Source organism: Artemia franciscana, chromosome 15 (assembly GCF_032884065.1).
Source record: "Artemia franciscana chromosome 15, ASM3288406v1, whole genome shotgun sequence".
Classification (NCBI taxonomy): domain Eukaryota; kingdom Metazoa; phylum Arthropoda; class Branchiopoda; order Anostraca; family Artemiidae; genus Artemia; species Artemia franciscana.
In genome coordinates this window covers 26,714,783-26,841,444 of record NC_088877.1, presented here as the reverse complement: position 1 = coordinate 26,841,444, position 126,662 = coordinate 26,714,783, and the positions used below count along the sequence as shown (strand labels likewise).

Below are 126,662 nucleotides of genomic sequence, written 5' to 3'. Positions count from 1 at the left end.
AGTAGTAGTAGTAGTAAATGTAGCCGCGGTAGTAGCATGCACATATTTGATTTTGGTCAGTTGATCCTTTTTTCAAGCATTTTCTGAAAATTCCAACTTAATGCTCAAATCCACTCTTGAGATGCGCTCTTTTGACAGTGCGCATGCACTTCTTCTTCTTGGAATACCAAGCCTTCTGAAGTCCACTTCGGTTTCCTTTTGGCTTCACGACGATTTTCAATCTGTAGGTGATGATGGGTCAGGAATAAGTCTTCCTACCATCTATGTGATCTACTCGGAGCTACTATTATGTCTTAGGAAATCGAAAATACTTTTTGTATCGAAAAAACAGAGGCTGTAGGTTTGCATCTCTGAAGATTCTCTTGATGTTGATTACTTCCTCCTAGATGTATTGCCATTCAAAGATCAGGTGGCTCAAGGATTCAGGAACAGAGTTGCAAAGCCTGTAATATGGGTCGGCTTGTTAATGCCAAGTAAACTCCTCTTTTCTCAGGATTCAAGAGTTGCTTTTGATTCTATAATGAAGAATGTTATCTGCCCTTGATGGAAATAAGGATGGAATGGGCATTTTTGTTCTTGAAGGAACTCTTCTTCTGAGTAGGTCTCTTAAGGTCTGGGTCTTCAAATTGGGGTTAAGTGGATTATACAAGGAGCTACTAGCTAGTTTGTCTGCTACCTCATTATATTTGATGCCTTGGTGGCTGGGGATATGCTGGAACTTGACTTCAATAGAGCTATTTTGGAGACTGATTATTTGATCTTTGATTGTCCTCAGGTCGGTATTCATTTTACTCCTACGAATATTTCCAATAAGCTCAAAGGCGCCTTTGGAGTCTGAGAGCAATACTATTCTTTTGGACGCCGGTGGATTAATATTAATGACCTTTAAAGCCCTTGTTATTGCTGATAGCTCTGCCTTGAGGATGGCAGTATTGTCAGGAAGTCTGGTTTTTATATTCAGTGAATAACTTGGAATAGCAGATGCAGAGCCGCATCTGCTACCTTAAACTGAGCCTTCAGTGTAAAGTTGGAGAGAATCTGGAAGCAAAGTGGTCATTTTCTCATGAAAAAGTATTTCGTCTGTTGCAAGGGTATCAACTCTAGCGAAACACTTGGAGGTGACATTTGCCATCCTGGGGGCACAAGAAAATGACTGAAACAGGTTGAGCTCAAATTTCCATGATCTTATAGATATCAAACTATGCGAGATACCATTTTTGGCAAAAGTGAGCTTAAAAATATGCTCGTGACTTAAGCTTGTATCTTGCTGTAATATTGGATGGTCAGAGTATTCCGTCTTTCTCAGAGGGTAGACTGGTCAAGTGTTTCACTTTGTTCGAGGGGCACTGAACATGAAGCCCAAGGGCAATTTTGCCAGCCGTATTTAGTATCGCTTCTAATTTGGCAAGATTAGTCTTACTACATCAATGGCAAACTCAGTCTTCGAACGAATAAGTCTCTTATAAAAATCAAAGATTATTTCTTGGGAATGAGCCCACTTTGACCCCACCAGGCGCTTAAGGATGAGTAACCTTCGCATGCTTGAATTTTATACATAAATATTTTAGATGTAGTACTGTGGTTTTTTTAGTAGTAGTGGGGGTAGTTGTAGTAGTAGTGTACAAATATTACCTTTTTGATCAATTGATCATACCCTTTATCATTTCCTGAAAGCTCTAAATTAATATACTCATTCCTTAGTTACGCCTTTTTGACAGCCCTTATACACATAAGGTGTTTTGATTTAGTTCAACACTCCCCTCAACCTTCTCTGTAAGACTTGCCTGAATGTCCTTAGTCATTTTGGAAAGTAAAGGTCAAACATGCATACCTGTCTAAATAACATATACTATGTGTTGATAGTGAACAAACTGCCTAACTTATATCCCTTGTTCTGAGGGCTGTGAGGGGGTTGACGTTTCCCAAAGGCATAACCACAGGATCTTTCAACAATGCAGAAGAAAGTAGACGTCTCAAAATTTTGATTGGATGTGTGTTTGGGAAACTGATGGTAGTAAGGGGGGCTAGTTGCCCTCAATTCACTTTAGTCTCTTAAAAAGGGCACTATAATCTCCGATTTCCAACCAAATGAGCCCTATCCAAAGTTTATACGACCACTCATTCCATAAGAACCATATGTAACCTTTGGGGCATAATTTACAACCCTTTCCCGCAGGTTCTAAGGGGCTATTCAACCCCGAAGGTCTTTTTATATGATACATTTAAAAAAAAATTCCACAAGATAAGTTTCTCAAACAAAAGTAAAGAACTCCATTAAACCAAAAGAGAGCAAAAATAGAACCAAACGATCTACCAAGCGTAAAACACCACATATCAGCATCCATAAGTAAATGAAATCCAAACCGAACAGAAATTACTGAGTTACTGATTACTGAATTAAACTCGAAATGAGCAAAAATTAACATAAATAGGGATCAAAATCCCAATGCCTTCTCAAGGCCAGAATATAATTTGCACTTTACTGAAAAATTTTGCTTTTAATTTTTTCACTTTTATAACTTTGATGAATCAAAAATCACTAAGACTTTAAGGAATAAATATCAGAATATATACATATATATATATATATATATATATATATATATATATATATATATATATATATATATATAAAACTGACAATGCACATTCTTTTGTAGTTTTTTTTATCAGTAAAGAGCAGATTATGTCCCGGCCTTGAAATTCTGATTACCAATCCAATGAGCCCCCTCCGAAGTATATACGACTTCCTTTCGATAGAGACTTAATATGTCCCCAGGGCATAACTTATTACCCTTGCCCTGTTGGCTATGGGGGGCTGTCATCCTCAAAGACATAATTTCCGGACCTTTCAACAACGCTGAACAAATGGTCTCAAATTTTGATTGGATGAGTTTGGGAAAATGATGGGCGTGGGGACGGATTGCCCTCCGATCACTTTTGGCTATTGAAAAGGACACTAGCCCTTTCAATTTTCAATTGACTGAGCCACTTTCGAAGTTTCTAAGACTAAAGAATGGATATCTCAAAATTTCTATTAGATGCAATTCGATAAAATACGACGTGTAAGGGGAGAAGAGTAGATAACCTCCGATCACTTTGAATCATAAAAGGGCACAAGAACTTCTGATTACCAATCTAATGAGCACCCTTCGAGATTTATATGAACACCCTTTCTATAAAAACCTTATACGCCATCAGGGCAGAGCTTACACCTCTTTCGCTGTGGGGGGGGGGGACTTCGTCAAAGATATAACTTTCGTACCTTTCAACTACGTTGAAGAAAATGGCTATCTTAAAATTTTAATTGATTATTTCTGGGGAAATGATCGGCGTCCCTTTCAGATATCAAATCATTCAGCTATTAAAATTGCAACTAGCCCTTGCAATATCCAATCAAATGAGCCTTTTTCAAAGTTTCTACGATAACTCCTTCTATACTAAGTGACCTGATCTGATGAAACAAAAAAGAAAATAATAATAATATATTATGCCCATATCGCCCTTTACTTAGACAGAGCTTTGGCACTGCCTATGATGCTACCTAGGTAAGTGAAGCTCTCCATTTATTCGATCTTCCCGTTACCCAAAATCACCTTTTCAGCTTCACTTACTTCCAATCGTATCAACTTAGTCTTCTTAACATTAATTTTCTAAGTTATTCTTGCACTCGGAACTCTCAAAGCCTCCATTCATTTTGCTAAGAAAAACATCATCTAGGACACTCATATCATCAGCGTTATTCTAGTCTAAGAGAGTTTAACTTCCCCATTTGATTCCATGCTCTCCCATAGCCTTTGCTGTTTGTTAAGACAAGGTTCATCAAAAGGATCCTTATAATAGAGCACAACCTTGCCAAACTTCTGATTCAATACAAAAACAGCTATTAACCTCATTCTTTACCTTAATCACAACAGTGAATATGTCGTACATAGGACTAATCACTTTAATGTATTTGTCTGGTATACAATGCAAGGATAGGACCTTTGCTAAAACTCTTCTATCATCTGGATCAAATGCTTGCTCATAACCTATAAAACTGAGGACTAAAGGGGTCTTCATAATGATTAATCTGAGACTGAAAGTTGGTCCGTAAATCCTCTCTCCTTCCTAAAACCCCACTTTTCTTCTCTTAAAATTTTATCTGCAGCATCATCAAGTCTAAAAAGCACCATCATACGCAGTAATTTGTTTCTTACAGAAATCAAAATAATGTCTCTATATTTACCATACTCACTCCACTTTTGAGGTGGTAGTAGCATTTGTGTCAGACTGAATCCTCATAAATTTCCACTTCAAATGTCTTTCACTTTAAAAGTATCCAATTCATCTCTCTCAGACTTTGGTAAAAACTTCATTCACTTATTTCAGACTCTAGTCTACCGCTTGTGAGCTGAAAATAGTGTCTGTGTATGACTGAATCTTGATAAATTCCCACTTCACTTGTCTGTAACCCTTAAAAAAAAATTCGATTCATCTCTCTCAGACTTTGGTAAAAACCTAAGTCACCTATTTCAGACTCTAGTATGCCACTTGTGAACTGGTAGTAGTGTCCGTGTCTGAATAAATCTTGATAAATTCCCATTTCATATGTCTCTAACTCTAAAAAGAACCCGATTCATCTCTATCAGTTATATTGGTAAAAACCTAATTTACCTATTTCAAACTTTAGTATAGCGCTTGTGAGCTGGTAGTAGTGTCTGTGTCTAACTGAATCTTGATACATTCACACTTTATTTATCTTTAACATAAAAAAGAATTCGATTCATCACTCTCGGACTTTGGCAAAAACCTAATTCACCTATTTCAGACTCTAGTATATCACTTGTGAGCTGGTAGTGGTTTTTGTGTCTGGCTGAATCTTTATGAATTCACTTCATATGTTTCTAACTATAGAAAGGATCCGTTTCATTTCTCTCAGACTTTGGCAAAAACTTAATTCATCTATTTAAGACTCTACTATACCACGAGCTGGTAGTAGTGTCTGTTTCTGACTGAATCTTGATAAATTCCAACTTCATACGTCTCTAACCTTATAAATAATCTGATTAATCGCTCTTAGACTTTCGTAAAAGCCTAATTCACTTTTTTCAGACTCTAGTATACCACCTGTGAGCCGGTACTAGTGTCTATGTCTGACCTTGTGAGCTGATAGTAGTGTCTGTATCTGACTAAATCTTGGTAAATTCCCACTTCATATGTTTCTAACTCAAAAAACCATCCGATTTATCTCACTCAGAATTTGGTAAGAACCTTATTTACCTATTACAGATTCTAATACACCACTTTTGAGCTGGTAGTTGTGTCAGTGTTTGACAGAACCTTGATAAATTCTCACCTCATATTTTTTAAATCTAAAACGAATCCAATTCTTCTCTTTCAGACTTTGGTAAAAAAAACCTAATTCATGAAATTCAGACTCTGGTACACCACTTGTGAGATGCAGTAGTGTCTGTGTTTGACACAATTTCGAAAAATTCCCGCTTCATATATGTCTAACCCTAAAAAGAATCCGATTAATCGCTCTTGGACTTTCCTAAAAATCTAATTCGCCTATTTCAGACTCTAGTATCCCACTTTTGAGAGTGTAGTAGTGTCTATGGCTGTGTGAATCTTGATAAATTCCCACTTCATACGGGTTTAACTCTAAAAAGAACTCGATTAATCCTCACAGACTTTGGTAAAACCCTAATTCACCTATTTCCGACTCTATTATACCACTTTTGAGCTGGTAGCAGTGTTTATGTCTGACTGAATCTTAATGAATTCCCACTCAGTATGCTTCTAACTATAAAAATAATCTGGTTCATTTCTCTCCGACTTTTGGGAAAACCTAATTCATCTATTTCAGACTCTAGTATACCACGAGCTGGTAGTAGCGTCTGAATCTTGATAAATTCCAACTTCATATGCCTCAAACTCTAAAAATAAACGGATTCATTTCTCTCAGACTTTAGTGAAAGCCTAATTCACCCTTTTCTGACCCTAGTATACCATTTATGAGCTTTTAGTAGTGTTTGTCTCACAGAATCCTGATAAATTCCCCCTCATATGTCCCTAACTCTAAAAAGAATCCGATTCATCGCTCTCGGACTTTTGTAAAAACCTAATTCGACTATTTCACTCTAGTATCCCACTTGTGAGCTGCTAGTAGTATCTATGTCTGACTGAATCTTGATAAATTCCCACTTCATATGTCTCTAAATCTAAAAAGAATTCGATTTATCTCTCTCAGTCTTTGGTAAAAACCTAATTCACTTATTTCAGACTCTAGTATACCACTTGCGAGCTGGTAGTTGTGTCTTTGTCTAAGTGAATCTTGAAAAATTCCCAATTCATACGTGTTTAACTCCAAAAAGAATCCGATTCATCTAACTTCCCACTTCATACGGGTTTAATTCTAAAAAGAATTCGATTCATCCTCACAGACCTTGGTAAAACCCTAATTCATTGATTTCAGACTTTATTATACCACTTGTGAGCTGGTAGCAGTGTCTATGTCTGACTGAATCCTTATACATTCCCACTTAGTATGTTTTTAACAATAAAGAAAACCCGGTTCATTTCTCCCAGACTTTGGTGAAAACCTTATTCATCTATTTTAGATTCTAGTATACCACGAGCTGGTAGTTGTGTCTGAATCTTGATCAAATCCAACTTCATATGTCTCTAACTCTAAAAATAAACGGATTCATTTCTTTCAGACTTTGTTAAAAGCCTAATCCACCCTTTTCCGACTCTAGAATACCATTTGTGAGCTGATTGTAGCGTCTGTGTCTGACAGAATCCTGATAAATTCCCACTTCATATGCCAAATTCTAAAAAGAGTTCGATTCATCGCTTTCGGACTTTGGTAAAAACCTAATTCACTTATTTCAGACTCTAGAATCCCATTTTTGCGCTGGTAGTAGTGTCTATATCTGACTGAATCTTGACAAACTCCCACTTCATGTGTCTCCAACTCTAAAAAGAATCTGATTCATCTCTCTCAGTCACTAGTAAAAACCTAATTCACTTAATTCAGACTCTAGTATACCACTTGTGAGCTGGAAGTTGTGTCTTTGTCTAACTGAATCTTGAAAAATTCCCACTTCATACGTCTTTAACTCCAAAAAGAATCCGATTCATCCTCACAGACTTCGGTAAAACCCTAATTCATCTGTTTCAGACTCTATTATACCCCTTGTGAGATGGTAGCAGTGTCTATGTCTGACTTAAACTTTATGAATTCCCACTTAATATGTTTCTAACAACAAAAATAATCCGATTCATTTTTCTTAGACTTTAGTGAAAACCTAATTCATCTATTCCAGACTCTTGTATACCACGAGCTGGTAGTTGTGTCTGAATCTTGATAAATTCCAACTTTACTTGTCTCTAACTCTAAAAACAAACGGATTCATTTCTCTCAGACTCTAGTAAAAGCCCAATTCACCCTTTTACAATTCTAGTATACCACTTATAAGCTGGTACTAGTGTCTCTGTCTGACATAATCCTGATAAATTCCCACTTCATGTGTCTAACTCTAAAAAGAATTCGATCTGATTTCTCTCGGACATTGGTAAAAAAACATAATTCACCTATTTCAAACTCTAGTATACCACTTGTGAGGTAATAGTAGTGTCTGTATCTGACTAATTTTGATAAATTTCTACTTAATATGTCTTGAACTCCAAAGAGAATCCAATTCTTCTCTCTCAGACTTAAGTAAAAAACCTAATTCACTAAATTCAGACTCTGGTATACCACTTGTGAGCTGGTAGTAGTGCCTGTGATTGACAGAATTTTGATAAATTCCCATTTTATATGTCTCTAACTCTGAAAAGAATCCGATTCATGGGTTTCAGACTTTGGTAAACACCTACTTCACTTATTTCAGACTCTAGTAAGCCACTTATCAGCTGGTAGTAGTGTCTTTGTCTGACTGAATCTTGATAAATTCCCATTTCATGTGTTTCTAACTCTAAAAAGAATCCAAATATTTTTCTCAGACTTTGGTAAAAACTTAATTCACCTATTTCAGACTTTAGTCTACCACTTTTGAACTGATTATAGTGTCTGTGTCTGAGGCAATCTTCATAAATCTTCACTTCCTATGTCTCCAACTCTAAAAATAATCGGATTTATCTCTCTCAGACTTTGGTAAAAGCTTAATTCACCTTTTCCAGACTCTAGTATAACAAATGTGAGTCGGTAGTAGTATCTGTGTCTGACCTTGTGAGCTGGTAGTTGTGTCTTTGTCTGACTAAATCTTGATAATTCCCACTTCATATGTCTCTAACTCAAAAAAGAATCTGATTCATCCCTCTCAGACTGTGGTAAGAACCTAATTTACCTATTTCAGACTCTAATAAACTAGTTTTGAGTTGGTAGCAGTGTCTGTGTTTGACTGAACCTTGATCAATTCCTACTTCATATATCTCTAAATCTAAAAGGATCCTTTTAGATTTAAAATTCTCTTTCAGACTTTGGTAAAAAACCTAGTTCACTAAATTCATACTGTGGTATCCCACTTGTTAGCTCGTAGTAGTGTCTGTGTTTGACAGAATTTTGGTAAATTCCAACTTCGTTTCGATTCATCTCTCTTGGACTTTGGTGAAAACCTAATTTACCTATTTCTGACTCATGTATCCCACTTGTGAGCTGGTAGTAGTGTCTGTGTCTGACTGAATCTTGACAAATTTCCACTTCGAATGTCTCTTACTCTGGACACAATTCGATTCATTTCTCTCGGTCTTTGTTAAAAACCTAATTCAACTATTTTAGACTCTAGTATACCACTTACGAGCGGGTATTAGTGTATTTGTCTAACTGGATCTTGATAAATTCCTACTTCATACGAATTTAATTAAAAAAGAACCCTATTCCTCCTCTCAGAATTTGGTAAACAACAATTCAGCTATGTCATACTCTATTATACCACTTGTGAGCTGGTAGCAGTGTTTGTGTCTGACTGAATCTTTCTGAATTCCCACTTCGTATGTTTCTAACAATAAAAAGAATCCAATTTATCTCTCTGAGACTTAGGTAAAAACCTAATTCATATATTTCAGACTCTAGTATACCAGAAGCTGGTAGTAGTGTCTGAATTTTGATAAATTCCAACTTCATTTGTTCTAACTCTAAAAATAAACGGATTAATTTCACTCAGACTTTAGTAAAAGCCTAATTCATTCTTTTCCGACTTTAGTATACCATTTGTGAGCTGGTAGTAGTGTCTCACTGAATCGTGATAAATTCCCACTTTATACGTCCAACTAAAAAAGGAATTCAATCCATCTCTCTCAGACATTGGTAAAAACCTAGTTTGCCTATTTCAGACTCTAGTATACCACTTGAGGGCTCGTAGTCACGTCTATATCTGACTAAATCTTGATAAATTTCAACTTCATATATTTGTAACTGTAAAAAGAATCCGATTCCTCTCTCTCAGACTTTGGTAAAAAACCTAATTCACAAATTAAGACTCTGGTATACCGCTTGTTAGCTGGTAGTAGTGTTTGTATTTGACAAAATTTTGATAAATTTCCACTTCATATGTCTCTAACTCTATAAAGAATCCGATTCTGCTCTCCCAGGCTTTGGCAAAAACCTAATTCACCTATTTCCCATTTTTCAATAAATTTTTTTCAAATTTCATACTTTTTTTCAATTTCCTTTTTTACCAAAAGTTTTTCCAACTTTATAGGGGGACTTTAAAATTTTTCAGCTTTTTTACGCATCTTACAATGATATTAGATATAATTATATTAAAAGAATTTCACTTGTGATATTTTCGAACTACGAAATGAAGATGATCTATTTATGCTAGTCGTAGTTTTTACTATTAGAAAAATAATACTTGTAGTGACATTTTTCTTTTTTTGACTTGATTTCTTTAACTTAAGAATTTTTTCAACTTTCTTTTTACATGTCTTAAAATGACATTGAATACACTTATAAAAAAAACAAATTTACTTGTGACATTTTTGAAATACGAAATAAAGATGATATATGTATAGTCGTGATTTTTACCATTAGAAAAATAATGTTTGTAATAACATTTTTCTTTTTGAAGTAGTTTTATAACTTGGAAATTTTTTCCGACTTTTTCTTCATGTCTTATAATTACATACAAGTTATCAATGTGCCAAAAAGAGTTAATTGTACGATGGATCCCATTTCAAGTAACTGCCCAGAATGTTATGATATCCCATTCTACTACTTCAACACGTTTCGATCCACCACCTGTGCGTTGTTTGGGTGACAAATCAGTTTATTACAGAGACAAGACATTGCAATCCACCTGTGCTTGCACGGTCATCTATTGCTGTTTCATCATGATGACAAAATGATGAGTTTATTCTATAAGGAACTAGTAATTATGTCTTTGGGGATATCAACCTCCCCACAGTCCTTAGGGCAATTGCAGTAAGTTAGGCAATTCGTTCACTGTTTATATGTAGTATATGTTATTGAGAAAGGTATCCATGTCTGAACTTTACTTTCGAAGAAGATGAAGAGTATTCAGGTAAGCCTCTCAAAGAATGTCAAGGGGATTGTTGAACTAAATCAAGACACGTTATGTGTATACAGATTGTCAAATGGGCATTACTCAGGAATAACTGAATAAATCAATTTTGAAAATTCAGGAAATGATAAGGGAAATGATCAAAAAGATCATCGCTCATAATTACAAAGACTTAATTACATTAAATAGCCGAATTGAACTTAAAACGAGCAAAAATTAACAAAATTAGGGCTGATAACTCCCTTTACCTTCTCAAGACCTGAAAATAAATTGAGCTTTACTGAAAACAATATACGTTTTAAATGTTTTCACTTTTTTACTTTAATAAATAAAAATTAATAGAACTTTAAGGTATAAATATCAGTATATGTAAATTAAGATGACAATCCATGGTCTTTTGTTTTAGTTTCCTTTTTTTCAGTAAAGCAACTACTGAAAAAAGCAGTAAAGCTTTTTTTCAAATTATATTCTGATCCTCAAAAGCCATATAAGTGATTCGGCTCTTTATTGTAATTTCAGCTCGTTTTGAGTTTCATTTGTTTATCGAAATTTATTTGTGGTAGTTTTACGCTTGGAAGATTATTTGACTTTATTTCTGTCCATTTCTGGCTTAACTTTTCATAAACTTGTTTTGTGGAAAGATTTCTTTTTAATTATTTACAAAAACAGCCGAGTCAAATTCAAAAAGAGCAAAAATTAACGTGATTACGGGTGACATCCCCATGCCTTCTCAAGATCAGAACATAATTTTCACTTTACTGAAAACAAAATAGATTTTAAATGTTTTCAGTTTTTTAACTTTAATAAATCAAAAACTATTAAGACTTTAAGGAATAAAAATCAGTATATGTACATTAAACTGTCAATCCGCATTCATTTGTTGTTATATGGCTACTGTATGGCTACTTATATGGCTATATGTAGGAGTATGGCTACTGCCTTCGTCCCTAACTGTAAAAGTCCAAAGCATACTCCGTAATTGGTGCTTTGCTGAAATCGAATGATTTTATCGATATTCTTTTTTGTACTCATTGTAAAATTACATGACATTACAACATTACAACTCACCACAGCCAAATAAAATCTTGAACGGATGAGCTTTCAGCAATTAATATTGTCATATATCAAATATTCTCAGTTTATATTATTAGTTCTTTCTAAGCCTGTTCAAGACACGTAAGTAAATTTCAGCAAAGCGCCAATAATGCTGTAGGTCTTATATTTTTCCAGTTAGAGGAAGGGACAGTATCCAAACTCTTGTTTGTAGTTATTTTTGTTTGTTTTAAGCCTGATTTGCATATTCAAGTCATGTTTTACTCGTTTTAACATTTATTTATTCATTTATATTAGTTCATGTTTTATATTTTATTTATTTAATTTCTCTTCGTTCTGGGTCTCATTTATTCTTCCATATTACTTTCTGGTCCTCTTGAGTGTGAGTAACCAATTCTGAAAAAAAATGAGGTATTTTTAACTTACGAACGGGTGATCGTATCTTAATGAAATTTGATATTTAGAAGGATCTCGAGCTTCAAAGCTATCTTTTAAATCCCGATCGGATCCGTTGACACTGAGGGGAGCTGGAGGGAGAAACCGAAAATCCTGGAAATCGCTTAGCTTGGTGGGAAGAATAAGCACAAGTCCTAGATACGTTATTGACATGAACGGGTCCGCTCTCTTTGGGGAAGTTGGGAGGGGGTTAATTCGGTTAATTTGGAAAAATCAGAAAAAATGAGGTATTTTTAACTTGCAAACAGGTGATCAGACCTTAATGAAATTTGATATGTAGATGGACTTCGTAACTTAGAGCTCTGTTTTTAAATCTTGACCAGGTCCGGTGATATTGTGGGAGTTGGAGAGGGAAACCGGAAACATTGGAAAACGCTTAGAGTGGAGAGATCGGAATGAAACTTGACAGGAAAAATAATCAAAAGTTCTAGGTACGTAACTGACATAACCAGAACAGATCTGCTCTCTTTGGGGAACTATGGGGGGGGGGTAATTCAGAAAAATAAAAAAAGAGATATTTTTAACTTAAGAACAGTTGATTGGATCTTAATGAAATTTGGTATTTAGAAGGACCTCGTAACTTTTACCTCTAATTTTAAATCCCGACCGGATCCGGCGACATTGGTGGGAGTAGGAGAGAGAAACCGGAAATCATGGAAAACGCTTAGAGTGGAGATATCGGGATGAAACTTGGTGGGAAGGATAAACACAAGTTCTAGATACGTGATTGACATAACTGGACCGGATCAGCTCTCTTTGGGGGAGTTGGGGGGGACATAATTTGGTAATTCGGAAAAATTAGAAAAAATAAGGTATTTTTAACTTACGAACAGGTGATTGGATCTTAATGAAATGTAATATTTAGAATGACCTTGTGTCTCAGAGCTCTTATTTTCCTGACCGGATCCGGTGACATTGGGGGAAGTTGGAGGAGGAAACCGGAACAATTGGAAAACGCTTAGAGTGGAAAGATCGGGATGGTACTTGGTGGGATGAATAAGCACAAGTCGTAGGTACGTGATTGACACAAAATGACTGGATTCGATCTCTATAGGGGAGTTGGGGGGGGGGTGCTAATTCGGAAAGCTAGAAAAATTGAGGTATTTTTAACTTACGAATGGGTGACCGGATCTTAAAGAAATTTGATATTTAGAAGAAATCCATGTCTCGGAGCTCTTATTCTAAATCCTGACCAGATCTGGTGACATTGGGGGGAGTTGGAGGGGGAAACCGGAAATTTTGGAAAACGCTTAGAGTGGAGAGATCGGGATGAAACTTGGTGGGAAAATAAGCACATGACGTAGATACGTGATTGACGTAGCCGGACTGGATCTAGTCTCTTTGTGGGAGCTGGGGGGGGGTCCAGTGCTTTTGCGAGTTCAGTGCTTCTGGGTGTGCTAGGACGATGGAAATTGGTAGGCGTGTTAGGGACCTGCATAAATTGACTTGATAATAGTCGTTTTCCCCGATTCGACCATCTGGGGGGCTGAAGGGAGAGACAAAATTATAAAAAATGAGGTATTTTTAACTTACGAATGGGTGATCAGATCTTAATGAATTTTGATGTTTAGAAGGACCTCTTGACTCAGAGCTCTTATTTTAAATCTCGACTGGCATTAAACCTCTGATTTTCCTTTTCAACCAATCCATTTTTTCTAAAAATTTTGCTAGAGCTCATGCCATATGAGCTCTTGGGTCTTCCGGCCTCGTCACAAGTGCAAGAGTATATTTTTTCTCTTGTCTCTTGTTATTTCTTCTGATGTTAAGTTTAATATGGCCTCTACTTTTCTTTTAAAAGCCTCTTTCTCGGAAAGTTTTTTTTTACTAATCAATGACAAGCCAAAAGTTCTATCTATCTAAACCCTGAAACCCCATTGAAAAATAAAAGGGATTTTAAAAGTACCAAAATGAAATTATCCAAAAATGAAATTTCACATGTACGTTTGTAAAACGTTGCTTGTAAACAAGCTAATCGGATCACTTGACTGCGAAGATTTTGGCAGTGCAAAACTATGGATACCAAAGGAAAAACTGAAAGAACGAAACAAGGTATAATTTTGCGATCTTTTTTTTGGCTGAGGGGTGGAGTTCAATGACTGAAAATTCTCCTTAAAGGGGAATAATCTTCGGAAAGAAAGGATTGATGCGCTTCTCTAGAACAAAACACTTAATAAAATAGATAACTTCGAAGACCACATTGCCTTTCCATGACGAAAGTAAAACAGTTCAAAATAGGGATGAAACCTTTTAATTGACAGTGAACAGATACGAAATTATTTAACTGGATATTTCGAACACATATACAGTGTTCATCATCAGCAGTAAAACATTTTACTGCTTGATGATGAACACTGTATATGTGTTCAAAATATCCAGTTAAACAATTTTATATCTGTTCACTGTCAATTAAAAGGTTTCATCCCTATTTTAAACTGTTTTACTTTCTTAATAAAATATAATCAGCACCACAAGATTACTTATTTTATGCTCTTTCCGGTACTTGTTCATTATTCAGAACATACCCAGAAATTTGGATCTGCAAAATCAGACAAAGACCGGTTTATAGCTGTCTGTATCCGTTGTAGGTATATTAGACATGTAATATATAGTTGGTATTTTGTTTAGGTTAGGTTACATTTTGCATGCTGCCCCGCTATATCTAACCCCTAACCCAAGGCCTATCTAACCTATAGGCCAAATTGTATATAACCCATCTATCTCCCAAGCGTCTCAGTTGTTTCAACCCATGTATCTGTAAATTGAATCAACTTGGGTGTGTTCTGAATTTTCCAATTCTATTTGCGTTTTCGACAATGCACTCTTACCTCCTCCCATCCCCCAGATATAGTCCTAGAATATATGTAAAAGTAAAAGAATACTATAACGATGGATGTTTCCAAACAACATGTTGTTTGGAAACAACATAGAATAAGGAATCTGGTTTCTAGACGTTTACCCCCAGGAAAATACCCTCTCCCACAGAAAATGCCACTCCCCCATGGAAAATACCCCTTTCGGCTAGTTGGTCTCCAATCACTTCCAGCTCATAAAGAAAGACTAGAACTCCCTGGGGATTATAAATCAATTTCTACCTCCACTCTCCCTTAGAACTAATTATGTATATATCTGAAGGTTCAATGGGAGCTACGGCATTAAAAGCCCTCCTTTGAGGTATCTGCCTCCCTCCTTTACTATAATCTGCAATCCCTCGCTCTTTACGCTAAAGTTTTTAATTGTTTTAAAAATTAGAATTGTGGCAAAGAGTAAACTTTAGCGTAAAGAGCGAGGGATTGAGGAGGGGAAAACCCATTTCATATATTTTATATACGGAGTAATTTCTGTTCGTTTTAAGTTTCAATGTCGCTCCTTACTTTCAGTTAAAAAAACTAGTTTTTTTTATTTAATCTCTGAATGTTTTTGAATTAATGCATGTTTGATTTTTGCTCTCCGCACAAAAATTGTTAAAATGAAATTTGCATACTAATTCTTTTTTTGGCTAAATGGCTTTCTCTTAATTTTGATCAGACTATTTTGAGAAATAAGGGGTGGGGAAGGAGACGTAGTTGCCCTCCAATTTTTCGGTTACTTAAAAAGGTAACTAGAACTTTTAATTTTTAACGAACGTTTTTATTAGTAAAAAAATATACGTAACTTAAGAATTAACTTACGTAACAAACTTTTATATTCTTATATTTTTATTATGTATATGAGGGGGTTTGTCCCCTCGTTAATACCTCGCTCTTTATACTAAATCTTAAGTTTTGTCCCAGTTCTTTGAGAATGACATCTGTATCAGAAAGGCCGTAGAATAAGTAGTTGAAATTACTAAAAATACTTCGGCATAAAGAGCGATGTATTTATCTCCTCCTAATTACCTCGCTCTTTATGCTAAAGTATTTTTAGAACCCCTCATATGCTTAATAATCTCTGTTTGTTTTAAGTTTCAATGATACTCCTTACTTTCAATTGAAAAAACTTTCATGTTTATTTTTTCATTGTTTTTTTTATAGTAATGCTAGAAAATCCTGCGCCCTTTTCATTGAGTTTTCTTCCCTCGTGACATATTCCTCCAAGGAAAGATCCTCCCACATAGCCACCTCCCCTTAACCTAACTCCCCCAAACCAAAAGAATCCCCTTGAAAACGTCTGTACACTTCCCAATAACCATTACTGCATATAAACACTGGTCAAAGTTTCTAACTTGCAGCCCCTCCCCCAGGGACTGTGGGGGAGTAAGTCATCCCCAAAGACACAGTTATTATGGTTTTAGACAATGTGGAACAAAATGGCTATCTAAAAATTTTGATCCGTTGACTTTGGGAAAAAATGAGTGTGGAAGGGGGCCTAGGTGCCCTCCAATTTTTTTGGTCACTTAAAAAGAGCACTAGAAGTTTTCATTTCCATTAGAATGAGCCCTCTTGCTACATTCTAGGACCACTTGGTCGATACGATGACCCCCGGGAAAAAGAAGAAAAAAAAGCAAACAAACCGACACGCACCCGTGATCAGTCTTCTGGCAAAAAATACGAAATTCCACATTTTTGTAGATAGGAGCTTGAAATTTTTGTTATAGGGTTTTCTGATACGCTGAATGTGATGGTGTGATTTTTGTTAAGATTCTATGACTTCTATGGGGTGTTTCCTCCTATTTTCCAAAATAAGGTAAATTTTCTCAGGCTCGTAACTTTTGATGACAAAGACTAAATTTGATGAAACTTGTATATTTAAAATCAGCATGAAAATCCGATTCTTTTGATGTATCTTTTAGCATCAAAATTCCGATTTTTAGAGTTTCGTTTACTATTGAGCCAGGTCGCTTACAGTTCGTTACCACGAACTGTTTGATTGATTTTTAGCTGTTTAGCTAAGTCTTGGCATTGGATAAACATCGTTCTTGAGTGGAACTTAAAAGAAACCCCACATGAGCCGTTTTTATGGCACTTGGTATTAACCAAGTGACACATAGCGATCGCGAATTCTGTTGTTCGGTCGGTCTGTCGGTCTGTCCCGGTTTTGCTAGTTTAGGCACTTCCAAATAAGCTAGGGCGATTAAATTTGGCAGGCGTATCAGGGAACGGACCAGATTAAATTAAAAATAGTCGTTTCCCCGATTGGACCATCTGGGGGGGGGGACGGTTAATTCGGAAAAATTAGAAAAAAATAATGCATTTTAAATTATGAACGGGTGACCGGATCTTAATGAAACTTAATATTTAGATTGATATTGTGCCTCAGATTTTAAATCAGATTTTAAAGCTCTTATTTTAAATCCCGACAGGATCAGTGACATTGGGGGGGGGGGGAGATGGGGGGACCTAAAATCTTGGAAAACGCTTAGGGTGGATGGATCGAGGTGAAACTTGGTGAGAAAAATAATTAAAAGTCCTAGATACGTGATTGCCATAATCGGACTACGTGATTGCCATAATCGGAACGGATCTGCTCTCTTTGGGAAGTTGGGGGGAGGGTTAATTCTGAAAAATTAGAAAAAATGAGGTATTTTTAACTTACGAAGGAGTGATCGGATCTTAATGGAATTTCATATTTAGAAGTTCCTCGTAACTCAGATCTCTTGTTTTAAATCCCGAACGGATTCAGTGTCATTGGAGGGAGTTGGGGGGGGGGCGGACATCTTGGAAAACGCTTAAAGCGGAATGATCAGGATGAAACTTGATGGGAAGAATAAGCACAAGTCCAAGATACGTGACTGACATAACCGGACCACATCTGCTCTCTTTGGGGAGTTGAGGGGGGGGAGTAACTTGGAAAAATTGGAAAAAATGTTGTATTTTAAACATATGAACTGGAGATCAGATCTTAATTAAATTTGATATTTAGAAGAATCTTGTGCTTTTGAGTTTTCATTTTAAATCCCAACCAGATCCAGTGACATTGGGGGGAGTTGAAGGGGGAAACCAGAAATCTTGGAAAACGTGAAAGTTATCTTTATCTTACGAATGGGTGATCAGATCTTAATGAAAGTTAATATACAGAAAGATCTTACGTCTCAGATGCTCTATTTTCTATTTGAATCGGATCCGGGGATATAGGGGGCTGGAGGGGGGAAACAGAAATCTTGGAAACCGGAAATCTTGGAAAACGCTTAGAGTGGAGAGATCGGGATGAAACTTGATGGGAAGAATAAGCACAAGTTCTAGATAGGCTACGTGATTGACATAATTGGAACGGATCCGCACTCTTTGGGGGAGTTGGGGGGTGATTTCCAGTTCTTTGCCGAGTTTGGTGTTTCTGGACGTCCTAGGACGATGAAAATTGGTAGGCGTGTCAGGGACCTGCACAAATTGACTTGATAACAGTTGTTTCCCCGATTTAACCATCTGGGGAGGAATTTTTTTTAAAAATTAGAGGCATTTTTAACTTACGAATGGACGATCGGATCTTAATGAAATTTGATATTTAGAAGGACCTCATGTCTCAGAGCTCTTATATTGAATCCTGACCGTATCCGGGGATATTGTGGGAGTTGGAGGGGGAAACGGGAAATCTTGGAAAACGCACAGAGTAGAGAGATCGGGATGAAACATGGTGGGAAGAATAAGCACAGGTCCTAGATACGTGATTGACATAATCGGACTGAATAAGCTCTCTTTGGGGGAATTAGGGGGGTGTTGATTCGGAAAAATGAGGAAAATTGAGTTATTTTTAACTTAAGAAGGGGTGACCAGATGTTAATGAAATTTGATATTAGAAGGAACTCATGTCTCAGAGGTCTTATTTTGAATCCCGACCAGATCTGGTGACATTGGGGGGGGGGAGCCGGAGGGGAAAACTGGAAATCTTGGAAAACGCTTATAGTGGAGAGATCAGGATGAAAGTTGGTGGGTAGAATAAGCAAATGACGTAGATACATGATTGACGTAACCGGACTGGATCCGCTCTCTTTGGGAGAGTTAGGGGGGTCCAGTGCTTTGGTGAGTTCGGTGCATCTGGACGTGCTAGGACGACATCAATTGGTAGGCGTGTCAAGGAACTGCACAAATTGACTGATAAAGTTGTTTTCCCTGATTTGACCATCTGGAGGGCTGAAGGGAGAGAAAAATTAGAAAAAACGAGGTATTTTTAACTTACGAGTGGGTGATTGGGTCTTAATGAATTTTGATATTTAAAAGGACCTCGTGTCTCAGAGCTCTTATTTTAAATCCCAGCCGGCATTAATCCTCTGATTTTCCTTTTAAATCAATCTGTTGATTCTTAAAATTTTGCTACAGCTCAAGCCATATGAGCTCTTGGCTCTTCCGACCTCGTCACAAGTTCCATATGAGCTCTTAGTTCTTGTTATCTTCTAAACCTGAAAAAAGCAGCTTTATTAAAAAAAAAAAATAGTAATTTTAGTTTAATATTGTGTTTGAATAGAGTAAAAACTGTACATTTGTAATTTATAGCTTTCTACAGTTGAGTGTAAAGCAGTTATTTGACTCGGCTTGAAGATTGAGCAGATAGTGCTTTCTTGCTTCGATAAAAATATCAGCAGGGACATATGATACACAGGGTTGCCATCTTTGTGATTTATCACTATTTCTGGTGATTTTTTATATCACCTATTTATTTTCTCCTAGCGAGTGATTTATATTGATTTTTGTTCTAAAACTAGTGATTTTTTCATTAATCTTGTGATTTTACAACATTTGCTCAGATCGAATTCTTGCCTCCATATCTATGTTTTTTTTTGTTTTGTTTTTTCTGTAATCTCTCGGTTCTAAACAAGGTTGCCACCTTCAGCGATTTATCGCTATTTCTAGTGACTTTATGCTGCCCAGTGATTTTCTTCTAGCTAGTGATTTATAGTGGTTCTTGTTCTAAAACTGGTGATTTTTTCCTAAATCTAGTGATTTTTCACGATATAGCGTGTAGATGCATGATTCAGTCGAATAAATCATACAAGAAGCTAATTAATAAAAAAAAAGTAAATTGGTGATTCACTACGGCCCCTAATATGTGCCAGATTAGCATTTATGGAAATATACCGCCATTAAAGTTTCCGATTTCCCACCATGTGTCGATATCAGATATAGACCCCAGAGTGTTATCATCAAGATAACAAGTGAACCTAGTTAATTGCAAAATTGCAAAAATATTCAATGCCTCCTGCTTCACAAGAATTGCTCAGGTCGAATTTTTGTCTCTATATTTATGAATGTTTTTCTCTGTAATCTATCATTTCTAAATTATATTTTCTTCATTTAAAACCCCTGAAAGTGGAGTCAATGGTGGATATGAATACACCCTCCACATCTGCAAGTAGAACAGAAATGGAATGATTGAAAAATAAGAAGGTAGCTATACATTAGTTATAATTTTCTAAATGAAAAAAAGAAATAATTGAAAAAGAAAATAGGACTTGGTGTTTTTTATAATATAATTTGTAGTATAACTAGATAGATTAAATCGATTGCTTTTTAATGATCGAAGTCGGCTGGGAGTAGGAGGGTATCTACTCTGGGAATCATTTACTGATTTTAATCTTCACTTCTAATGTCTAATCGGAACTCCAATAATTCTTCTAATTTTCTTATTTGTAATTGAAACACCTAATAAATGCAGATAGCGTATTATGTTGATTCCAAATATATGATCCATCAGCTTAGTTTTACCCATAAAAGGCTAAGAAACTAGTAAAAATTCGCTTGATCTTTTAAAGAGGAAGGAAACACCCACTAAAAGTCAAAGAATTTCAACTAAAATCAAACCATTATATTCGGCGTATCAGAGAACCCAACTGTAAAGGTTTCAAGCCCTGATGTACAAAAGTGTTGAATTTTGAATTATTTGCTAGAAAAAAAAATCATGGATGTTTGTTAATTTGTTGTTGTTTTTTCTCATGGTTGATCGTATCTAACCAACGGCCCTAAAACAGCGGGAGATGGTTGATTTGAACAGAGATCAAAATTTCTGGTGTCACTTTTATTTAACCAAAAAGAGCGGACGGCTTCTAGCGCCACTATTACGTCTCTTTTATCCCTAAAAATTGTTCGATCAGAAGTTTGATATATTGACTTGAAAATAGCCATTTTGATTTGATCAGAAGCTTGATTTGAGAATAGCCATTTTGTTTAGCATAGTTAAAAGGTTACAAAACTATACATTTAGATTTATTATGACCCACGCAGCCTCTGAAGCCTCTGAAGAAAGTTACGAGGATGAAAGTGTACTAGGAATAATTTGTTATGGATAATAAGAACAATGTATGATCTATGAAAACCAGTTTCATAGCCACAAAGACAAATAACGAGTGGCAGAATGTATTGGACTTGTATAAATTGGGCTATATATTTGCACACTAGGAGGGTGAGGGTAAGGGTAGGCTAGGTTACTTTACCCCCACATTCCCCTAAAGTGCAAATATATAGCCATTGTGGAATCTTAGGTCTGTTCCGTAAAGCAATAAGACCGGTGTTTGTCAAAATCTGCGAAGGTTGGGATACATTTTTTCCATGAAAATATAAAAATACCATTATAAAAATTGTAGCTGGTGTGACAGTAATTACGCTAGCTGAACTAGAGCAAAAAGAAAATAGTTTCTTTACTTTTTGGGAAAAAACCGGAGTTTCAGATCGAAAAGGAAAAAAATTAAAAAGAAAAAGCAAACATTTCGATTAGATCACCAATAACCAATTTTCAGTGATCGGGGTATAAGCCAAGGGTACCAATTTGGGGAAATACAGGGGAGAAGCAAGGATTTTGTTCCATCCTCTGCATAAAGATGCAAAAAGGCATTTTTCAAACGTCAACGGTAATTTTAGCTTGAGAAAAAAACAAAACATAATCTAAACGTATTTTTCAACATCTACGGGGGTAAATTTACCCCCTTCGTGTAGTTGTCCCTGCATAGACCATATTTAAGAAACAAAACAATTATTGATTACAATGATAAAGAGTATTAGAATTTTAGTGATTTCTAGTGATTTAAATTCAATAATCCAGTGATTCATTTGCTAATTTAATGATTTTTTCAAGAATCTAGTGATATTTTTTTCACCGGGTGGCAACCCTAATGATACATTGAATATGTGGTTTTACTTTTGATTTTTCAAGTGACTAATCCAGGAAAGACTTTTTCAGAATGGGTGGATATTGAAGGAGACTCATTTAGGGTACAAGAAGACGTTTCTCTTTATAATCCTGAAGATATAGTAGTCAAAGTGAAAGGAAACGAGCTTTGTATAAAAGCGTATCATCCAGAAAAAGAAGAAGAGGTGGGATTTATCGCCAGAGAGTAAGTTTTTTTTCCATCTGGGAGATCCTAGTTGATACATTAAGCTAACCATGCGGGGAGGGGGAGAGATCCCAAAGAGAGCGATAAATAAGACTCGTAGAAAAATAGAGGTAAGCTGTATACATTATACGGTGTTAAGAGTGTTTGCACTCCTGTGCATCGTCTTTGATAGTAAAGTTAAAAAGCTGAGGCTATCAAATTTAATCAAGGTTTAAGAAGTAATTGGTCGATTTTTTCGCAGAACTGGGCAACTACCAAGCTAAAATGAAACTCAATCAAGAGGGGGGATACATCCAAGAAACATCGACACATTTAAAGTTTTCCCTTTAATTACGTATTTTCTTCTTTTACTTTGTCAACCTCTGTTTGTTTTGTTTTTTGTTGTTGTTTTTTACTATAATGCATTTCGGGCAGTTTTCAGAGTAACGTGGGCGGTTTAGGTATGTCCTCAAGGTGGACTAAGACCATATTCTAGTAAAAAGTCATCTAATGAGCCTGCAGTGAGGGATGGGCTGGTCAGCACTTACATGCACAACTGAGGAGCTATTTGAATTGGTAAACCTAGCAATTGAATATGTCGTTCTAACTTGTAATTATAACTTAAAATGTCATTTTAACTATTAACTTATAATTATAACTTATAAAATCATTCTTACTTGTAATTGAACTTCAATTTTGATTTAGTTCAACACCCCCCTTCCAACGTTCCTTGAACGTTTCAAATTAACGCCCTTAGCCACTTTTTAGGAATTGAAGATATAGCCTTTTTAACACCCTGAATGCACATAAGGTCTTTTGATTTAGGACAACACCCTCTCAAAGTTCCCCGAAAGTTTCCGATCAATAACCTTAGCCGTTCCAGAGAAATTGAAGGACACCCTTTTTACAACCTAAATGTACATAGACTTTTGATTTAAGGCCGTGATTAAATGAACTTGAAAACATCGAGATTCAAAATTGAAGTTAGGGTAGCCTTCTGTCTCTGAGACCGTCGATTGTCAAAAACCCATCAAATACCACTTATTCATTGGCGGAAATGGCAGGTTAATTCTACCAGCTTGTCAATCTGGTTTCTTGGGCGATCTGAAATGATTCTTTCTGGAAAAAAACTTGTGAAAATTTCAGGTAGCTGAAGAAATTCTGTGGGACAGTTAGAAAACAAGAAAACACATCGAAAAATGGTTGCAATCATCTTACAGGTTATTGTCTTCTGCTCATGATAGTACCAATTTTGTTCTAAAAGCAATATCCTTCATAGAGTACACTTATGAAAAAGATCTAGACATTTTCTAAGATTTCTAAGCAATTAGAGGAAATAGAGCAAAATCCTAGCAAACATTTTGTAGCATCTTCAAGAAGCTACGACCTGATATTAACAACGGTATCTTCCGCCAATGAATACTTGAGTACTTTTTAAATATAAATTTTCAACTTTAACATGGGATTTTCGTGTTCAGTCAGGTGATCATGACTTTGACTGAGAGATACCTCATTTCCTGGTGCGCGTCCGCTATTAGGTCATCAATTTCAAGTGGATTGGATATTGAATCTCACTGATAATTTTTATTTGGATACTCATTTACCTGTTCAACTAAGAATACTAATGGAATATTACTAAGACACAGTTATCGGTTTACCTACTTAAGGATACTAATGGCATATTACTAGAGCCAATTTATTACTATATCGTTTATTACTAATAATCTCTGAACTGCTATTGTGAATTGAATTTTGCATAATTTATGAATTATTAACAATGGGACGGAAAACATTATCAAGGTATGATGAGGATGAAGTTGGGAATTCAAAAAATTCATCGACGTATCAGGTAACTAGTTAAGCTTCAATCTCAAATGTATCGCTGGCAACTTAAGCTGATAGCATTAAAACCGTGATTGTGCTTGTGACAGCGGGAAAAAAATAGACTCACTTGAAGAAACAAGAGCTAAGAGCTCATATGGCACTTGTGACGAGGCGAGAAGAGCCAAGAGATCATATGGTATGAGCTCTAACAAAATTCTATGAATCAATAGATTGATTTAAAAAGGAAAATAAGAGGCTTAATGCAGGTCAAGGTTTAAAATAAGAGCTCTGAGTCACAAAGTCCTTCTAAATATCAAAATTCATTAAGATCCGATCACCCACTCGTAAGTTATAAATCCCTAATTTTTTCTAATTTTTCCTCTCCCTTTTGCCCTTCAGATGGTCGAATCTGGGAAAACGACTTTATCAAGTCAAATTGTGCAGCTCCCAGACACGCCTACCAATTTTCATCGCCCTAGCACGTCCAGAAGCACCGAACTCGCCAAATCACTGAACCCCTCCCCCCAACCCCCCCCCAAAGAGAGCGAATCCAGTACGATTATGTCAATCACGTATCAAGGACATTTGTTTATTCTATCCACCAAGCTTCATCCCGATTCCTCCACTCCAAGTGTTTTTCCAAGACTTCCCCCTCCAACTCCCCCCAATGTCAAAAGATCTGGTCGGGATTTGAAATAAGAGCTCTATGACATGAATTCCTTCTAAAAATCAAATTTCATTACGATCCAATCATCTATTCGTAAGATTAAAATACCCCAATTTTCATGTTTCCAAGAATTCCGGTTTCCCCCTCCAACTCCCCCTAATGTCACAGTATCTGGTCGGAATTTGAAATTACAATTTTAAAGCACAAGATCCTCCTAAATATCAAATTTCATTAAGTTCTGGTCACCCTTTCGTAAGTTACAAATACCTCAATTTTCAAAATTACCCCCCTCCCTCCCAATAAAATCAAAGAGAGCAGATCCGGCCCAGTTATGTCAGTCACGTATCTTAGACAGGTTTCTATTCTTCCCATCCAGTTTCATCCTAATCTCACCGCTTTAAGTATTTTCTAAGATTTCCGGTCCCCCCCAACTGCCCCCCCCCCAATTACGCTTGATCCGGTTGAGATTTAAAATAAGATATCTGAGTTACGAGGTCCTTCTAAATATGAAGTTTCATGAAGATCCGATCACTCCTTCGCAAATTAAAAATACGTCATTTTTTCTTATTTTTCAGAATTACCCCCCCCCCCCCCAATTGAGCGGATCCGTTCCGATTATGTAAATCATGTATGCAAGACTTCTGCTTATTTTTCCAACCAAGTTTCATCCCAATCCCTCCAATCTAAGCGTTTTCCATCATTTTAGGTTTCCCCACCCCAAACTTCCCCCAATGTCACCAGATCCGGTCAGGATTTAAAATAAGAGCTTTGAGGCACGATATCCTTCTAAATATCTCATGGAGATCCAATCACCCGTTCGTAAGTTAAAAATACCTCAATTTTCAAAATTACCCCCCTCCCTCCCAATAAAATCAAAGAGAGCAGATCCGGCCCAGTTATGTCAGTCACGTATCTTAGACAGGTTTCTATTCTTCCCATCCAGTTTCATACTAATCTCACCGCTTTAAGTATTTTCTAAGATTTCCGGTCCCCCCAACTGCCCCCCCCCCCCCAATTACGCTTGATCCGGTTGAGATTTAAAATAAGATATCTGGGTTACGAGGTCCTTCTAAATATGAAGTTTCATGAAGATCCGATCACTCCTTCGCAAATTAAAAATACGTCATTTTTTCTTATTTTCAGAATTACCCCCCCCCCAATTGAGCGGATCCGTTCCGATTATGTAAATCATGTATGCAAGACTTCTGCTTATTTTTCCAACCAAGTTTCATCCCAATCCCTCCAATCTAAGCGTTTTCCATCATTTTAGGTTTCCCCACCCCAAACTTCCCCCAATGTCACCAGATCCGGTCAGGATTTAAAATAAGAGCTTTGAGGCACGATATCCTTCTAAATATCTCATGGAGATCCAATCACCCGTTCGTAAGTTAAAAATACCTCATTTTTTCAAATTTTTTAGAATTATCCCCCCCCCAACTACCCCAAAGAGAGCGGATCCGTTCTGGTTATGTCAATCATGTTTTGAGGACCCGTGTTTTTTTCCCACCAAGTTTCATCCCGATCCCTCCACTCTAAGTGTTTTCCAAGTTTTAGGTTTCCCCCTCCCAACTCCCCCCCCCCAATGTCACCAGATCCGGTCGGGTTTAAAATAAGAGCTCTGAGCCACGATATCCTTCTAAATATCAAATTTCATTGAGATCCGATCACCCGTTCGTAAGTTAAAAAATACCTCATTTATTAAATTTTTCAGAAATACCTACCCCCAACTACCCAAAAGAGAGCGGATCCGTTCCGTTTATGTCAATCATCTATCTAGGACTTGTGTTTATTTTTCCCACCATGTTTCATCCCAATCCCTCCACTCTAAGTGTTTTCCAAGTTTTAGGTTTTCCCCTCCCAACTCCCCGCCCCTGTCACCAGATCCGGTCGGGATATAAAATAAGAGCTCTAAGACACGATATCCTTCTAAACATCAAATTTCATTGAGATCCGATCACCCGTTCGTAAGTTGAAAATACCTCATTTGTTCTAATTTTTAAGAATTACCCCCCCCCCCCCCAACTACCCCAAAGAGAGCGAATCAGTTCCGATTATGTCAATCATGGATCTGGGACTTGTGCTTATTTTTCCCATCAAGTTTCATCCCGATTCCTCCACTCCAAGTGTTTTCCAAGATTTCCCCCTCCAACTCCCCCCAATGTCATCAGATCCGGTCGGGATTTAAAATAAGAGCTCTGAGACACAATATCATTCCAAACATCAAATTTCATTAAGATCCAATCACCCGCTCATAAGTTAAAAATACTTCATTTTTTCTATTTCATCCGAATTAAACCCCCCCCCCCCCAGATGGTCAAATCGGGAAAACGACTATTTCTAATTTAATCTGGTCCGGTCCCTGATACGCTTGCCAAGTTTCATCGTCCTAGCTTACCTGGAAGTGCCTAAAGTAGCAAAACCGGGACTTTAGGTTTCCCCCCTCCAACTCCCCCCAATGTCATCAGATCCGGTAGTAGCAAAACCGGGACCGACAGACCGACAGACAGACAGACCGACAGAATTGGCGATTGCTATATGTCACTTGGTTAATACCAAGTGCCATAAAAACTGAAGTCTCTGGATGATCGAGTGTCCAAGTTAGAGAATATCCAAAATGATTTTCAGGAGTCGTTGTCAAATAATGATACCTGCCGGGGTTTTCTTGATAAAGAAAAAAATTAAATTAAAGAGCCAAATTAAAGTTCTCAGTGATGACGTTATGAATCAAGAGACTAAAATCAATGTGACTGGCAACAGATCAGCTAAGCTTAAATTCGAAAAATTTGACAAAATCTCATATTGTGGAATGCCCCGTGTGAAACGATGCGAGTGTTGTATCTTCGGGCCTTGAATTTGCCACGGTTACCGATTTCAAAATTATTGAACGAAATATTCAGAAAAGGTTCACCAAAGTTCAGGTACAAAATAAGTAGACGAAAGCAAATTTATTAAAAAACGCTAAGAAACTAAAAGGCAAAACGCTGCCGTTATTTTTCCACGTCTACATTGGTGATTACACTCCCCCGAAGTTCGGAAAATGCGGAAGAATCTTCTTGCAAAAAACTCAAAATTACGTGAACTTGGTTTTGAAGCTTGGGTCTCTAAAATTTTCCCCGGTACTTATGTGTTATATAATACACACTCGAGAACTTGTATCGCGAACTTGAGACAGTACCCGGTTTTTACTGTGTTTATACCAGACAACTAGCTTCGGCTCAGTGGGAAACTGCAGTATAGCTATATTTTAATAAAATATTTAGTCGGTATTGTGGATAGGTTATGTTAGGTCAGTTTAGGTTAAGTGTTTAATATAATGCTCTCTGGGCCCCCTTCCATAATTCGTTGTAGTTTTCATAATTTTATTACTAAAATATTTGATTTTCATCATATTTTATTTTATTTCATTATCAGTTGCCAAACTCCACTTCTGGACTGTGTACTATATAACACATAAGTACCATTTCCCTCCAATTCTCCATTTCAACTGTCCAAATGGCACGCATCCAAATACCTATGGACTGACTCTATCCCTGAACTCACCCCACCGCAAAACAATTTTTGATCTAGTGCTGCTAATAAAGTTGTGCACCATTTTGAACATTAGTTGGCTGGTGTTAGTGGAGGTCGATTTGACACTCAGAATGAATTATTGGAGTGGAGAATCCATAGAATATTTTGGGACTTCCCTACTCCCTCTGTTTGATGATCATTAATGGAGTGAAGTACATAGTTTTCCTAATCCATAGCCAAGATTTTTATTTTGTCATTTTTGTCTTATATCACGTCACTGTTTTGATCGTTTTCAGTATTTTCATTGTATCCAATAGAGTCATCATTTATTGCAATGTTCAGTTTCGTAATATCTTTATTTCGTAATAGACTTATATCTCGCTTGCTTCAAATTTCTACAGGCTTCACACAAATCTGTCTTGTTAAGATGTTCACATGTCATTTGCCAAGATAAAAGTTAAGTATCATTTTTGATAGAGACATGGTTAATCACCTTTTATTTTATGTTTTATACATATTTGTTAACTTGAATTTTTTTGTAACATATTGTGGAATGTGGACGTCAATTGCCAATTTAACGCCCACTTTGATTTCAAGTGAATAATGATTAAATTTCCGGCAACACTATTTTTCATGTTTTCCTTATATGCAAATTTTTCGATTATGTTTTGCGGTATTAAAGTGAAATTCGATTAATTATAATTTTAATTAGTATCTTTTTCCCCTCATATATTATATCCCCTCTTGTCTCGTACATTATTAAAGAAACAAAAAATTTTCATTTCTCAACGATATATTTGTGTTTGGAGAATTTCTTAATTTATTGGTAATATTTGCGCACCTTTAGGGAGTAAAATGGATACGGAAGGTGTTGCATGGTTAGAATGGTCATGTGCGCAAAGCGGCTAAGTCATAAACAAAGTATTGTTCTGTTAATAATTAAATAAAAAAAAACATGTTTTTTAAACTGAAAGTAAGGAGAAATCGAATAAAAAGAGAAATCTATCAATTCTACTTTTTAAGAGCGGTAACTACTTTTTAGCGTAAAGAGCGGGGCGTTGAGGAGAGAACAGCCCCTTTCATATACGGAGTAATAGCCTATCTGTCCGTTTTAAGTTTTAATATTGCTCCTTAATTTCAGTTTGAAAAACTTGTTTTTTATTTAATTTCTGAACGTTTTAGAATTAATGCATGTTTTGATTTTGGCTCTCCGCACATGAATAATTAAAACAAAATTTGTATATCAATTAATTTTTTGGCTAAATGGCTTCCTCATAGTTTTGATAGGACGATTTTGAAAAAAAGGAGCGTGGGAGGAGTCCTAGTTACCCTCCAATTTTTTGGCTATTTAAAAAGGCAACTATAACTTTTAATTTTTTACGAGCGTTTTTATTGGTAAAAGTGTATGTAATTTGCAAATTAACTAGCGTAACGAACTTCTATATTCGTTTGTTTTTACTACGTATATGAGGGGCTTCGCCCCCTCGTCAATACCTCGCGCTTTACAGTAAAGCTTAAATTTTGTCCCAATTCCTTAAGAATGACTCCTTAATCACAAAGGCCGTAGAATAAATAGTTGAAATTACTAAAAATACTTTAGCGTAAAGAGCGAGGTATTAGGAAGAGGTGAACCCCTCATATGCGTAATCATTTCTGTTTGTTTTAACTTTTGATGCTGCTCCTTACTTTCCGTTGAAAAAACTTTTTCATTTTTTTTTAAATGCTAGAAAATGGCCTAGGTGCCGGCCAGTTTTTCGGTCACTTAAAAAGGCCACTAGAACTTAATTTTCATCAGAAAGAGCCCTCTTGCTACATTCTAGGACCACTGGGTCGATACATAACCCCTGGTGAAAAAAAACGAAAAAAAAAAAAACAAAGAAACAAATAAACACGCATCCGGGATCTGTCTTGTGGCAAAAAATGCAAAATTCCACATTTTTGTAGATAGGAGCTTGAAACTTCTACTGTAGGGCTCTCTGATACTCTGAATCTGATGGTGTGATTTTCGTTGATTCTACCAGTTTTAAGGGGTGTTTTCCCCTATTTTCTAAAATAAGGCAAATTTTCTCAGGCTCGTAACTTGTGATGGGTGAAACTAAACTTGATGAAACTTATATTTTTAAAATCAGCATTAAAATGCGATCCTTTTGATGTAACTATTGGTATCAAAATTCCATTTTTATGCTAACTTTAAATATATAAGTTTCATCTAATTTAGTCTTACCCTTGAGAAGTTACGAACCTGAGAATATTTTCCATATTTTTGGAAAAGAGAAAAAACTCCCTAAAGATCGTAGAATTTTAATGAAAATCATACCAATCGATTCAGCTTACCAGAGAACCCTACTATAGAGGTTTCAAGCTCCAATCTGCAAAAATGCGGATTTTGTATCTTTCGCCGCAAGAAAGATCATGGATACGTGTTTATTTGTTTTTTTGTTTGTTGTTTTTTGTTTTTTCCCAGAGGTGATCGTATCAATCCAGTGATCCTGGAATGTCACGAGAGAGCTCATTATAGGGAAATAAGCCCCCTCCTACGCTAATTTTTTCCCCAAAGTAACTGGGTCAAAACCAACGCCCAACTCTTTACGCTAAAGTCTGACTCTTTCTCTCAACTCTACTATTTAAAACAATAAAAAACTTTAGCGTAAAGAGCGGGGTGTTGAGAAGGGGACAGTCCCTTTCAGTTACGGAATAATTTCTGTTCGTTTTAATTTTTAATATCGCTCCTTACTTTCAGTTTAAAAAAAAACTTTTTTTTGAATCAAACAGTTCGTGGTAACGAACTGTAGTAAGGAGTGACCCGGCTCAATAGTAACCAAAACTCTAAAAAATGGAATTTTGATACCAATAGCTACATCAAAAGAATCGCATTTTAATGCTGGTTTTAAATATATAAGTTTCATCAAGTTTAGTCTTACCCATCAAAAGTTACGAGCCTGAGAAAATTTGTGTTATTTTAGAAAATAGGGGGAAACGCCCCCTAAAAGTCATAGAATCTTAACGAAAATCACGCCATCAGATTCAGCGTATCAGAGAACCCTACTGTAGAAGTTTCGAGCTCCTATCTACAAAAATGTGGAATTTTGCATTTTTTGCCAGAAGGCAGATCACGGATGCGTGTTTATTTGTTTTTTTGTTTTTTTGTTGTTTTTTTTTCCCCAGGGGTGATCGTATCGACCCAGTTGTCCTAGAATGTTGCAAGAGGGCTCATTCTAACGGAAATGAAAAGTTCTAGTGCCCTTTTTAAGTGACCAAAAAAATTGGAGGGCCCCTAGGCCCCCTCCCACGCTAATTATTTTCCCAAAGTCAACGGATCAAAATTCTGAGATAGCCATTTTATTCAGCGTAGTCGAAAAACCTTATAACTATGTCTTTGGGGACGACTTACTCCCCCACAGTCCCCGTGGGAGGGGCAACAAGTTACAAACTTTGACCTGTGCTTACATATAGTAATGGTTATTGGGAAGTATACAGGCGTTTTCAAGAGGATTTTTTTGGTTTGGGGGAGGGGTTGAGAAGAGGGGGATATGCTGGGGGAACTTTCCTTCGAGAATTTGTAATGGGAGAAGAAAATTTCCATGAAGGGAGAGCAGGATTTACTAGCATTATTAAAAAAAAAACAATTAAAAAATAAAAGTGAAAAAGCTTTTTCAGCTGGAAGTAAGGAACAGCAATAAAACTTAAAACAAACAGAAATTATTACCCATATGAGGGGCTCACCTCCTTCTAATACCTCGCTCTTTACGCTAAAGTATTTTCGGTAATTTCAACTACTTATTCTACGGCTTTTGTGATTCAGGGGGTCATTCTTAATGAATTGGGATAAAATTTAAGCTTTAGTGTAAAGAGCGAGTTACTGACGATGGGGCGAATCCTCTCATATATGTAATAAAAACATGAGAATACAAAAGTTCTTTACGTAAGCTAATTTATAAGTTACGTAAATCTTTTACCAATAAAAAGATTCGTAAAAAATTAAAAGTTCTAGTTGCCTTTTTAATTAACCAAAAAATCGGGGGGCAACTAGGCTTCGTCCCCCGCTCTTTTTTTCTCAAAATCATTCGATCAAAATTATGAGAAGGCCATTGAGCCAAAAAAAAAATATGCAAATTTCGTTTTGATTATTCCTCTGCGGAGAGCCAAAATCAAAACATGCATTGATTCAAAAACGTTCAGAAATTAAATAAAAAAAAAACAAGTTTTTTCAACTGATAGTAAGGAGTGACATCAAAACTTAAAACGCACAGAAATTACTTCGTATATGAAAGAGGCTGCTTCCTCATCAACGCCCTGCTCTTTACGCTAAAGTTTTTTACTGTTTTAGAAAGAAGAATTGAGAGAAAGAGTCAAACTTTAGCGTAAAGAGCGGGGCGTTGATGAGGAAGCAGCCTCTTTCATATACGAAGTAATTTCTGTGCGTTCTAAGTTTTGATGTCACTCCTTACTATCAGTTGAAAAAACTTGTTTTTTTTATTTAATACATAAGAGAACTGACCCTCTGAGTGTAGACCTGAATTCTTCACTAGAACGATTTTCCTTTATTGGCCTATCCTCAAGTATAAAACATTGGAGTCTTAGAATCTTAATCTACTTTAACACCGAACTAGAAACGGCAAAATATAAGGCGAATAAAAAAATAACTGCCAGTTTATCTGGATAAGAAAAATTTCCTGCAAGTCTGCTCTTTCACATATCTGATAATTTTTTTCATAGCTCTTTATAATTAGTATTCACGTGATAGCCAAGCAAATTCCTTCAAAATAAAAAATGCGAAGAAAGGGGGTCGCGCAAATTGTTCTACACAAAAAGAAGTGATAAGTTTGTGAGAAAGTAGGTTTGTCACGTAAGCCCACTTTAAAGAAAAGCATTTATTATCCAGACAAATTTATACATTGTTAATTTTTATTTGGTTTATTATTCCTCGTTTCTAACAGATTATTAAATAGAAAAAAAACAAGTTTTTTAAATGAAAGTAAGGAGCAACATTGAAATTTAAAACGAACAGAGATTACTCCGTATATGAAAGGGGCTTTTCCTCCTCAACGCCCCGCTCTTTACGCTAAAGTTTGACTCTTTCTCTTAACTCTACTGTTTAAAACAGTAAGAAACTTTAGCGTAAAGAGCGGGGTGTTGAGGAGGAAAAGTTCCTTTCATACACGGAGTAATTTCTGTTCGTTTTAAGTTTTAATGTTGCTCCTGACTTCCACTTAAAAAAACTTGTTTTTTTCTATTTAATTTCTGGACGTTTTTGAATTAATGCATGTTTTGATATTGGCTCTCCGCGCATATAAAATTAAAACAAAATTTGCATATTAATTAATTGCATTTATCGGAAGACTTCGAGAAAAAAGGAGTGAAGGAGGAGGCCAAGTTCCCCTCCAATTTTTTGATTACTTAAAAAGGCAAGTAGAACTTTTAATTTTTTAAAGTTTTCCCGCGCCCCATTCATTGAAATTCTCTTCCCCATTAAAAGTTCCTCCATGGAAATATCCTCCCACGTAACCCTCCCCCCCTCAACTCTCCCCCTAAACCAAAAAGATCCCCCTGAAAACGTCTGTACACTTCCCAGTAACCATTACTAAATGTAAACACAGGTCAAAGTTTGTAACTTGCAGCCCCTCCCACGGGGACTGCGGGGGAGTAAGTCGTCCCTAAAGGCATAGTTATTAGGTTTTTCGACTATGGTGAATATAATGGCTATCTCAAAATTTTGATCCGGTGAGTTTTGGGAAAAAATGAGCGTGGGACGGGGCCTAGGTGCCCTCCAATTGTTTTGGTCACTTAAAAGGGAAGTAGGACTTTTCATTTCCGTTAGAATGTGCCCTCTCGCGATATTCTAGGACCACTCAGTCGATACAATCACCCCTGGGAAAACCCACATTTTTGTAGATAAGAGCTTGAAACTTCTACAATGAGGTTCTCTGATACGTTGAATCTGATGGTGTGATTTTTGCTAAGATTGTATGACTTAGGGGGTGTTTCTCCCTATTTTCTAAAATGAGGCAAATTTTCACAGGCTCGTAACTTTCGATGGGTATAACTGATCTTTATGAAACTTATATATTTAAAATCAGCATTAAAATGTGATTCTTTTGATGTAACTATTGGTATCAAAATTCCTTTTTAGAGTTTCGGTTACTATTGAGCCGGGTCGCTCCTTACTACAGTTCGTTACCACGAAGTGTTTGATGATATCCAAAGCATGTCGTTATTACGAAATTCCCTTCCAAAATTTTTATACAGGCTTGGTAACCAAAAAAAAAATGCCTGTCATTGAAAATACTATTATTGCTTTGAAAACCTCATTTTATGTTTTTTGTTGAAAAATTACTTTTTTGGAAGTTTCATCGGAAAATTGAAAAAATGACAACTATACCTCTGTCCCCCTAGATTCATAAAAATTCATATAAGGATTTTTTTTGTATATAAAGGGGCCAAGTTGTCATATTTTCAATAGCAATGCCCAAAAAAATCAATGGAAATACCCCCCCCCCAACAAAAGATATTTTTCAAAATTTAAGGGAGGGGTAGAAAAGATAGGGGCAATAGTCAACTCCTCCTCCAGCCCCCCCAAGTAATGATATTGGCTTGGCTATTACTCTTGTCTGAGCTCGTCTTAAATACATATGAAGACAACTTAAACTTGTTTACTTTTCTGATTTAGGTTCGTACGAAAAATTACTTTACCAAAATTTGTCAAGCCCGAAAATATCCATTGCTACTTGACTGGTGAAGGAATTTTAACTTGTGAGGCCCATAAAGAAGGCAACCAGCATGTCCGTATAGTGCCAGTTATCCATCTTCATGAACAACAACCAATTCACAGCAGTTACAATGGAGGATTATATAAAGGTGACAATAGGACTCCTGGCATACCATGATATGGTTGGCACAAAGTGAACTTCATGTGTATATTTTTGTGAACTAACGACTTATTATACTTTTCTAGTTTTAAGCTCATGGTAGAGATTTAACCTAGTTTTGAGCAATATTGGCTGATAAATAGAGAAACAATGTTCTAATCAAGAAAAGTTGAGGCGCAAAAATGTATTTCATATATGACAACTACTATCCTGTATTAGTTAAAAAAATTGTTTAATAACTAAAACAAGTTTTTCCCATAATGGATGCCATTCCGGTTTCTATTTGAGGAGAGGGCGGGAACAACGAAAAATGTTCTTGTTTTTAGGGAATATATTAGAAACCCATAGTAAAAAGAAGAGCTCCTCCAATTTTATTATTATTTTTCTTTCTTTCTCTACACCTCACATTGAAAGAATGGTCCCAAAACTCTGAAGGGAGCTCACTCGATCGGCCGTTGGAAGCTCTTATGCAACTTTGAAGGTCAAAAATGATCCAAGGGCAACCAGTCCAGCTCCAGTGCCATTTTGCCATCCCCCGTAACCCTGAGATATCGCGTCAAAATTTTGGCTTGGCGAAAGCACCAAAAAAGGCTTATGAGGATGACATCAAACACTAGACCATAGGATGAGGGTTGTAAATTATATAAATTGCTAACTGTCGTCTACATATTTTATTACATTTTTTTTCTACATTATATTTTTCTACATTTTTTATCTTGAAACAGGCTCAACGCTATTAGGGGTTATTCCCTGGGCTAAGAAAAACACCTGTTTTTTTAGTAGAGGTGGCCGCTTTGTGCCCCGGTAATGGTTCAAAGCTTTTTTCCCTGATCTTTTGGAATCCAACAGCTGTAGGTCCAAGAGATTCATTACTATATCAGTCAGTTTGGGGTGTGAGGATCCTGTATAGGGCATTGGCGAGAGGGTCCTATTTTGCCCTTCTCAGTAGAAAATGCAGAAAATTGAATCACAAACTGAAAAGAACTATAAACAAAAATGGCTTGTAAAGGTAGATGGAAAACTTTTGGACCCACGAGAAAATTCTCCTTTTTTAAGTTTCTGAATTTTTTACCTCAAAAGAGCCAATGGGAATCAATCATCAATGTATAGGATCTCAAATAACCTTTGAAGGCTTGATTTTTTATTTTATTTTTATTCGAAAAAGGAACTATCATGGTCACTTTTATCATCTTTTGGTAAAGTGGAACCGTCCCTGACAAAGTACGTTTCTGTGGCCCAAATCCTATTCTGTAGAATAACAGAGAATAATAGTTGCACGATTACTACCTAAAGAATAAAAGTATGATCTGCTGGCTGGACGAGGTATCAATGTTTTTTGGTCATTTTCAATAAATTCCTTATTTCATTTGGATCCATCGGGTCGATCAAGCCGTAATCCGCATCTTGAAAGGAAAAACAATCTGGCTTTGAAGTAGACCAGAATATTATTCTAGCTATCTACTCGCCCCTTCCTCTGTTCTAAGCACTTTGGTCAGAAGTTAATGAAAAGCAAAGTTACTTATGTCTACTCGAATCCATCAATATTGAAAAATAGAAATATGAAAAATCATTTGATCCTATTCAAGGTATATATACAAGATTTATTTTGGGGTGAAGAGGGATGACTTGTCAAAACCTGTCTCTGTCACATATGGATTCTTCTCTTCTGCTGTATTCTTTTAGACTAATAAAGTACGATAAATTGAGAGGGAGTAGACAATCCGGACTTGTCCCAGCTAAAGATAGAAACAGGGCCACAATTAGTGATAAGAAAAGCGTTAAAGAGAGATGGGTGGAACATTTTGAGAATGTTCTAAACCGAGATGAAGCGGCAGGAAAAGACAGAGGAAAATGAAAAAGTTTGTGATACCTTGAATGTGAAGGAAGACTTATTTTGTGAGGAAGAATTAGCGACAGTACTGAAAGGATTAAAAAATAACAAGGCTCCAGGTACTGATTGTGTAGTAAATGAGTTTTTTAAATATGGTGGCTCTGAGGTTAAAAATAAATTACAAAAGATTATGAATATGATTTTGGAAGAAGGGGAAATAACTAACGATTTTAGGAAAACCTTAATTAAACCACTGTATAAGAAAGGTGATAAGAGTGAGTGTTGTTATTATCGGGGCCAGTAGTCTGGTCATTATAGTTAGCAAATTAAATAGTAATATGATACTTTTTAGACTGAGAGATGCTGTAAACAAAGTTTTAAGAGAAGAACAGTGCGATTTTAGAAAAGGTAGAGCATGTGTCGACCAAATTTTCACTCTTAGGCTAGTAATTGAGAAGTGCCTTAGTTGTCAAACACCTTTGGTCCTCAGTTTTATAGATTATGACCAAGCGTTACATTTTGTTGATAGAAGAGCTTTAGTAAAGGTATTTACCTTAGGTGGTATACCAGACAAATACATTGAAGAGATTAGTGCTATGTACGAGAATAATACTGCTGCGGTTAAGGTAGTAAACGAGGTCAGCAGCTTGTTTTTTATTAAATCAGGAGTTAGCTATGGTTGTATTCTATCCTCCTTTATACGGATTGTTTTGATGGACTTTGTCTTATGGAGCGCAGGAAAGGCAGTGGGAGACCAGGGAATCAAATGGGGAGGAAAAACTTCCCTGGACTTAGATTATGCTGATGATTTAAGTATCCTAGATGAAAATGTGAGCAAAATGAATAAACTTTTAGTGGTTTTCACTTTGGGTAGCGAAAAAGTTAATCAGGTACGCAGCTTCACTTACCTTGGTAGTATTACTAGTAAAGACGGCGGGAACAGCAAAGATGTTAAAAACAGAATAGCCGAGGTTCAGGTTTTTTTGACAGATGACAAAGTTTGGAAGAATCTGAAAAGTCTGCAAACCAAGATTAGAATATTGGAAGATACAGTGATGACATTGGTCAAATACCGCTCTGAAGTATGGGCGCTCCGAAAAGCGAATGCTGATTTACTAGATGTTTTCCAGAGAAATTGCCTACGTATTGTTTTGGGTACTCGGCTGGATGACCGTATTTCAAAAAGTAGGCTGTACGAAAACTGGTTCAATCCCGATTTTGAGGGATATGATGAAAGAAAGGTTGAGATGGCTAAGACAAGTTCTGCAGATGAAGGATGACAGATTGCCGAAGATTCCTTTTCGACCAACCGTCAAGGGCTAAACGGAAAGCTTGTCATCCTCGCCTGGGGCGAGGGGATGTCATAAAGAAAGTTTTAAAGGAAATAGGAACAACCTGGAAAGGTGTAAAGAATAGATTGGGATGAAGGAGGAGCGTGTGTAGCTGTGTTGACCTCAGGCGGCTTGGTGTTGCGGTGAGTTGTTAGTTTAGTAAAAGAAGTAGAGGTGTATACTTTTCGTATTCATTTTTTTTTTCTTTTTTTTTTAGTAAAAAGAACTGCCAATAATTTCGTAATGCACTCTGTCAACGTTTTATGTACCTCATTGTAATATTGGTTGTCTTTTTTCACCACCTCCCTATACACTTCTCAAGTGAAATTCCTCTGTAGGATGGTAAGTAAGATCTGATTCTATGTTTAAATCCCAAAGAATCTCCAAGATACCTATCTAATGCTCTAATCCTTTTATCTTTCTTTAGCAGAGATAACCTCTAAACAGTATCCCACGGATACTCATGAAATATTTAACAACCTCCTTATAGCTTTGGAATTTATTTGCAATGTCCTCCTTTCCAATCGTAAATATGACCTCGTCCACCTCAATAGCCAAATTATGTCGACTAAGTGTTTTTCTCAAAACTTCTTTATTGTCATCTTTCAGAAAGATAGCCCGATTCTAGATAGAAATTTGCGGCTATTCGATATCTTGTAACGAGGACCTGTATCCGAACTTCAACTCCATAAGTAAGCCGGTCTCTTTGGATCCATTAATCTCTGCCCAATTAGTATTATCTCCATTCAAAAACATAATCAAAATCTCGTCTCAATAGGAAAATTAGCCCGACATTTGTTTATAATGTTGCTGGATTAATTAATCAATCGTGACAAACTCAATTATTGTCACGCAGCAATAACGACAATATACAAATACTATTGCGAATTACTAGTGATGTGCAATGTGATATCTAAATAGCATCTTGAATAGATGGGAATATCACCACCTAATTAGTGAATATCAATTTGATTAGGTTCAAACAAATCTCCAAAGCGTGAAATGTATCTCTGGAATGCGAAACGCAAGGGCTATGGCGAGACGAGAAAAATAATTGAACAGGCAATTGAGTATCACAATGATGGCTTAGCTGGACAAAAAATAAGGTGGGTAACCCACCCTCCGACAAAAACCTAATATCTACATCTGATACTGGTTGCTCCAGTTGTAAATTATACAAATTTGCGAAAAAGGCTTTCTCCACACGGCAGATTATACAAAATTGGGGGTTGGTGGTTCCCGGAGAAAAAATGATTACAGCACCCCCATCCGAGATCAAATATAAACAAAAAAGCCAAATCAAAGTGAAAAATTGGATCATAGTGGACAACTCCCCTGCCTCACCTTCATAGGCACGGTGCCGTGCCCAATTGGTTTGTAAGTTGAACCTAGAGTTTTATGAGTTAAGTACATCCTAATACAAAATACCATTGAGAGCAATTTTGTTTGTATTGATTCATGACGTTCAACGATGCACCAAAATGTTCATCTCGTGTATCCGATCAAAATACATTATGATTTCTGTAGTTCTGATATTATTTATAGCCTATTTTACCCTTTCAGTCACATCGAACTTCAATTTCTTGTCTGTTTCTCATAATACCTGGATTACTTCGCTTAGAAAGGCTAGATAATTTCACTTGTTTAGTGCTTTTAACAACTGAAAAAAAAATTGTTGACTTCTAAGTGAGCTTATCTTTATTTTATTTCTTGTCTTGTAGTTGTTAATAAGTGTTATATTTTATAAACTGCCTGGGGTAGATTTTGTTCATGTTGGCTATGTTTGTTAGCAGTGTTCATTGCGCATAAAGCTTCACACAGCCTTGTTTAAGGTGGCTAATATTTTGTGGAACATAGTTTACTATTTCTTTTATTTAGTGTGTGTTGTTCATTTCGTTTTCTTTCGCTCACTTGCTCTTCCTCTTCCTTTCCTTAGAAGGCCATGGAACCTTATTGGAAAATATGACAGCGGATTTTTTTCATTTTTCGTTCAACTTGTTGTTGTCGCTGCTGCTGACTAAATAAACTCTGAACCTTGAAATTTAAAACATTCTTAAAACGTAGTTCATAGTATTTGTACCCGTGTCTTGTTCTTCATATATGTGTTTCTGAATAGGAAAATCAAAAATTAAAGCTATCACGGCTTATGCGATTGGAAGAACTGTTTTCAGAATCTCTTTTTGATTTTTTTTTCTTTCAAGCTGTGCCCAACCAAATATCAACTTATGTCTCTTAAGCACGAAAAAAATTTCAGTAGATCATTATGAAAGCCTTCAGAAATTTCAGACATGGATCAAGAACAAAAAAAATTAGATTCTTATAAATACTGTCTGGAACATCTATTAGAGGGCTATTCGAGTCGATTGTAACATTCTCATTAAGTTCAATGTCGACAAATTATATTCCTCTCTTGTTTGTTTAATCAAATACAAAAATATTTTGAATTTTAAGCTCATAAACTTGTAAATAAAAGAATTCAAATGTCAGATTACAGAAAGACTTCAATTAAAAAAGATAAGTGGTTATTTGATTCCTTTTTATTGGCCTTATTCAAAGATTTGCTACTAAGCCAGTGTAATTCTAGTTATATTAATTTATTCTGCATGGCTTAATTTACAGCAGCACTTTAAACTGGAATTTCTGTAATGTGTGCTACTTAGAGGACTTTTATAACCAGGTCCATAATTGTTAAGCTTAAAATAATCCATTAACCAAAAACGAGTCTACGCTATTAGCCAGCAGGTTAATAGAGCTGATATTTTTTCCATATTCATTTGTTATTTAAGCCGCAATAGATGCTAAAGTCAGTTATGTTCATTTTCAAATTTACGATATTTAATTTCTTTTCTTGGTTATCAAATCTTTTGTTTTAGCCTACCATCCTAGTTATTTTCGGTTTGACACAGGCAATGTTGTAAGTATGTCTAATATGCTTTTTACTGAAGAAATAAACGTATAACTGTTAGCCTTTTTTGAAATTCGAATCACATTTAAGCTGCCAAGTTTCGTTTATATTTCTTTAGAGGGCAAACGATAACTATATTGAATGGTAGGTACTAGTTATGTCCTGATTCCATGAATCTCTCATTTGTTCACAAAAGTTCCTGCGTTGAGGGCAGAATTCCAGATGAAAGGCTTTTTGTTATTATGAAAAGTAGCTTAGTTGAGTTAGGAGTAAGAGATGTTCTGGAATAGCCTTTTTAGGCCTAAACCCAGAGCCTAGGTCTAATTATAAAATTTGAATGTTATTAATCATGCACAAATTTTGGTGAATTTATTGGTATATTGGTAAAGCATATGGGAGGTGCAGTCAAAATGTGTTAACTACAGTTGTTCTGCATACTATGAAGTAAGAATTGTTTTCTTAAAATTTTTCCTTCTCAATAGACCCTAATCTAGACCTTTACCTAACTTTCTCTCCTTTTTTGTCACACTTTAAAAAATCAAATCCAGAAAAGAGTGACTTAGGCCTACATTGACTGCATAGGCTATATATGACCCAAGGTATGTATTTGCACATTAGGGGCAAGGGTAAAGTTAATTTCTAACATGAATCAATGTTATATTTAGATCCAGGATGAAATTATGTTTCCAAAAGCATGCCTAGGCCCATTTCTTAGCCATCACATTAATGACTTAATCAGAAAACTTATCCAAATATTTCTGCAAAGGAAGCACTAGTCCAATAATAACTAAGGAGCTGGGCATCATCAAAGAAGAGGGGCTCTTATAAAACAAGCATGTTATTAAAATAAAAGTAGCCTAGTAACATTAGATTTTTTATTATATGCTATTTTCAGTAAAACTAGTTAATTGACTTCTTGTTATCTCAGAAAAAATGAATCTTTCAGGGATGAAACCACAGACTAAAGTATGACCTGGGAAGGTATTTTGAAGCAACTACCTCCACTCCTTCTCCCTCTAGAGGGCCCTGACCTTTGATGACTATGTGTGTTATAAAATTGAAACCTTTCAAAATAGATCATCTGCTTAATTAAAGTACAACAAAATTGTTTTCAGCTTCATAACTTTGCTCAATTCCATTTTATAAGGCTTTAAAGATATGCAAATACATTTCCTAAATTAAAAAAAAAAACATTGATATGGCTCAAAATTCTACTCAAATAACAGGAATTGATTTTCAGAACTAAAGGCAGAGAAAAAACAACTAATAACTGAAAATTAAGGTAAAATTTTGTTTTGTCAAAATTTCAATAGGTATAGGCCTGTCATGTAGGCAAATTTCAGGGACCTCAAGAGGGAGAAGGAGTAGAGATGGATACTTTAAAATACCTTCCCAGGACATACTAAACTGGTTAAAAAGTATTTTGCAACAGATATTACTGGTGCTTTTGAAAAATTATCTGCCAATCTAGCTATTGAAGCAATTTATAGGCTAGGATGTTTTCATTGCCTTATCCGTCTTTTTTCTGTATGCAATTAAATTTGTTTCTTGTATTACTTTTGCTGTTTTTCTTTTGTATTTTACTCCACTTAACCTCTATTTTTGTAAAGTGGGTGATAAATATATTATTATTATTATTTAGCCTGTAGACCCTTCCTTGAAAGTTTCATTTTCCTAACCTAAACCCTTTCTGAGATAGCAAGAAGTCAATTAACTTGAATTTTAACCTACTTTCAAATATTGCTACTTTAAATTGCATATGCGAGTGACAAGTTATGGGTGATCCTACAGTAGAATGTTGCTGGGTGGATGATATTATGGTGCTACTTTTTTCTGTGTGGACTCAGAGGCATCCAGCTAAATTTCCACTCCAAGTCTCTCCAGTTGCTGTCCACTAAACTCTTGAATGATTTGATGAATTTTGTATAGAGCTATTGAAGACTGGATCTAAATCTTTGGTGCTTCTATGCCCAATTATTTTTGTGCCACATGGCCCAAGCAATTTTTGTTTAAGGGGGGGGGGCGTAGAGATTCACAGGGAAATCCCCATAATTTGGTGGTATCAGAAGCCCTGAACAGAAGGCAACCAACTTTCCCATGAATAGGCATCACAGCATAAAGAGCAAATGGTACTTTGACAAAAAATTATGTTAGTCCAGTTTTGTTTAGAAAAATAATTGCTCAGTGTTCTTTTTGTACCCATTGGTATTGTACAGCCATAGGTAGGACAATTGGGCATGTGATTAAATTCTGGCCTAGGGTTACTTCACTTAGGAAATTTTACAAGGGGACAATTTGAGTAGCAAAGAAGTTGTATACTCCAAGGTGTTTGTGGTTTTTAATCAATTAGTTATTTTATGTAAAATTAGTGATCTTTTCATTCAGCTGGAGTGAAAAGGTGTTTTCCTACATCTGCAACCAAAGTTGCTTCTTCATTAAAATGTTTCCATACTTTCTCCAGTAGGTGAAAATTGAAAGATTCAGCTTATTTAGGCTCTCTTCATGCTGCAGATGTTTGGATTTGTTTGGGAACTTAGTAGCTTTCCTTTGAACTCTCTTCAGTACATGTTTGTCCATTTTGTAGTGGGGGTGGTTAACTATTAGCCCAAATTCAAGTTTTGGATGGATCCTGCAGCTAGCTGCTTGATATGTCTATGGAACAAAATGAACTGTCTATGATACCATAGGTCATGCTGCTTTTTGGCACTGTCAATAATTGCTCTTGTGCTGATGCTGGACACTATGCAGTATATATGTGTATCTATACTGCACAATGTTCATCCTCTGCTGGTCTAATCAGTTTAGTTGTCATTTGCAAATAGAGTTATGATTTTGGAAACTACAATAGCTGAGTCATTAATGTACAGGCTGAGCAAGGTAGATCCAAGCTTTGTGCCTTGCAGCATGCTTCTGGAGACATGGCTGCTTTTCAGACAGAAATCTCCCTCGTCCCCTCCCCTGATGGTCTCTTCTAATAGCTCTAGGACATATCAAACCAAAGAAAAACACTAAAACAATGAAATTTTTACTTTATTTCATTGTTATCCACATGTTTAAAACATTCAAAATGTATTTTTTTTTATGCAACATTCAATCAATCACTCTGGCTAATTGGGGTGTCATTGATTCTACACAGAAGCTAGCCTGGTCATTATACAACGCATCAAAATATGGAAAAATATAGAAATATTTTGTTAAGGCTACAGGATAAATGGTTCCATTAAGGGGATGGGGTAGAGTGCAATGTCATGTTAATGACTTATTTCAAAAGGGAGCATAAAATAAGGAACCTTATGGTAAGTTACTACTTTTATCAAGGGTGTCACAAAGTCCTTAAAAGTCCCTAAAATTGAGTGAAATCCCTACTGGTCCCTTAAATTGATAAAGTTCTCTAAAGTCTCTTTTCTTGCTTTGATTTAAAGCTGTGTATCTTGAAAGCTACCAATACCTGTGAGTATATGGTTTTCAGTATTTTTTTTTCAGTTGAGATTCTTGGAACCTGTTTTTGCTTGTCTAAGAAAGACAAAAAAATTTGTTGCATAGGCTACAGTGTTACTGTCTGGATGGAGCAGACAGACTAGTAAAAAAAGGAATTAGCTCTTTTGCCTCTGGGGTTAATCGACTTGGAGACAGCAGAGTTTGGTTGGCTTTGTTAATTACTTAGAAAATCTTTTATGGGTGTCACAGTTACCCACAGAGAGAAAAAAAGATAATGAATCCTAGCATAAAATACAAAGGAGGTGGTGTTGAAACTAGGTTTATTGTACAATTTTGAGCTAACATAGAATTCTTGAACTATTAGACTACTTTCTAGCATCCTTTTTTTCTCTATTTTTGGTAATAGCCGATATATTTTTCTATTATCTTCTTTTCTTTTTTGAAGGTTTAGGGTTTGAGGTTTCAGTTTGAATACGAATGCGAAGTGAAAATTCAAGGAGACTTGATTGGAAGAGAAAAATGTGACAGGACACTAAATGTAAGCATGGTGTAGAGCCATTCCAGGAGATCTGTTCTCTGTCTATTGTTCTATCTGCAATTCATTGCTTGTCTGGCATAAGGGCTCCTATGCTTTACTTCAGCATGCTAGAATTGCTGAACATAAGAAGAATTATACCATAAAGCTAACGCCAAATCAGCTTTGTCTCTCAGCTGCATCTTCCACAGAGAGCAGCAAACCAGCAACACTGCCCATGCGTTTAGGTGCTTATTTAGTGCAGGATGAAACAACAGTTGCAGAAAGTATGTGAGCTCAGAAGATGATTGATTCTGACTGTTTTTGGGAAATATGCAGGTGGAATAGCAGATGTGTTTGAAAAAATGTTGAGAGATGCAGTGTTCAAAAACTTCTCCTTTGGGCAAACTAAATTTGCTTATTTTTCAACTGAAGCTCTTGGACCCCACATCTGGAAGATGACCCTTGTTGAAGCGTGCAACAGTTATTATGTTTTTGAGTTTGACAAAACCACAAACTCAGAAAGTAAGAAAGAGCTTCAGATGAGGACCCAATTCTGGTCCAAAAAGATGAAACGAGTGGTAGAAAGACATCTGAAGCCTGCATTTATTGAACATGCTACTGCTGAAGTAAAAAATCGCCAAAACAATCAATGGGAGTGGTTTATCTCTCTTTAAAGTACTAGTGTCAATTTTTGATGGTCTGAACATGAACAAAAACCTTTTCTGAGCAATTAACAGTGAAAAAAGTGAGCGGACAGGTAGTGAAGGTCTCCTTGATATTGGTATCTACAAGATCCATTCAGTACCCAATACTTTTTGGAAGGGTTTACAGGAAATCAGCTAGAACTATTATAATCTGATCATCAAAGGGTAGTCCTTTTTTTAGTGGCTGGCTAGACAAAAAGACTACAGGAAGATTCAGGAGAACACTGGCATACCTAAGTCCTGTTTTTTAAAACATGTACCCACCAGATGATTAACAGTAGGATCTGCTTAGAGTCTAAGGCAATAGATGCCAGCTCTGTCTGAGTAATTTGTTGTCTATATTCCAAAGAAAGACCCTAGTCTTATGAAATTAAATGGGTACAAAGAGATCTTCCAGCTGATTGAACAACCAAGCATGTAAGCAGAGTGTCTGTTTGTTGTTGATAGTTTGAACTTCTTCACACGTTTCACCAAAAAGTTTTAATGGGAAAAGCCCCTAGTGCATGAACTTTATATGGAGTTGAATCTGATGGTCGTGACATTGGATGGACGAGTTTTAAAACCCAAAGTGACTGTAAGAGCTTAGGGATGAACTACTGCTTTAGGAATTTAAAGATGAAAATAACTTTGTGCCACTTCTACAGACAGTTATGAGTGATGAGATTGTCAACTGTCTTGAGTCAGAAGACAAGTTTTCAAAACGCTCATTCATGCAGAATCTTCAGAAGCATTATTTTGCTGCTGCAAGATACGTTTTTAAGCAAGTACCTGGTGGAGATTTTTGCAGTTGTTGAAAACGCCGACTTTTGTGCATTCTAATGAATTTTCAAAGCCAGTTTCTGCTCAGGGTTTATTATATTGCAAGGAAGTTACCCATCACGACGCAGAAGTACTTGCTAGTTAGCGAGTTTAAGCTAGTCCAGTTATCCAGACTTCCACCAGAGCCAGGAAAGATTGACTACAAGTGGAACAACATGATTCAGAGAGGAAAATATTCAAACTTGTCTGAAGTCGTAATAATATTTTCACCATTACACAAGGGTCTGTCAGTATTGAGCAGGGTTTTTCCCTTTCAGGGCAAGTTCTCAGCAAAGAAAGAGCTTCAATGAATGAGCAAATTTTGAATGCAAAGCTGTTTGTGGTCAATGGGTTGGGCAGATTTGGAGGATGTACACGAAATGTTGCTATCACCAAATTCTTGATAAAATTAGCCAAGTCTGCTGTAAAGAGCTATGATTTTTACCTACCACAGGAAAAAGCCATGAAAGAAAAAACTTAAAAAGAGCAGCTGGATTTGGAGGCAAGAGAATGGCTGAGAGAGCTTCAATTTGCTGAAACCTCTTTGAAAAGACTGACTATAGAGGCTCTCAAAAATCTCTCAAAGAAGAAAAAACAACTGTTTGGCTCCAAGAAACAGGCTACAGACGAGTTGCTTAAGGAAGGACATGGTCAAGATACAGCTAGCACAGGCCATGATAGATAGGACTCTGTTGATGGCAATAATTACGGCTTGGTCCTTTCTCCCTTTCTTGAAGAGGGCTTGATGTTGGCCTGCTTCCAGTCACTTGGGAGCACTTTGGAAGTGAGTGATATCCCAAACATCGCTGCTATTGGCTCAACAATTTGTTCAGCTGCTTCTTTCAATAGTTTGGGTCATAGGTCATCTTGCCCTGCAGCTTTATTTGCATCTACTTTTTTGAGCCTTTTCAGAACATTTTCTATACTTATAATTGTCATGTACATTGGTTGCTCTGGTAAAGTAGATTGAGGGCTTGCTATGGAATGAGCAGAGAAATTTGTACCAAAGGTAGAGTCAAGCAAATCCACTTTTTCTTTAGCCTCTGCGTTCTTTGTGTCATCCTCTTTTATGAAGTCCAGGATATCACACGTCTAGAGGGATTTGCTGCTGAGATATGGCGCTAGAGCCCTTTTCCTCTTGTTCCTTTTTTTCATCTGTGCATAACGTCTCAACTTGGCAAGTTCAAACTTGGTATGGTCAATTATGGATGGGTTTACTCTCATTGGAACAATCAGATCAAAGGTTCCAGTTGCTTTGACCAGACTTTTTGATCAGACTAGGAGTGAGGTAGGTATTCTATACCTTTGTTAAGAGACATACAAAATCATTCTTTGACAGAATGTTGCCAGGGTGATCCCTCTGCCATTTTACAGATTCTGATCATAAGACACTTTCATTCCCTTGAAAACCACTTTATTGAGAGGTTGAAGCATATGGGATGAATGCGAAGGTAGCTTGAGAATTATCACCTTATTTTTGTCTACAAGTTTGAAAAGAGTGAAAGAAAGATGTGAGCAATGTCCATCTAAGATGAGGACTACCTTTCTCTTTACATGAGGAAGGAATTGGAATTCAAACCAGTTCATAAAGAGGCCAGACGTCATCCACCCTTTCTTGGCAGATGCATAAGATGTACTAGGGTAAGCTCCATCTACAGGTATCCAGGAGGTCCAGGTGTTCTTTGAAGAGAAAACTATTAGAGGTGTGTTTTTCTCCGTTTGCACTAATACAAGCCAAGATAGTTTTACTTTCACGTCCATTACCTCCTGTTCTACAAGTAGCTGGTGAGCCTTTTGCTCCAGCAACTTTCTTGTTGCCAGGATCCCTACAGAAAGAAGTCTTGTCCAAATTGAATCAGCACTAGGGCTTGTAAAGAACATCCATCGTCGTGGCAGTTTCATGCAACAGCTCGTAAAAACCATAAATTATGAAAGGATCAGATTCCTGCAAAAGTCTTTTTTTTTCTAGTCTGTCTGTTTTTTTTTAGTGAAATTTTTTTTCAGCACTTGAACCCCACCCACCAGTCATGACCAGGTTGGTTGTCCTTAAATCTTGTTTGAACTTTGTTCTTGATGAGATACTCTTGGAGTTGGTCTGGAAATTCCTGCTTGCTGAGACCTATGTCCCACTTTTCAAGTATTCGGAGACACTGAGCCATATCATTTTCTATTTCAGTGGGAATTTCTCGGCTCCTCCCTCCACCACAAGCTGACTTTTCGACCTCTGTCCTCTTCATAAGATGGTCATGCAAGGTAGTGCGCGGTATCTAAATAATTTGGAAACCTGTAGCATAGACACTCTCTTTGAAGATATATCTGCTAGCTGAGTTTGTGTTGCTTTGTAGCTGAGTTGCAACATATGTTCCTCTGATCCCGCGTTGTGTTTTCCGAACATAATTTCTAGGCATCTAGAAAAGACAAAGTAATTATTAAGGAATGGATGAATTTATTTGAAAACCCATCACAAGCAGGTATGCAAAAATAACAAAACTGCCAGTAGTAGAAATCCAAAAGCTACCAACACTTTAGCAGCAAAACTTGTGTTTTGACAGCTTTTATTTGAGCAAAAAATATTTCTATATGTAAAATTTGCAGAAAAGTAATAAACATAACTTAGTATAGGTTGCAGTTAGAAATATAAATAGTTTTCTGAATCACAATTGACAATTTAATCTAATTCAGTGGCAAGCCATATACTAGCCATGAATATCATACCCCATAATTTTATATGTACCATTATGTGAATGATCAACACAACACTACATTCCAGTAAGTAAGAAGTCATCTAAGGATGGTTACTGGCTTCAACCCTTATTATCTAAAGCTTAGAATCTGTTCTACCATTTAAAATATCGATCTTTGTCTGGCGCCTCTGCCAAACTTCCCCCATAGGGGGTAACTCAAACATATCGAACTTTCCCCAGATGGGCTTTTTTGGGGGGGTAAGATTGACACCCCTCTTATCTCTTCAGCTAATAATTTCAGCTTTCATTCCAAGAAATGAAAAACTTCGCTGGAAGTTGATGACACTGTTTCCTACTGCTACTAACATGGAAGAAAATATGAAAGCCTCCCACAGATACAACGGACCATAGACGAATTGGAGGCTGGTGTCGGACTTACCTCACTGTCAGACTTTCTCTTATTCGCCCTACTTTTCTTGAATAGGAAGGTAGATTGTTGACAGCCTTTAACAGTTCAATTATTGCTGAAACTTCAGCTGCCAAAACTGAAAACTCGAATGAGAGGAAATCTTGAATTGTCAATGAGGGAGCTGGAATTATTGCAGCTGCAGTGGGTTTACTGTTTACTAGGGATCCATCTGTATATACATGCGTGTGCCTTTTGAAATCTTTAGCTTTCTTTCTTAAGAATGTACTCTGATTAGCTCCAGAGTTATACTCTCCTTATTATCTTTATAAGCTTGAGACTGGCCGTTGGCAGGAAAAATTTCCACGGAGGGACGTTTATCTTACCCATCTACCAGTACTGTTGAATAGTTCTCCCATTGCAAAGAATGAAGAAAGGGTGTCAATCTCTTTGTGCTCAAATCTTTGTATAATAATTTACCATGGCTTTGGCTATTCTCTGATATTTAGATACCTCTCCATCTAGTTTGTTTGTGTGTTCACTAGAAGTACACGTGTAAAAACCGAGAGCCATTTAGAGTGTCATGTTCTGTCATAGCTCTTTTCTTCCTGTTGCTTGATTAGTATTTGCTTCTAAGTATTGTAGGCAGTGCAGCAGTGCTGCCTAAATAAAGAGTAAAGTTTTGTTAGTTTGTTTATTTTTTCACCAGGTCACTATATGGAAGGGGTTGTAGTAGAAACTCAGTGGGGTGAAGACTCATTAAATTGGAAGTTGAAAGTTTTAGTTCTCTTTTAAGTGTAAAAAGTAATTAGAGGGCGACCTCCTTTGTAGATTCCTCCTCAACACTGATCAAAATTTTGAGATAGGCATTTTGTCCAACATGTTGAAAGACTCAGTAACCATACCTATGGGAATGACTTGACCCCCCACAGCCCCTGCAGCAAGGGCTATAAATTATGTAATTTGCCTGTTGTTTATACAGAGGATTAATTGTTGGTACAAGGGAGAATGTATGATCCTGTAAAAGGCTAAGGATATGAAGATGAAACTTTAGGGAAGGTTCAACTAAATCAAAGGATGCTATGACCATCCAAGTTATCAAAAGATACACCTGAATTATCTTAGAAACAGCTAAGGGCATTAAGTTGAAGCTTTCGGGGCTGCTGCTACTGCTACTATTACTATGGCTGCCACCACTTGCAACTGCAACTACTTATGCAATCACCACCGTGATGGCACGTGTAACTGCTACTAATACTAATTCTACTAGTTCTATGAGTTAAATTGCATTCAGGATATCAAAATTGAACATATGTAATATCTGAGAAATAGAAAAGAAACTTTCAGGGAAAGTTGAGGGTGATGTAAAACTAAACCAAAAGACACTATGCGTATCGAGATTGTCAAAGGAGTAACCATGCAATATCTCAGGAACAAATAAAAGGACATTCAGGACATGCTGTTGAGGATATTGAACTATATCAAAAGACACTTGTGCATCTAAGGTTGTCAAACAGGTACATCTGTGATATCTCAGGAATGACCCCAGGTGTTAAGTTGAAATTTTCAGGATATGTTTAACTAAATCAAAAGAAACTATGTGTATCCAGGTTGTCATAAGGGCATATCTGTAATATCTCAGAAATGCATAAAAGTGTCTGGGCACCTATGTCGAGATGTTGAACTAAATCAAAAGACGCTGTGTGTGTCCAGGCGGTCAAAAGGGTATATCTGAAAAATCACAGGAAAGGATAAGGGTATTAAGTTTAAACTTTCAGGGAATGTTGAACAGAACCAGAAGACACCATGGGCATCCAAGAATGTCAAAAAGGTGCATCTGCAACATCTCAGGGACATCTGAAACAATTAAGTTGGAACTTTCAGGGCATGTTAGGGTGATATCAGATTAATATTTGTCTTTACTCAAAGTTTTAACTTGATACGGTCACAATGTCCTAAGCCCTATAGAATCAAAAAGATTATTTAGATTTTATATCTATTTATTTGAAGAATATTGCCTGTACTTTTCCATCAAAAGTTCTATAGTTCAGCTATTATTGAAATTTTGTTGCAGAATTTTAGCAAGCCAAAATCTTGATTCTTAAGGAGAATAATTTTAAAAATCTTACAAATATTCCTTTTATTAAGCAATAAAATGCTATTGAAGCTAAAAGAAACAGAAATTATATAAAAAAGTAGTTGTTTTTTTCCAAAAATGAAGTTTTCCAGAAAAAAGTAAAGAGCTACATTAAACCAAAGACGAGCAGAAGCAAAGTAAGATAATAATTCGAACGTGAGGCAAATATAAATCACTATCAGTAAACAAAGGAAACCGAAAATGAACAGATATTGGCATAAATAATGAAGTCAAACTAAAAAAAAATTACCACGAACAGGAGAAGGGCTAATGCCCTGTATGGCTTCTAAAGTTCAGAACGTCATTTGTGCTTTCCGCTTTACTGAAAACGAAATACATTTTGAGTAGAAATCCAAAAGCTACCAACACTTTAGCAGCAAAACTTGTGTTTTGACAGCTTTTATTTGAGCAAAAAATATTTCTATATGTAAAATTTGCAGAAAAGTAATAAACATAACTTAGTATAGGTTGCAGTTAGAAATATAAATAGTTTTCTGAATCACAATTGACAATTTAATCTAATTCAGTGGCAAGCCATATACTAGCCATGAATATCATACCCAATAATTTTATATGTACCATTATGTGAATGATCAACACAACACTACATTCCAGTAAGTAAGAAGTCATCTAAGGATGGTTACTGGCTTCAACCCTTATTATCTAAAGCTTAGAATCTGTTCTACCATTTAAAATATCGATCTTTGTCTGGCGCCTCTGCCAAACTTCCCCCATAGGGGGTAACTCAAACATATCGAACTTTCCCCAGATGGGCTTTTTTTGGGGGGTAAGATTGACACCCCTCTTATCTCTTCAGCTAATAATTTCAGCTTTCATTCCAAGAAATGAAAAACTTCGCTGGAAGTTGATGACACTGTTTCCTACTGCTACTAACATGGAAGAAAATATGAAAGCCTCCCACAGATACAACGGACCATAGACGAATTGGAGGCTGGTGTCGGACTTACCTCACTGTCAGACTTTCTCTTATTCGCCCTACTTTTCTTGAATAGGAAGGTAGATTGTTGACAGCCTTTAACAGTTCAATTATTGCTGAAACTTCAGCTGCCAAAACTGAAAACTCGAATGAGAGGAAATCTTGAATTGTCAATGAGGGAGCTGGAATTATTGCAGCTGCAGTGGGTTTACTGTTTACTAGGGATTCATCTGTATATACATGCGTGTGCCTTTTGAAATCTTTAGCTTTCTTTCTTAAGAATGTACTCTGATTAGCTCCAGAGTTATACTCTCCTTATTATCTTTATAAGCTTGAGACTGGCCGTTGGCAGGAAAAATTTCCACGGAGGGACGTTTATCTTACCCATCTACCAGTACTGTTGAATAGTTCTCCCATTGCAAAGAATGAAGAAAGGGTGTCAATCTCTTTGTGCTCAAATCTTTGTATAATAATTTACCATGGCTTTGGCTATTCTCTGATATTTAGATACCTCTCCATCTAGTTTGTTTGTGTGTTCACTAGAAGTACACGTGTAAAAACCGAGAGCCATTTAGAGTGTCATGTTCTGTCATAGCTCTTTTCTTCCTGTTGCTTGATTAGTATTTGCTTCTAAGTATTGTAGGCAGTGCAGCAGTGCTGCCTAAATAAAGAGTAAAGTTTTGTTAGTTTGTTTATTTTTTCACCAGGTCACTATATGGAAGGGGTTGTAGTAGAAACTCAGTGGGGTGAAGACTCATTAAATTGGAAGTTGAAAGTTTTAGTTCTCTTTTAAGTGTAAAAAGTAATTAGAGGGCGACCTCCTTTGTAGATTCCTCCTCAACACTGATCAAAATTTTGAGATAGGCATTTTGTCCAACATGTTGAAAGACTCAGTAACCATACCTATGGGAATGACTTGACCCCCCACAGCCCCTGCAGCAAGGGCTATAAATTATGTAATTTGCCTGTTGTTTATACAGAGGATTAATTGTTGGTACAAGGGAGAATGTATGATCCTGTAAAAGGCTAAGGATATGAAGATGAAACTTTAGGGAAGGTTCAACTAAATCAAAGGATGCTATGAGCATCCAAGTTATCAAAAGATACATCTGAATTATCTTAGAAACAGCTAAGGGCATTAAGTTGAAGCTTTCAGGGCTGCTGCTACTGCTACTATTACTATGGCTGCCACCACTTGCAACTGCAACTACTTATGCAATCACCACCGTGATGGCACGTGTAACTGCTACTAATACTAATTCTACTAGTTCTATGAGTTAAATTGCATTCAGGATATCAAAATTGAACATATGTAATATCTGAGAAATAGAAAAGAAACTTTCAGGGAAAGTTAAGGGTGATGTAAAACTAAACCAAAAGACACTATGCGTATCGAGATTGTCAAAGGAGTAACCATGCAATATCTCAGGAACAAATAAAAGGACATTCAGGACATGCTGTTGAGGATATTGAACTATATCAAAAGACACTTGTGCATCTAAGGTTGTCAAACGGGTACATCTGTGATATCTCAGGAATGACCCCAGGTGTTAAGTTGAAATTTTCAGGATATGTTTAACTAAATCAAAAGAAACTATGTGTATCCAGGTTGTCACAAGGGCATATCTGTAATATCTCAGAAATGCATAAAAGTGTCTGGGCACCTATGTCGAGATGTTGAACTAAATCAATAGACGCTATGTGTGTCCAGGCGGTCAAAAGGGTATATCTGAAAAATCACAGGAAAGGATAAGGGTATTAAGTTTAAACTTTCAGGGAATGTTGAACAGAATCAGAAGACACCATGGGCATCCAAGAATGTCAAAAAGGTGCATCTGCAACATCTCAGGGACATCTGAAACAATTAAGTTGGAACTTTCAGGGCATGTTAGGGTGATATCAGATTAATATTTGTCTTTACTCAAAGTTTTAACTTGATACGGTCACAATGTCCTAAGCCCTATAGAATCAAAAAGATTATTTAGATTTTATATCTATTTATTTGAAGAATATTGCCTGTACTTTTCCATCAAAAGTTCTATAGTTCAGCTATTATTGAAATTTTGTTGCAGAATTTTAGCAAGCCAAAATCTTGATTCTTAAGGAGAATAATTTTAAAAATCTTACAAATATTCCTTTTATTAAGCAATAAAATGCTATTGAAGCTAAAAGAAACAGAAATTATATAAAAAAGTAGTTGTTTTTTTCCAAAAATGAAGTTTTCCAGAAAAAAGTAAAGAGCTACATTAAACCAAAGACGAGCAGAAGCAAAGTAAGATAATAATTCGAACGTGAGGCAAATATAAATCACTATCAGTAAACAAAGGAAACCGAAAATGAACAGATATTGGCATAAATAATGAAGTCAAACTAAAAAAAAATTACCACGAACAGGAGAAGGGCTAATGCCCTGTATGGCTTCTAAAGTTCAGAACGTCATTTGTGCTTTCCGCTTTACTGAAAACGAAATACATTTTGAATGCTTTCGCTTTTTTCTAACAGTTAATAACTGTAAGTAATAAACTGTAAGTAAGGACCAACTTGACCCAATAATAACCAAAACTCCCAAAAACCGAATTTTTAAACAACATATGCATCAAAAGAATGGATCCTATCTACAAAAATGTGGAATTTTGTAATTTTTTCCCAGAAGAAAGATGACATATGCATTTCAATTATTTTATTTTTGTTTTTCCCCTGGATTATTGTATGGAACCAATGATCCTAGAATATCAGAAGAGGACTCATTCCAACAGAAATGAAGAGTTTTAGTGCCCTCTTAAGTGACCAAAAAGATTGGACGTTCCTTTCTCTCACGTTCCGTTTAATTCCAAAGACATCCAATAAAAATTTTGAAATACTCACTTGATTCAGCATAGCTGAAAGGTCTAATAGCTCCGTCTGTAGGGATGACTATACCTCCCATAGCTCGTGGGGATAGGGCTCTAAAATATACAGTTTTCCTATTGTTCACAGATAGTATTTACTAAGGGAAATACCTGAAACTTTTTTTGGGGAATGTTAGGCAGGGGGTGATTTCCTGGGGTTAATTTCTCATGGTAAGTTTTATAGGGGGAGGAGGTACCTGGCATTATTTGAAAAACGGTAAGAAATGAAATAAAAACAAACAAGTTTTTTTCAACTGAAAAGGAGGAGCAACATTTAAATTTAGAACAATCAGAAATTATTCCATACATGAGGAGGGGAGAGGGCTTTCCCTTCCTTAATTTTTACTTTTTACTCTCAAAATGTATTATTGTCATAATCCTTTAAGAAAGACTCCTTGAACATAAGGGCCATCGAGTTCGAATTAGAAGTGTTTTTAAAGAAGTTCAAGATTTTAGCATAAAGAGTGAGGGTCAAGAAAGGGGCAACCCTCCTCATATATATATTTTATTGATCAAATTAATACTATAGTTATGAAATAACTTTGACAAATCCAATGGTGAAAAAATAAAACTTCGAAGTATCATAATGGTGATTTGACTGTTGAGATGATGATTAGCTGTCCATCCACTAGGCATCTTACTGAATAGGCCCGTTTGATATATTTGCCATTATTCTTCATTGCTTTATGTCTATTACCTTATCTCTATTAAACAGGCAAAATAGCAATTATTTGTTACCATGTGTGCATTGAATTGATCTCTAATGGATAATTGAAGGTAGTAATTTGCGTTTGTGTATTAATTGGGCAGAAAGTACAAAAATTATGGGCTGTATTTTAGAATGAATTTATAGAGGACCGTCAAACTTAAAGTCAAGACTATAAATTTAATCTAACCTCGCATTGAAGTTAGTTTAAAATGGAGTGTTTAAGATGTGGGATGGCTGCCTGGCGTGATTGTTATAATTTTGCTGTAATCTGCTGGATACCAGTTTTTGATTTTAAAGCTGTTCCAATTTCTAAAATAAATGTTTTTGTCAATGTAGTATCTCCTCTTGTCTCAATCAATAGCTGTATAATGACAGATTTTTAGATTTGAGGTTTTCTGTTGGCTCAAGTGTATTAATTTAACCTGTAGAAAAAAGTATAGAAGTGTTCACCCTGGATCAGAAGGGTTTTAACTCTCAAGTCAAGGAGCTGAAAACATGCATTTAAGCGTTTTTTTGCCATAACGAATTAGATAGTCCCTCAAGTTTCGTCGTTTGTACCTCACACCAGAAGTGTTGTTTGTAATCTTGATCTCTTTCCAAGCGGTTTAATGACTTGAATGATTCACAAGGATAATTTCGGGAAGTCGGCTGTCATCTGTCTTATTCCCTTCATGTCTTTTTGCTGGCTATTAAGGATTTTTAGTCCAACCTGTTAGTTCCTACAGTATCCCTTGCCAAATTACCTTCCGTTCTAAGAAAGGAACACATGTTTAAATTAGACTGGTGTTTTGTCAAGATCGATGCAACCAGACAAATATGACAGCCTGGAAGGAAAGATGTTCATTTTTTTTATTGTGTTCTCTTAAAGCTTTGAGACGAAGTCCATATGAATAAGAACGAGTAAACAGAAGCATAATCTAAATTTTAGACTAGAATTATTGTTCAGGTAACATTAATGGCTGTAGAAACATTGATTGGCTTTTCCTACAAAAGCATTACTTGAGTAATGTTTTGGTATGTTTCTTTGCCATCTTTAAACATTTTTCATTGTTTTTTTTTCTTTGATTTCAACCAGGCCATGTCGTTTGGAAAGACTGGTTGTAGAAACTTTGGAGAGGACTCTTTTGATTGGAAATTGAGCCTTCTAGTGCCCTTTTTGGGAGTCGGAAGTGATTGGAGACCAAGCAGCTCCTCTCCCACGCCCTTTGCTGCCTCCCACCCACCCGTTAACACTGGCAGACTTCCAGTAAAAATTATGAGATAGCTATTTAGTTTAAAATAGTCAAACATCCAAAAAATGTGTCTGGGGATAATGCAACCTACCAAAGCGCCTGGGCGTAAGGGCTGTAAATTATGCAAACTGCCCATTGTTTACAGTTAGATCTTATTATTCAAAAATGGTGCATGTTTGACCTGGGTATCTGAAAAGACAGGAGGTGTTAAGATGAAACTTTCAGGGAATGCTGAGGGGGATACACAACTTAATCAAAAAGCACCATGTGTATACAGGTTGCTCAAAGGATATATCTGTAATATCTGAGGAATCTTAAGAACAGCTAAAGGTATTAAATTGAAACTTACAGGGTATGTTTAACTAAATCAAAAGTCACTATGTCCATCCAGGTTGTTAAAAAGGTATATCTGCGATATCTCAGGAACAGCTAAGGAAACTAAGTTTAAACTTAAAAGGCATTTTGAGGGGGATGTTGAGCTAGCTCAAAAGAAACTAAGTGCTTTCAGATTGTCAAAAGGGCGATCTCAGGAATGGCTAATGGTATTGAGGTTTTCAAAAAGGTGTACCTCCAATATCTCAGGAATAGCTAAGGGTATTCAGTTGAAACTTTCAAGGCATGTTGAACTAAATCAAAAGAAACTATGTGTATCCAGATTGTCTGAAGGGTGTATATATAATATCTTAGAATAGCTAAGGGTAATAAGTTGAATCGTTGAGAGGGATCTTGAACCAAATCGAAAGACAATATAAGGGCGTATCTGAAATATCTCAAGAATGGTTAAGGATATTAAGTTTAAAATATCAGGAAATTTCAAGGGGGATATTGAACTAAATCAAAAGACACTATATGCATCCTGGTTGTCAAAGGGCGGATCTGCAATGTCTTGGGAATGGGTAGGCTAAGTTTATTAGGTTGAAATTTTCAGGGCATTTTAAGGGGATGTTGAACTAAATTAGAAGACAAAATGTGCATCCAGTATGTCAAAAGGGGATATAAATAGGATCTTATAAATGGCTAAGGTTTTAAGTAGAAACTTTTCGGGAATGTTGAGGGGATCTTGAGCTAATCAAACGATAATATTTACATCCAGGATATCTACATAATTTATGTGTGCAATGTTTCGGATGCGGCTACGGGTATGAATTAACAGCTTATGAGACCTAGCTGACATTTTGAGGGAATATTGAACAGGCGATCAAGTAGATTTAAGATTTTGACTTGGGGGGAACAAGGAGAGCTTCCGAAGGACAGTACATTTTTGAAGAAAAGTGCTAAATATTCGTTTGTCATGGTGATCTACTTAAAATTTCAGGTCGTGAAATAACCTCAACTAAAGTTCCAGAGCCAAGGGAACCTCAACTAGAAGTAAATCTGTTTTCATTGATTCTTGATGTCCTATTTTTATTTTTTAAATAATAAAACAGGACTCATTAGTAAATGAGCTACAATGCAGTTATTCAAACAAACAAACAGTTGAAGCAAAATATAATACAACAAGGTTATTACAATAAAATGATCGCCCAATATTCGTCTATATCTAAGGTTGTAACAAGATCGGGGACCAGGACAGCTTCAGTACTGTAGAAAGCCAAAAATCACTCTGGTTTTTAATCCATCTATTTGAACAGTATTTCGCCTTCTTATCCATTCAAAATTCAATAGTAAAACTATTATTTGTTCAAACATTTTGTCAAAACGAATAAAAATTAATAAAAGAAATTTAAAAAAATAAAGCTTTTCAAAATGAACTAAAAAGCTCCTACCAGCAAAAATAAAGTCAAATAATAGGTCAAACCTAAAACTAACAGAAATCACTCTCAATGAATAAATGAGAACCGAAACGGACAAAAATTTGCAATAAATATACAAGCCGAACTAAAAGCGAACAGAAATTACCACAAATTGGATTAGGGCTAACGCCTTTAAACGCTCTGCTGAATACAAAATTTGTTCTAAACATTTTACTTCTATAACCTTAACAAATCCGCTTAAACTTCCATGTATGGGTGTCAACATATATTGTACAGTCAGTTGGTTCTTTTTAATAATTTTGGGTATTATGGCTATTTTCGTTTTTTTATGGCACTTGGTATTAACCAAGTGACATATAGTGATCGCAAATTCTGTCGGTCTGCCTGTCCGTCGGTCTGTCCCGGTTTTGCTACTTTAGGCACTTCCAGGTAAGCTAGGACTATGAAATTTGGCAGGCGTATCAGGGACCAGACCAGATTAAATTAGAAATAGTCGTTCTCCTGATTTGACCATCTTGGGGGGGGAGTGGGGGCCGGTTAATTCGGGAGAAATAGAAAAAAACGAAGTATTTTTAACTTACGAACGGATGATGGAATCTTGATGAAATTTGATGTTTGGAAAAATATCGTGCCTCAGAGCTCTTATTTTAAATCCCGACCAGATTCGGTGACACTAAGGGGAGTTAGAGGGGCGAGGGAACCTAAAATCTTTGAAAACGCTTAGAGTGGAGGGATCGGGATGATACTTGGTGGGAAAAATAAGAAGAAGTCCTAGATACATGATTGACATAACCGGAATAGATCTGCTCTATTTGGGGGGGGGGTAATTCTGTAAATTAGAAAAAAGAGGTATTTTTAACTTACGAAGGAGTGACCGGATCTTAATGAAATTTGAAATTTGGAAGTATATCGTGTCTCACCACTCTTATTTTAAATCTCGACTGGATCCGGTGACATTGGGGGAATTGAGGGGGGGAGGGAACCTAAAATCTTGGAAAACACTTAGAGTGGAGGGATCGGGATGAAACTTGGTGAGAAAAATAATCAGAAGTCCTAGATTCGTGATTGGCATAACCGAAATGGATCTGCTCTGTTTGGGGGAGTTGGGAGGAGGATTAATCCTGAAAAATTAGAAAAAATGAGGTATTTTTAACTTACGAAGGAGTGATTGGATCTTAATGAAATTTGAAGTTTGGAAGGATATTGTGTCTCAGAGCTCTTATTTTCAATCCCGGCAGGATCTGGTGATATTAGTGGGAATTGAGGGGGGACCTAAAATCTTGGAAAATGCTTAGAGTGGAGGGATCAGGATGAAACTTGGTGGGAAAAATAAGCACAAGTCCTAGACAGGTGATTGACATAACCGGACGGATCTGCTCTCTTTGGGGGAGTTGGGGGGGGAGGGTTAATTCTGAAAAATTAAAAAAAAAATGAAGTATTTTTAACTTTCGAAGGAGTGATCGGATCTTAATGAAGTTTGATGTTTGGAAGGATATCGTGTCTTAGAGCTCTTATCTTATATCCCGACTGGATCCAGTGACATTGGGGGGAGCTGGGGGGACCTAAAATCTTGGAAAACGCTTAGGGTGGAGGGATCGGGATGAAACTTAGTGGAAAATATAAGCAAAAGTCCTAGATACGGGATTGACATAACCGGAATGGATCCGCTCCCTTTGGGGGAGTTGGGAGAGAGGGTTAATTCTAAAAAGTAAGAAAAATGAGGTAATTTTAAATTACGAAAGAGTGATCGTAAAATATCGTATTTAGAAGGACGTCGAAACTCAGATCTCTTATTTTAAATCCCGACCGGATCGAGTGTCATTTTTGGGGGGGGGGGGTGAACGGGAAATCTTAAAAACGCTTCAAGGGGAGAGATCAGGATGAAACTTGGTGGAAAGATTAAGCACAAGTCCAAGATAGGTGACTGACATAACCCGACTGGATCCACTCTCTTTGGTGGAGTTGGGGAGGGGGAGTAATTCGGAATAATTAGAAAAATGGGGTATTTGTAACTTACGAACGGGTTGTCAGATCTTAATGAAATTTGATATCTAGAAAGATCTTTTGCTTTAAAACTCTCATTTTAAATCCCGACCAGGTCTGGTAACATTGAAGGGAGTTGGAGGGGGAAACCGGAATTCTTGGAAAACGTGAAAATCAAGGTATCTCACGAATGGGTGATCGGATCTTAATGAAATTTGATATTTAGAAGGAACTCATGTCTCAGAGCTCTTATTGCAAATCCCGACCAGATATGTTGACATTGGGGGGAGTTGGAGGGGGAAACCGGAAATCTTGGAAAACGCTTATAAATATCGTAGATATGTGATTGACGTAACTGGACTGGATCCGCTCTCTTTGGGGGAGTTAGGTGGTGGGGTTCAGTGCTTTGGCGAGTTTGGTGCTTCTGGACGTGCTAGGGCGATGAAAATTGGTAGGCGTGTAAGGGAGCCTTGAGATAAATTTTTATGGAACTTTGTATCTACCAAGTGACATGTAGCGATCGTAAATTCTGTCGGTCTAATTCGGAGAAATTAGAAAAATTAGGTATTTTTAACTTACGAACGGGTGATCGGATCTTAACGAAATTTGATGTTTGGAAGGATATCGTGTCTCAGAGCTTTTATTTCAAATCCCGACTGTATCCGGTGACACTGGGGGGAGTTGAGGGGACCTAAAATCTTGGAAAACGCTTAGAGTGGAGGGATCGGGATGAAACTTGATGGAAAAAAGCATAATCCCTAGATACGTGATTTACACAACCAGAACGGATCTGCTCTCTTTTTTTTGGGGGGGGGGGCTAATTTTGAAAAATTAGAAATGAGATGTTTTCAACTTACGAAGGAGTGATCAGATCTTAATGAAAATTTTCTATTTAGAATGACCTCGTAACTCATATTTCTTAATTTAAATTCCGACCAGATTCATGTCATGGGGGGGGGAGTTTGGGGGAACCGGAAATCTTGGAAAACGCTTAAAACGGAGAGATCAGGATGAAACTTCGTGGGAAGAATAAGCACAAGTCCAAGATACGTGACTGACATAACCGGACCGGATCTGCTCTCTTTGGTGGAGTGGGGGGGGGGAGTAATTCGGAAAAAATTAGAAAAAATGGGGTATTTGTAATTTACGAACGTTGATCATATTTTAGTGAAATTTGATTTTTAGAAGGATCTTGTGCTTTAGAGCTTTCATTTTAAATCCTGACCAGATCCAGTGACATTGGGGGGGGGGGTTGGAGGGGAAATCGGAATTCATGGAAAACGTGAAAATTGAGGTATCTTTATCTTACGAATGGGTGGTCGGATCTTAATGGAACTTAGTATATAGAAGGATCTTATGTCTCAGATGCTCCATTCCAATTCGAATTGGATCCAGATAGATAGGGGGTTGGATGGGGTAAACAGAAATCTTGGGAAACGCTTAGAGTGGAGAGATCAGGATGAAACTTGATGGGACGAATAAGTACAAGTTATAGATACGTGATTGAAATAACTGAAACGGATATGTACTCTTTGGGGGAGCTGGGGGGGGGTGTTAATTTGGAAAAATTAGAAAAATTGAGGTATTTTTAACTTAAGAATGGGTGATCGGATCTTAATAAAGTTTGATATTTAGAAAAAACTCATGTCTCAGAGCTGTTATTTCAAATCCCGACCAGATTTTTTGACATTGGAGGGAGTTGGAGGGGGAAATCGGAAATCTTGGAAAACGCTTAGAGTGGAGAGATCAGATGAAAATTGTTGGGTTGAATAAGCAAATTTCGTAGAAACCTGGTTGACGTAACTGTACTGGATCCGCTCTCTTTGGGGGAGCTAGGGATGGGGTTCAGTGCTTTAGCGAGTTTGGTGCTTCTCGACGTGCTAGGACGGTGAAAATTGGTAGGCGTGTCAGGGAGCTGCACAAATTGACTTGATAAAGTAGTTTTCCCCGATTCGACCATCTGGGGGGCAGAAGGGAGAGGAAAAAATAGAAAAAATAAAGTATTTTTTTACTTACGAGTGGGTGATCGGATCTTAATGAATTTTGATATTTAGAAGGACCTCGTGAATCAGAGCTCTTATTTTAAATCCCGACCGGCATTAAGCCTCTGATTTTCCTTTTAAATCAATCTATTGATTCTTAGAAATTTGCTGGAGCTCATACCATATGAGCTCTTGACTCTTCCGGCCTCGTCACAAGTGCCATATGAGCTCTTGTTTATTTTGTTATTGTTAACGTTACGACAAATAAAAACACAGTTTGAAATAAAAATTGCTCTCTTTCAGATAAAATTTCGTGTGATTTCTGTCTTATGTAATTTAAAAATATGAGTAACTGTCCTAACCGTCTTATATTTATTAAAACAAAAGCAAAAGAAGTAAAAATTGGTTAAATCTGTTTTAATAGACTACACACACACATAGCCTATATATATATATATATATATATATATATATATATATATATATATATATATATGTATATATATATTATGAAAAGAGAAATCACCAATGCAACATCACAAACACACACACAAAAAAAAGAGACAGAAGGAGAAAAGGAAGACTGTTTTTCTAAATTAGTGATTAATATAGACCAGCACTTGAATGAGGCCTTAACCCTACTCATCCATACAATCACATAGGTCAAACAGCATAGCCATACACAATCAACCATAAAGAATAATCCATGGACAGGCAGTCATGTCGTCAATAAGTATAAGTCGTCATTTACCAAACAATAGAAACAATAAAGACAAATAATTCAGAGGCAACAACCCAACACAAGGGCTCATCAGGAGAATACACTTGCCTAAAGGGTTTCGCCACATTAAATTCTCTACCCAGTCAAGTGTGGTGGCTACCACAGAATATCCATGGCATCCCCGTGTCAGGTATCACCCCCAAAATACATGCCTATGAAAAAAAAAACAACCAGTAAATGTAAAACAACCAAGTAACACCAAAACAAGCTTATCCTTTTAATATATCCCTCTTTAGCAACAATAGGTAAACTAAATATGATAAATTTTACCAAATCACAAATATTAACACATTGCAAAAAACCTGAATGAACTAAACAATTATAGAATTCATCTTTACCATGTGGCTATTTTAAAAAAAAGAATCCGCTCTATTAGAAACACAATTCAAAATAAATGGCGCTGCATCATCATTTCTCGAACCTCCGAAATTAGTTGAAAATTTCTTTAAGTATTTCCAGATAATTCTTTTGATATTTATTTAAAAGTTCGTTATAATGAAAACTAAATTTTTTAAATCGCCAAGTTAATTTATTTGCAGAAAAACCTCTTGATATCAATTTTTGGCTTAAGATTTTACATCTATTTTTAAAATCAATATAATTACTACAAATCCTTGCATAACAAAGTAACTGTGAGAAAAACACCGAATATGTGATATTTGAGTGTATATTACTTTCAGGGAATGGAAAACTAATCACTTCAAAATCAAAATCATCCGTTTTATTATACATTTTAAAACTTAATTTATTATTATCACAAATATTAATATTTAAATCTAAGAAATGATCTTCATGACCAGCGCCATGACTAGGTTCAAGAGTAAGCTCTGATGGATATATATTTTTAGAAATATCAACGAAATCCTTACAATTTAAGACCAAAATATCATCTAAATATCTTTTATTATTCGACAAAACATGTTTTAAATTATTTGGATTATTCTTATCCATCATATATTTATATTCTAGTTGACTTAAAAACAAGTCAGCTATAAATGGGCTGGCATTCCCCCCCCATGGGAATTCCCACGATTTGCTTGTACAAAATCACCACCAAATCTTATATAAGTATTTTATAAAACAAATTCTAATAACTCAAAAATCATATCCAAGCTGTAACATCTCAAGTTAACTGTAGTATTAAAGCAATTTGTCCATATAGCTTTTTTATTATAAGTGTCTATTTTTAAGAACCTTTTACTAGATAAGAGGAAAGATTTCTTGATAACAGTTTTTAAATTATCTAACACTACATTAAGTGATAAATTAGTATACATTGTCGCAAAATCGAAAGACTCAATTCTTTTAGCTGAAACCATTGTTAAAGAATCTATCACCTGCAGTGAATTATTAACACTCCAATATGGATTAAAATTCGAAAATTTTTTAATACCAAAAATATAGGTTTTAAGTTTATTTACAATTTCCTTTAAAATTAAAGAGAGGTCAGTAGCAGCAATGCGGGTTGAACATTTAGCTGCTCCAGCAATAAACCGTGGTTTAGGGGGATTCTTATGAAAATTTACAGTCCAATATAGGAAAGGGAACTTTTTATCATTATCATTTATTTTAATATTAAAATTTTTAAAAAGTATTTCTTCAGTCTTTTCAATTAAATTCTCATTCTCTAAATTTACCTTTTCGTAAACATTAGTTGTGCATAACTCCCTTTTTAAGATATCACAATACAGCTTCTGACAAATTATGGCAAAATTATTATTAGCTTTATCCACTGGCAAAATTACAAATTCATTCTGTAGATTAGCAATTGCTTGTTTAATCTTCGCATTATAAAATAATGATTTAGTGTTACTATTTTTTAAGTTAGAATATATTTTATCTCTTATTCTACTAATAATTAAATTCTTCCAACTTTGAAAACTCTCTTTATTTTTATTCTCTTTCTTACACCACTTATCAATAAATAAATCAAAATCATTTTCCAAGCTATCAAGAACGCTCGATGGTTTCAGATGATGAGAAAGACGGAAATTAGCCCCTTTATTCATTATAATTTGAAGATCATCTTGCTTCATTATTGACAAGTCCCCTGTTATAACATGTTTGTAAGTAGGATTTACAAATGGGCCAAGTTGCTTACAATTACAAACCGGTTTCCAATTTGTATCACTATCTAATCTTTTAAGTATTAAATTATAATAAAAAATAATTTGCCCAATAGTTTTTGAAAATTTATAAGTTAAAACTGGACTATCATTAAATTACTAGGAAGGGCCTGTTTCACATGCCGCTGATTTAAAATTTCTGGTAAATTAATATCTTCAATCTGCTTACAAGTAAAATTAATAGGTAAATATAATCTGTTATCCTTGTTACCAATCTTATCAAACTTTTTCTTTTTTGAAATAAATTTTGTTTTAGTTAGAATGCAAATTGTATCACATATTACTTTAAAATTATATTCAAGAGCTGTATTATTCTTAACAATCCAGAAAAGTTTGATTAAATGCCTCTTGGATAAATTATTTAGACATTTTATTACAGAAATCATACCCCTAGATTCAAGTAGCTGGCATAGATCTATAGAAAGCATATGTAAATCTAATTCATTTTTTCTATTATTTTTCCTATGTCCTCTCGATCGTTTTTTACGTTTAGTAGGACAAGTAAAAGAAGGATGGTCCATAAAACCATCAATACATTTAACAACAACCTGAGACATGTCACCATATTTTGCTACACGATCATTTAGCCCAAAAGGATAAGCTGTACCAAGAGTATGGATATATATATATATATATATATATATATATATATATATATATATATATATATATATATATATATATATATATATATATATATATATATGTATATATATATATATGTATATTGTAATATAAATTGTATATTGTAAGGAAACTTAAACTGCCCCAGAGTAAATGATCGCAAGTAGGACGTGACCACATTTTGGAAACGAGGACAGTCACTTGCAATTTGAAGCTTTAGGCTACCGGAGGGTGACATTTCATGAATAATTGAGCTTTTTATCTCCAACTTAACAAAGATGATATAATACGATGATAACAAACGATGATAATATTCACAAAATGTCGATCAGAAATCCCAAGTGACAACAAAAGGACCAGATATCTTTACCAGTTTTACAACTGGGGCCGGTTGGTATCCAATTACTTTTTGACTTATTGAAAAAGACTAGAACTCTCAGTCTCCGATCGAATGAACATGCTCCGAAGTTTCTACGACCACGAGGGTGAAGTTGGAGACGAGGGATTGGCAGCCCCCTCCTATACGAAATAAGTTCTGATTATTTTGGGGCTCAATGTTACTCTTTACTTTCGTAATAATGGCGCAAAGCAGAAATATTCTCAGAAATCGAGAAGAATTGGATATCTATTTCTACCTCCTTCCCCTGTCCCTTCCATAGAACTAAGACTGTATTTACCTAAAGGCTCAATGAGAGTTAGCATGTTTTGCATGAAAATGCACCTTTTGAGGCATCTGCCCCCTCCCTTACAGCAAAACAATCAGAGAACACTACTACAGAGTTGTAAAGCTATCATCTACAAATGTATTTGGTGTATTTTTTACCAAAGAAAGATCATGGATATGTGATCACTTTCCAGATATAAAAAAGCGTCAGACATCACAAACAGTTCTTGAGCAGGGATCTGGTTGATTTTCCAATCACGTTTGATTTTAAAAAAAAAAGGAATAAAACTATTAATTGAACCATTAATTTTTAATCAACTTTTGACCACCCTTCCCATGGAAACCTAAATCTTAATAATGGGCAAATTACATAGCTTACAGCCCTTGCCCCGGGGCCTGGAAGGAGGGATTTACAAACCCGAAGCCAGGTTGTTTGACCTTTGGACCATTTTTAGCAAAATGGATATCTCAAAATTTTGATCGGATATGTTTTGGGAAACAACGGCGTGGATGGTGGCTTGTTGCCGTCCAATAACTTTTGGCTCATAAAAAAGCCACTAGAACTTTTAATTTGCAATCAAATAAGCCCCCTCCGAAGTTAATACGACCACCCAATTCATATGAAGTGCCTCTGGGGAAAGAAATAATAATAAATTGAATCCTTATGGCTCTTTACTTAGAACAACGCTATAGCATTGCAGCTGACTTAAACAGGTGAGTTTAAATCAGTTTAACTTTAAATTTCTATTCTAATGATCTTCCGAAATTATCCTGAGGGAATATGGGGGGGATTTTCCAGGAGGAAAACGTCAAGTCCCTTTACTAAGTCGCACATACATCGACGGAAAGTTTAAGAGAGATGTGAAATAAAACTTGAATTTAAATGTCCCATTTTAAATGAAACTCACGACTTTTTTTGTTTCTATTCCTATGTTAGACTAAGTCTTTTTCAGACATAAACGGACAAAAACAGTTAAAAAAAATAAAGTTTTTCTAATGAAAGCAAATAGCCAAGTTGAAACTTAAAACGAACGAAAATTACTGCTTTGCAGTTAATAAAACTCATCTGCAAAACTAGCATAAATAAACTAACTCATGATATTTCCTATATTTGTAGAATTCTGAAAAGCTAGTTGTTCATTGAAAACTGAGCTTGTCTGAGTTTTTTTTCGGACTATTCAAGTTGTGTACTAATCGTTTTCGATATCATGGTGTGGCATAGAGACTACTAATGTCAATATATATATATATAAATGTGTTTGTGCGTGTGTGTGTATTCTTCTATATTATTTTATTTTCTGGAGGCTAGTGAAGGACTTTTCTGCTTCTAACAGAACATTGTGCCTTTTAGGTAGATTTTGCATTTTCAGTAAAGTGCTGGTTTTTCAGAATTTTACAAACAATGGGAACTGTCATGAGTTGTAATAAACTGCGAAGCAATACTTTTTCTTTGTTTCAAGTTTCGGCTTTGCTCTTTACTTCCATCGGATTTTATTTTTTAAATAGTTTCATATATAGAGCTGCGAAAGTATCCGATCCATCTTAGTCATTAGTCCTTTGAATAATTCCTTACAATGCACTGGTCTTTGGATACTAAGCGATGTGAACCACTTATCGATGTCGAGCTTTAGTAATCCATATAATTAAGATGCAAACTCTTGTGGTGTCTGAAGCCCCTCTAGTTTGGACTAAATTGCCTCTACATTTATATATCACGCATTTTTGGAATCAAAATGTCCCTGAAATTGAAAATCTGTTTTTTTTTTGGTTATTTTAGGGTTAATACTATGGTGGCTCCAACACGTTCACTTCCAAGATATGCTATGCCTTTGCTAAACCAGCATTATCTTTGCTTGAAAACTTCCCCAGCCCACAGACCCTAAAATTTTTGGCCATATTCCGAAGGCCATTGTACTTGTTCTTTCATCTAGAGCACATCTTAGATACCAATACAATTATGAAAACTCGATTTATTTTTGGGACACAGTGCGCGGTAGCGATGCTAGGAACTAGGAAACTGGCTCCGTATGCAGTGCAGTACTGGCTATATGCGTCCTGGCTGGACGTATGAAACAAAACAAAATTGCGTTTCTGCCTGTGGTGTTGTAGTACGATCTACGCGTCGGAGCGCGGGCTTGAGGAGGCGCCAAGTTCAGAGCTCTGTACCAAAAGCTTCTCATGGGCAAGATACGAGTTTTCATAACTGTATTGGTATCTAAGCGGTGATCTAGAGATTTTCCGAATTAAGATAAGCCAAAATGTGGAAACCTAACCGGCCAGTGGTAACTCACTCTGAATGACCCAGGTGACCTAGGGATTGTAAGTCAGACTTGAAAAAAGTCCCCCCTTGTTTAGCTTGGAATCGAAAATTGGACCGACCAGGAGCTTCGGAGGGATTTTGATCCTTAAATTGTGCCATGCGAATGAATAAATTTGAAATTGCAATGACCGGAGGATGGGAAAATAGCCTCTGATCATTCTGATGCTGACGCATCTATCGTTCATCCAGAAAAATGGTTCGTTTGCACCTTTAAAACTGTGCAAGAGCTTGATTACATGGTCCTATAGAGCAACGGACTTCCGCTCATGTAAAATTACATACAATCGTATATTGGAACCACATTTGTTTCTTTTTGAAGTTTGAATCTTAAGTGTTTACTTTTGGCTTGCTCTGCGGTTCTAATTAAACGTGCCTTCAAAACTCGGCAAATAGACGAGAGACTTAACCGTGACAAAATCGTTAATGATAACAATAACGTTCCTAACAACAACAATAAATTAAACAGTTCAATACATGATTATAGATAATAACTACCTTACATATCTAATCTCGTTCTTTGACCTTGTGATTTTTTAAAGGCAAATTAGAGAATATAATATTTGGTAAAATTTGCAAGAAATTTAACGTGCAAAGTTGTGATTTATGAATGAATGGCTAACAGAATTAGCCATTTGATTTTTGAAATTGTTTCCATTATATGTGGATGTGTGTTTGGCCCTTATAGAGAGGAAGGACGAGTCAATTGTAGGTAAACACAGGTTCAATCTTTACGGAGGGTGTGCATTTATATGTAACAGCTTTCCAAGAAGGCCCTCTGGAACAAGATAGGAGGAAAATCACTCATCTGTCCCCACCCTTCGGTGAAAGGATGTTGATTGATGCAGGACAGAACCGCTATTATTCTAACTTTCTTGTTCTTGTTATGCTGTCATTGTTAAGGAAAAATATTATGTATACTTCTGTTGTAGACCATGAATATGTTTTGCTGTCTGTACTTCCTGGTACTTGTAGCAAACCATTATGTTGATATAATATCGCTACGAAAAACTAGATCTACGTTGCATGGGCAATGTGAGGTGTTGTGGCTACCTTTGTTCGGCTTCGCCGAGTAAAGTGTTGCGAGAGCAACATTTGGGTTTTGTTTCCTCGCTTTGATTAAACGTGAAGTTTTTAATCTGCAAGGATCTTAAAATAAATACTAAGTACACCAACTCGCAAAAGTTGCAAATACCTCATTACAACTAGCAAAAGTTGCAAACCCCTCATCGCTGAAGATGATTGTAGCCTAACAGTCGATTATTACTTACAAGTCCCCTACATGTCTTACCACTGGAACCAAATTGGTTTTACCATCAAATACACTGGAAAAAAATAATAGGTACACCAACTAGCAAAAGATGCGAACCCCTCGTTGCCGAAGATAATTATGAGCTAACAGCTGACTGTTGCTTAAACTCCCCTATATGGCTCACAATTGGTTTCGGCCTATTTTCGGTTTCAGTATGTACCTTAGTACTGAAGTCGTCAACCCCTTTAAACTTTGAAACTGGTATATCTCATGAAGGAATTTTTCTACCAAAAAATGGATGACATTTATTTTGATCAGCTCATCAAGAGCTATCGACTGCCGTCGAAAAAAAACTATCTGTCTTAGTTCAAAAGTTGACTTTTTTGCCGTAGGCCAAGTTTCCAACGTCATCACTTAGAAAGGAGCAAAGGTAAACTCTAATTAGTTTAGCAATGAGAGAACTTTTAAAGTTTATGAGGCATATCTGATACCATTTCTCTACCGCAATTGCAAGTGCAAAAAACCGAATGATAAACTCAGCTGAAATCATGAACAGAAATGGGTAGAAAAAACAATAGATTTTCGGCCCAGGCGGGAGTTCTACGAAGCTTTCCAAAATGCAAAGTCATATTCATCAATCCGGCCTAAGGTCCACACTTTCTGTAAAAACCGCAGACTTTAGACCCTTACCACTTTCTAGGAATAAGCTGAAATCGGGGTGCTAGAAAAAAACAAAACAAAAACAAACACGACAACACCAAAGTGTTGCTCTCGCAACACAATTACACTTATAAAAATAACTGTTGGAGGGGTGGGGTTAAAATACCGCGAATGAACTGTTGAGTTATATTTTTCAAGGGGATATTCGCTCTTATGATAAATGTTTTCTTCGGTGAGAATGTTTAAAACCATGATTGATACTGTTACCTCCCCCCTCTAATCCATCTTACAGTTTTTGTGAATTTGGAAGAATTTCTTTCGTCAGCCATATATATCTGCTAGTATAATCATTTTTACCTTGGTAGTAATTGCTATTTAATTCAATTAGATTCGTTCTGTCTTTTTAAAATCTCAATGCTATAAAAAAGACGTTTAACTTCAACTACCTTCATTCGATGTACTAGAATAGATTTTAATGTATATTTAGTAAGACAAGTTCTTCTGTTATTATATATAATTGAAGCAATTTGTGACATGTGTTGGGTATGGTCATTTGAATTCCGGTTTTCAAAATATAAATTTATCTGGCATTGTTCATTTAATTTTGGGAATGGTCACATTTGAGGAGTTATCGTAAATGGTCGCAAATCAGGAGTTGTTATCTCTTGTTTACAACCACCCTCCTTTTGTTTTTACGCAGTTGAAAGTGATGCGTAATTATTGGATAATTTTGTTGTTACAGGGCTTGGAGGATAGATGAATGTTGGCTTGCAAAAGGAGAATTTATGATATATTTGATTTATTAAACTTGAGTCGTATGTATTATGGATTGGTTCAAAAGCCAAACCGATTATGTCTATAAAACAAAACGGTACTTGTGTCGCATAGCCACCACACTCAAGTTCTATCGAGAAGTGAAGTTTGGTTAATGTTAATGAAATAAAACAAAATGTGATGAAAATATAATACTTTATCAACAAAATCATGAAAACTACAACAAAGTATTATGGAAGGGGGGCGCCCAGACCCTACTATACGAAATACGTAACCTAACCTAACCAAGCTACCAACTAAATATTTAATTAAAATATAGCCACAATGTAGTTTCCCACCGAGCCGAAGCTAATATTTCCTGACATAAAGGCCATGAAATCCGGTCATTGTCTAATATTCGCGATGCAAGATCTGGCTATAAGATAAAAGTACCAACAAAACCCTTGGAAAAGTAGCAAAGATGAATTGCGAAAGTGATCATATCATTATTCTTTGATGAGTGGGGAGGGGCCTTACAAGAATAGAGAAATTTGCTGAGACAGGGCAAAACTGAAAAAAACAAACAATTTGTTGACCCTTTTTGAGAAACTTCATCTTTTTTGCCGATATTTCGCCAAAAGCCCTTATTTCGATGCACTTGGTCTAATGAACCTAAGGTACTTCATAAGTTTTATGTAATCGATGTGTTTCACATTGTGCCAAGATGGAATCTGTTGCGGCAGAATTGAAGACCTGGAGCTGGCACATACGCAGTGATTTTGATCTTATTGGGGGGGTCTCTTTATGGAGGGATCTTTCGCAATTCGGAAAAGTATCCACAAAAAAATGAATGAATTTTGCAGGTAGTGTAGTAAATTGTAAAAACAATCCCCAAAATCTCTAGGTCTCGATGGTCGTAACCCCGTGTACACGCCTGGTTTGGGATCTGGTAAATCTCATTTTATAGCAAATGTCATTCTTTGTTGATATAGGACCTATAGCGCTATTAATAAAAATTATTTTATATTAGGTTGGTTTTTTCTTTGCTACTTTCAACTAGTTTAATTTGAGTTGGTCTAAACCCTAATAACACCAGTCTGGGTGTCTTTTTTTTTGCAGAATATAGAAGAGGAAAACAAATTATCCCTGCAGATTTTGTGGAATGGTTTAGCTTTAAGCTATGTTTTTTTTTCATATTAAAGTTTTTTATGAATATATCCATAGGTATTTGAAGAGTAAAAAAAGGAAGAAAGAATGAAGTAAAGTAAGGTTTTTTTTCACGTTTTGAACAACATATTCATTATGGGGATTTATTAAACCTCAACCCACAAGTCATGTATCTTATAATAATGTATCCTTTGCGGGTGTACAAATCAAGAAGGAATAGAGATGCGGCAGCCACCATTACTCAAGGAATTTTGTCGTTCATGTTTAAGGGCTCAAACGATCTTTATAACATCTATTGATCCTCCTTAAGGAGGCCCTAGATGGTCAATCATTTTGATCAAAAGCTTCCGCCAATCGATTGGCTCAAGCAGGATTGACCGTCTAGGAACCTGTTTGACGCTTGAGTCAAGCGTTGGTGGTGATTGATAGAAACTTTGAATGACTCAATCATTTTGATCAAAAGTAGTGTGTTAGATTAGCTTTGGTCGATATCGAAGGGTTGATTGAAGGTTCGATTTAAGGTTGATTGAAGCACATGTCAATCGATTGATGGAAGTATTTGATCAAAATGATTGACCATCCACGGCCTCCTTTAGGCCTTTACGCAAGGTTCCACAATGTTGCAAACCAACAAACAGTTTAAATGTTCGCCCGTTGAAAGAATCCTGAAATTTCAGACTGTATTTCTAAAATTTCTGCATTTTCCTCAGGCATCAGGCGAGAGGTTCTAATGAGCCGTTAAACTAGAAGCGACTCTGAAAATTCAATAAATTAAAATTCTCAGAAACAGCCTATTCTATCTTTAAAGATACGATGCAGTTCTTATTGTACCATCTATTTCGTAAGACAGGATAAACTGTACTATTTCTTTCAAGAAGAAACAAAAAAGAATATTAGTGAAACTCTCTTTTTAAAGGATTAATTTTTTTTTTATCTGGAGAAGTCGTACAGGGAGAGTGTCCAGGAGAAGCGTTTTACCCTGGGCCTGGCCATGACTAAAGATGGTCTATATATGTATATGTATGTTATACTGTCGAAATCTAGTTAATGTCGACATTCACCGGTGAATCTCTGAAATTCCTTTTTCCCTGCTTGAGTTCAATCAGCTTTGCCAGTCTTATGCAAGGTTGGATGGTAATAGTTAAAATTAGGTTAGGTTATATAGCTCATAAATGGGAAAAATAATTTCTTAGAACACACTGGTTTTCCATTTAAGAAAAATTAAGCAAGAGAAAAGGGTTTTAAATTCAATAAAATAGTGAACAAAAAATAAACAAATTTTAATTTTTTTAAAATTAAAGTGTAGTTTTGATTTTATTTTTTGTTCACTGCTTTATTGAAGTTAAAACCCGTTTTCTCTTGCTTAATTTCTCATAAATGGGCGAGAAACCTAATCTAACCTAACCTGTCACCATCAAACCTTGCATAAAACTGACAAAGCTGACTAAATCCAAGAAAAAAAAGAAGGAATTTCGGACATTCACCGGTGAATGTGGACAGTCTCCAATTTCGGACATTCACAGTAACATTCAAGAAGGTCATGCAAAGAAGGCTACAAAATTGTGTATTGTAAAAAAATATTAATTGATTCAAAACAAGGGAGCCACAGCACTGCCGAGCTCTCCGTATCTCACACTGTTTTGTACCTGCACACATTGTTGTTTGGGTCAAACTTTTTTTTCTCCCATTAATCGTTTCTGGGTCATTCTGAAACTCTGCGAAAAAAAATAAAGTTGATTTTATGTCCGAAAACCAAAGTTAATCGGACTTATTCTGCTTCTTTGTTGCCAGACCCACCCTCCCCCTTTTTGTATTTGTTTCTTCTATGTGTACGTGTTTTTCAATTTAAATCCCTTTAGGCCTTTTGAAAATAGTTATCTCTAAATTGCTTGAATTTGCTTTTCAAGAAATTATACGAGTTGTGCGCCAGTTTAGTGATGTATATGACCATATATGTGGAAACTTGTAATTCTTTTCGTTTTGCTAAAAATAGTGGATATCGAGTTAATTCTTTGACACATGGAGCCAAGTTTTTCAATTGCATGGATCAAACGGACCAAAGGAAAAGGTCATATCATTTTTGTTTGTTTCTTTTTTCACAAAAATTTTCTTTTTGTTGATTTTCGATGGGACTTTTGGATAAAATATGTCAAGCATTAGTTTTCCTGTGTGTTGTTTATTCAGACTGGGTTCATAGAATATCTTGTTTAAAAAAAAGAAAAAAAAAGAGAGATAAAATATTTGTTTATTCGCGTATATAATTGGAGATTTTACTCAACTTCTGGTCCCACCTCTAAGTTCCATGACTTTAGATGCTGAATTATCTGTCCATGTGAAATAGGCTATTTTAGATTTTTATTGATAAAATTCACTCTCCCTTCATAGTGAGCCTTTAAATGTTCAAATGACTCCCTCATACAGCCCATATGCTGGACCATGTAGACTTGGATCACTGCACTACTTACTGATTTGACGACCTTATCAGCCCATGCATGGTTTCACAATTGCAATGTTTTTATGGCACTTGGTATTTACCAAGTGACATATAACGATCGCAATTTCTGTGGGTCTGTCTGTCGGTCCCAGTTTTGCTAGTTTAGGCACTTCCAGATAAGCTAGGACGAAGAAATTTGGCAGGCGTATCAGGGACCAGACCAAATTATCGTTTCCCCGATTCGACCATCGGGTGGGGGGAGTGGGGGGATGGTTAATTTGGAAATATTAGAAAAAATGAGGCATTTTTAACTTGCGAAAGGGTGATCGGATCTTAATGAAATTTAATATTTAGAAGGATATCGTGTTTCAGAGCTCTGATTTTAAATCCCGACAGTAGGCTAGGCTATATGATGACCTCGGGGGAGTTGTAGAGGAAACTTAAAATCTTGGAAAACGCTTAGAGTGGAGGGATCGGGATGAAACGTGATGGAAAAAACAAGCACAAGTCCTAGATACGTGATTGACATAACTGGAACCGATCCACTCTCTTTGGGGGAGTTTAGGGGGAGCGTTAATTCTGAAAAATTAGAAAAAATGAAGTATTTTTAATATTAATGGAATCTCATATTTAGAAGGAGCTTGTAACTCATATCTTTTATTTTAAATCCCGACCGAATCCAGTGTCATTGGGGAAAGTTGGGGGGACCGTAAATCTTGGAAAACGCACAGAGTGGAGAAATCAGGATGAAACTTGGTGGGAAAAATAAGCATCATTTCAAGATACGGGACTGACATAACCGAAGTGGATCTGCTTTCTTTGGGGGAGTTGGGGGTAGGGTAATTCGGAAAAATTAGAAAAAATGAGGTATTTGTAACTTTAGAACGGGTGATCAGATCTTAGTAAAATTTAATATTTAGAAGGATCTTATGCTTCATAGCTCTTGAATTGAAATCCCAACCAGATCCGGTGACATTGGGGGAATTGGAGGGGAAAAACGGAAATCTTGGAAAACGTGAAAATTATGGTACCTTTATCTTTCGAATGGATGATCGGATCTTAATGAAACTTAATATAAAGAAATAACTTATATCTAAGATGCTCCATTTTCAATTCGAATCGGATCCGGGGACATAGGGGTTTGGGGGGCATAAACAGAAATCTTGGAAACCAAAAATCTTGGAAAACGCTTAGAGTGGAGAGATCGAGATGAAACTTGATGGGAAGAATAAGCACAAATTTGAGATACGTTATTGACATAATGGGAACGGATCCGCTCTCTTTGGGGGAGGTGGGGGATTTCCAGTGCTTTGGCAAGTTCAGTGCTTCTGGACGTGCTAGGATGATGAAAATTGGTAGGCATGTCAGGGACCTGTACAAATTGAATTTATAACAGTCATTTCCCCGATTCGACCATGTGGGGGGGGGGGGCTAGAGGGAGAGGAAAAATTGAAAAAATGAGGTATTTTTAACTTACCGACGGGTGATCGGATCTTAATGAAATTTGTTATTTAGCAGGACCTCATGTCTCAGAGCGCTTTTTTATCCCGACCTTATTCGGTGATATTGGGGGAGTTTGAGGGGGAAATGGAAAATCTTGGAAAACGCTTAGAGTAGATATCGGGACGAAACTTGGTGGGAAGAATAAGAACAAGTCATAGATACGTGATTGACATAACCGGACTGAATCTGCTCTCTTTGGAGGATTGGGGGGGGGGGTTAATTTGGAAAAATTAGAAAAATTGAAGTATTTTTGGTTTAACAACGGGTGACTGGATCTTAATGAAATTTGATATTTAGAAGGAATCCATGTCTCAGAGCTCTTATTTTAAATCCCGACCAGATCTGGTGACATTGGGGGGAGTTAGAGGGGGAAGCTTGTGATTGTTGAAAACGCTCAGAGTGGAGAGATAATGATGAAACTTGGTGGGTAGGATAAGCAAATGTCGTAGATACGTGATTGACGTAACCGGACTGGATCCGCTCTCTTTGGGGGAGTTAGGGGGGTCCAGTGTTGTAGCGAGTTCGGTGCCTCTGGGCGCACTAGGACGATGAAAATTGGTAGGCGTGTCAGGGACCTGCACAAATTGACTTGATTAAGTCATTTCCCCCGAATCTGGGGAGGCTGAAGGGAGAGGGAAAATTAAAAAAATAGGTGTTTCTAACTTACGAGTGAGAGATCGGATCTTAATGAATTTTTATATTTAGAAGGACTTCTTGTCTCACAGATCTTAGTTTAAATCCTGACCGGCATTAAACCTCTGATTTTCCTTTGAAATCAATCTATTGATTCTTAGAATTTTGCTAGAGCTCATGCCATATGAGCTCGTGGCTCTTCCGACCTCGTCACAAGTGCCATATGAGCTTTCAGCTCTTGTTTTCGTTTGGAAGAATCAGATTTTTGAGGAAGAATCCGCTTTAACTGTTCTCTGGATTGGAAAGGTTTTGCTCAGATGTCGTTTACAGCCGATCTGAGCAAGTGATCAAACACGGTCAACAAAGTCGCGCAGACAGAGGGTCTACCGACGCTTTTAACTTATATCGACAAATTATGGAAAAATCAATAAGAGGGGAAACTCAAACCTTTTAACAAGGAATTAGTAGAAAAACAGAAATATTACGTCAAGCTTAATTTGAATATATCAGCATTTGGGTTTTAATTGAAGGTTCAGGTTTCTTTCGATCCAACCTTAAAGTTTATGTAAGAAATTGGTTGCTCATGTTTTTTAAACTTTCCTTTTGATTATGTCCTGAAGAACGTGCCCTTTTTAACTTTGATGTAATGTAAAGAAAAAGTAAAAAAGAACATAAAATACAAATAGTATTTTATTTAGATTTTTACATTCAACTTAGTGACTTTCCTGAGTACCACGCTTGGTGACGCCGTTCTTTTTCCAGAGACGAACTTGTTTTCTTTCTTATCAGTTTCCCATACTATTTGATTTTCTTTAGGTTCTACCTCCTCCCCCAAGAAAGCTCTGCAGCCAAATTACTTGGAGATGGATTAAAGTAGACCACTTAATTTAGAAAGTCGCTAAATTTTTGCTATTACACGAAGAATGGGATTTGAAAGTAAATTTTGAAGTAGTAAGAAAAGCTAGAGGTTAATATTATGTCTGGCCTTAGTGCAATAAATAACGTTACAGATAAGGTCAAAATCTAACATGTTTATTCTTCATGTCAGAAAATAATTCTGTGATAAATTTATTGTTATGTTTTTTTATGTTAATTGAATTGAATTATTCTCAATTATATCACTCCCAATTTGCAAAGGAGAGAGTGAAAACAATTTATTTGGCAGTTTAATGCCAAACAATATGGAGAATACCGAAACATGTCAATCCTAGTGGTACCATTATTTTGAAGTTTAGGGCTATAAAAAGTATCTGGGCCTCATAAATAATTTAATTGACATGAAACAAATTAGAAACTTGCCGGATGATCTAACATCTTCGGAAGTACTGCTTCTCATATTTGTATCACTGTCAAACAGGATTTGCTTGCCAAATACATCAAATATGAGGATCTGGCATTGATAAACGGAGATAATATGGGATTTGGCTGGTCCTATGCTATAGCTCACTGATAGATTTTTTTTTTTTGCATTGCTCCAAAATACGCTCAGGTTTTTGGATTAAACACGAGAGTTACTTTTTTTTGCGGGAATCATTTTTATTCAAGGATGATTAAAAATGGACAGAAAGTATGTAACTATATAATGTGGCTTCGTTTTGGTGTAGAATTTGTCTAATTTGTGATCCATCATGCCGTGGTAGTTTTAGACAACAGAAGATATTCACTCGCATTTAAGAATGTTGTCTGTAGGAGGTTGACAAAAATTGTCTCGACGCTTTCTTTATATATAAGGTACCGGCAGTTTATTTCCTCTCCTCGTAAAGAAAATAAAAGTACGTGCCCTACATTTATAAGATTCTAAAAAAAATTATTATCAGAATGTTTAATTTTTGTGCATGCAAAGGTCGTTACAGTGATGTAAATTCCTGAATATTTACAGGGGGGGGGGGGTAAATTATTTTTCAAATCTTGGCGGTAAATTTTTTATTTTTTTCGGTAAAAATACAGAAGAAAAGTAATTTCTCAATGAAAAAAAATATAGGGGGGCTTGCCCTAACCCGCCCCTCATTGACATCACTGTATCGTTGGTCTTTTGCGGGAAACATTTTGTGGTCCCTTAGTCATGGTCTTCCTTCTGGGTAATCCCCATGTTGCAAATCCACCACACCCCGACATCATTAATCTGTTCTTCTCTTAAGTTAGAATAAGTCAATCTTTATTTATCAAAACGCATTGTCACTGGATTCAAGCATGGGTGCAAAATCCAAAATCAGTTGGACAATTTTGGCTTGATTTTAAATATAACTTTTGTTTTAATGGAAAATAGAGACAAACAATGCTTCGGTTTCTTATACACAAATACACTCGTATAGTAGGGTAAGCTATTAAAATTATTCTTTAAATTCAAAAGTTCTCTAGCTAGCTAAAAACAGAAATTACTGTTTCATTAGCATATGTTTTATAAGATTACATTAGGATATTTTCTATTTCAAATAAATTAATTTGGACTATTTTCTTCTCCTAAACCAAGAGAATGCGGAAAATAATTTGTTTTCATAGTTTCCATTCTATCGTAAAGGTTTTTAGGCGTGATACTTATTTTAAATTTCTTGTAGGCCTATTTATAAAAAAAAAATGTGATTAGGCTACAACATTTAATGTTTGGCATGAATAACTTTTTTTTTATTTTAACTAAGGAATAATAACAACCTACGAAAATGACTATTCTGAACTGATATTTCAAGTACAGCTGGAAGTTTTTTAAGAAAAGTTGAATTTATTGATTTTTTTTTCTATGCCCTTATTATATCCGTGATCGGAGTTGCGATAATACAACTCTTTTTTCTTTTAGTTCGTGACATTTTTTGTGATAGATTTTGAGGTAGTTTATTCCCCCCTTTCAATTTTAATGAAGGAAAGATTACGACCGATTACTTTCTTTCAGGTCTTTCAATGTTTGACAAGCTCTCTTTTTGAACCTCAGGAACAATTTGAAAGTGACTTCAGTGTTCGTTTAGTGTCTGGATTGAATAGTAGAACGCAAGCTGTGCTTAAACTGTGAATAAAATGGCCTCTGATGGGAGGATACGGGGTTTTAGCCCCATTTTAGATTTTCAGTATTGGCTGTTAGTAAAAGAGAAAGAAAATAATTGGTTAAGAAGTGTGATTAAACAAAAGGACGAAGAGATACTACAGCTTAAATCTCAATTGGATAAGTTTCAAAGTATAATTCCGTATGGGATGTCTCATATTACAAAAGGAGGGAGAAAGTATCGAGCCCAGGGTATATCAGCTGAGCCCCAAACTCTCAAATCGTTGCATGATTTCAACTCCAGTAAGGAGTTTCACGAATACCCTAAAAGCGACAGGTATGCTATTTTGCTTATCTTAAAAGAAACTTGTGGTACAACTACAATCCTCTTAGTCTATTGATTCGTTTCATATTGAATCCAATTAAATGCTTTCCAACTAAGAGATTAGTCCACCAAAGAGGATTTTGTGAAAATGAGGAGAAAAAACTATGCCAAATCTGTATCTACTTGCAGGTAAAGGGATACGGGAAACTTCACCTAACATAGGGTTTAAGGACCCTTCTGGAAATTTTGAGACTCTACAAAACAACGTTAATTATTTTTTTTACCACCTTCAATAAGACTTCGGGGATTGAAGGGGGTGGGAATTTCGAAAAGACTGTCCCACAGGACCCTATCCACAATAAGTTAGGAAATATAACCCGAAGTGTAATTCAGTGTATTTTTCCCCGGTGTAATTACCCATGAAAAAGACCTATACCCCCTTCTCTCAGTGCTGATGTCTGTGTCCAGTTTGCAGCTATTCCCTCAAGAATGTGAAGGAAGCTATATAAAGGGCTCCGTAAACTCATCTGACACGACTCCAATAAATCCGTAATAAAGGTCATGTAGAAGGGTATACCAGTATCAAAGACGACGTACTATCTTTAAAGGAAAAGTTTCGTGAGGCTTAATTGACTGTCTTGTATCTACCCAAATCTTTTTGAGGAGTTTTCTCTCATTGCACCAAAGTTTGTTTAGGTGACAAAACGATCATATAGACTTGCTCTGATTACTAGAAGGAGGAAACCCCTCTGAAAACAATTTTGTTTGGTGCTCAAATCCGCTTGAAGTTTTTTCTTGATGAGGCTGTTGTACTAAGGCCATCTTGATTCCTGTAGGCAAAGGTACAATATATCTTAAAACCTAGTTACTAAACTATGTAAAGGATCAATGCGCGTAGTAACTGCTTTCGGTGTACCTGCGCAGTGAGATAGGTAAAAAAAAAAAACAAGTCAGATATTTATTCAGATGTGTCTATGCCTGTTTGTTTACGATTGATTTCAGTGATCATTTCTACAGAGAAGCACCAGGAAAAAAAAAACAAAAAAAAACGATGATATGAATTAGCAATCTTAACTAAAAAAGGTAATCTTGATGGCACTGACAAGGCCAGCTTAGTTTAGTTAAGTCCCCTTGAAGCAAATCAATAAAATTATAAATAGGAACAATAATTTTTAATAGTTCATCTATTACTACTTAAAATAGTGGATGCACTGAAGATATACAATATAGAAAAGCTGAAGACCGGTGTATTTTTACAGTTGAAAAAAGTTCGGAAGAAAAGGAAGATAAGTTTGCGAATTATGATTAGAATACTGGAAGTTACGGTCATGAAAATGATCGGTTATGGTTTTGAAACGTGAGTACTTTGAAAGGAAGAGGAAGGTTCGTTAAATGTTTTCCAAAGGAATTATCCAAGGATAATTGTAGGTACCCTCTGACTGACCTTATGTCAGATAGTAAGTTGTACGAAAAATGTGGTTCGAATCTAATTTCTAGGGCTATAATGAAAGAAAGGTAAGGATGGCTAGGTCACGATTTATTGATTAAGCACGATATATTGTCAAAGATTATGTTTTTTCAAGTTCAAGTTCCTTTTATTATCAATATCCATCCATTTATAAACAAAAATATCCCCAAAGGGCTCAATGGCCCGTTATTTGGGGAAAAAAACAACAAAACAAAACATAAGTAACTATTAAATACATTCACACTTAAAATATATTTAGAGTCTACTCACCAATCCTCACCAGAGTACAACCGGTCTCCGCACCACCTACTTACAAAATATATATATATATATATATATATATATATATATATATATATATATATATATATATATATATATATATATATATATATATATATATATATATATATATATATATATATATATATATATATATATATATATATATATATATATATATATATATATATATATATATATATATATATATATATATATATATATATATATATATATATATATATATATATATATATATATATATATATATATATATATATATATATATATATATATATATATATATATATATATATATATATATATATATATATATATATATATATATATATATATATATATATACATCGAGGATCCAACACTCACACCACCCAAATCTAAATAATTAAATTCAATCTAAATAATTAATTAAATAAATTAAATCTTGATAACTAAATAATATAAATAACTGATCAATATTATAATTTAATTTATTTTTTTAAATTAAAAAATTCTTCAACCGTTTCTTGAAGGAGCCTATGGTACAGGACCGTCGTTATCTGGGGTCAAATGAAAAACAGACAATTATCTGACCGTCTTTTTTGATCATTCATCTGGGGTCAAATGAAAAACAGGTAATCCTGAATGGGGTTGAAAGAGGTCGTAAGGAAAGATTCAAAGGAAATTGGAACTTCATGGGAAGAGGTAAAGAGTGAAGCTGTGAATGGATTGGAGTGGAGGAGGGGGGGGGTGCGCAGCTAAGTTCACCTCAGGTGACTTGGTTCTAGAGTAATTTGTTTGTGATAGTAGTAACTTATGGTTTTCTATTAGTATATCCTTACCGCAGTCTCTACGACCCTCTATAGTGGATCGTACTCTGAGTTATAAAAAGAAAATGAACCAATATATCATCCCATAGTTCAGAGAATCGGTTTTTTCTTCCTTATATTCGTGAATCAGAAGAATTCGTTAGGAATCGCTGAAGAAACTTTTGAATTCATTAGGAATCGCCGAAGAGGCTTGCTTCAGGGCGTCATCCAGGATTCCAGGCCCAAGAAAACTCAATAATATGCCATGTTAGGCTGATATATTTTCATCATAAGTAGGCGGTATCTTATCTTCTTTCAGGGGAAGGGAAATTGTAGGTGGATTCCCCTCTGGGATTGGTGCAAAATACCTCCCTTCCAGGAAAAAGGAAAAATATTATCCACTTTTTTGTTTTTACCAACCCCCCTCCACCCACCTTCTCTTTAGACTTTGAATTGTTGACATAAATTATATCGAAGATTTCTATTTTAGTGCTCGTTTTTTTTTTCAAAATATTTGGCTTGATTTTTACATAGCTCAAATAGTGTTGATTTTTCTTTCCTTCATGATATTTAGATTTTTTGATGAAAGGTTTAATGCCAAAACACTTGTTAAAAATTGCGCACATAAATTCCTTTCCACGTGTTCCGATTAGAGTTGAAAAAAAACGAAATCATGATCTATTTATAAACTTCTGTTTAAAACTTGATTAGGTATAATTAAAACCGAAATGTCACAGAGGGAAGAAATATTGCTGTTGGAATGATAAGCTGTTTTTTTTTTGTTTTTTTTTTCTACGCGCTCATTGCTGTGTAATTTAGGCAACAAACACATTTAAAACTCAAATATAATATAGGTGCCATTACTGAAATCAGATTTGTCAGATATATAGTTGTATCTGAAGGGGGATTTTCCCACTACAAGATCAATGTTGAAATCTCCTAGTATCTTATTTTTGTTTGATTCAGATCGTTTTAGGACCTTCAAAGCCTACCTACACAGATCCACTTTCAAACGTAACCCTGAAGTTATGAGCTTTAACGATGTTAGGTATTGCCTAAATGGTAAAACTGTGTCTGATCGCATTAGGTTATGCCAATCTATCTTGCTTATTTTTTCCTAATGTATTTTGCGGCGCAAGGCAAATCACAGTTGCTACTTGTTCAACTAGTCTTTTACCAAGTATTAAATAAAAAAAACAAGTTTTGTAACTGAAAGTAAGGGGCGACATTCAAACTTAAAACGAACAGAAATTATTCCGTAAATGACAGGGGCTGTTCTCTCCTCAACGCCCCGCTTTTTACGCTAAAGTTTGACTCTTTTTCTAAACTCTACTTTTTTAAACAGTAAAAAACTTTAGCGTAAAGAGCGGGGCGTTAAGGAGGGAACAAGTCCCTTTCATATACGGATTAATTTCTGTTCGTTTAAGTTTTAATGTCGCTCCTTACTTTCAGCTAAAAAAAACTTGTTTTTTTTTTAATGTAATTTCTGAACTTTTTGAATTGATGTACATTTTGATTTCGGCTCTCCGCACATGAATAATTAAAACGAAATTTGCATATTAATTAATTTTTTGGCTAAATGGCTTTCTCATAGTTTTGATCGGACAATTTTGAGAAAAAGGAGCGAGGAAGGAGGCCTAGTTACCCTCCAATTTTTGTAGTTACTTAAAAAGGCAATTAGAACTTTTAATTTTTTATGAACGTTTTTATTAGTAAAAATATACGTAACTTACGAAATAACTTACGTAACGAACTATATTCGTATGTTTTTACTACGTATATGAGGGGGCTCGCCCCCTCGTCAATACCTTGCTCTTTACACTAAAGCTTAAATTTTGTCCCAATTCCTTAAGAATGACCCCTGAATCCCAAAGGCCGTAGAATAAATAGTTGAAATTACTTAAAATACTTCAGCGTAAAGAGCGAGGTATTGGGAGGAGGTGAACCCCTCATATGCGTAATAATTTCTGTTCGTTTTATGTTTTAATGCTGCTCCTTACTTTGAGTTGAAAAAAACTTTTTCATATTTATTTTTTCATTTTTTTGAAATGTAAAGACATCCTGGGCGCCCTTCATGGAAATTCTCTTCCCCCACGAGAAATTCCCCCATTGAAAGCTCCCCCCACGTAACCCCTTCCCCTTAACCCCTCCCTCAACAAGACAAATCCCCCTGAAAACGACTGTACACTTCCTAATAACCATTACTATATGTAAACACGGGTCAAAGTTTGTAACTTGCAGCCCCTCCCACGGGGACTGTGGGGGAGTAAGTCGTCCCCAAAGACATAGTTAGTAGGATTTTCGAATATGTTGAATAAAATGGCTATCTCAGAATTTTGATCCGATGACTTTGGGAAAAAATTAGCGTGGGAGGGGGCCTAGGTACCCTCTAATTTTTTGGTCCCTTGAAAAAGGCACTAGACCTTTTAATTTCCGTCAGAATGAGACCTCTCGCAATATTATAGGACCACTAAGTCGATACGATCACCCCTGGCAAAAAACAAACAAAAAAACAAACAAACAAATAAACAAACATCCATCTTTTGGCAAAAAATACAAAATTCCACATTTTTGTAGATAGGAGCTTGAAATTTCTACTGTAGGGTTCTCTGATATGCTGAACATGATGGTGTAATTTTCGTTAAGATTATATGACTTTTAAGTGGTGTTTCCCCCTATTTTCTAAAATAAGGCAAATTTTCTAAAATAAGGCAAATGAAACTTATAAATTCAAAATCAGCATTAAAATGCGATTCTTTTGATGTAACTGTTGGTATAAAAATTCTGTTTTTTAGAGTTTCAGTTACCTTTGAGCTGGGTCGCTCCTTACTACAGTTCTTTACCACGAACTGTATGATAACTACTTGGTTTTATGCCCATATTCTATCTCCGATTGACATAAATATACCATTGATGCAATAACGCCCTCCCCCCTCGAGGGAGGTGGCTTCAGATGGTTGTTCAGTGCCAGATAAAGCTTTTTTTTATATGTTCCCTAGGTGTTTTCTTACTTGTAGATGGATGTAATTGGGGCCAAATCAAATCTTGCCTTTAAAGTTACTAGCTTTTCTTTGGTGGCGCTCTGGCCTGCCCGACTAACCACATCCTGGATCACCTAAATCTGTTCTAAGTGGGTCTTATAAATTTGGACGTCACATTCAGTAGCAGTTCTTGTAAGGGACTTTTTTAGAGGAGTGGACAAGCTTTGGAGTTTTAGAGTGAAGGGATTTAGAGAAGAGAATTATTGCCAGCTTTTTGCGCATAAGGATTCGATTCAATTGATTTGGGCATTCCAAGAAAGTCCAGCTGAAAAGTGAATTCCTTGGAGACGAAGGTCATCTATTCTTTTGACTGATCTATATTTTTATGTGAAATTGAGAAGACGCTGTGGAAGTTGAAATAAACAATTTATTCAACAGTTCATGAACCGTCCAAATATCTGACCGTTTCTCAAACTCTAGGAGACGTGCTTGAAGAGACAGGGTGGCATTTATATTCTTCGTTCTTTAAGACGGCTGCTTAACTTCCATGTCGTAAAACGCGATGTAGAGCGCTCGCTAGGTCATTAAAGTATGCGAATAAAAGAGTATGGCCCATGACCCTAGTTTTGAAAGCCCTAAGTATCATCAGATACTTAAGTATACCGGACGTAAAATGGTCAAGAACAGCCTTCATTGAACGATTGTTTAAGAAAATTTCGAACATACTACAAAACTAAACACAGATATCCTATGGTTTAACTTCTTTTGGTGGTCTCTGTGCCAAACTCTGCCTAAAACCGTTGAAATGGCAAAAGGCAGTAGCCTTATGTCTTCTCTGAGTGAGAAGTTCATTCCTCTCCTGATATTGAGCCATTTACGAGTATAACGTGAACTGTTTTATTGGAATTCCGACTGTTGATTGCCCAGTAACTTTGTTTAATAGGATTAAAGCAGTTTTGAAAGGATGACAATCTTGTTTTGTGCTAAGCATAAACGGTAAGACCTAAGTGATAGCGCTGGACACACAAAGAATAAAAAAAAGAGAGAAAATGAAGGATAACCCAAACAGCGAATGGATCCTGCAATGTACTTAATAGTAAGTGTAGACAACTCTAGTTGCAAGCTGAAGAATGTCTTCTCCTAGGTGACATATGTCACCTCATCAACTGAACTACTTATAATGAGAACACTATTTTCCCGAGCATTGCGAAAAAAAACCCTCAAAACCCAGGAAATAAAAAAGAATAAGTTAAGAAAATATAATCTCTTTAAACTTTGTTCATCAATCAAATGAACTACTAAGGGTTGTGCACATTAGTATCTGATGTGTATTTTTACCACTGGCTGTAATTATCACCAAGCGTTTTACCATACAAGAATTAGTTTTTATTAAAGATGGGAATACTGAAGTAAAATTGTGGTATAAAGGTGCTTTCATTCTATTTGTAAATAAAATTCTATGGCTTTCTGTCTGCTCATCAGTTTTTTTTTCTGATGTGCAAAATATTGGTAGTTTTGTTTCATACCAACACATTGTCCGAAACGAAATTCTAGATTGTTGGAATATTGTTTGTTCGAAATATTTCCGGTTGTATGACATGATGATATTCAAGTCTTTGGTGCGTTAACTTTTATAAGTCTTAAGCTAAGCTCTTTTAGCAAAAATCCTTTTGTACGCTAGGAAGAGATAAGCCCAAATTTGTCATGTCTAGAATTAAGCCAGATTTGTTTGTACTTCTGTCCTGATTGGTTGGGATCTGTTTTGGTTATATGTTTTCTTCCCATAAATAAAGTCTTACAAGACCTTAAAAAAGGAACCGCAAGAAATAATATGGTAGTTAAAAAAAGACACAAGATAAAAATGAAGTACAGAATGTCGGAAAAAAAATTAAGTTGGATGGTTTTGATGTATACAACCAATCACAAAGTGTGAAAGTCGTCAGATGAGCTTGAGCTTGAAGAATCTCCGGTATGAAACTCGAAATATAATAAACTATTTATTTAGTTTTTCTGGTTGTTATTTTTTCTGAAAAAGGAAGTTGTAATATATTTATTATCGAAGTTCATCTCACTTTTTATAACCTGAGATAATCAAGCTGTAATGAAGATCCAAGAGTTGTCAATAATACTATTGAATTAAGATTTGCCTCTTCAAATGGATAAATTACGAGTTCATTTTCTTATTTGAGATATATGATTAATGAAACATACCAGATATATATATAAATATATATATATATATATATATAAATATATATATATATATATATATATATATATATATATATATATATATATATATATATATATATATATATATATATATATATATATATATATACATATATATATATATATATATATATACATATATATATATATATATATATATATATATATATATATATATATATATATATATATATATATATATCTATATATATAAAAATAAGTTGTCTGTCTGTGTGTCTGTCTGTGGATCAGGTGACGTCATGTTTCTGTGTTGACTGACGTCATGAAATTAGTTGTCGTCATTTTTGCTTTGACGGTGACGTCATTCAAGATATTTAAGACATATGTTCACGTAGAAATCTATTAATGTTTAAGTTTACAATGACTGATGAACTTACCATGGCAAAAGCCGATGAAGATGCTCAAAGAGTCTATGCCAAAAAACTTGCTGCTGATAGAGAAAGTCAGAAAAGAAAGCGTGCCGAGGAATCAAAAGAACAGCAAGGAAACAGGCTTGAGGCTGATAGAGAAAGAAAGAACAGAAAGCGTGCCGAGGAATCAAAAGAACAGCAAGGAAACAGGCTTGAGGCTGATAGAGAAAGAAAGAACAGAAAGCGTGCCGAGGAATCAGAAGAACAGCAAGGAAACAGGCTTGAGGCTGATAGAGAAAAAAAGAACAGAAAGCGTGCCGAGGAACTACCAGAGCAACGCGGAAGCAGACTTGCTGCTAAAAGAGAAAGTGAAAAAAGAAGGCGTGCCGAGGAATTACAAGAACAGCAAGAAATCAGGCTTGCTGCTGATAGAGAAAGTAAGAAAAGAAAGCGTGCCGAGGAATCACAAGAACAGCAAGAAATCAGGCTTGCTGCTGATAGAGAAAGTAAGAAAAGAAAGCGTTCCGAGGAATCAGAGCAACCTGAAAGTTATCGCCTGGCATTCAGGTACAACCCAGTCGATGATTATAGCTTGAGTAGATGTGTTCAAATCGGGACAATGTCTAAAATTTGTCCCTATTGCAAGGCCTTGAAATTCAATGGTGAAACAATGGGAATGTGTTGCGCCTCAGGAAAAGTTAAACTTCCTCTATTGGCTGCACCACCAGAGCCATTGAAGACGAATGAATGCTTGCCTGAAAAATTCTAATTTATGGGCACACGTAAAAATATTAAAATTAACTACAAATATGCGTGTCCGATTGCAAAACGATGACTCTGGTCAAACATTTTCAGATCAATTGCTGACAATTGGAAACGGAAAGCTCCCAGTAGACTCAATTTCAGGACGTATACAACTACCTGCTGATTTCTGTAATTTAGTGACGTCCAAAAATGAATTGATTGAAAAAGTATTTCCGAATATTCTAAAAAATTATAAAAATAATAAATGGCTAAGTGAAAGAGCGATTCTCGCACCCAAAAATATAGACGTCCACGAAATCAACAATATTGTTTTGACCAAGATTCGAGACCAGGCAGTCCTTTACAAGTCAGTCGACACAGTTTTGGAACCAAATGAAGCGGTTAATTATCCATCTGAATTTTTAAATTCAATAGATCTTTCAGGGTTTCCACCACACGTGCTACAACTAAAAATAGGCGTACCAATAATACTTTTAAGAAATATAAACCCACCAAAGCTTTGCAATGGCACTCGACTTGCCGTAAAAAAAACAATGGAAAACCTAATAGAGGCCACAATCTTGACAGGGCCTTTTGAGGGTGAGGCTGTTCTTATTCCTCGCATTCCCATAATTCCAACGGATCTGCCTTTTCAATTTAAAAGATTGCAATTCCCAATTCGATTAGCATTTGCAATCACCATTAACAAAGCTCAAGGTCAATCATTAGAAAAATGTGGTATAGATCTTAATACTGATTGTTTTTCCCATGGACAATTGTACGTTGCATGTTCGAGGGTCGGTAAACCTGACAATCTATTTATATGCAGCGACAATTGGACAGCGAAGAATGTTGTATATTCGCAAGTTTTACGCAGTTAATTTGTATTGTATCTATCTATCTATCTATCTATATAAAAACGAGTTGTGTGTATGCATGTTTGTTTGTTTGTAAAAAGAGCGTTTGCATATGATGTCATTATTAGTACATACGGCTTTGTATATGCAGAGACAATGGGAAAGCCAAGAATGTTGTATATTCGCAATTTTTACGTAGTTTAACTCCTGCAGACGAAATGAATGCTTGCCTAAAAAATTCTAATTTATGGGCACACGTAAAAATATTAAAATTAACTACAAATATGCGTGTCCGATTGCAAAACGATGACTCTGGTCAAACAGTAGACTCAATTTCAGGACGCATACAACTACCTGCTGATTTCTGTAATTTAGTGACGTCCAAAAATGAATTGATTGAAAAAGTATTTCCGAATATTCTAAAAAATTATAAAAATAATAAATGGCTAAGTGAAAGAGCGATTCTCGCACCCAAAAATATAGACGTCCACGAAATCAACAATATTGTTTTGACCAAGATTCGAGACCAGGCAGTCCTTTACAAGTCAGTCGACACAGTTTTGGAACCAAATGAAGCGGTTAATTATCCATCTGAATTTTTAAATTCCATAGATCCTTCAGGGTTTCCACCACACGTGCTACAACTAAAAATAGGCGTACCAATAATACTTTTAAGAAATATCAACCCACCAAAGCTTTGCAATGGCACGCGACTTGCCGTAAAAAAAACAATGGAAAACCTAATAGAGGCCACAATCTTGACAGGGCCTTATGAGGGTGAGGCTGTTCTTATTCCTCGCATTCCCATGATTCCAACGGATCTGCTTTTTCAATTTAAAAGATTGCAATTCCCAATTCGATTAGTATTTGCAATCACCATTAACAAAGCTCAAGGTCAATCATTAGAAAAATGTGGTATAGATCTTAATACTGATTGTTTTTCCCATGGACAATTGTACGTTGCATGTTCGAGGGTCGGTAAACCTGACAATGTATTTATATGCAGCGACAATTGGACAGCGAAGAATGTTGTATATTCGCAAGTTTTACGCAGTTAATTTGTATTGTATCTATCTATCTATCTATCTATATAAAAACGAGTACTTGTACTTACTTGTACTTGTTTCAGGACACAAGCTCTTCAGCTCTCCCTGGCGCTATGATCTGGCAGACGGTTGAGTGCCAAGCCGCTCGGTCGTGTGTGTGTGGTGCACATATTTCAAGCCACTGCTTGTCCCATCTTCGGCCGTGTCGTCGGAAACCACCAATCGGCTCTAGGTCCGCCTTGAGTGTGTTAAGCCAGGTCTTGACTTGTCCACCTCGCTTCTTCTTCCAGTGTGCGAGGGGTTTGCAGTATAGCGCCTTTTTAGTGAGGGTGTCATCTGACCTCCGACAAACATGGCCAAACCAAGTTAGGCGGCGTTTTTTTATTAGGGCTTCAATGTCATGCTTCTGGTGGCATCGTCTACGAATTTCGACGTTGCTAATTCTGTCTCGGAGGGAGACACCGAGGATTTGTCTCAGGCAGGAGTGGTCGAATACTTTGAGAGCATGAACATCCGCTGCTTTCAGGGGCCATGTCTCGCATCCGTAAAGGAGTACGGAGCGGACGGTTGCTTCAAAGATCTGGATTTTTGTTTTTAGTAGGACGTCTCTTTGTCTCCACAGGTTCTTCCTAAGTTGAGCAAAGACTATCGATGCTGATGATATTCTGCTCTGGACTTCCGTACTGCAGCCGCCGGAAATGTCAATGAGGGATCCCAGGTACTTGAGCTGGTCAACGACCTCTAAACGGGAGTTGTCGATAGAGATGCCCCTTGTGAGTACATCCTCAGAATTTGTCAGAATTTTGGTTTTATCCTTACTGATCTTCAGCCCAACCAAATCTGCAGTAGCAGCAACATTACACAGCATGGCTTGCGCATGATCTATATCGTTTTCTAGCAAGGCAATGTCATCCGCGTAGTCAAGGTCTTTGATGGAGAAGTCAGGGCTTACTTCAACGCCTCTGGCAGATTGCATGGCGCGCTTCATGATCCAATCGATAACAAAGTTGAAGAGGATGGGGGACAGGATGCAGCCCTGTCTCACCCCGAAATCGATGTCGAAGAGGGAGGACAGCTCTCCATCAGCTTGTATACAGGCACGAACGTGTTGGTAGTATGCCTGAATAAGGCGTATCAGCTTATCAGGGACGCCGTCCTCTTGCATCGCAGCCCATATGCCATCTCTAACGATCGAGTCAAAGGCCGTTATAAAACGTATGAAGACAACTATAGTAATCTGATTGTGTTTCATGCGGTGTTCGAGAATTTGCCGGAGTGTAAAGAGCTGATCAATGCAGCCCATTCCTGGCCGAAAGCCCGCCTGGTTTGGGCGTGTGGTCGTGTTTCTGATTGAGCTGAAGCGGTTGAGTAAAATCATGGCAAATATTTTGGCAGCGATGCTTATGAGCGATATCCCCCGGTAATTCTTGCATTCAGCTTTATCCCCTTTTTTATACAGGGGGATGATAATTGAAACTTTCCAATCGTCTGGGAGAACCTCCTGTACCCAAATTTTCTTGAGCAGTTTTTCTAGGTTCTGTGCAAGAAGCCTGGGGCTTGCCTTGTAGATTTCTGCTGGTATGGCGTCAATTCCCGGCGCTTTATGATTCTTCAGCTTCTTTATTGCTGCCAGGATTTCCTCTTCGTCAGGGGGCTCTATTTTGACTCCTGCGTATTGGTTAATGAGCGTTGATGAAGGAGGTGGGGGAGGTTGGGTCACTTGAAGATTTGGAGCAGGTGATGAAGGGTCGACTTGGGGATTTAGGAGTTTCTGGAAATGGCGTTTCCAACGGTCAACGACTTCGTCACGACTCGTTAGGATGTTACCGTGTTCGTCTCTTACAGAGGCCGAGTTCTTCGACCTCTTCCCAGTGGACATGCATGTTTGTTTGTTTGTAAAAAGAGCGTTTGCATATGACGTCATTATTAGTACATACTAATACACAATTATTAGTACACACTAATACATACTTAATACACAGACAATGGGTTAGCCAAGAATGTTGTTTATTCGCAATTTTTACGTAGTTTGAAACACATATATAAATCTATCTATATTCACAGGTGGGACACAGGGACACAACTACAATGGCGCATAACTAATATGGTGCGTAACGACTTACGCGCGCGGGGGGGCGCGAAGCGCCACCCCAACAGCTAGTATAGTATAATAACATAAATAGAAATATTACATAATAGAATCAATACAAAATGTTATGAGTATTTAAGGGAGCACTGACTGGTTAGCTCCCCTGAAACTAACTATTTCGAAAAGAGATTGCTTAAATGTGTGACCTAGGTTATCAGCTGAACTTCTTTGGAGTGATGAGGCTAAGACTTTTTTAAAGTCGTTTTTTTAACGTGTTGTTTATTAATCATATATTTGAATTAAAATGTGTGTTTAGTTGTTATGTCTTTTTTGAAGAGGTCTAGCTGTTGGTTAAATTGCCCAATAATTATCCTTTATTTCTTCTGTTGGGGTTGGAGGGTGGCACTTTTACCTCCAATTCACTTTTATACGGAAAGTGTGGCTGCTGTATGTTGTTTGTAATATAAGGTGCCGACATACCTATTTTTTCCTTTTTTTTTAGGATAACGTAAGTGTCTGAAATTGTTATCCTTTGAATATTGTTATATCATTTTTTATATACGAGGTATGGCCTTCCTTTTGAATATCTATCTAGTACTTCAATTTACCCTTTTCTGTATTAAGGTTTTTTTTATCAATTTCTTCTTCTGTTCTAGTTTTTTCTATCTAAATTTCACTTAAAAACTACATCTGGTCCCAAAAGTTAAATTGTAAACAAAAACTGTTTACTATAAAGCCCAGTGCACTCTATACTTTATTTGGAAATTTACTAGATGCCGTGCTGATGCTGTCTGGTTTTGTCCTCAAATGCAATTTGGCCAAATATTATTTTCATGAGAGATATAGTGAATTGGAGGGGAATACCAGCAACTGCTTAAATGGAGTAAGAATATAGATTAAAAATAAATGGATATATATATATATATATATATATATATATATATTAAAGGTAAAGTAATACATACTAAATACTGCTACACCCATTCATTAAATTAATTGTAGTTTCAGTTTCACTGTTTTTCTCTTTGAAAGTTTCATTTTTGACTTCTTATTATTCAGTTTTTACACTGTGTTTTCATTTCCTCCCCTATCTACCATTCTTGATTTTATGAAAGCAATCTAGACATATTATGCTTTGCCGAGCCCAAGATGAAATACATTTTCTTATACTGGTTATGACCGGGTTAACCCCGTTTGGGGGGGGGGGGGGTATATTCTTAGTGGGATAGGGTACAAAAATTTGCTTAGATACAAAATTTATTTAGATACACTGTTTAGATGCATTGTTTAGAAAAATCTGTTTTAGATACATTTTTTTTATGAGTCGAATAAAAATTTCGGTGGAGGTGGTCAAACCATGACCTTCCCTCCCCCCCAGATATGGCCTTAAGACTTTTATACGGTAGCTCACCATAATGTTTTATTGTGTCAAAAGGAATTTTGACTAGCTATGTTATTAGTTGTTTTGTTTGACCGACTAAAATGTGTATCAATGAGAAAAAATCTTAACAAAAAAAAACTGAGCAGTGACGTTTCCATACAAGGGTAGGCAAGATCGTGATTGACCTACGGGACTAATTATCGAGAACTGTCTCCATGAGGTGTTACAACTTCCCTGTCATTTGGTGTTTTTTTCAAGAAAATGTTCAACTATTGTATAAGCCTAAAACCTATTTATTGAGCAAGGGAAGGATTTCGGCATAACTGGCATCCATAGTGAAGGATGACCCAGTTTAAAAAGAAAATACCATGAACAGCGTATTTATCTCTCTTAGTAGGGTATACTACGATGTATCACACATCATTACGTAGTTGATAATCGTCAAACTAGCTTAGACCATGCTTGAATCTCAATAAATATGTCGCTGTGCCAAGAACTAAATGATGTGAGCCACACATCTCCTAAAGTCTCATAGGAGGTTTTTCAATCTTTTGGCACATTAGTGGCGATTTATTTACCCCATAGAAGGTAGAGGAGACAGTTCATATTTTGGAAAATATGTTTTAATACCTCTAGCCTAAAGGTTATATGGCATAATTAATGCATTGTATGCAAAAGTTAAACCACAATATTTAACTAAGAACAGTCAATTTCGCATGTTTTCTCTTATTTAAAGCATCGAAATAAAACTTATCACCAGGAAAGCCTAAAACCTTTTTGTTTCTTCCCGGAACAGGGACATGACATAGTTATCGACATTCAGTTGAGTTTTAGATCTTGTGAACAGACTAAGTTATTCATCATGCATATATTTGACGGGCAGTTTACACCAAAACATTCTACTGATAAGCAAGATTCAGGTCAATCTAAAAATGTCTTTAAAAGCTACTGTTAATATGTTTTAAACTCGTTCGACAATATATCGCCTGAAAATGAAGATAATGCATAATTAGACTAATTGATTTTTATCTCCCTTATTTCCATGTTGTTGTACACATATGAATGTGGAGGGCAATTCGTGCCCTCATTCCTACAAAAGAACCAGATTCTTCTGATTTACTACTACTACTATTACCTCACCGCAGCACCAAACTGACTGAGGCCAACACTGCTACGCATGCTTCTCCTCCATCCTAATCTTTTCAAAGCCTCTCTCTTTACACCCTCACGGGACTTTCCCATTTCCTTAAAATTTTCGTTTCTTCACGAGCTCCGCCAATAAGGTTTTGTGTGTACGTGCCTTGTGTTCTGTGCATGTTACTGCAAAAATAAAATTTAACATGCATTTAAAATATGAAAAATAAAGCAAAATGAGATGAAAAAAAAATCTATTAAAAATCCCAAGTACCGCAAGCTCTGAAAAAATGAAGAAAACATGGATGGCGAAATCGTCTTGAAAGTAGGGAATAATTTTTAATTTCCAGTCCATTTCTTAGAAAATCTTCCATTTTCCGATTCTGATTAGCCGTCACATCAAAAGAAATACATATGCCAAACATTGTGTCTCTATTCTTGATGATGATGTAAGTTAACTTTCTTGCTTTTGCCACGTTAAGCCAAGTATAATTTGTTGAAGATTTGGTTATCTGTTTTAGGTTAGACTGATAAGATTGAAGTACCAAACGCTTTTCGCAATGAAATGGGATTTTTCTACACAAAATTTGAATGTTATCGTAATAATAGTTTTCACTACAATCGACATTTGAGCATTTGATAACTTATAATAAAATAGCCAAAGAGCTTGGGCATGCATAAAACAGAAAAAAAACCTTAGTACATACTCGTTCATAAGGATAATAAAACGAAGACAACTTAACACATTGCCCAAACAAAAAACCTTTTCCTGAAGGTTTCAGCTTGTCCCTCAACCGTGTCTAAAAATAGGGCATGCTTACCCAACTACGTATAAAATTTGTCACTTTTTAATGAAACATACTGACTGTATCTCATCATAGACTTCAAACAGGTGCTCAACTTCATCTGGAGAGAAGATCTATGGCATATCCTTCTTCACTTTGGAATCCCACATAACTTGGTTTGCTTTATTAGAGACATTTACACCGAAGTTCAGAAGCCGTGTTATGACTGAAGAAGGGCTGACCGAAAGCTTTGAAATTTCAATCGCTATTGTGCAAGGCCGCCTGCTATTACCAGAGCTTTTTAATCCCTTTCTAACTGCAGTCCTTTCAGTCACGGATAGCTCGTCTGGTGCCCTCGTTGGGGGAGTACCGAAAGACAAATTAGCTTACTCTGGCGATGTAAACCTATTAGCTAAATTCCTCCGGGATATCCGCTACCACGCCGACATCCTTCATACGACAACCATCCTTTTATGGATTACCATCAACAACTTACAAACGAAAGCTATGTGCAGCTCGCGAAACATATATTCCACAGTTTATCCCAGCCTTCCGTTTGGAGGTTTGTGACTCACCTCTGACAACATCCACTACAAAGACATCAAGAGATGCATGGGACTTGCGAACTTCAGTTTTGAAGCTCTGATGCCCATTTGGAGGAACAAAATTTATCAACAATGCTGAAAGTGGTGTTCAAATTGTTCATCATTCCTTTCTCCATTTATGCCTCAGAAACTTTGACTCTTAAAACAAATGATCAGGATCGCCTTGCTGCCTTAGAATTGAACTGAAATAACTTGATGGTTAAGACACATCAAGCATATGAAAAGTACTCGCCTCCCAATGATAGCCTTTAAAGGCTGTGTACATGGTTCTTGCCCTTGAGGGCCCCCTTCCAAAGTGATAAAAAGATAGCTTTTCGTCGCTGAACATGCCTTTTCCGTCTGGCAGATGATTGAAGTACACATAGGGGCCACATCGATATACTGGTGAAAGAAGTGGCCCCAAAACGACTTTTAAGGCCGGATAGGTCTTAAGTTGCGTAAGTCCTACTAACTGTATGAAACCTGTATGAGGATACATACTCGCTTTCTTTACGTTTCAGGCATAAAAAGAAAGACAAAATGTTAGTTCTCTTGCGAGCATCCGAAAATGATTTGACTCTGGTTGTAAAAATAATATGGAAAAACTGGTACCTTTTGTATATCGTCACGTGATTGTTTTCAGAATAGCTATTGGCTGGGTGTTACGGACACATACTGATTATGTAAAGTATGATTATATAGTGAAGTGGTGTCGTCGCAACGATAAAGTAGTTTGAAGTGATAAATATAATTACGTATTCTATCTCCGCGTTCTAATATGGCTAGGATAGAGAAAATGTATATCGTCAAATAAAAAGACAATAATAATCAACAGCATTGCTCCTTAAACCATTTGATGCTGATATAGAACATCAATGAGAGATGTTCTATGTCCTATTTTAAAAGTAACTGCTGTATCTGGTACTTTTCAGTTAAAAGTAAATATTGTTTAGAATTTTTTTCAAAAAATTGCGTTTTTGACTCGATGCACTGTTGAACGTTTTCATTCATTTTATCCTGTTCATGGGACACCTCTTTTGGAATCTCTGAAAATTTTAGGTACTTTCTTATAAGCTCGAACCAACCCATTTTCTCTATGAACCTCTGTTTGTCCTTGCAAGGTGATCCGTAAAACTATTCTTGAAATTTGCAGAAGTGGTATAAACCGGTCTAATGAAGTTTCACTTTCCAACGTCCCACTACATTTACCCAAACTTTCTTTTTTTTACCTTGTTTTGCGCTGAAATTTATTTCTTTTTCTAAAGTAGGGGAGTCGTAACCATTAAACTTCATTTTTGGATTGCTTGCTATGACCAAAAGTTGGATTTCCTTCCTTGTTGCCTAAAGTTGCTCTAGTTTACAAAAACTGGGTGCCTTTGATTAGTTTTTGATTGGGTTTGATGGTTCACAGGATTCACGGTTTGGACCACTTTAATACCAAAAAAAAAAAAAAACTGCTACGACCATCTAAAATCTAAGCACATATCCTGCATAAACTAGGTTCGAATTGAATGCACCAAAAGGTTATAGGCCTTCCTTTCGTCGATTGGTAATGTCTTGAACACCATTGGGTTCCTCCTTGTTCAAGCAGTAATGTTTGCCATTATTTCCTATGCCACTTAGTAAGTTCAAATGCGATTCCTCAAACTTTGTCCCTTAATTGTTTTGTCCTATGTATGTTGAAGGTTTCAAAAATGCAGTCGCTGGAGATATGAGCTATGATTAATGTTTATGGACATCTGTTACGAGAGTTCTTAATAAGCCGTCATCGGAACTGATTACGAGTCATAATTATTTATACATTGATACTGATGAAAGAACCATAGGTAACACATCGATATTTATTACTTGCAGTTTATTCCGTCCTTTCTTTTTTCTCTAATAAAAGTAAGGAAGATTCGAGGCTAGAAACTGTTGAATAGGAGATGATTAGAAAAGGGGGTATTTAGCAACTTCGCAGACGTCACAAATCAACAGAGAAAGCATACAAGCATAATATTGTGAGGACTGTGACAATAAAAATTTGACCTAGAGATGCTGAGACATTTTATTCAAATCTTGACCGGCTGCGACCCTTCACCTTCCTTAAAGTAAACAAGCCTCCACAATTGCAAACAGTGGATACAAATCAGAGAAGTAATTTTTACTTTCCTTTACCTGTTGTTGTTGGTTATTTGGTTTGCGACGGGGGTTAGTGGTGAGACATCTCAGCCATAGTCGACCCAGCTCTAAATGGGTACCTGGAGAAATCTTGGGGGGATACGGAAACTGTCGGATGATTACCCCCAGCCACGGATTGCACTCCTGGCCTAAGGCACTGAATGAGGAGATCGGTTCCTGCGCAACACAGACCATTGGTCAGCATGCGAAAATTTGTTTTTCATCTTTTTCTCATTTTTCTTTTTTGCAGGAAATGTGCTATTATTTTGGGTGACAGACCAGGAAGTATTTATTTCTTCTTGTACACACGCGTTTTAAATATTGTTATTGTAAGGCTCAATCATGTTAAATGAATGCTACATGAAATATGAATTTGAAGTGTATTTCAATTTTGATCGGATATATGACTCCTAAATATAAGTTGTACCGAATAACAAAATTCAAAAAGGGTAAAGAGCGAAAAATGCCAAAAGTATATCTTCGACTAATTTCAAGTCGGACTGTACAGAAACGCAAGGAAAATCACCAAATAATTAGGTCCAAGCCACACTAATAGCCACATTTGTCTATAAGAAGCCGAAGGTTTATGTGTAATCCGTGTTCTTCCTTGATTTTAACGTCATGCTTGTGCCACAGAAGTGGAAAATTGAAATGGTAACGGCTTAATTTTGTGATGACTATAAACACTACTCTCTGTAATTTTCTACCAATATTATTTATCTGTAATTCGTCAGATTCGGATACTGATAGGAAACCTACGGTCTCAAGCTTTATTATGTCTAATTTCAAAAAATATATCTGCTTTAGAGCTTCTCTCTCGTTGGCCAATCGTAAAAATTACGCTTGAAAATTGAGGCACTATTACAACTGAACCCTACTGTAAATAAACCCGTGTAACTGAATCCCCTTGTAACCGAAACCCCGTGTATCTGATACCCCCGTGGAACCGAACCCCCCTTTAGCTAAACCTTCGTGCAATTTAACCCCATTTGACTGGACCTCGTGCAACTGAACCCTCGTAAAACTGAAACCAATTATCTGAACCTCCGTGCAGCTAAACCCTCGTGCAACTGAACCCCTGTTTAACTGTACCCACTTGCAACTCATCCCTCATTTAAATGGAACTGTGCCACTGAACCTTCTTGCAACTCAGCCCACGTATAACTCAACCCCATTGAAATTAACCTTCGTTCAACAAATAAATCTGACTTTAATGGTTTGGGATGTCCGATTTTTTTTTCTTCGTGAAAACGAAACAGAGCTTTTTTTGATGAATGATCTTGACAGACATTTATTAGCTAGCCTGCAAAAAATAAAAGACTAATTTTTAAGGTGCTTATTAGTCTTTCGCCAACTATAATATTTATGACTTTTACCATATAATTTAGATTCTTAAAAAAAACTCGAGCTTGGCTATTTTTTACATAAAAAGCTTTAAAATAAGTATATAATGAAAAAAAAAGAAATCACCAATGCAACAGCATACACATAAAAAAAAGAAGAAAAACAAAGACAGAAGGAGAAAAGGAAGACTATTTTCCTACATCAGTAATTAATATAGATCAGTGCTTGAATGAGTCCGTAACCCTACTAATCCATACAATCACATACGTCAAACAGCATAGCTATACACAATCAACCATAAAGAATAATCCATGGACAGGCAGTCGTGTCGTAAGTAAGTATAAGTCGTCATTTGCCAAATATTAAAAATAGTAAAAAATGACAAATAATTCAGAGGCAACAACCCAACACAAGGGCTCATCAGGAGAATACACACTTGCCCATATAGGGTTTCGGCACTTTAAATTCCCTATCCAGGCAAGTGGCCTGCCTACCACAAATTCTCCATGGTATCCCCGTGCTATGTATCACCCCCATAATATATGCCTATGAAGAAAGAAATATAGAACTACCAAGTAACACCAAAACAAGCTTATCATACCTTGGTTTTGGCCCTCGTATATTTATGTTACGAATTCACAATATAAATTTATACTAAACAATTATTAAAAATTTGTCACTATATCAAATTGTCTCTATTGATGTAAATGTGACTTAAATTAAAATCAAGGAAATGAATGCAAAATAAGACCATTTGAAAATACAATATATGCAAAATCCTTCGGAAACCCACTGTCAAAAATTAGGGACACACCAAACTCAGTAACAAAGACAATCAAAATCAACCAAAAGTTTCGCTAAGTATTTCAAGATAATTTTTTTTGGTATTTATTTAAAAGTTCGTTATAATGAAAGCTCAATTTTTTAAATTGCCAAGTTAATTTATTTGCAGACAAACCTCTTAAAATCAATTTTTGACTTAAAATTTTGCATCTATTTTTAAAATCAAAATAATTACTACAAATCCTTGCATATTTAATTAATTGTGAGTAAAATGTTGAATATGTGATATTTGAGTGTATATTACTTTCAGGCAACGGGAAATTAATTACTTCAAAATCGAAATCATCCGTTTTATTATACATTTTAAAACCTAATTTATTATTATCAGAAATATTAATATTCTAACCTGAGAAATGATCTTCTAGACCAGTGCCATGACTAGGTTCAAGAGTAAGCTCTGATGGATATATTTTTTTTTAGAAACATCAGTAAATTCCTTACAATTTAAAACCAAAATATCATCTAAATATCTTTTATTATTGGACAAAACATGTTTTAAATTGTTTGGTTTATTCTTATCCATCATATATTTCTGTTCGAGTTGACTTAAAAACAAGTCATCTATAAATGGGATGGATTCCCCCCCCCCCACGGGCATTCCCACGATTTGCTTGTACAAATTACCATTAAATCTTATATAAGTGTTATATAAAACAAATTCTAATAAATCAAAAATTTTATCTAAGCTGTAATATCTCGAGCTAACTGTAGTCTCAAAGCAGTTTGTTCATATAGCTTTTTTATTATAGGGGTCCATTTTTAAGAACCTCTTACCAGATTTCTAGAGGAAAGATCTCTTGATAACCGTTTTTAAATTTTCTAATACTACATTAAGTGATAAATCGAAAGACTCAATTCTTTTAGCTGAAACCATTGTTAAAGAGTTTATCACCTGCAGTGAATTATTAAAACTCCAATATAGATTAAATTCGAAAAATTTTTAATACCAAAACAATAGGTTTTAAGTTTATTTATAATTTCCTTTAAAATTAAATAGAGGGCAGTAGCAGCAATGCGGGTTGGACATCTAGCTGCTCCAGCAATAAACCGTGGTTTAGGGGGATTCTTATGAAATTGTACAGTCCAATATAGTAAAGGGTACTTTTTGTCATTGTCATTAATTCTAATATTAAATTTTTTTTAAAGTATTTCTTCAGTTTTTTCAATTAAATTTTGATCCTCTAAATTCACCTTTTCGTAAACATTAGTCATGCATAACTCCCTTGTTAAGACATCAAAATACAGCTTCTGACAAATTATGGCAAAATTATTATTAGCTTTATCCACCGGCACAACTGCAAATTCATTCTGTAGATTAGCAATTGCTTGTTTATTCTAGCATTATAAAATAATGATTTAGTGCTACGATTTTTTAAATTAGCACATATTTTATTTCGTATTCTACTAATAATTAAATTCTTCCAACTTTGAAAACTCTCTTTATTTTTATTCTCTTTCTTATACCACTTATCAATAAATAAATCAAAATTATTTTCCAAGCTATCAAGAATACTCGATGGTTTCAAATGGGAGAAAGACGAAATTAGCCCCTTTATTCATTATAATTTGAAGATATATATATATATATATATATATATATATATATATATATATATATATATATATATATATAGATTTCCGGCATTGACAACAAACCAAAACGGATACAAATAATCAAAGCGAATCTATGCTAGGGAGAATCATTATTTCTTTTGTGTCTTACAAAGTGGCGTTAATTTTTTGCCCCCGATTTTAAGCAAGGCACCGTGTCATTGACGAGCAGTCAAGAGCCTAAAAAAGTGACCAAGAGTTCTCGAGGTTCGAATTTTCTTTTTTTTTCTTTTTTTTTTTAGGCATGCAAACTTTAATATATAAAAGTACCACATGTATATCGTAAGCAGCACAATAGCATTGTTTAAGTAAAGAGTGGTTTGGCTCAATAAATAATTTTTTTTTCTATGCTACTTTGTATAGAAAGGGTTGTCATTCAAACTTTTCATTCGATTGGAAGTTTTGCCTCCCTTTCCTGAAAATTTCAGGAAGTTTTGCCTCCCTTTTCTGAAAATTTCAGGAAATGTTAAATATAGTAGAAACAAACTATGTATATATCTTGTTCAAAATAGTCGAATAACTTTTCTTCCTAGGATGACAAAACCCCCCATAGCCCTATGTTTTCTGTTAAAAAAAAGTCATGTTTTCTCTGATAGTTTATTTTAGTTTCTGTTCGTTTTGGGTTTAATTTAGGCTATTCTTTAGCAGCAATAGGAATTAATTTCTGCTGGTCTAAAGTTTAATATTGCTCTTTATTTTGATATTTATTTTTTTGAAAAGTTCTTTGTATCGTAATGTATTAATAAAAAGTTTTGAAGTAATTTCGACTCTATCTGTTCTTGACACCGCGAAATGGGCCAAAAGTTGATTATTTCCTATTGATAATTTATTTTCAGTGTGATTATGCTGAACCTAGGGTCTTTGATGAAGACAACCAATCAGAGATAATATTGATTTGTGGGTTCTCAAATTTCCCGAAAATCGTATCGATTTCTGGTGCAAAAAGCTAACTTCTTCGCTCGTCCTCTTAAAAATTTTAGATCATGTAGACAAGGAAAGGGGCAAGGGAATCCCCATTAACAGACTTTAAAAAAGAAAAAGAAATAAATCTGGCTTTAATGGTTTATGACGTCCGATTTTCTTTTTTTGTTAAAACAATTTTTTTTTTAATTTTATATATGAATGACAATGACGTGCATTTATTTCATGGCTGTGCCTCATATTTTTAGAATACTAAAAAACTGATTGCGGGGTTGAGTTGGACGATGGTTCAGTTAAGTTGGGTTGAGTTGCTCGGGAATAATTGCTTATTTACTTTGGCCAGGTAGGCCAATCGCACTGGTTTACTTGAACTTCCGTAAGTTTATACACTTGATTCTGATTGGTGGATTATTTCTAGCAATAAATTATAAATCGTTTTTCATTCCAGATCGTTTTCCATGAATACATGTAAGTTGAGTTGCTCGGGAGTTCAGTTGCATGACGGTCCAGCTACACGAGTTGCATGGGGTTTAGTTTCACAAGGGTTCAATTATGGGAAGGTTCAGTTGTGCGAGGGTTCAGTTGTGCGAGGGTTCAGTTGCACGGGGGTTCAGTTACACCGGGGCTCAGATGCGCTGGGGTTTAGTTACAGGGGTTTGGTTGCTTTGGGTTCAGTTGTGTGCGCACCGAAAGTTGAACGTAGCCCAACTCACCAAATTATACAAGGGATAAATATCTTACGTTTAGTCATGTATAATTTTGTTTGGGTTGAAAAGTGGCTCGGGACTACATTTAAATATATTTATTAGATCAATTTTGATTACGTTTCTATATCCCATTTAAAAAAAGATAATTCAAAATTTTTATACCAATCTTATAAAAAAATAAAGAAATAAAATGAAAAATAAATCACGATGCTGTCAAAAGCTGTCTCAGAAATTCATACGCTTAAATTTAACATTCTCACTCAATGGTTCATAGCATTTCCTCCCCTCCTCAATAAATCGGTCTTTATGCCAAAGTTTTTCGTTACTTTTGAAAAGCTTCTTGTGATTCTAATTAAACGGCTCTTGTGTTTATTGATTCTTTCTTAAAGAATTGGGGCAAAGTGTAAAACTTTAGCGAAAAGAGCGAGGTATTGAGGTGAAGGGAAACCCCCTCATGTATGGAGTACTTCTGTTCGTTTTAAGTTTTAATATTGCTCCTTACTTTCGGTTGAAAAACTTGTTTTTATTGTTTAATTGGCGAAACAGCTCAATAGGAAAGATTTGGGTTCTTTAAGAAGTTTACGATTGGTAGATTTTAAGTATTTAATCTGTATATAATGGAAATGGATTAGCAGTGATCACAGCAAATCAGCAATTTGTAATGGGCTTTTACTTTTGGTAGTTCTGTGAATGAGTAGTCGGTATTCGTATCCCAGTAAGTACAAAATATTGAGTATTTAGTTTAATGAGTAATTGAGTTTTGGCACGATAATTAGTTAATTTGAATACCTGGGATGTTTATCTAATGAACATGGATCGGTATTTCTAGGTTCACAACTCTAGTCATCATAAATCGATACCTTAATGCCGCAAACACGACCATCAGCTTGCTGGAAGCCAAGTCGCAGACTTTCTCTAGAATATTCCTTCGTGACTCTTTCTCGTTTGTCTCACCTTTTATAGACATTGTCTTTTTTTGTGCTTTTGAATACAAATCACTGTTTAATTCTAGTGACAGGCATATAAACACAACAACACGTAAATATGCTAAACACACAAAAACAAAACCAACGCATTGGTTCACCCCCAGAAGACAGCAACATCAAAATACATAATTTGTAGCATCGGATGTCAAAGACAGCATATTTTTCCTTTGAAACTTTGTAATACGTAAGGATTTGAAAATAAGTCCAGGCTCATTTCGAGATTTTCGTAATTCAGCCACTGAATGGAACTTAGCAAAGATGGTAAAATAGTTGGATTTTAATCGATTAAATTTTCTTTAATCGAGACGATTAAATTAACGAGTAGTACCACCTCATGTTTGAGCGGTATTGCTGAATGTAATCTAAAGGATTCAATCTTAAATTGGACCAAGTCAATATTTCGTATTATGGAAATATAGGTATTTTTCCATGCATTCATGGAAAACGATCTGGACTGAAAAACGATTTATGATTTGCTGCTAAAAATAATCCAACAATCAGAATCAAGTTTAGAAATTTACGGAACTTCAAGTAAACCAGTGTGATTGGCCTACTTGGCCAAAGTGAAACCCCTTATTAAACAAACAAATTTACATAATTTATCTGCAAATGCTGGCAGATTAAAAAGACAAAGAACAAAATATCTTAATTTTTATTTACTTAGTACAAATATCGAATCGATGCTATCTCATGGGGGAAAATAATAGTAAATGTCTAAACACAGTGAAAATCAGAATTCTGGTTAATTTAACCATGAAACCAAAAATAGAATAGGTCAATAATAAATTAGTTCTTTATTCACATTTTGGTCTTACGCAGTTATAACTGAAATTAAAAATTCAATTGTAGTCCCATCTTCTGGAGCCTATTTTTTGAGTGACTTAATCCCTTTAAATACTGAGATACATTTACTGGCCAGAATAAAAGGTAGATCAGTGACAAATAGAAAACATCAATGAAAAAATAACAACTGTTAAGCGCAATTGGGAAACAGACTGATTTTTGTTTCATTTCTTGCTGAAATTAGAATGATAATTAAGCATTATAACAGCAGTTGTAATTACTTTTATAATAAAAACCACGGTTTCGCTCATAATAGTATAAGGGTTAGTCATAAGGATAAGAAAAAAAAAGTGTGAAGCAGAAATTGAAATCATTTTGATTATTCCGTGAGGTTGAGGTTTTTAATTTGGAGCTTATGACCTTGATTTTAGCTTTGTGACCTTGTGATTTTAGCTCCTATGGAACATAATTCCTGCGAACTTGCCTAGACCCTTTCTCCTCAGCAGAAATTATCAAGGCTAGAAAATTATGCTATGATTGTTTCTTGACTACTGACACATTTTTCCATTTTTTCTCTGTCTCAAAGAATGGTATCTAGGTGGAGTTACATTCAGTTGGTCGGAAGTGATTTGTTTTTCCAGCCGGTTTTTATAATGATTGTGCATTATTTCTGCTGATGATATAGGTCTTATAGACGGGTGTGGCCTTTAATCAGCAAAATCAGAGCACTTTCAGACATCTTTGAATATAGTACCTTAGTGATACGACCAACTACGTTTCGATCCACATGTGGATTGATAGCCGAAGAATGATCTATACGTGATAAGTATTTAATGGAGCTACCGCCCCGTACATACTCAAATGATGTGTTACACGGGATATATTTCATTCGCCATAGATTATGATCGATAGGTTATACCGACCGTAATGATATTGTTGATCTTTTTGTCGCTGATGGGTAATGTGACATCGTGTTAGTTAAAGAGCAAAATATATGAACTTGATGGAAAGCTCTTAATCCAATTCTTCGTACCAAAATCGTGTATAAGGCTAATGTATATATCTATATATATATATATATATATATATATATATATATATATATATATATATATATATATATATATATATATATATATATATATATATATATATATATATATATATATATATATATATATATATATATATATATATATATATATATATATATATATATATATATATATATATACTAGCTTTATAAGTGAGCAGCAATTGTGTATTTCTGCATGTATTTATTTTTTCTTAAAAACGGCTTTGTTTTCGAGAAAATTTGTATCATGGTATATTCTGGCGTAAAAAACGATCTAAATAGGTCAGAAGTTAAAGGAAATTTGTTAATAGCCATAAATTTTGAAATATCTGTGTGAGTGACGTCATTTTTGTATTCAACAGTATTTCAATGACGTTGTCACACCTGTCACACTTATATGGAAAAATTGAAGGTTTTCATGCATGGAGAAGTTCACATTAAATTGCTTAAAGAGCAAAAAACTGGCAATTGTGAAAATATTTGTATATAGTTTGACAAGGGATTACAACAATTCAAAAACCTCAAAAAAGGAAATAAGAAGTTTTGAGCTTAATAAAAATCGTTGTTAAAAATCGGGTTTGATTTAATAATCAAAGGTCAAACAGTTTGTGGTAACGAACTGTAAGTATGTAGTGACCCGGCTCAATAGTAACGGAAACTCGAAAAAATGGGATTGTGATACCAATAGATGCATCAAAAGAATTGGATTTTTATGCTGATTTCAAATATATAGGTTTCATCAAGTGTAGTTCTACTCATCAAAAGTTACGAGTTACGAGTAAAATTTGTTTTATTTTTGAAAAAAGGGGGAAACACGTCCTAAAGTCATAGAATGAAAATCAAACCCATCAGATCCAGCGTATTAGAGAACTCTACTGTAGGGTGCAAAAATATGGAATTTTGTATTTTTTGCCAGAGGAAAGATGTCGGATGCGTGTTTATTTGTTAATTTGTTTTCTGTTTTGTTTTTGTCAGGGGTGATTGCATCTACCCAGTGGTCCTAGAATTTCGCGAGAGCGCTCATTCGAACGGAAATTAAAAGTTCTATTTCCTGTTTTTAAGTGACCAAAAAAAATGGAGGGCGACAAGACCCCCTCCTACGCCCATTTTTCCCAAAAACACCAAATCAAAATTTGAGATAGCCATTTTGTTCAGCATAGTCAAAATATCTCATAACTATGTCTTTGAGGATAACTTACTCCTCCAAAGTCCGGGGGAAAGGGCTGCAAGTTGTGAACTTTGTATTGCATATATTATTGGTTATTTGTGAGCATACAACAATTTTCGGGGTGATTTTTTCTAGTGGGGGACCGGAGGATTGGGTTACGTTGGTGTTTCTTTGCATGGAGGATTTTTTCACAGGGAGAAGAGAATTTCCGTGATTGGAGCCTTGGATTTCGCAGCATTATTCAAAAAACAATCAGAAATTAAATTAAGAAAAAACAAGTTTTGCAACTGAAAGTAAGAAGCAACATTAAAACTTAAAACGAACACAGATTATTACGTTAATGAGGTGGTTCGCCCCCTCGTCAATATCTCGCTCTTAACACTAAAGTATTTTTAGCCATTTCAAAAGAGTTATTTATGCTAATTAAACTGCTTTTGCGATTCAGGGGGCATTCTTAAAGAATTTGAACAAAATTTGAACTTTAGCATAAAGAGCAAAGCATTGACGAAGGGGGCGAACCCCCTCAAATTACGTATACGAGGAAATTTCTTCCCCTCGTCAGTACCTCTTTACGCTAAAGTTAGAATTTGGCTAAATAATGGCCAATATAAATAATAATTTGTTTGTGTTATTTTTCGGCCAATCATAGCATTTAATATTATCTTAAGCAGCTTCTTAACTATGATTTTTATGTGATAATAAACCAAAGGTATTGTATGTTTTTGGCTTGTGGTTGTTATTAAATAACAAAAAAGCAAGTTTTCCTCCAACTGAAAGTAATAAACAGCATTAAAACTTAAAACGAAAAGAAATTATCAGGTGTTTGAGGGAGTCGCCCCCTTTTCAATACCTCACTCACTCACTCACGCTAATTTTTGACTTTTTGTTCCAATTATTTAAGGATGACTCCTGACACACAAGGACCGTTTAATTAGAACAATAAGCTTTTTACACATTTACAAACATTTTACCGTAAAGAGCGAGGTAATGAGGAGGGGGCAACTCCCTTATATACGTAATAAAAAACAAAAAAAAAATCTGTGAAATTTGCGGTTCAAACTGTTCGTGGTAACGAACTGATAGCGAGGAGCGACCTGGCTCAACAGTAACCGAAACTCTAAAAAATGGTTTAAAAAAAGGATTTTAATACCAATAGATATATCAAAAGAATCGGCTTTTTATGCTTATTTCAAACATATAAATGTCATTAAGCTTAGTCTTACCTATCAAAGGTTGCGAGCCTGGGAAAATTTTTCTGATTTTCGAAAAAAAAAGGTAAACACCCCCTAAAAGTCAATTAATCTCAATGAAAATCAAACCTCCAGATTCAACGTATCAGAGAATCCTACTGTTTAGGTTTCAAGCTCCTATTTGCAAAAATTTGGGTTTCTGTATTTTTTGCCATAAGAAAGATCACGGATGTGTGTTTGTTTGTTTTACCCTAGAGTGATTGTATCAACCCAGTGGTCAGAAGAGGCCTCATTCGAATGGAAAACAAAAGCTCTGGTTATCTTTTTAAGTGACAAAAAAAAATGGGGGGGGGGCAACTAGGCCACCTCTCCCGCCATTTTTCCCCCAAAATCGACCTATCAAAATTTTCAGGTAGCCATTTTGTTCGTATAGTTGAAAGGCCCAATAAGTATGCCTTTGGGTATAACATGACCCCCCCCCCACCTTCAACAGCACCAGCGGAAAGGTCTTTAAGTTATAAAAATTTGCCCATTACAAGCATAGCTTCTTGGGCCTATTAATTGATTTACTTTTGTAATAGTTTTCTTTAGTATTAATAAATTGATTGATTGATTGATTGATTGTTTACGCATAGTATATTTATTATTGGGATGTATACATACATTTTCGGGGTGGGGGGGATAAATTTTCTGATTTTCTTTCTACGGGGGAATTTGCCAGAATTATTATATAAAATTCTTTTTATGTGTCTCAATTTTACGCACAGAGTGGTTGAGTAACTGTCCGTGGTAAATTTTCACCGGGATTGAATTGTCTAGAGGATATTTCCATGGTGAGGAGGTTTCTCCGTGGAGGTAAATTATTCCGTATATAAAAGCGACTGTCCCCTAATCAACGCCTCGCTCTTTACGCTAAAGATTGATTCTTTCTCACAACTTTATTTTAAAACAATAAAAACTTTAGGGGAAAGAGCGAGGCGTGGGGGGGGGATAAATTTTCTGATGTTTTTTTCCACAGGGGAATATGCCAGAATTCTTATATAAAATTCTTTTTATGTGTCTCGATTTTACGCACGGAGTGGTTGAGTAATTGTCCGTGGCAAATTTTCACCGGGATTGAATTGTCTAGAGGATATTTCCATGGTGAGGAGGTTTCTCCGTGGAGGTAAATTATTCCGTATATAAAAGGGACTGTCCCCTTCTCAACGCCTCGCTCTTTACGCTAAAGATTGACTCTTTCTCACAGCTCTATTTTAAAACAATAAAAACTTTAGGGGAAAGAGCGAGGCGTTGAGGAGGAGACAGCCTGTTTAAGGAATAATTTCAGTTCGTTTTAAGTTTTGATGTCGCTCCTTACTTTCAGTAGAAAAAAACTTGTTTTTTTTTTTACTTTATCTTGTAAGGATCTTTTCTTTCATTCATTCCAGTCATTTGAGAATTTGTCAACTTGTGACTTTCATTTTCATAAAAATAATTTCGGCCCCTTTGGCCGTTCTGTTACTATGCCTTACAAAATTAGTTTCGAAAATATCGCTAATTTAAGTTACGTAGAAGAATTTTTCTACGGAGAAATTTTTTCGTGGGGGAAGCGAATTTTCCATGGAGGGGGAGCTGGATTTCCCGACATTGTTAAAAAAATAATCAGCAATTAAATAAAAAAACGAGTTTTTTCAACTGAAATTAAGAAGCAACATTAAAACTTAAAACGAACAGAAAATATTAGCCTATATATATGAGGGGGGGGGGTTGCCTTTCCTCAATAGCTCGCTCTTACGCTAAAGTTTCTTTTTAACTTTTAAAAGAGTTATTATTCTGATTAAACCGACTTTGTGATTCAGGAGTCATTCTTAAACAACTAGAACGAAAATCAATTCTGGTTAGGATAAGGTTATTATTAGTTAAAAAAAAATTAAATTAATTTGCAAAGTTTGTTTTAACTATTCATGTACGGTGAGTCAAATTCAAAACTTGCATTAATTCAAAAACGTTCAGAAAGTAAAAAGAAAAAATTAGTTTTTTAACTGCAAGTAAGGAGCGACATTAAAACTTAAAACGAACAGAAATCATTCAGTATACGAAAGGGGCTGTTCCCTCCCCAACGCCCCGCTCTCTACGCTAGAGTTTTTTTTATTGTTTTAAAAGTAGAGTTGTGAGAAAGAGTCAAACCTTAGCGTAAGGAGCGGGGCGTTGAGGAGGGACAACCCCTTTCATTTACGGAATAATTTCATGTACGGTGAGCCAAATTCAAAACCCGCATTAATTCAAAAACGTTCAGAAATTGTATTAAAAAACAAGTTTTTTTTTAACTGAAAGTAAGGAGCGACATTAAAAGTTAAGACAAATAGATATATCTCAGTATATGAAAGGGGCTGTCCCCTATTAAACGCCCCACTCTTTACGCTAAAGTTTTTGTTATTTTAAAAAGTAGAGTCGTGAGAAAGAATCAAAGTTTAGCGTAAAGAGCGGGACGTTGAGGAGAGGATAGCCCCTTTCCTACACGGAATAATTTCTGTTCGGTTTAAGTTTTAATGTCGTTCCTTACTTTCAGTTATAAAAACTTGTTTTTTTTATTTAATTTTTGAAAAGATACAGCATGAAAAGTCATTAAATTGCGTTAAGAGGCAAAAACTGGTAATTACAAAATGTTTGTATATATTTTAACAAGGGATTACAACAATTCGAAAACCCTATAAAAGAAAACAAAAGTTTGAAGCTCAATAGAAATCGTTGTTAGAAACCAGACTCGATTCAATAATTAAATATCTTTGAAAAGTCAGTACGAAAAGACATTAAATTGTGTAAAGAGCAAAAATCTGGTAGCTGCAAAAATATTTGTATATTCTAGAAGGAATTATTATTCTAGAAGGAATAATTCTAGATTATTATTATTATTCAATTACTAGAATTATTATTCAAAAATATTCTAGAAGGAATTATAACAATTCAAAAACCTTAAAAAAGAAAACCAAAAGTTTGAAGTTTAGTAGACAATCTGTGTTTGAAATCGGACTTGCTTCAACAATCAAGAAACACAAGAACAAATTTTGGCGTAAAGTGTGATGCATTGAATATGGTTTATCCCCCCTACATACGGGAAATTTTATGTTCTTTTTAGTTTTATTGTTGCTTGTTGCTTCCAGTTTAAAAAAAATGATATTCATCTGAACCTTGAATGATATTTGAATGATATTTATTTGAGTTAAAATTAAACTTGAAATTAGCTTTGGTCAAGATTGAAGGTTGATTGAAGTACACATCAATCGATTGACGGAAGCTTTCGATCAAAATGATTGACCGTCTCGGGTCACCTTAACAGGTTGTCTTTCATCATAGAAATTCCCTATCACCTTTCGGAGGATTTTTCATCTATATATTTATTCATCCACATATTTTGGGGAATTGAAACTCCTAATCCTAGAATTATTCAAATTTTCATTTGTTAACAGTTTTTGATGAGCAACTTCAAAATTAATAAATTTTGCATGCTTAGGATCAGCATAAATGATAGGTTCTGTTGCTGCACATAGGCTAACGTAAACATGATTTTTTGTTGTAAAGTAGAATAGTCATATGTTATCTTGTAATATTGAGTTTTAAGCTGTGAATTTTGGAAGAGGTGAAAATATATAAGCATCAAAGATGTTCAAGCCATCTTTACTGCTTGAAACATTTCCATTTCTTTTCTTTAAAGGTTACAGTGTAACATATTACAGTGTATTTAATATCCTGACGAGCAATTGAGTAAATCTGATCTTTTTTTTCTTTTTTTTTTATTGCTTATAGTACCCTTTCATTATCTTGCTCTAGATACCGCTCTTTGATAAAAAGACATCCTTAATTAGTATTTGGAAATTGTTGGAACTCCCCTCTCCAAACGCGTGGATTTTAGATGAGTACTACAAGCTTGCTAAATTACTTTATTCTGATTGTATGTCATTTCCTTATCTTTTCACATGGTGACGACTTAATATCGGAATGTTTAATTTTAAGCATGTAGATGGTTGTTTGCCCCTCTATGTTGCTGTAACCTTTGGTTGTCGTCATCGAAAAATTCGTTGTGGATGGAGTGCTTTTATTTTGTATTTTTACCACTGAATAAGTCCTTTAATTTTATTCCGGACCTTGTTTAAATCAAAATATTGCAAGTCTCTTTAATCTGCGTCATTAAGGCGCCCCGGGAAGGATCTTTGGGCCCATACCCTCTTCTAGCCTCCAATTTTCTTAGTGGTATTTTCAATGTCATAGCCATAGTATATCAGAACAAGAGTTAAGAGCTCATATGGCACTTGTGACGAGGCGAGAAGAGCTAAGAGCCAAGAGATCATATGGTATGAGCTATAACAAAATTCTATGAATCAATAGATTGATTTAAAAAGGAAAATAAGAGGCTTAATGCCGGTCAGGATTTAAAATAAGAGCTCTGAGTCACGATGTCCTTCTAAATATCAAAATTCATTAAGATTCGATCACCCACTCGTAAGCTATAAATACCTAATTTTTTCTAATTTTTCCTCTCCCTTTAGCCCCCCAGATGGTCAAATCTGGGAAAACGACTTTATCATGTCAAATTGTGCAGCTCCCTGACACGCCTATCAATTTTCATCGTCCTAGCACGTCCAGAAGCACCAAACTTGCCAAATCACTCAACCCCTCCCCCCAACTGCCCCAAAGAGAGCGAATCCAGTACGATTCTGTCAATCACATATCAAGGACATTTGTTCATTCTATCCACCAAGCTTCATCCCGATTCCTACACTCCAAGTGTTTTCCAAGGTTCCCCCCTCCAACTCCCCCCAATGTCAAACGATCTGGTCGGGATTTGAAATAAGAGCTCTGAGACATGAATTCTTTCTAAACATCAAATTTCATTAAGATCCGATCATCTATTCGTAAGATAAAAATACCCCAATTTTCACGTTTTCAAAGAATTCCGGTTTCTCCCTCCAACTCCCCCCAACGTCACAGGATCTGGTCGGAATTTAAAATAATAACTTTAAAGCACAAGATCCTTCTAAATATCAAATTTCATTAAGATCTGGTCACCCTTTCGTAAGTTACAAATAACTCAATTTTCAAAATTACCACCCCCCTCCAATTCCACCAAAGAGAGCAGATCCGGTCCGGTTATGTCAGTCACGTATCTTAGACAAGTTGTTATTCTTCCCATCCAGTTTCATCCTGATCTCACCGCTTTAAGTATTTTCTAAGATTCCCCCCCCCCCCCCAACTCTTCCCCCCCCCCCTAACTGCCCCCCCCCCCTCCCCAATTACGGTTGATCCGGTTGATATTTAAAATAGGAGATCTGAGTTACGAGGTCCTTCTAAATATGAAGTTTCATGAAGATCCGATCACTCCTTCGTAATTTAAAAATACGTCATTTTCTCTTATTTTTCAGAATTAACCTTCCCCCAATAGATCGGATCCGTTCCAATTATGTAAATCACGTATGTAAGATTTCTGCTTATTTTCCCCACCAAGTTTCATCCCGATCCCTCCAATCTAAGCCTTTTCCATGATTATAGGTTCCCCCACCCCAAACTTCCCCCAACGTCACCAGTTCCAGTCAGGATTTAAAATAAGAGCTTTGAGACACGATATCCTTCTAAATATCAAATTCCATTGAGATCCGATAACCCGTTCGTAAGCTAAAAATACCTCATTTTTTCTAATTTTTCAGAATTAACCCCTCCCCCAACTACCCCAAAGAGAGCGGATCCGTTCCGGTTATGTCAATCATGTATCTAGGACTCGTGATTATTTTTTCCACCAAGTTTCATCCCGATCCCTCCACTCTAAGTGTTTTTCAAGTTTTAGGTTTCCCCCTCCCAACTCCCACCCCCAATGTCACCAGATCTGGTCGGGTTTAAAATAAGAGCTCTGAGCCACGATATCCTTCTAAATATCAAATTTCATTGAGATCCGATCACCTGTTCGTAAGTTAAAAATACCTCATTTTTTCTAATTTTTCAGAAATACCCCCCCCCCCCCCAACTATCCCAAAGAGAGCGGATCCGTTCCGTTTATGTCAATCATGTATCTAGCACTTGTGTTTATTTTCCCCACCAAGTTTCATCCCGATCCCTCCACTCTTAAGTGTTTTCCAAGTTTTAGGTTTCCCCCTCCCAACTCCCTCCCCCCCAATGTCACCAGATCCGGTCGGGATTTAAAATAAGAGCTCTAAGACACGATATCCTTCTAAACATCAAATTTCATTGAGATCCGATCAACCGTTCGTAAGTTAAAAATACCTCATTTTTTCTAATTTTTCAGAATTACCCCCCCCCCCACTACCCCAAAGAGAGCGGATCCGTTCCGATTATGTCAATCATGTATCTTGGACTTGTGCTTATTTTTCCCATCAAGTTTCATCCCGATCCCTCCACTCTAAGTGTTTTCCAAGATTTTAGGTTTCCCGCCTCAAACTCCCCCCAATGTCATCAGATCCGGTCAGGATTTAAAATTTGAGCTCAGAGACACAATATCATTCCAAACATCAAATTTCATTAAGATCCCATCACCCATTCATAAGTTAAAAATACTTAATTTTTTCTATTTTTTTCGAATTAACCGGCCCCCACTCCCCCCCAGATGGTCAAATTGGGAAAACAACTATTTCTAATTTAAGCTGGTCCCGTCCCTGATACGCCTGCCAAATTTCATCGTCCTAGCTTACCTGGAAGTGCCTAAAGTAGCAAAACCGGGACCGACAGACAGACAGACCGACAGAAATGGCGATTGCTATATGTCACTTGGTTAATACCAAGTGTCATAAAAAAGGACTCGAAATGTTTTTTTTGTGGCATATGACATTTTGCTTTTATAGTTTTTTTCGCCTGAGTTTATAAAAAGTAAATAGAAAAGGGAACAAAAAATAGTCCGATCAAACCCCTAATTGCCACCCTACGACATGTAGTTCGCTGCCTTTGCTGTTAAAAAGAAGAAACAAAAAGTAGACATTCGTGGTTCAATGCTAAAATACAAATTTCCTTTATTTTTGAGATGGGTAGCTTTGAAGCCGTGGCCAATGAATTTCGTTTATGGACATTCTTGTGAATTGCTCTCAATCTGACTATTTTCGAGGGGTTTTAGGTTCTTTTTTTTGTAATTTAAACAGTACTTTATTTTCTCATTTTAAAATATTATGGATCGAGATAATGTTTTGTATTTCTTAATAAGCATCGATTGTGAAATTTGTCTCAATAAATTGTTTCCTCAATTGTTTTTAGCATTTTGTTACAATTGGCCCTGGTTTGTTCTGTATTAGAATGTATTCTTCTCTTTATTTGACTTCCTGCGAAGTTTGCAAAACTTATTGTTGTTTTCTGAAAAAGGAAATGGAAATGATAAGCTTTTGCCTATTATACAGCATAAATTAGAAGTAAAGCCGAACTATCTTAGCTCTGTAAACTTACTAGGGATTATGTATATGTCACTTTCTTAATTTATATTACTCCAGAACTAAAGTTTAAGCTTTGACCTGTTGGTGTGCTTCTTTTTTTATGTATATATATGTGGATCTTGCAACAATCCCTAATGTATTTATGTTTAAAAAAAACCGTGTCAAAGCAGTGTTAAAGTCTATTTAGTCATGGGAGGCATAGTTGTTAGGTGATTAATTGATGTATTTTCTTTCAAGTTTCTTTCAAGTATTTTCTCTCAAGTTATTTGCCACGTAGGTCGGCATTTTTTTATTTTTTTTTTTTTTTTTGAGTTGAATTATTGGATCCAGTAATATTCTTGCAGTTTGAGTGGTAAATATTCGGTTCACTGTAAAATTGGAATTCGATTCATTTTCTTTGTCGTCAAAGACCAAAGATATTTCTGTTCTCAGGGTGATTATTTTCAAAGATTCAAGCACTCGTATTTTTTTTTCTTTATTTGGTTGTACTTCGATAAATTTACTAAATAAACTTCCTTTCCAAATTTCTGAGCTTTCTCGTAAAATGTTACTGGCACCTGTCTCGGTTTAAATTCCTCTTGGTTTTCAAATTTCTTTTTTTGTCGCCATATTCGGAAATTTTGTTGATTGATAATTTCAAGGTGTAAACCCAACGAGTGCTGACATCTCAGACTAGTTATTACAGCATCATCTTTCTTAATTACGCGTGCGTTCAGGATTTAAACGCGTAAAAGACTATTCAGACTCATGCTGGTTCGTTCTTACTAAAGTAATCAATAAAGGCTACCATCTCAAGCTGTGAAAGAAAAACGCAAAAAAATGGATGGTGTTTTTTTCATATCCAATAAAACTTCCATGGATCACAAATGTGGCAGTTTTAACTCGTTCATCATCTCCTTGCATTACCAATTGCCAACTCATTTAGTCACGGATTCTGTAGCGCCTCCAGTTGAGCCTCGGGTTTTGTCCCTTAAAAATGAAATATATTGAGATTTATACACCAGAATTTGATTTTTATTGCTGGTCGTTAATAGTCTTTACAACTGCGTGCTGAAATTAACTCAAGCCTTCAAGGGAAGACAATTTTGATATGATTTTCTTTTATTCGCAACTTTTGTTCGATACCTAGTTTACTACTTGAACTTGCGGACTAGCAATAGGCAACAGCATACAGAAAAACATATCCTGTTTATATTTATTGACGCTGCTATGCATGAACACACTGCTAAGTTATGTTTCTTGGGAACCTAGCCCGATTTTTTAATTTCTAATAAGCGTTTAATTATGTTCGTTAAATTATGTCCTTTGGGATAATTTCATCATGGTTGCAGCTATAGCTGAAATCTAGTAAAGAACGAACCAAGGCCTATTGTAACAAAACATTAAAAAAAGCTGTAAAAAACAAACAACTGCCTGGATTACCTGTTTCAAGCTGACTCAGCAAAGGTAACTACGACTTCGATTAATCTTAATGGTAATTACATAAAAAAAAAAACTAGTTTTTTTTAACTGAAAGTAAGGAGCGACATTAAAACTTAAAACGAACAGAATTACTCCGTATATGAAATTGGTTGTCCCCTCCGCAATCCCTTGCTCTTTACGCTAAAGTTTGACTCTTTGCCACAATTCTGCTTTTTAAAACAATTAAAAACTTATTACAATTAAAATTACAATTAAAATCTTCGGTAATCTGTCATCCTTCATCCGTAGAACGTGGCCTAGCCATCTCAACCTTTCTTTCATTATAGCCCCAGAAAGCGGGATTGAACCTTTTCGTACAGCCTACTGTTTGAAATACGGTCAGTAAGCCGGGTACCTAGAACAATCCGTTGGCAATTTCTCTGGGAAACATCTAGCAAATCTTCATCCGATTTTCGGATTGCCCATGCTTCAGAGCCATATTTGACCAGTGTCATCGCTGGAGCTTCCAATATTCTAATCTTTATTTGCAGACTTATCTCCCTATTCTTCCAAACTTTTTGACTGTGAAAAAATACCATGAGCCTTGGTTATTCTACTTTCAACATCTTCACTGCTCTCACCATCCTTACTAATAATACTACCAAAGTAAGTGAAGATGTCCACATAATCAATTATTTCGTTACCCAACGTCACATTTTCATCTTCACTTATTCCTAGCCTTAGTGACTTAGTCTTCTTAGTATTTATTTTCAACCCTAATCTAGCACCCTGAACTCGGAAAACCTCTAAAAGTTCATTTATTTTTCTCACACTTTCTTGTAGGATGCTTAAATCACCGGCATTTACTGCCGGAGAGTTTTCCCTCCCCTTTTGATTCCTTTGTCTCCCATTGCCTTTCCTGTGCTTCTCGAGAAACAATACGTCAAAATGGTTCATATGAAGGGGGACATAAAACAACCCTGCTTAACTCCTGATTTAATACGAAACCAGCTGCTAATCTCATTTCCTACCTTAACCGCTGCAGTGTTATTCTTGTACATAGCACTAATCACTTTAATGCATTTGTCTGGTATACCATACAAGGATAAAACTTTTTCTAAAGCTTTTTTATCATCAGAATCGAAAGCTTGCTCATAATCTATTAAACTGAAGACCAAAGTTGTTTGATAACTTAGGCACTATTCTATTATGAACCTAAGAGGGAAAATTTTGGTCGACACTTCCTGTACCTTTTCTACAACCGCACTGTTTTTCTCTTAAAACCTTGTCTACATCATCTCTCAATCTAAAAAGTATCATATTAGTAAGTAATTTGCTACCTACCAGACTAATGCCTCTGTAATTACCACATTCACTCTTAACTCTTATCACCTTTTTTATACAGTGGTTTAATTAAGGTTTTCCTAAAATCGCTAGGTACTTCCTCCTTTTCAAAAATCATATTCATAATCTTCAGTAACTTTAACCCCAGAACCGTAATATTTATGTAACTCATTTACCACACTATCACCATCTTAGTCATTTTAGTACTGTCGATAATTCTTCCTCACAAAACAAATCTTCCTTCACATGCAATGTATCACAAACTTTTTCATTTTCCTCCACATCTTTTCCTGCAACTCTATGTCGGTTTAGCACATCTCTCCCCATATCTCTTTAATTCTTTCCTTATTACTAATTGTGGCTCCGTTCCTATCTTTAACTGGGAGAAGTCCAGATTGACTACTTCCTCTCAATTTATTAACATGCCAGTCCAATATTTTACTATTATTCCGTCTAGCTGCATCTTGCAGATCCTCTGTAATTTTATCCATGGCCTCGACTTCAGACCTCTTTAGTTTATATTTTAATGCTTTTCCACTTTCTCTGCATTCGTTTTGTTTTCATATAATCTATCACTCAGAAAATTCTTGCATAAGCCCCTTCTCCTCTCTATTAAACATTAAGTTTTTTTCACTTATATTCGTAGCTGCGGTCCTAACTTTCTTTTCTAAGACACCATCAGCATTATAATTGTTTTACTGAAATTAAGCCATCCATCTTCCACATTGTCAAATTTAAAACTCTCCAGTTTAGCATCCAACTGTTCCGGGAAAGTTTATCTCAAATTCTCATCCTTGAGTCTACCGACATCATAATTTACCCGGAAGGTTGTTACCCTTCCGAAATTTCAGCTTTAAATTAACCCGAGATTCTACTAGATGGTGGTCTTTACTTTTAAGATCACTAACATTACTACTATATGCCCTAGTATCTTGTACCGATCCTGCCAGTCTTTGGTTTACAGTAACATGATCAATAAGGTCTGTTGTCTTGCCATCACGTGAATATCATGCTAACTTATGGGCCAAACGTATTGGTTTTAACTAAATAGGTGCAGTAAAAAAAACCACAATAAATTCTACTACCGGATGGAGGTCGTCTAAAGCTTGTCTCTCTTCGTGAGGGATTGGTTGTTGGCATGTTGTCTTTTCATTCTGGTCTTTTCCGTTAATTACAAAAGAAAAAAAAAATACATGCTTTGTAAAAAAATTTGGTGACGATGACATTTCAAATTACTTGAAGCGAAATTTGCAGGATATCTTTCTCGACTTTTCGGTTTAACAACTAGTCTGATATGCTTTTCAGCCCATCAAATCATTTGAATTGTTTACTCCTACCTTGTAGTCGTGTCTTTGAATCCCCTGGTCTTATTGAAAGATCAGCTCCTTTACCTCACCTGAAAAAATGTGATTATGCAATTAGTAATGAGAAAAAACACTAAGATATAATTCTGATAACCTGAATAACATTGAAACTCTTGAATAACACACATCTGATAATACTGAGACTATTACCTGAGTTGTCACAGTGATAAAAATGATTTTGAGCTTAGTTTTTTTCTTACTTATTACATTGTTAAAAAGATGGTGCTAGCGATACTTTATGAATAAATCGGTTTAAAAAGAACATAGAAAAACCTTTTTGGTCGACAAATCTGTCTCTTGTCCATGCTAATCATGAATCTAAATTGGCTTTTCGTTTCCGGAAAAATTGCGGAAAGCTGCGGGATCGTCACCCGGTTTTTATGGCACTTGGTATTAACCAAGTGACATATTGCAATCGCAAATTCTGTCGGTCTGTCGGTCCCGGTTTTGCTACTTTAGACACTTCCAGGTAAGCTAGGACGATGAAATTTGGCAGGCGTATCAGGGACCGGACCAGATTAAATTAGAAAGAGTCGTTTTCCCGATTTGACCATCTGGGGGGGGGAGGAGTGGAGGGCCCGTTAACTCGGAGAAAATAGAAAAAATGAAGTATTTTGAACTTACGAACGGTTGATCAGATCTTAATGAAATTTGATGTTTGGAAGGATATCGTGTCTCAGAGCTTTTATTTTAAATCCCGACTGGATCTGATGACATTGGGGGGAGTTTGGGGGGAACCTAAAATCATGGAAAACGCTTAGATTGGAGGGATCGGGATGAAACTTGGTGGAAAAAATTAGAAGAAGTCTTAGATACGTGATTTACATAATTGGAAAGGATCCGCTGTATTGGGGGGGGGGGGTTAATTCTGAAAAATTTGAAAAAATGACGTATTTTTAACTTACGAAGGAATGATCGGATCTTCATGAAACTTCATATTTAGCTGAAGTTTGACTCTTTCTCTTAACTCTACCTCTTAAAACAGTAAGAAACTTTAGCGTAAAGAGCAAGGCGTTGAAGAGGAAAAGCCCCTTTCACATACGGAGTAGTTTCTGTTCGTTTTAAGTTTTAATGTCGCTCCTTACTTTCATTTAAAAAAAACTTATTGTATTTGTCTAATTATATCAAGAATCCTAAGCGAATATCTCTTCTTACAGATATATAAGCGTTGAAAGATGGGAACTCATGAGACAATTATTGATTGTTGTTAAGTAGCAAATTCCTACGGGATACAAGAATTGTAACAAAATTTATATAGCCGATACATTATTTCCAGCATATTGTTAAGATAGAAAATAAACAAGAAATAAAATTTATTTAGTATCTTACTTAATATTTCACCGTCAATAGAGTTTTGACGTGATTTCACCGTCTATTGAATTTTCACTGGGACTAATAGTGCCAAATTTTTAGGTAGATCGGAGTCACAAATTTTTAACTAAAATATCCCTCCTTCTTAACACAGGATATAGAGTCCTCATACATCCCCTAAAACTTCGAAAATATGAGCTTGATTCCCAATTGGTGTCTCCGATATTTTGCAGATATGCCATATTCATAACTCCGATACAATTTTTTAAAGTCAAAATTTGGGTTCCGTTTGCCCCCCCCCAGCACCCCGGAAGCTTAACCTTGAAGTAATGCCGGTACATTATTTCGATAACATGATTCTCTCTCACTCTACATCATTACTTTACCAAAAATAGATTCCCGGATTCCATTGATTAAAATTTTAAACAGGCTAGATACAAAAAACTTTAAACTCTTCACCTCTCCTCCTTCCACTAAGTCAAGATTTGAGGCCAAATTAGTTTGATGTCAAATTTAGTAAACGTTGATTGGGATGTTTGACTAAATCAAAAGACGCTACATGTATCCGGTTGTCAAAATGGCATGTCTGCAATATCTCATGGACAGTTGAGGGTATTAAGTTGATATTTTCAGAGAATGTTAAGGGGGATGTTTAAAACTCAAAATACTAAATACTAGAAACATTTTCAAGTACTCTATATACCAAAATCTTTAGACCCGTTATCTCTGCTATCTCCCCCAAATAAACACTTGAAGTCAAATTGCCCCTTAATACCCCTTGACAGTTTTAAATTTGTCCCCTAAGCTGTTCCTACGATATTACATATATGACGTTTTGATCACCTGATAACGTATAGTTTTTTGTTTATTTACCTTAATTCTTCACCGTGATTAAACTATAGGCCCATATAGGGGCATATAATGCAAAATATTTTAGATGGCTTGGCGAAAACATTTTTAGACCTTTCCCCGTCTTCCCCCTTCAAGATAAAATTTGGTATGCACTCGGTCTCTCTCAAACTCCTGAAGGTTTTAACTTTGTACCCTATTTCACTCCATGGAGATACACTGCTTTGATGGCATGGTTCTGAAAGTTTTAACTTGGTACCCTATTTAACTCAACAGAGATGCACTACTTTGATGACATGGTTCCAGTTGGTGCCTTTTGATTTACCTCTACCACTACTGCTACTGCTAACAACTCGCCACTGTACCAAGCGGCCTGAAGCCAACTCAGCTACGCAGGCTCCTCCTCCATCCCAATATATTCAAAGCCTCCCTCTTTACACCTCCCAGAAATTTTCCATTTCCTTTAAATCTTTCTTTATGACATCCTTCCACCCCAGACGAGGATGACCTGCTTTCCATTTAGCCCTAGATGGTTAGCTGAAAAGGACAATTCTCAGAAATCTGCAATCCTTCATCTGCAGAACGTGCCCTAGCCATCTCAACCTTTCTTTCATTATGGCCATAGAAAGCGGGATATTTTGCTCATTTTTTGTACAACCTGCTGTTTGAAATACGGTCAGTAAGCTGGGAACCTAGAACAATCCGTAGGCAATTTCTCTGGAAAACATCTAGTAAATCTTCCTCCGTTTTTCGAAGCGCCCATGCTTCTGAGCCATATTGAACCATCGTCATCACTGTACCTTCCAATATTCTAATCTTGGTGTGCAGACTTATCCTTCTATTATTTTAAACTTTTTTTAACTATGAAAAAACAGCCCAAGTCTTGGCTATTCTACTATTAGCATCTTAACTGCTCCCACTGTCTTTACTAATAATACTACCAAGGTGAGTGAAGCTGCCCACCTGATCAATCTTTTCGTTACCCAACGTCACCTTTTCATCTTCACGTATTCCTAGTCTTAGTGACTTAGTCTTCTTAGCATTATTTTTCAAACCTATTATAGCAGCCTGAACTTGCAAAACCTCTGGAAGCTTATTAATTTTGTTCACACTTTCATCTAGGATGCTTAAACCATCGGCATAATCCAAGTCCAGGAGAGTTTTTCCTCCCAATTCGATTTCGCGGTCTCTCATTGAACTTTCTATGCTCCCTAAGACAAAGTCCATCAAAATGATTCACATAAAGGATGATAGAACACAACCCTACCCAACTCCTGATTTAATACAAAACCAGCTGCTAACCTCATTTCCTACATAAACCGCAGCACTGTTGTTCTCGTACATAACACTAATCACTTTACTGTATTTGTCTGGTATACCATTCAAAGATAAGACCTTTGCTAAAGCTCTTTTATCAATATAATCGAACGCTTGCTCATAATCTATAAAAATTAGAACTAAAGGTGTTTGATGACTCAGGCACTTCTCAGTTATTAACCTAAGAGCAAAATTTAGTCAACGCATCCTCTCCCCTTTCTAAAACCACACTGTTCTTCTCTTAAACTTTGTCAACAGCATCTCTAACTCTGTAAAGTATCATATTAGTAAGTAATTTGCTACCTAGAGACACAAGACTAATGCCTCGATAATTCCGACACTCACTCTTATCACCTTTCTTATACAGTGACTTAATTAAAGTTTTCATTAAATCGTTAGGTACTTCCCGTTTTTAAAAAATCATATTCGTAATGTTCAATAACTTATTTCTAACCTCAGAGCCACCACTTTTAAGTAACTCATTTACCACACTATCAGGACCTGGAGCCTTATCATTTTTTAATCCTTTTAGTGCTGTTGCTAATTCTTCCTCACAAAAACAAATCTTCTTTTACATCC

At 35.9% G+C, this 126,662-nt stretch overlaps 1 protein-coding gene and 1 long non-coding RNA gene across 3 annotated transcripts; both read left to right on the top strand.

Moving 5' to 3' along the window:
* The first annotated feature begins 13,940 nt into the window (after positions 1 to 13,940).
* LOC136036621 (alpha-crystallin B chain-like) lies at positions 13,941 to 35,192 on the top strand. 2 transcript variants are annotated; one of them, XM_065718922.1, is made up of 3 exons: positions 13,941 to 14,069; positions 22,091 to 22,254; positions 34,902 to 35,192. In XM_065718922.1, the coding sequence occupies exons 1-3, from the start codon at positions 13,944 to 13,946 to the stop codon at positions 35,116 to 35,118; spliced, it is 507 nt and encodes a 168-aa protein (XP_065574994.1). In that variant the 5' UTR covers positions 13,941 to 13,943; the 3' UTR covers positions 35,119 to 35,192. The 2 variants fall into 2 exon arrangements, with proteins under 2 accessions (XP_065574994.1, XP_065574995.1); XM_065718923.1 differs by having other exon boundaries at positions 13,984 to 14,069; positions 22,101 to 22,254.
* Positions 35,193 to 40,991: 5,799 nt separating this feature from the next.
* Positions 40,992 to 82,543, top strand: LOC136036262 (uncharacterized). Its single transcript, XR_010619681.1, has 2 exons — positions 40,992 to 41,311; positions 81,135 to 82,543. It is a non-coding gene; the product is annotated as an uncharacterized LOC136036262 (long non-coding RNA).
* The last annotated feature ends 44,119 nt before the right edge of the window (positions 82,544 to 126,662 follow it).

Coding starts and splice junctions, on each gene's coding strand:
- LOC136036621 (XM_065718922.1), top strand. CDS start 13,944: ATGAAATTTCACATGTACGTTTGTAAAACGTTGCTTGTAAACAAGCTA. Junction 14,070..22,090: donor AACTGAAAGAACGAAACAAG/GTATAATTTTGC, acceptor AATCCAGGAAAG/ACTTTTTCAGAATGGGTGGA. Junction 22,255..34,901: donor GTGGGATTTATCGCCAGAGA/GTAAGTTTTTTT, acceptor TTTCTGATTTAG/GTTCGTACGAAAAATTACTT.